The sequence below is a fragment of the Aquarana catesbeiana genome, linkage group LG06 (assembly GCF_042186555.1).
Source record: "Aquarana catesbeiana isolate 2022-GZ linkage group LG06, ASM4218655v1, whole genome shotgun sequence".
Lineage (NCBI taxonomy): Eukaryota > Metazoa > Chordata > Amphibia > Anura > Ranidae > Aquarana > Aquarana catesbeiana.
In genome coordinates this window covers 131,706,853-131,851,031 of record NC_133329.1, presented here as the reverse complement: position 1 = coordinate 131,851,031, position 144,179 = coordinate 131,706,853, and the positions used below count along the sequence as shown (strand labels likewise).

General features: G+C 44.1%; 1 protein-coding gene across 2 annotated transcripts; it reads left to right on the top strand.

Annotated features, from left to right (window-relative positions):
- Positions 1–24,326: 24,326 nt before the first annotated feature.
- Positions 24,327–127,341, top strand: LOC141148928 (cytochrome P450 2W1-like). 2 transcript variants are annotated; one of them, XM_073636819.1, is made up of 9 exons: positions 24,327–24,569; positions 61,072–61,234; positions 73,486–73,635; positions 76,422–76,579; positions 79,853–80,026; positions 110,946–111,093; positions 116,333–116,517; positions 118,885–119,026; positions 122,611–127,341. In XM_073636819.1, the coding sequence occupies exons 1-9, from the start codon at positions 24,384–24,386 to the stop codon at positions 122,805–122,807; spliced, it is 1,503 nt and encodes a 500-aa protein (XP_073492920.1). In that variant the 5' UTR covers positions 24,327–24,383; the 3' UTR covers positions 122,808–127,341. The 2 variants fall into 2 exon arrangements, with proteins under 2 accessions (XP_073492920.1, XP_073492921.1); XM_073636820.1 differs by lacking the exon at positions 61,072–61,234 and having other exon boundaries at positions 24,329–24,569.
- The last annotated feature ends 16,838 nt before the right edge of the window (positions 127,342–144,179 follow it).

Sequence of the window (144,179 nt, the reverse complement as noted above, 5' to 3'; positions counted from 1 at the left end):
ACTTGTTAGAGGAAGTTAGATTTGCCTCTGTTCCAGCTTGGCTGAGTTGCATGTTGTTCCACACTGTGCCGGTGGGTGTCGTTGTCACCATGGGCCAGTGTTGGAAAAGCAACGTGTTGAAGCGTATGAGTGCTCCTCTGTCCCGGAGATAACTCGGTGGAGGTGGTCCTCCGAGTTGCATTCTGGGAGAGGGTATTTATGGGACAGACGCCATATTTTGGGGACCTTCGTTCCGGAGGCCCACGTCGCTGCGGCATGTGGGTGGGCCCAGAAGCCTGTCTGGGGCCTACCACAGCATCAGAGGAACGGTCCTGAGCTGTCTATCCTGAGTGAAGAAGCTGGACAACCGAGAAGATCCCAGGGGAGGACCCTTCATGGAAGGATCATGCAGAGTGCTGGTCTGGAGAGGGGCCTGGTGACTCGGTTGGAGGACGTATCCTGAAGTAGTCTTACTGCGTAGTACTGCCGGGTTGGCTTAAAGGTTCAAGTACTGTGTCTGACATTCATCGCAAACCAATACATCCTGTGGCAGAGGATCGTACGGGTTTTATTCCAAACAAGTCTGTGGCTTTTGTTCGTGCTACGTACTGGCTGCTAGGCAAGTGAGAGATGTCTATCCAGGCGGGCAAAGATTAAATCCTACAAAGGGGAGACTATTCAACTACAAGTGTTCAATTCCAAAGAATGTTCTAAAGCAGTGTTTCTCAACTCCAGTCCTCAAGGCGCCCCAACAGGTCATGTTTTCAGGCTTACCATTATTTTGCACAGGTGATTTGATCACTTTCACTGCCTTAGTAATTACCACAGTCGTTTCATCTGAGGGAAATCCTGAAAACATGACCTGTTGGGGCGCCTTGAGGACTGGAGTTGAGAAACACTGTTCTAAAGAATACTACGGAAAGGTATTTGAGCTTCCCTGCAGCTTTCCTTCTGCCTCTTTCCTGCTACTTCCTTTATTTGTTCATTAAAGCATTGGAAAATATACTTGAGTGTTCAGTGCTTGCATCGCCTAGAGGTAAACTCAACGGAACCCTAGACCCAGTGAAACAGAGGTATCGAGAGTGAAGGTAACAGCCCGCTATAAACCAGCAGCTCCACCGAGAGTTATTGCTACATTAGTATCAGCCAGCAGTTGGAATCCTAGGCTTCTTATCAAATGTTTCTCATGTTCCTTAAGCTGTTTTTGATCCCTAGTTGTTTTTTTTTAAAGGTTGTTTAGAGAGCGCAATAACTCAAGCCAAAATTTAGGAGTGAATAATTCAGAGGTGTGACCTGTGATCTCTTTTCTGTCTGTTCATGCTGCTGCATGGAAAGTTTCAGTCAAAAATAGACTGGAGGCAAGCAGGAGCTATTACTAGTAAAGGTATTGTTTTACATATTTACATATTCAAAAAAAAATTTTATGCAAAAACCAGCTCATAAGGTAAGGGATAAAGGCTCCGTGAAGAAAGATCTATTACAAATTCAGGACACATGTTCCACACAGCTTATCCAAGATTTTACATTGTACAGCCTCTTCCAGAGTTTCCCAAGGTTACTTTAAAATACAGTGTAATTAAAACCTGAAATAAAAAACATTGTTTTGGCCATCATAAACTTCTTGTATTTCCACTCCTACACAATTTTCTTCCCAAAGTCATTTCTGAAATATGTAAAAAATCATAGGGAATTATATCACAACCAAAGCACTACCAGCATTGAGTTTGCATGCTCTCCCTGTGCCTGTGTGGGTTTCCTCCAGGTACTCTGGTTTCCTCCCACATTACAAAGACATGCTGGTAGGTTAATTGGCTTCTTTCTAAATTGCCTAGTATGTGTATGTATGCATGTGATTTAGGGACTTTAGACTGTAAGCTCCTTGAGGACAGGAACTGATGTGAATATACAATATACACTATATCACCAAAAGTATTGCAACGCCTACCTTAACACGCACATGAACTTTAATGGCATGCTAGTCTTAGTCCATAGGGTTAAATATTGAGTTGGCCCACCCTTTGCAGCTATAACACCTTCAACTCTTCTGGGAAGACTGTCCACAAGGTTTAGAAGTGTGTCTATGGGAATGTTTGACCATTCTACCAGAAGCGCATTTGTGAGGTCAGGCACTGATGTTGGAGAGAAGGCCTGGCTCGCAGTCTCTGCTCTAATTCATCCCAAAGGTATTCTATCCGGTTGAGGTCAGGAAATGGGCAAATTGCTTCATCAGACCCCACACTCCAGATCCCACCGTGGACCGGCTTCATCCTCAGCCAGGAGCATCTCCGATCTGCTTAAAGCCGGGCCGTCAGAGCCAGAGGTCCAGACACTGCTCCCCTAAGGGACATCATTTGCTGCCTGCAGAATTACCCACTAAAAGAGAACATTATGCGCAAAGTGCGCAGGAACGACCATATTGTCTTTAATGGCGAAAATATCATGCTCTTCCAAGATCTCTCTCAAATCACCTTGAAAAATCGCTGGGAGCTACGCCCCCTTCTGGACAAACTTAGAGAGATCTGAGATCCACTTGGCGCTTCCCTTTCACTTTGATTGTCACTCACGCAGGAAAACAACACATTTTACGTTCTCCTACTGACCTCCCAGAGTTCTGTGATGCCCTGGGCCTAGAATTAATAGAACTCTCAGAATGGGTCACCTTACCACCGCCCACCAGAAGTCCTCCCAGCTCTCCCTTCTCCTCACCGGAAAAGCGACAGTCCAAAAAAATGAAGCATGGTCGTTGTGGTGACTCAGATATGGGGACTCCCAATCCAGGACCTACCCCTTCCAGGTCTCACACAGCTGAGTAATTAAGCTCTTCTGCTTACCCGGATTCTATACAAATGTAGCACTTACCCCCGAAGGAACTGTTGGTTCTGATTGGGCTTACCGTTACCTCGTGTCCGTCATAGGGGTCGCAACGGTGCGGAGGGAAAAAAAAAGTATTAAATGATGTCTGCACCAAACACTAATGCCGCGTACACACAAGCGGACTTTTCAACGGACTAGGTCCGACAGTCTTTCCGACGGACTTTGCAGTGTAGGTCCGCCGGACTTTCAAACGAACAGACTTGCTTACACACGATCACACCAAAGTCCGACGGATTGGTACGTGATGACGTACGACTGGACTAAAATAAGGAAGTTGATAGCCAGCAGCCAATAGCTGCCCTAGCATCGGTTTTAGTCCGTCGGACTAGCATACAGACGAGCGGATTTTTCGACTGGACTCGAGTCCGTCGGAAAGATTTGAAACATGTTTTATTTATAGGTCCGTTGGACTTTTGGGGAAAAAAAAGTCAGCTGGAACCCACACACGATCGAATTGTCCGCAGGAGTCCGGTCTGCAGGACCAAGTCTGCCGGAAAGTCCGCTCGTGTGTGTACGCAGCATTAGTTTCTTTCCTTGCAATTCTTTTATTCTTTGAATCTAAAAGAACAGGGATGGAGGATTAAGGGAGTTTCAGGTACCTTAGATTGCGAGTCAGGGTATTTCTACTTATCCAGAGGATTAACGGTCTCCTCAACTGGATATAGCAATCACCGGATAGGCCTCTCTCACTGACCTAGCAATGAACCGGGTGATTCATTTGTTAATATCGCCTTGTGCCTCTGAATGGGCTCATACCTTAACACTGCTGAGACTGTTTGGTCTGAGAGGTCTGAGAACTCCGCAGTCTGCCTGGACCTACTGATCCAACTTTTGGGGTCACTATCTTTCAGTGACTCTATGTGAGACAGCAATGTGACTATGTACAGGGCTATAACGCCTGAGGTCCCCTAAGCACAGAAACTCTCTCGGAACTAATGACCAAAGATAAACTGGATCCCCCCTTGATTCAGTCTGCTGCTGATACAAGATCCAGAAACACTCATCACTAGATCTAGATGTAACCACAGTTGGGGCTAACCAACTTACAACAGAAGTAGCTGTAGAGAATTTGTTGGACCTTAATTATATAGCCTATGCAGGGTCGATCCACATAGACCCAAGTAACTTGCCTAGCACACTAGAGGCTGTGTCTTTCTATGTTCTACCGTTTATTTTTATGTTTTACCGTTCTGACATAGATATTGGTATATCTATACAGTGTGACTGCAAACACACTGGTCGTAGCTTACCTACGTCCCCACAAAGTATACCTGAGCTTAGGTTCTGTCAACTCAGGTACACTAACGTATTACTTTAGTTAGGAGTACGTATTACCTAAAGTGTCTCACTATTGCTCTTGTTGTTACTGGATTTATTTCTCTCTTCTGAATCTTCATCTTTCTACCTCCTCTTATCTTTACCTCTTTTTACCTTTTTTTTTTTCTTGTAAAAAGTCAGTTGATCACAGGCTCTTGAAATCTATATTGCAGAGTCCACAACTAGCACTGTACCTCCTGAATCCTTCTGAAGGCTTGCTCTTCACTGGGGAAATGCCCCTTAGTGATCTCACACAATACAAAAGGCTTGAATATACCAGAGAAGTGCACCTTCCTCCTGAGGGAACTGAAGTAAGGTAAGCCACATTTGGTTTTCCTTCAGGAAATCCACTTTAAAACGAACCAGGTTCCAAAATTTACTAATGCCTTTTTCACAGCGGCACACCATGCGACCAATGACAGTGCTAAAACTAAAGGAGTGTCGATTTTAGTAAGCAAAGAGGCTCCTTTTACCCTCACAGATCGCCTAATAGACCCTGAGGGTCGATTTGTTTTTCTCAAAGGAACCTATAGTGACAAGCCAATTATGTTGGCGAATGTCTGTCTATGTCTGTCTATTTCCCCAACACGGCCCATATAACTTTTTGCCAAAAGGTAGTGCACAAGCTCAAAGGTTTCACATCAGGCCTCCTAATTCTTGGAGGAGATTTCAACATTCCATTGAACCCCGCAGTTGATTCCTCATCAGGGAAATCCTGCATCACATATCAGGCCCTTAAAAAATTAAAACCCTACTGAACTCCCTACAGTTGATAGACACCTGGAGTGTCCTCCACCCAGAAACTAGAGACTTTACATTCCACTCTATCCTGCACAATCGTTACTCGTGCATAGATTATTTGTTTGTCACCTACAAGGAACTGCAGACGTGACAGGTGCCCAAATACGTATCCAATCACTTTATGACCATGCACCAATAGACATGTGCACCCCTACACCTAGGTCAAAAACCTGGAGACTGAATTCCTCCTTGCTGACAGACCCCACCCTGCTCCCCAGAATCACAACAGCACTCTCAGACTTTTTTAAGCTCAATACCACCCCAGACATGGACCCCATGATGATATAGGAAGCACATAAATGTACTATCAGGGGAGAATTGATCAAAATGGGATCCTAACACAAAAAGGAACAAGAGCAGGAAATTAAAAACCTAAAAGGAAAAATATTTAGACTAGAAACTACACACAAACAATCTCTGTCTACCCAGTCTGCCATGGAATTGTTGGATACTAGGAAAGCGCTACAGCAGATATTGGAGACTAAAACCAAAAGCATGCTGTTCTTTAAAAAGAAAATCTACTATAAGTCAGGCAACAAAACAGGCAGACTATTAGCTAGAGCTCTAAAAGACACTAACGCTACTAAAAACATTCTGGGCATCAGGACACAAGATGGGTCATTAGATGTCACTACAGATGCCATAGCGTCACACTTTCATCAGTTTTACACAAAACTGTACAATCTCCCACACCAACATAAACCCCCCGACATGATAGGGGATGGAATGCAGGTAATTCAGGACTATTTAAGCAAAAGCGGCCTCCCTAAACTGGGAAAGTCTGAGATAACTCCCCTAGAATATAAGGACAAGAGGGTTTCCCCTGAATGGACTTTTAAGGCACTTAGTAATGTCTTGTGTAAAAATGTTCCAAAATATACAAAAACAATATAATAGTAAACACATTTTATTTATGAATAAACAAAGTTTATTCATAAATAAAATTTATGGATGCATGCTTTGCGTAAGCATGTATTTGCAATAATGACAAGAGCCACATATAAAGGTGCCTTTATATTTGCAGTGCATTCTAGTTGATTCACTTCTAAACTCGCTGTTGACAATTTTGTCGCTGATAGAGGTAGCTCTTCTAAACGTAAAGAGAGGTTTATCTGGGACAAATTGTCCCAAGGATGGATCTAGAGTTAGCATATGCCAGTATTTCTCAATAATTTTTTTGACTTGATGTTGTTGTTGATTAAATTTGGTGATTATCCGTAATTTATTAGTGTTGTTACGTTTAGTAGTGTGGAATAGAGTATTTCTAGGTTTCATCAATACTTGCTTATAGGACCTTTTCAGGGAGGCATGTGAGTAGCCTCTTGCAAAAAGTCTATCACGTAGGTTGCCTGCTTCCTTTATAAAGGTTTCCTCATCTGTGCAATTGCGTTTGATCCTTAGATATTGGGAATATAGAATGGAATTAATCAAAGGTTGTGGATGGAAGCTTGTAGCGTGGAGTATTGTATTTCCTGCAGTACTCTTTCTATATAGCTTACTACACAGGTTTCCCTGCTCACCCTTATAGATTTCTATATCCAAAAATGTTATCCGATTCTTATCAAAAGACATAGTAAAGTTTAGATTAAAATTGTATTTATTCATTCTTAGGAGGCACTGTTCGAGCATGTCACAGGGGCCATCCCAGATGACGAGAATATCGTCAATATAACAATACCACCCAGGATGTGGTCGGTATAAATGGTCAGATTTTTATCAGCCAAAAACATTTTCTCCCACTCCCCCAGGTACAGGTTGGCATACGATGGGGCACAACATGTCCCCATCGCAACCCCCTGCACCTGGAGGTAGTGGGAGCCGTTGAAGGTAAAGACATTATGTGTAAGGACATACTCGAGCAGTGAAAGAATGAATTCATTGTAGACAGAGTCGGTGGCAGTATTTTGTTGTAAAATATGTTTGATGGCTGCTAGGCCTCTCTCATGTGGGATCGAGCTATATAAAGTCTATATGTCTATTGTAACTAGAAGAGCTTGATCCGGGATATTTAGTTCAGCCATAATTTGCAGGAGGTGGACTGTGCCTCTCACATAGGATGGCAGTGATGTTACATAAGGTCTTAAAAATTTGTCCACCAATTTACTGGCATTATCACTGATTGAGCCAATTCCCGAAATAATGGGCCTTCCTGGCGGATTTGTGGGATTTTTGTGAATTTTGGGAGGTATAAAAAATGTAGGGACCTTAGTGAAGTTGTTTCTGATAAAGTTCCATGTTTGTTTACTGAAGCAAGTCTTTGTTGTATCTTTCGATAATATTTGCCGGAATTTGGTACCAATCAGGATTATTAAGAATCTTTTTGCATATATTGATATAGTCTTCATTATTAAGAAGAACAACATTCCTGCCTTTATCTGAAGGTTTAAAAGTGATTTGTCTATTTTCAGCGAGTGAGTTTAATGCATCTAGCTCTTTCTTGCTCAGGTTTGAGGGGCCCTTGGCTTTTATCTTTCATTTCTCTAGATCATTGTTTACTAGTTTCAAAAATGCTGCAGCATTTGGGCTGGTACTAGGAGGTGGACAGAAATCAGATTTTTTCTTTAGTCTTGATTTAGATGGATTAGCTTTAGTGTACGAATCATGTTCATCGATAGACTGTAGGATTCGGGATAACTCTACCGAATCAATAAGATCTGCTGTATCGTTTTCTTCAAGGAGAGCGATTAGCTGATCCAGGGCTTGGTTTTCTTGAGGGGTATGATCTGTATTGCCTTGTTGTTTATGATAGAGTTTTTTTTCAATTACTTTACGAACAAACAACTGGAGATCCTTGTATAGTTCAAATTTGCCTAGGTTATGACTCGGACAAAAGTTCAGTCTCTTCTTCAAAAGTGATATCTCGTCTTCAGATAGGGTATGTGAGGATAAATTAATTACACTTAAATCCGTGTTTGTCTGTGTTTGAGCTATTGTTGTGGAGTTAGAGTGTTAATTGTGTGTAAGTGTTGAGATTGGGTGGTATTGGCTTGACGCTAAGATTCGGTCTAAAAAAGACGGATCATTGAGGCCCAATTCAGATGGAATGGGGGTTTCTGTAGTGGTGGAAAGTGTGACAACCTGTGATAATGGTTTAGGTGTAGGGAGGTTAGTGGACATTTCAGAAGGTGCAAAACCTGGGTGAAGGGATTTGGGTGTGTTTTTTAAGACTTGTTTTTTAGCTTTTTGATCTTGTGCTGAATCGCCATGAAACTGACGTTTGGTGTCCAATGTAGTTTTAGATTTTGAATTGATTGGGAAAGTAGTGTGGGGAATTGGTTGATAGGAGTTAGGGTGTAATCCTCCATTAAGGTTGCCTTTATTATTGTGTTTGTTCTGACTCCACTTGTAGGCTCTACCAGCCTCAAATGCGTTTTTGTCTCGTATGAATTTGTGACCTTTTTTAATCAGAATCTCTTTGTTGAAGATTTCCAAATGTATTTTTAGTTTTTTTCTCTTTGGCTATTGCAGATTTGTGTGTCTTAAATTTAAAAATTTCTTAGTCTTTAAATTTAATTGCCCGCATAATTTGATGATCTCTATGGGTCTTAGATCTTTTAGTATATTCACCTATCAAGGTTTCCATAAGATTACGTGAACATGTCTGAAGTATATTTTCCCATGTTTGTTTGAACTCACTGTCCAGGTCATCCAAGATTGGGAAGATCTGGACACGGAGTCCAAGTGGGTTAATATTATTGTTGATGTAGTCCTGGAAGGACTTCACATGCCAAAACATAAGGGATTTTTTCTCCAGGGTTTTGGATAGTTTGAAAAAGAGAGATGAAATTTCTGACTCAATTTGTTTGTTGTCACCAAGTTTTTTTTAGGTATCCCTGCATGAGGGATTCCCAATCTTAGCCTACAAAATTGTTTTCAATATCCATGCTGTTTGCTTCAAAGCTCAGCGTTAAGATTAGGGATGAGCCGAACACCCCCCAGTTCGGTTCGCACCAGAACCTGCGAACGGACCGAAAGTTCGCACGAACGTTAGAACCCCATTGACGTCTATGGGACTCGAACGTTCGAAATCAAAAGTGCTCATTTTAAAGGCTAATTTGCATGGTATTGTCCTAAAAAGGGTTTGGGGACCCGGGTCCTACCCCAGGGGACATGTATCAATGCAAAAAAAACTTTTAAAAACGGACGTTTTTTCGGGAGCAGTGATTTTAATGATGCTTAAAGTAAAAAAAAAAAAAGTGAAATATTCCTTTAAATATCGTACCTGAGGGGTGTCTATAGTATGCCTGTAAAGTGACGCGTGTTTCCCGTGTTTAGAACAGTCCCTGCACCAAATGTCATTTTTAAAGGAAAAAATCTCATTTAAAACTGCTTGCGGGTTTAATGTAATGTCGGGTCCTGGCAATATGGATGAAAATCAGTGAGACAAACGGCATGGGTACCCCCCAGTCCATTACCAGGCCCTTTGGGTCTTGTATGGATATTAAGGGGAACCCCGCACCCAAATTAAAATAAGGAAAGGTGTGGGGCCACCAGGCCCTATATACTCTGAACAGCAGTATACAGGCTGTAGGTTTGTTGTTAAGTAGAATCTCTTTGTAATTTTGAACGGGTACATTTTTAACGTGTTTAGCTCCAGCCAAAAAATCTTTTTTAAGCTTTTTGGAAAACATAGGGAAGGGAGGGAAGGGTTATCACCCCTGTGACATTTGTTTTGCTGTCTTTCCTCCTCTTCAGAAGATTTCACCTCACTTTTTGTCCCAATGGATTGGAAAGCATCAGTGGAAAGGAGAAATGTTTTTCCCATATTAACTCTTACAGGAGAGAATTTCCCTTCCTAGGGGTAGATTTATTCTCACTTCCTGTTGTCTCCTTCCGTTTGCAAGTAGGAGTTGTTTGTAAGTTAGTTGTTTGAAAGTAGGGTCCTGCCCTATATACTCAGCAGAAATTTGGGCCTTAGGTGTTGCTGTGGCCACAACACTGTAAGCCCTCACAGGGCTCTGCTGTGAAATATTAGATCAAGAATTGTAATTACATGCCCCTGTTGAACAGGAGCTGAAAAATTAGGCATTAGGCACTGGTGCTGGTGCCACAACAATGCAACCCCTCACAGACACTCTAGTTGGAATGCAGGAACGAGCCCTGCTGCAAAGTATTGCATCAAAAATTGTAATTACACGCCCCTGTTAAACAAGGGCTGAAAAATTGGGCCTTAGGCACTGGTGCTGGTGCCACAACACTGCAACCCCTCACAGACACTCTAGTTGGAATGCAGGAACGAGCCCTGCTGCAAAGTATTGCATCAAAAATTGTAATTACACGCCCCTGTTAAACAAGGGTTGAAAAATTGGGCCTTAGGCACTGGTGCTGGTGCCACAACACTGCAACCCCTCACAGACACTCTAGTTGGAATGCAGGAACGAGCCCTGCTGCAAAGTATTACATCAAAAATCGTAATTACACGCCCCTGTTAAACAGGGGCTGAAAAATTGTGCCTTAGGCACTGGTGGTGGCACCCAGAACCAAAAATGTTCTTACAAGCTATCAGCGTGATGATTGAGGAGGAAGAGGATAATTACTCAGGGATAGTCACTCAGCATCAGCATAGGCAGTCTTTGAAGGGATCTGAGATTTCAAAAAAAATTATTCGGTTACATCAGCATCAGGTGCTTGGTAGCTGGTGGTGATCCAAGACTCATTCATTTTTATGAAGGTCAGTCGATCGACCGAGTCAGTGGACAGACGCACCCTGTGATCGGTTACCACGCCTCCAGCAGCACTGAATGTGCGTTCCGAAAGAACGTTGGATGCAGGACAGGCCAGTAGCTCAATTGCATACTGTGCAAGCTCTGGCCAGTGATCCATCCTCAAGACCCAGTAACCCAGAGGATTTTTGGTGGAAAAGGTGTCCAAGTCTGATCTTGCCCCTAGGTATTCCTGCACCATGTAAAACAGACGCTGGCGATGGTTGCTGGAACCGATCATACCTTGGGGCTGCGGACCAAAAAATTGTCTGAACGCATCGGTCAGACGGCCACCTTCTCCACCGCTCCTTCTTTGACTGACCGAAGCCTCAGCAACACGTTGTCCAGAAACAGGAGTTTGTAACCTCCCAGTCTCTGGGAACGCATTGCACAGACCTTTCTGCAAGGCCTCCCGAAGATGTTTCATCCTCTGCTCCCTCTGCGATGGCAAGATAAGGTCCGCAACCTTACCCTTGTAACGTGGATCAAGGAGGGTTGCCAGCCAGTATTGGTCCTTCTCCTTGATACCACGAATACGAGGATCCTTACGCAGGCTTTGCAGGATCAGGGAGGCCATGCAGCGTAGGTTTGCTGAGGCATTCGGTCCGGAGTCCTCTGGGTCACTAAGGACGACATGGTCCGCAGTCACCTCCTCCCAGACACGTACAAGTCCATGTGTTTCTTGGGACTGATCCCTTAAAGACTGCTGCTGATGCTGAGTGCCAGGCTCCACCTCCATACTGACACAATCTTCCTCCTCCTCCTCCTCCTCTTCCTCCTCGTCCTCTTCCTGTGTGATCGGCGGGCACGCAGGAACACTGTCTGGATAAAGGGGGCCTTGAGAGCTAAGGAAGTCCTCCTCTTCCTGCCTCTGTTCTGCCTCAAGTGCCCTGTCCATTATTCCACGCAGCGTGTGCTCCAACAAGTGGACAAGGGGGACAGTGTCACTGATGCATCCACTGTCACTGCTCACCATCCTCGTGGCCTCCTCAAATGGTGACAGGACAGTGCATGCATCCCTGATCATGGCCCACTGGCGTGGGGAAAAAAAACCAAGCTCCCCTGACCCTGTCCTGGTGCCATAGTCGCACAGGTACTCATTGATGGCCCTCTGCTGCGTGTGCAGCCGCTGCAGCATGGCCAACGTTGAGTTCCACCTGGTGGGCATGTCACAGATTAGGCGGTTCTTGGGCAGGTTAAACTCCTTTTGAAGGTCCGTCAGCCGAGCACTGGCATTATATGACCGGCGGAAATGCACACAGACTTTCGTGGCCTGCCTCAGGACATCCTGTAAGCCCGGGTACCTGCCCAAGAACCACTGCACCACCAAGTTAAGGACGTGAGCCAAACAGGGCACATGGGTCATTTGTCCCTGTCGGAGGGCAGAGAGGAGGTTGGTGCCATTGTCGCAAACCACCATTCCTGCCTTAAGTTGGCGTGGCTTCAACCACCTCTGAACCTGCCCCTGCAGAGCTGACAGAACCTCTGCCCCAGTGTGGCTCCTGTCCCCCAAGCACACCAGCTCAAGCACCGCATGGCATCTTTTGGCCTGCGTACTTGCGTAGCCCCTTGAACGACTACGGAGCACCGCTGGTTCCGAGGAAGAGGCCATGGAGGAAGAAGAAGAGGAGGGGGTGGAGGAGAGAGGTGTGTCACAATCATTAGCATTTTGGAGGCGTGGTGGCGGAACAACCTCCAACACTACTGCACCTTGTCCTGCATCCTTCCCAGCTGCCAGCAGAGTCACCCAATGCGCCGTGAAACTTAGGTAACGTCCCTGTCCATGCCTGCTGGACCATGAGTCAGCGGTAATATGCACCTTACCGCTGACCGCCCTGTCCAGCGAGGCATGGACATTGCCTTCCACATGCTGGTAGAGAGCCGGAATCGCCTTCCGTGAGAAAAAGTGGCGTTTGGGTACCTGCCACTGAGGAACCGCACATTCCACAAACTCACGGAAGGGGGCAGAGTCTACCAACTGAAAAGGCAGCAGTTGAAGTGCTAGCAATTTTGCCAAGCTAGCATTCAACCGTTGGGCATGTGGATGGCTGGGAGCAAACTTCTTTCGGCGGTGCAGCAGCTGGGGCAGGGAAATTTGCCTGGTACAATCTGACGTCGGTGTACCAAAATCAGATTGCCCACAAGTACGTGGCTGTGACACACCTAATTCTACACCTTCATTCCTCTCAGTGCAGGTCTCAGAGAGGACTGAAGGTCTAGTGGGGTTGGAAATCTCAGCTGATGAGGAGCAAGCAGAGGTCCTCTTTGTTCTTTGGTGTGGGTCTTTTAGATACGCTTGCCAACGAACTGCATGGCAGGTCAACATATGTCTGGTCAAGCATGTGGTACCCAAGCGGGAGATGTTTTGGCCACGCGAGATACGCTTGAGACATATGTTGCAAATAGCAGCGGTGCGATCTGATGCACTCGTCTCAAAAAAGGCCCACACCAAAGAACTTTTTGAATAACGCGCAGAGACTGCAGCGCCCTGCACATGTGGAGCTTTGGGGTGTGATGCAGTCAATGTGCTGCCCTTAGGCTGGCCCCTGGAGGGCATCCTGCCTCGTTGGTGATGTGCCGCCTCCTCCTCCTCCTCCTCTCTCCTATCAGGCACCCACGTTGAGTCAGTGACCTCATCATCCCCTCCCTCCTCATCACTGGAGCAAACCTGGCAGTATGCTGCAGCAGGGGGAGCATGACTGCCAGATTGCTGTCCTTCTTGGGCACCCCCTCTGTCCGTGCTCGTGTTACTGCCTTCATCGAGCTCAGTATCATCATCAGAGCCTTCCAAACGCTGGGCATCCTCCTGGAGCATGTACCCAACACTGTGGTCAAACAGTTCGAGGGACTCCTCAGGAGGACATGGTGGGGCTAGGGAAGGAGTCACTGATGACATTGAGCCGAGGGAAGAGGCCGCTGCTTTGCCAGACAAAGTACCCTGGGCATGGGTGAGAGAGGATGAGGAGGATGAGGACGGCTTGGTCATCCACTCGACCAAGTCTTCCGCATGTTGCGGCTCAACATGGCCAGCTGCCGAAAAAAAGGCCAAGCGTGTCCCATGGCCACGTGCTGATGAGGATGCACCGTCTCCACGACCAGCACTAGACACAGAGCCTGCTTGCCCTCTCTTATTGGCTTGTGACTGTCTGCCTCTGCTTCTTGGCCTTCCAGACATACTAATGGCCTGTAGCTGCACTAAGCTGGGATATATATATATATATATATATGTACTGATACTGCAGCTAGCAAAATCAACTGCCTGCCTGTAGTATGAGAACACCACCAACCTTCTACAGGTAGCTTTAGCTGAACACTGTGAGGTGGACGCACCCCACTAACTTGTAGGTTTAGCAGAACACTGTGAGCAGGACGCACTGCACTAACTGTAAATAGTCTAGCTGCCTGACTGTGGTACTAATAGGATCAAAAGAACACCAGCAATTTTCTTCAGGTAGCTGTATTTACTGTAACAAGACAAGCCTGCCTGTCAGTAAGAAGATAACAGAAACGGATCTAGCTGAACACTGTGAGCAGGACGCACCCCACTAGCTTGTAGGTTTAGCTGAACACTGTGAGGTGGACGCACCCCACTAACTTGTAGGTTTAGCTGAACACTGTGAGCAGGACGCACCCCACTAACTTGTAGGTTTAGCAGAACACTGTGAGCAGGACGCACTGCACTAACTGTAAATAGTCTAGCTGTCTGACTGTGGTACTAATAGGATCAAAAGAACATCAGTAATTTTCTTTAAAATACTGTAACAAGACAAGCCTGCCTGTCAGTAAGAAGATAACAGGAACGGATCTAGCTGAACACTGTGAGCAGGACGCACCCCACTAGCTTGTAGGTTTAGCTGAACACTGTGAGGTGGACGCACCCCACTAACTTGTAGGTTTAGCTGAACACTGTGAGCAGGACGCACCCCACTAACTTGTAGGTTTAGCAGAACACTGTGAGCAGGACGCACTGCACTAACTGTAAATAGTCTAGCTGCCTGACTGTGGTACTAATAGGATCAAAAGAACACCAGCAATTTTCTTTAAAATACTGTAACAAGACAAGCCTGCCTGTCAGTAAGAAGATAACAGGAACGGATCTAGCTGAACACTGTGAGCAGGACACACCCCACTAGCTTGTAGGTTTAGCTGAACACTGTGAGGTGGACGCACCCCACTAACTTGTAGGTTTAGCTGAACACTGTGAGCAGGACGCACCCCACTAACTTGTAGGTTTAGCAGAACACTGTGAGCAGGATGCACTGCACTAACTGTAAATAGTCTAGCTGCCTGACTGTGGTACTAATAGGATCAAAAGAACACCAGCAATTTTCTTCAGGTAGCTGTATTTACTGTAACAAGACAAGCCTGCCTGTCAGTAAGAAGATAACAGGAACGGATCTAGCTGAACACTGTGAGCAGGATGCACCCCACTAGCTTGTAGGTTTAGCTGAACACTGTGAGGTGGACGCAACCCACTAACTTGTAGGTTTAGCTGAACACTGTGAGCAGGACGCACCCCACTAACTTGTAGGTTTAGCAGAACACTGTGAGCAGGACGCACTGCACTAACTGTAAATAGTCTAGCTGCCTGACTGTGGTACTAATAGGATCAAAAGAACACCAGCAATTTTCTTCAGGTAGCTGTATTTACTGTAACAAGACAAGCCTGCCTGTCAGTAAGAAGATAACAGAAACGGATCTAGCTGAACACTGTGAGCAGGACGCACCCCACTAGCTTGTAGGTTTAGCTGAACACTGTGAGGTGGACGCACCCCACTAACTTGTAGGTTTAGCTGAACACTGTGAGCAGGACGCACCCCACTAACTTGTAGGTTTAGCAGAACACTGTGAGCAGGACGCACTGCACTAACTGTAAATAGTCTAGCTGCCTGACTGTGGTACTAATAGGATCAAAAGAACACCAGCAATTTTCTTCAGGTAGCTGTATTTACTGTAACAAGACAAGCCTGCCTGTCAGTAAGAAGATAACAGAAACGGATCTAGCTGAACACTGTGAGCAGGACGCACCCCACTAGCTTGTAGGTTTAGCTGAACACTGTGAGGTGGACGCACCCCACTAACTTGTAGGTTTAGCTGAACACTGTGAGCAGGACGCACCCCACTAACTTGTAGGTTTAGCAGAACACTGTGAGCAGGACGCACTGCACTAACTGTAAATAGTCTAGCTGCCTGACTGTGGTACTAATAGGATCAAAAGAACACCAGCAATTTTCTTCAGGTAGCTGTATTTACTGTAACAAGACAAGCCTGCCTGTCAGTAAGAAGATAACAGAAACGGATCTAGCTGAACACTGTGAGCAGGACGCACCCCACTAGCTTGTAGGTTTAGCTGAACACTGTGAGGTGGACGCACCCCACTAACTTGTAGGTTTAGCTGAACACTGTGAGCAGGACGCACCCCACTAACTTGTAGGTTTAGCAGAACACTGTGAGCAGGACGCACTGCACTAACTGTAAATAGTCTAGCTGCCTGACTGTGGTACTAATAGGATCAAAAGAACACCAGCAATTTTCTTTAAAATACTGTAACAAGACAAGCCTGCCTGTCAGTAAGAAGATAACAGGAACGGATCTAGCTGAACACTGTGAGCAGGACACACCCCACTAGCTTGTAGGTTTAGCTGAACACTGTGAGGTGGACGCACCCCATTAACTTGTAGGTTTAGCTGAACACTGTGAGCAGGACGCACCCCACTAACTTGTAGGTTTAGCAGAACACTGTGAGCAGGATGCACTGCACTAACTGTAAATAGTCTAGCTGCCTGACTGTGGTACTAATAGGATCAAAAGAACACCAGCAATTTTCTTCAGGTAGCTGTATTTACTGTAACAAGACAAGCCTGCCTGTCAGTAAGAAGATAACAGGAACGGATCTAGCTGAACACTGTGAGCAGGATGCACCCCACTAGCTTGTAGGTTTAGCTGAACACTGTGAGGTGGACGCACCCCACTAACTTGTAGGTTTAGCTGAACACTGTGAGCAGGACGCACCCCACTAACTTGTAGGTTTAGCAGAACACTGTGAGCAGGACGCACTGCACTAACTGTAAATAGTCTAGCTGCCTGACTGTGGTACTAATAGGATCAAAAGAACACCAGCAATTTTCTTCAGGTAGCTGTATTTACTGTAACAAGACAAGCCTGCCTGTCAGTAAGAAGATAACAGAAACGGATCTAGCTGAACACTGTGAGCAGGATGCACCCCACTAGCTTGTAGGTTTAGCTGAACACTGTGAGGTGGACGCACCCCACTAACTTGTAGGTTTAGCTGAACACTGTGAGCAGGACGCACCCCACTAACTTGTAGGTTTAGCAGAACACTGTGAGCAGGACGCACTGCACTAACTGTAAATAGTCTAGCTGCCTGACTGTGGTACCAATAGGATCAAAAGAACACCAGCAATTTTCTTCAGGTAGCTGTATTTACTGTAACAAGACAAGCCTGCCTGTCAGTAAGAAGATAACAGAAACGGATCTAGCTGAACACTGTGAGCAGGACGCACCCCACTAGCTTGTAGGTTTAGCTGAACACTGTGAGGTGGAGGCACCCCACTAACTTGTAGGTTTAGCTGAACACTGTGAGCAGGACGCACCCCACTTACTTGTAGGTTTAGCAGAACACTGTGGGCAGGACGCACTGCACTAACTGTAAATAGTCTAGCTGCCTGACTGTGGTACTAATAGGATCAAAAGAACACCAGTAATTTTCTTTAAAATACTGTAACAAGACAAGCCTGCCTGTCAGTAAGAAGATAACAGATAGCTGAACACTGTGAGCAGGACGCACTGCACTAAATGTAAATAGTCTAGCTGCCTGACTGTGGTACTAATAGGATCAAAAGAACACCAGTAATTTTCTTCAAAATGCTGTAACAAGACAAGCCTGCCTGTCAGTAGGAATATAACAGGAACGGATCTAGCTGAACACTGTGAGCAGGACGCACTGCACTAAATGTAAATAGTCTAGAAGATAACAGGAATGGATCTAGCTAAACTGAATACAGTGTATATATATATATATGCAACACCTGGGATGCATATATATACACAATACACTTTAAGTGCAGCTAACTGACTGACTGTCCTGCCTAATCTAGCTAACTCAAATGAAATGACACTGTCTCTCTCTCTCTCTAAGCACACCGGAACACACTGCACAGGGCCGCCGTGCAGGCGGCCTTATATAGTGTGGGGCGTGTACTAAATCCTCTGAGCCATAATTGGCCAAAGCCTCCTTGGCTTTGGCCAATTATGGCTCTCTGTTAAGGCGGCGCTGTGATTGGCCAAGCATGTGGGTCATAGTGCATGCTTGGCCAATCATCAGCAAGCAATGCACTGCGATGCCGCAGTGAATTATGGGCCGTGACGCGCCACACGAATTTGGCGCGAACGGCCCATATCGTTCGCAATTCGGCGAACGATCGAACAGCCGATGTTCGAGTCGAACATGGGTTCGACTCGAACACGAAGCTCATCCCTAGTTAAGATAATAGAATACTATGGAATTTGAGAAATTCTCACTAATAGTATGCTAACTGTATTATATTTTACAGCAAACAGGAGAGATATAAGAAATACAACATTAGGTATGTAATAAAATTTAAACGCATAGGTTGCCAATCAAGCGGGGAGTGGTATTTTCTACCAATTATTCTAGAGAAAAGGAGAAGGCGAAAGGCAAGCCCAGGTTTTAAAACAGTGCCACATCCAATATTCAAGATACAGACAAGAGGGGTTCCCCTGAGTGGACTTTTAAGGCACTTAGTAATGTCTTGTGTAAAAATGTACCAAAATATACAAAAATAATATAATAGTAAACAAATTTTATTTATGAATAAACAAAGTTAAAACATTATAACGAAACATTGATATATCTGAGCAATTCGTTTCTATCACCATACAAGGTAAATACATGAAAAAAAACCTCCTCACACCCAACGCGTTTCGGGATATAGTTTAGTCCTTCAGGGGTGCAGAAAAAGGAGGGGTTCATCTAAGATGTAATTAAAATATATAGTCAGTGAGTTACCATGAAATGTGAAGGCACAGAAATACATGCTTAGGGTGTTAAGATAAAACACTTACATAGTATTGAATGATGAGACAGTTGTTACAATGCTCCGTTAAATCACATTAAAAGCTTGCAGTCAAAATAGATACTAAATAGATAATAAATTTAGTATTCAAGCATTTTCTTTGGTATCTGCAACCCTACACTATAGCCAAAAGAGCATTTATACCAACTCACTCTGCTGGCCATCCTAATGCCTGGATATATTTCCATTTGAGATTACGCCTTGAACCTTATTTAAATAGATCACTTATAGCATTATTATATATTTTTTATTTTCAGTTACCAGACTTGCCCCCTTCTCCTGCCAGATCATCAATTTTACTAATTTATCACTATCAACAGGTATATATACACTTTTTGATTTGTTAAACTATATGAATACCTAATTTCTTTATACATCCAGTATTTTCAATCAGGATTTATATTTTTGGTATACTCCTTTCTTACTCCCAGGGATTCCATTTGCCCCAGTACCGTATATACTCGAGTATAAGTCGAATTTTTCAGCCCATTTTTTGGGCTGAAAAAAGCCACTTCGACTTATACTCGAGTTATTTAACAAAAATGCAAGTATCGGAGGAGAAAAGGGGGCGGGGTTGTGCCGCTGTGTTCGCTGACGCCGTCACTAGTTTGCTGGGACCGCAGGTTTCCCCAGCAACCAGTGACGCTGCGTGCGTGCACCCGCCCCCTGCTTCTCACCGCAGGTCTCGTGCCGCTGTGTTCGCTGACACCGTCACTAGTTTGCTGGGACCGCGGGTTTCCCCAGCAACCAGTGACGCTGCGTGCGTGCGCCCGCCCCCTTCTCCTCACCGCAGTTCTCGAAGACGAGCTCGCACCCATGGGCAAGCAGGGGCATGGCGTCACGTGCGCGCCCCGCCCCCCTGCTACTCGCGGTTCCCAGCTTAGGCTTTCTACATCTTTCTACATCAATCTGCCCCTCCTGCATTCAAGATACCGGTATGTGGGAACTAGTGATCATTAATGGCATGGCATATTTTGTTTAAGGTCACGCTGATGGGCACATTTTTTATGTTAAGGAGCACTCTGATGGACAGATTTTATTTTAAGGGGAACGCTAATGGGTATATTTTTAATGTGCACACTGATGGGCATATTTTCTTAAGGGGCACACTGATGTACACATTTTGTTGTGCCCATCAGAGTGCCCTTTAACATAAAATGTGTCCATCAGCATGCACATTAAAAATATACCCATCAGCGTGCCCCTTAAAATAAAATGTGCCCATCAGAGTGCCCCTTAACATAAAAGGTGCCCATCAGCGTGACCCTTATTTTATGTTAAGGGGCACGCTGATGGGCACATTTTATGTTAAGGGGCACTCTGATGGGCATATTTTATTTTAAGAGCAACACTGATGGGCACATTTTGTATTAAGGGGCACTTTGATTACCGGTAGCTGCTGCATTTCTCACCCTCGTCTTATACTCGGGTCAATACGTTTTTCCCAGTTTTTTGTGGTAAATTAGGGGCCTCGACTTATACTCGGAACGACTTATACTCGAGTATATACGGTATATTACTCTGGCCGCCATGTTGCCGCGGAGTGCAGGGGGAACCTCTTCCTCTTGAGGACAACACTATTCAGCTGATACTCACAAACCTCTCTGATGCCCTCCTTGCCTTAAGACAGCAATCCCACCAGCATAAATATCCTGTGCTATTTTGACTGCAAGCTTTTAATGTGATTTAACGAAGCATTGTAACAACTGTCTCATCATTCAATACCATGTAAGTGTTTTATCTTAACACCCTAAGCATGTATTTCTGTGCCTTCACATTTCATGGTAACCCACTGACTGTATATTTTAATTACATCTTAGATGAACCCCTCCTTTTTCTGCACCCCTGAAGAAGGACTAAACTATATCCCGAAACGCGTTGGGTGTGAGGAGGTTTTTTTCATGTATTTACCTTGTATGGTGATAGAAACGAATTGCTCAGATATATCAATGATTCATTATAATTTTTTAACTTTGTTTATTCATAAATAAAATTTGTTTACTATTATATTATTTTTGTATATTTTGGTACATTTTTACACAAGACATTAAGTGCCTTAAAAGTCCACTCAGGGGAACCCCTCTTGTCTGTATCTTGAATATTGGATGTGGCACTGTTTTAAAACCTAGGCTTGCCTTTTGCCTTCTCCTTCCCCCTAGAAGGTAAGATCACCCTGTCAGAAATTCAGGTGGCAATTAAGTATCTCAAATCAGGGAAAAGCCCGGGGGTTTCACATCCATTTACTACAAAACGTTTATCGACATTCTGTCTGCTCCCCTGAACGGAGCCCTGAACTCCTTGTCTTTGCCCAGATCAGTGCCAGCTGACTTTCTCTCAGCTTATATAACGAAAGTGCCTAAACCTGAAAAGGATCCCACTGAATGCTCCAGTTACAGACCTATCTCCCTATTAAATCTAGACCTCAAGCTGCTGACAAAAGTCATGGCTAACAGACTGAGACCACTTCTCTCTGATTTGATAGGCCCGGAACAAGTTGGCTTTATGCCTGGGAGAGAGGCGAAGAACAATGTGATCAAGGCCCTCCTTTTATCGCATGCTACTTGTTCGCAGAGCTTTGGAGGCCTTCTCCTGTTCAAGGATGCAGAGAAGGCCTTTGACAGGGTCTCATGGGACTATATGTTAGCCACATGCAAAAAAAATGGTTTGGGCCCACATATGATGACGTGGATTTCCACCCTTTACCAAAATCCCTCTGCAAGGTTAAAGATAAATGGAACACATCAGATAAGGATATGATAACAAATGGCACAAGGCAAGGGTGTCCCCTATCACCACTACTATTCATTTTATCCCTGGAACCGTTCAATAGAATGATCAACGGTGACAAATCAATCACAGGTTTTGAAATATCAGGCAGAGAGTACAAGATTGCAGCTTACGCTGATGATCTGTTGTTCTTTTTGAGCAACCCACACACCACTATACCCAATTTAGTTAAAGAATGGGTTTTTGTCTAACATAAAAATAAACTTTTCAAAATCAGAGGCTATGAATATCACCTTGACAGAAGAAGACCTAAATAGAACTAAGACTAATTGCCCATTTCGATGGGTGACCAAGTCCCTCAAATATCTGGGAGTGTGTCTGACACCACGGTTGTCCACCATCTACAAACAGAACTTCCCACAACTATTGCAGGGGACATTGAAGGACTTGGAACTCCAGATATTTCTTATGGTTCGGGAGAGCCACTTTTCTTAAAATGGTCATCCTCCCCAGACTGTTATATCTTTTAAGAATGTTACCAATTAAAATCCCACAGAGTTTTTTCAAGGCTTTACAATCCATGCTCCTGCAATTCCTTTAGGGGAACAAAAAATCCAGAATCAAATTTTCATTACTGACCAGACCTAAGGAACATGGGGGTATGGGACTACCACAATTCCACAACTATACCTCGCCTCGCAGCTAACAAGGGTTATTGATTGGCACTGTCATGGCAGCTCCAAAGATTTGGTCACACTAGAGGCATCCTTGAGCCCTATTCCCCTGGAATCTTCACCCTGGATCCCATGGGCGAGCCATAGACAGTCAATAAAACAACACCCACTGACAGGAACTACCTTGAGTGTGTTTCACACTGTAACAAAAAATCTATCTTAACCTCTTCACTCAGCCCCTCTGAGGAACAACCCTCACTTTATTCCAGGGAGTGAGAATATAGCGTTCCAAAACTTAGACCCTAAGCAACCGCTCACAGTGGGAGACTGCTTCCACAATGGTTGGATTAAAGACATCTCTATGTTAAAGAGCGACAATGGGCTTACATATTTACCCCTTTGGTCCTACTTTCAAATCTGCAGCTTTGTTAATGACAAGACAAGGAAACCATTATTCTTTAGATCGCTGACCGAGCTAGAATCAATGTGCTAGGGGTGACAATTTTGAAAGGGCAACTTCAGTCACATATGCTTGGTTACAAACCTCCAAGGCCACTACTGAAGATAGATTCAGGAGGGAATGGTCAAAGGCTCTGCAGATGGATATCACAATCGATGGAAAAAAGCAGGTATCTTCTCCTACAAATGCTCCATTAGCACTAAAATACAGGAGACGGCCTACAAGCTCTTGACACACTGGTACGCCACTCCTGTAAAGCTAAAAAGATGGTTCCCTCATACTTCCAACAGTTGCTGGAGATGTGGAGAAGATGTAGGCACCCTCCTGCACATATGGTGACAATGCCCGGTGTTGAATACTTTTTGGAACAAAGTCAGAGAGGTAATAAGACAAATTACAGAAACTAGACTCACACTGGATGCAGCCTGTTGCCTGCTACACAACACAAATTTTCCGCTTAGACGTTACAAGAAGTCCTTGACCAAGCACCTATTAAATGCTGCCAAGGCCTTAATATCGCTTCTATGGAAAAGCACCCGGGCCGCGTCTATACAGGACTGGTTGGGTAAAGTTTCTGAGATTTGTCAGATGGAAGAAACACTAGCTCAAACTTCCGATAAAGTAGAGAGATACCACAAAACTTGGTCTCCATGGTTCACTTTTAAATTCTCAGATGCCTATGAAAATTTAATGAATCGATGACTGAAGAGGAGGGAACACCGCTGGCCCACCTTCAGGACACCAGCAATATAGTTGCTAACCTACACAAAGAGTCTGAATAAGTGCGAATTGACTTTTGCTTGACCATGACTTTATACCTCTTTTTTTCTTTCCACTACCTTTATTTTCCTTTTCTGATTTTCTGATCCTTTCTATTTGTTTATAATTATGATATCAAAGCTAGATCCACCAACGTTCATCACTAAATAATTGTAATAACTGACTCAAGCACCACATTATGGTTTAAGGTTGCTAAAATCTCAGTACTACTATGAATACTTACTGTTCTTGAGCAATAAGAGATGTTGAATTAATTGATATGTTCAGTGCTATACAACCAGCTTGATACACTATGGGGTTGATTTACTAAACCTGGAGAGTACAAAATTTGGTGCAGCTCTGCAAAGAAACCAATCAGCTTCCAGGGTTTTTGTCAAAGCTTAATTGAACAAGCTGAAGTTAGAAGCTGATTGGCTACCATGCACAGTTGCACCAGATTTTGCACTATATGTCTTAATTTTGAGCACCTTAAGATGTCTGACTGTACAGTTATATGCTTTGATCTGTAGAATTGAATGTGACTTCAATAAACTTTTGATGTTTAAAAAAAAAAATATATATATTTTCATACAGTTAGAAAGAATGTGTAAACTGTTTTTTGCTAGTAGTTTGAAAAATTGGCAAGGGCCGGTAAAAGGTACAAATTATGTCCTTTGTAAGCATTTAACCATTGTAATATTCTATTCTGGAAGTAAGTTAAAGAAAGAGAATGTTGTCTCTGTAACTGTTGCTTATATGCTTGCCAACCTTTCAAGGCTCATTATTTCTTCACTTCTGTTGAATCAGCGTACTATTTGCACAACACATTAAAAGAACATTCTGAAGTGAACACATTTTTTTTTTTTGATGGGGTGGAGTTAGGTTCTAGAAATGGGACATACTTAGATTATATATAAAAAGCATTTTTCCAACCCCGAAGTTCCAGCTTAGACAGGTGAATTCAACAACAACCATGGCAATTCTTCCAGAATTGGTGACACTTTTCCTAATATGCACTCTGGTTATGATGTGTGTAAAAATCCTAATGAACCTGCCAAAAAAGAAGATTTACAATTTCCCTCCAGGACCCAGACCTCTCCCCATAATTGGGAACATGCACATTCTGGACATTGCCAGGCAGGATTACACCTTCATGGAGGTGAGTTTAAAAAACTTTTTTTTTTTGGCTTTTTTTTTCCTTAGTAACACAGTAATGTAACACATTTCCTATCTTAGGGTGTCTTCCCCTTGAATGGGAGAGCAACCTTTGGACAGCTGTATTGTCAGTCTAGGGAGAGGGTAGTGTTAGACTATGGAATTTTAGATGGACTTGACTAACAAACTGTAACTGAACTCCATCTAACACTTTATAAGCAATTACAGAAAACATTCACTGAGGATATCCAGTGTACTGTGGTATATATGTATATGTTGAGGACATTTTTTTTTTGCACTGTGCAGTACACATATATATTGATATGTGAAATTTAATTTTGACCACTAAGTAATATTGGCACATTGTATATCTTTAGTTTTCATTTTTTTCAATTTTGTTGGTATTTTTTAGCACTAGCACTTTTTAAACAGTGGTTGGTAGCACCTTTAGATATCTTCATTAAAATTATCCTTGCAATTAGGACTATCATGTGGGGAAAATAATTTTTGGTACTAAAACAGTCGGCATAGAAAAGCACGCTATCTAGGATAGTTTTTCCATTTGTATATTTTGCACATTTTATATTTCAGGAGTGGTAATACACATAGAAGTTAGCGCAATCCACTTTTACATTATTAATGCAGTCACTGTATTGAATTGGTGAGCTGCAACTTAACCACTTAAGGACCGAGCCTTTCTGAGATTTGGTGTTTACACTGTTTTTTTGGCTAGAAAATTACTTAGAACCCCCACACATTATACTTTTTTTTTTTTAACACCCTAGAGAATAAAATGGCGGTCGTTGCAATACTTTCTGTTACACCGTACTTGTGCAGTAGTCTTACAAGCGCACTTTTTTGGAAAAAATACACTTTTTTGAATTAAAAAATAAGACTACAGTAAAGTTAGCCCAATTTTTTTATATTGCGAAAGATAATGTTACGCCGAGTAAATTGATACCCAACATGTCACGCTTCAAAATTGCGCCCGCTCATGGAATGGCGACAAACTTTTCCCCAAAAAATCTCCATAGGAGACGTTACAGAGGAGGTCTAGGGCTAGAATTATTGCTCTCGCTCTACCGATCGCGGCGATACCTCAGATATGTGGTTTGAACACCATTTTCATATGTGGACGCTACTCACGTTTGCGTTCGCTTCTGCACGCAAGCTCGGCGGGACGGGCCGCGTTTAACCACTTAAGCCCCGGACAATTTGGATGGCCAAAGATCAGAGCACTTTTTGCAATTTGGCACTGCGTCGCTTTAACTGACAATTTATCGGGACTGCGACATTATGATGGACACGTCGTACAATTTTGACACATATTTGGGACCACTGGCATTTTTACAGCGATCAATGCTATAAAATTGCATTGATTACTGTAAAAATGTCACTGGCAGTGAAGGGGTTAACCACTAGGGGGCAGTGAAGGGGTTAATGTGTGTCCTAGTGTGTGTTCTAACTGAAGGGGGAGTGCACTGTGTAGGGGACATGACAGATCATCTGTTCATACTCAATATGAACAGACGATCTGTCTGTTCTCCCCTCAGAGAACCGGAAACTGTGTGTTTACACACACATATCCCGGTTCTCCGTGTGCCCTAGCGATCTCGGGAGCCTGGTAGTGATCGAGACCGCCGGGCACTCGCATCGGCTCTGTGGGCGAGCAGGGGGCCGTCTATGGTACCGACGTACCACAACGGCGATTCGCGCAGCCGAGCCATGTTGCTGCAGTATAACTGCGGCGGCTGGTCGGCATGCAGTTAAAAATTATTTATTTTACCTTTTATTTTTACACTGTTCTTTTTTTTAAAAAAAATGTGTCACTTTTATTCCTATTACAAGGAATGTAAACATCCCTTGTAATAGAAAAAAAGGATGACAGGACCTCTTAAATATGAGATCTGAGGTCAAAAAGACCTCAGATCTCATATTTACACTAAAATACAATTTAAAAAAAAATGGCCCTTTAAGAGCTATGGGCGGAAGTGACGTTTTGACATTACTTCCGCCCTGCAATGGTATGGAGATGGGTGGGGGCCATCTTCCCCTCACTCGTCTCCATACCCAGCATGAGAAAGGATCCAATCACCAGGGCCCCTCTCCCGCAGCCGATAAAAGTGATCTCGCGGTGAATCCGCTGCAGAGACCACTATTATCAGAAAGCGGACCGCCGGCCGAAGAAGAGGATACCGGGGTTATGGCAGCTAGCTGCTGCCATAACAACGATATTCCTCTTCAAAGTTAGGACGTATATCGACGTGCAGCGGTCCGTAACTGGTTAATGCATTTTTGTTTTTGGGTTTAATAATGCTTTAATTTGTGTACAATAAACTTTGATATTTATTTAGATGTAAATAAGAAGGCATGTCCTGGAAGTATCTTGCCAGGAGTATTAAGTCTAATAAGTATCATTTGGTGCAAACATGTCCAGTGTCTGACTGTGATCTTGTCATTGTGTGTCACGATCTATAATAAATAAAAACACTTCAAATTCAGCAAGATAGGAGTTGACTTTTTATTTGCATCTATGTAGTGCTTTTGGCAAAGTTGAGAGTTCCAGTGCTGTTTAGAAAGGACTTGGTTTCCTAAGTGGCAGTAGAGTTAAAACCAGTGGTGGGCCGTCCATACGGAGCACAGAGGCTCCGCCCCCCCAATCCATGCGTCTGGCCCCTAATCTACATGTAGGGTGCTGGACACATGGATTCCAATGTTTGTTTGTTTTTTGAAGCACAAGATCCGAGCCAGAGGCTCTTATTCGTTTCAAAAAAAGGGTGTGCTCGGGGCACAGAGCACTGCACATTGAGCCGACCCAGTTGTGTGACAATAGCAAATTATTATTCGCTATTGTCCTCCTGATTCTCCTCCCGGCCAACCAGGAAGCAGGTCTTGAGACTCCCTGGCCAATCGGGTCTCAGGACACGCTTCCACTGTCTCTTCAGCTGGGAGGAGAAGCAATGGCCCCAGCTATTCCTTCCCCCTGAATCTTAAGGTAAGGTCTGTCTCCCGCAGAGAGGGGGTTTATTTGCAGCAATCGCCACCTTCCCTTCTGCTGTCCGTCTCCTGCAAGGGGGGGGGGGATTTGGTGTTAGTTTTGTAAGCTTGCCATGTGAAAAATTTTACAAATTTACTTCCTTGAATTCTGTGACACATACTTACTATGTCCTGTGAATGGGCACTGCTGTATCACAGATTTCACAGAGCCTTCAGGAGGTAGAGTCAATACATGAATCACTTCTTGTAGGCAGCAAGGTACCATGGGATATGTAGTCCTTAGAAATTGAAAGTAAACAGCAGAGGAGAAGGTGCAAAGCATGCAGGGAATTCAGGAAAATGTGAAAAGAAATGGTCAAAAGACAGGCATAACTCACAACATGAAAAAAGATTTTTCTAGATAGCTTATATTGGATTGTTAAAAATAACTTTTATTCGTGTTGCTATTACAATGATAGTGTTATATAATGGAAGTGTGTGCTGTGACTAGGGATGAGCTTCGAGTTCGAGTCGAACGCAAGTTCGACTCGAACATCGGCCGTTCGACCGTTCATCAAAATCCGAACATTATGGGCCATTCGCGCCAAATTCGAGTGGCACGTCACGGCCCATAATTCACTGCGGTATCGCAGTGCATTGCTGGCTGATGATTGGCCAAGCATGCACTATGACCCGCATGCTTTGGCCAACGGAGAGCCATAATTGGCCAAAGGCAGGGTGGCTTTGGCCAATTATGCCTCAGGGGATTTAGTACACGGAAGTCGGCCTTGTATAGTGTGTTTCGGCGTTGAGAGAGAGATAGAGAGAGAGAGAGACAGTGTCATTTCATTTGAGTTAGATAGAGCAGGCAAGCGAGTCAGTTAGCTGCAGTCAGTGTATTGTGTATATATATGCATCCCAGGTGTTGTGTGTATATATATATATATATATATATATATATATATACACTGTATTCAGTTTAGCTAGATCCGTTCCTGTTATTCTCTTCCTAATATACTTACAGGCAGGCAGCTGCAGTATTTTCAGTCAGTGTACTGTATCCTGTGCACAGTGTGCAACTAAAGCTAACTGCAGACAATTGCTGGTGTTTAGGGATGTGCCGAACACCCCCCCCCGGTTCGGTTCGCATCAGAACATTTGAACGGACTAAAAGTTCGCGCAAACTTTCGAACCGTTAAAGACTATGGAACTCGAACGTGAGAAATCAAAAGTGCGAATTTTAAAGGCTCATATGCAAGTTATTGTCCTAAAAAGGGTTTGGGGACCCGGGTCCTGCCTCAGGGGACATGTATCAATGCAAAAAAGAGTTTTAAAAACAGCTTTTTTTTCTGGAGCAGTGATTTTAATGATGCTTAAAGTGAAAAAATAAAAGTGAAATATTCCTTTAAATATCGTGCCTGGGGGGTGTCTATAGTATGCCTGTAAAGTGATGCGTGTTTCCCGTGTTTAGAGCAGTCCCTGCTCAAAAAGACATTTCTAAAGGTAAAAAAGTAATTTGAAACTGCTTGCGGCTTTAATGTCATGTCTGGTCCTGGCAATATGGATGAAAATCTTTGAGAAACCCCCCCCCCCGCCCATCACCATCCCCTTTGGGTCTTGTATGGATATTAAGGGGAACCCCGCACCCAAATAAAAAAAGGAAAGGCGTGGAGTCCGCCAGGCCCTATATACTCTGAACAGCAGTATACAGGCGGTGCAAACAAGACAGGGACTGTAGGTTTGTTCTTAAATAGAATCTGTTTGTAATTTTGAACTGGTATTTTGCTGGAGCTACACATTTTTTATGTGTAGCTCCAGCCAAAAAATCTATTTTTAAGCTTTTTGGAAAACATAGGGAATGGGTTATCACCCCTGTAACATTTGTTTTGCTGTCTGTGCACCTGTTCAAAAGATTTCACCTCACTTTCTGTCCCAATGAAAATTGGATTTTGAAAATTTGGGTTTTTTTAGTGAAACAAGGAACTCTTACAGGAGAGAATTTCCCTTCCTAGGGGTAGATTTCCTCTCACTTCCTGTTGTCTCCTTCTGTTTGCAAGTAGGAGTCGTTTGTAAGTTGGATGTTTGAAAGTAGGGGGCTGCCCTATATACTCTGCAGAAATTTGGGCCTTAGGTGTTGGTGTTGCCACATCACTGTAAGCACTCACAGTTACTCTTGGTGGGTGCAGGAACGGGCCCTGTTGTGAAATATTAGATCAAGAATAGTAATTACATGGCCCTGTTGAACAGGGTCAGAAAAATTGGGCTTTTAGTGGTGGACGGTGTGGTGGTGTTGCCACAACACTGTAAGGCCTCACAGTTACTCTTGGTGGGTGCAGGAACGGGCCCTGCTGTGAAATAATACATCAAGAATTGTAATTACATGCCCCTGTTAAACAGGGGCTGAAAAATTGGGCCTAAGGCACTGGTGCTGGTGCCACAACACTGCAACCCCTCACAGATACTCTAGTTGGAGTGCAGGAATGAGCCCTGCTGCACAGTATTGCATCAAAAATTGTAATTACACGCACCTGTTAAACAGGGGCTGAAAAATTGGGCCTTAGGCACTGGTGCCACAACACTGCAACCCCTCACAGATACTCTAGTTGGAGTGCAGGAATGAGCCCTGCTGCAAAGTATTGCATCAAAAATTGTAATTACATGCCCCTGTTAAACAGGGGCTGAAAAATTGGGCCTTAGGCACTGGTGCTGGTGCCACAACACTGCAACCCCTCACAGATACTCTAGTTGGAGCACAGGAATGAGCCCTGCTGCAAAGTATTGCATCAAAAATTGTAATTACACGCCTAGGGTTGCCACCTGTCCAGGATTCACCCGGACAGTCCGGGTTTTGAATTATGTGTCCGGGTTTCAGTTCACCTGAAACTCGGACACATTATTCAGACCAGGCTGTGGCTCCCCAAGTAACTGAGATAGTCACACAAAAATCTATTGCTGTCCGCAAGCTACAGGTGGATGTCGGGCGGCAGGTTCGGTATCACTGGGAGGCTGGGCATTGATGCCAGCAAAAGCATTTTGGCCGCACCCACTATTCACCACCGCACGCTATGCTCACCACATTACTACTTTCCTTGGGGCACCCAAAGGTGTCCCAAGTCTGTTTTAATCCTATAGAGAGGGGGGGAGTTTTGGGACTTTAAATGAGGCACATATATATATAATGTGCCTCCACCCCTGGTACAAGGAATACAAAATGGAATTTGGGACTATGAGTGAGGCCATAGACAATGTGGAGGTGGGTTGAATGGAAATACATATTTTTAATCATAAAAAGTGTGTAAAAACATAATCAATGACAGAAACCACATAAATGAAAAGCATTGTAATAAATAACAATTCATATATATTCACACTCACATATGTATGTGCATGTGCCATACAGGCATTTAGGGTACATAGTGTATAGTAGCCAAGCGCCCCATGGCAAACTGATTGGATTAGTAAACACATTCAAATAATTACATATATGTACATATAACATATGGGCAGCACTAGCAAAATAAATGTCATAAAAACAATAAGACCATGATTGATTGAAAAGTAGTGTTCAAAGTAGATGATTGGATCAAGATGTGTATCAAAATCCCAGAGGCCCAGAATTGGTGTTTTGATGGGGACATGTGTCTGCATCCCCAAAATGCCCCATCATTTTTCACTAACAATTGCCCCCTACGGGAGCTCGAGCTCTCATGCGGCGTTTTAATCCTATAGTGTATACTATGAAAAAAAATGTGCCCTGCGCTGCTAAAGTGTTCGGGTTTGGCTTGAAGAAAAGGTGGCAACCCTATACACGCCCCTGTTAAACAGGGGCAGAAAAATTGGGCCTAAGGCACTGGTGCTGGTGCCACAACACTAAACCCCTCACAGATACTCTAGTTGGAGCGCAGGAATGAGCCCTGCTGCAAAGTGTTGCATCGAATATTGTAATTACACGCCCCTGTTAAACAGGGGCTGAAAAATTGGGCCTTAGGCACTGGTGCTGGTGCCACAACACTGCAACCTCTCACAGATACTCTAGTTGGAGCACAGGAATGAGCCCTGCTGCAAAGTATTGCATCAAAAATTGTAATTACACACCACTGTTAAACAGGGGCAGAAAAATTGGGCCTTAGGCACTGGTTCTGGTGCCACAACACTACAACCCCCTTACAGATACTCTAGTTGGAGCGCAGAAATGAGCCCTTCTGCAAATTATTGCATCAAAAATTTTAATTATATGCCCCTGTTAAACAGGGGGAGAAAAATTGAGCCTTAGCCACTGGTGGCGGTGCCCAGAACCAAAAATGTTCTTACAAGCTATCAGCATGAGGAGGAAGAGGATAGTCACTCAGCATAACAGGATAGTCACTCAGCATCAGCATAGGCAGTCTTGAAGGGATCTCACATTAAAATAAAAAATATTCGGTTACATCAGCATCAGGTGCTTGGTAGCTGGTGATCCAAGACTGATTCATTTTTATGAAGGTCAGCCGATCGACCGATTCGGTGGACAGGCGCACCCTGTGATCGGTTACAAAGCCTCCAGCAGCAATGAATGTGCGTTCCGAAAGAACGCTGGATGCAGGACAGGCCAGTAGGTCAATTGCATACTGTGCAAGCTCTGGCCAGTGATCCATCCTCAAGACCCATTAACCCAGATGATTTTCGGTGGGAAAGGTGTCCAAGTCTGATCTTGCCCCTAGGTAATCCTGCACCATGTGAATCAGACGCTGGCGATGGTTGCTGGAACCGATCAGACCTTGGGGCTGCGGACTAAAAAATTGTCTGAACGCATCGGTCAGACGGCCACCTTCTCCACCACTCCTTTTGTGACTGACCGAAGCCTCAGCAACACGTTGTCCAGGAGGACCAGGAAATTGTAACCTCCCAGGCTCTGGAAATGCGTTGCACAAACCTTTCTGCAAGGCCTCCCGAAGATGTTTCATCCTCTGCTCCCTCTGCAATGGCAAGATAAGGTCCACAACCTTACCCTTGTAACGTGGATCAAGGTGGGTTGCCAGCCAGTAATGATCCCTCTCCTTGATACCACGAATACGAGGATCCTTCCACAGGCTTTGTAGGATCAGGGAGGCCATGCAGCGTAGGTTTGCTGAGGCATTCGGTCCAGAGTCCTCTGGGTCACTAAGGACAACATGATCCGCAGCCACCTCCTCCCAGCCACGTACAAGTCCATGGGTTTATTCGGACTGTAAATGATCCCTTGAAAACTGCTGCTGCTGAGTGCTAGGCCCCACCTCCATGCTGACACAATCCTCCTCCTCCTCGCCCTCTTCCTGTGTGATCGGCGGGCACACAGGAACACTGTCTGGCCTCCTCAAATGGTGACAGGACAGTGCATGCATCCCTGATCATGGTCCACTGGCGTGGGGAAAAAAACAAGCTCCCCTGACCCTGTCCTGGTGCCATAGTCGCATCGGTACTCATTTATGGCCCTCTGCTGCGTGTGCAGCCGCTGCAGCAGGGCCAACATTGAGTTCCACCTGGTGGGCATTTCACAGATGAGGCGTTTCTTGGGCAGGTTAAATTCCTTTTGGAGGTCAGCCAGCCGAGCACTGGCATTATATGACCAGCAGAAATGCACACAGACTTTCCTGGCCTGCCTCACGACATCCTGCAAGCCCGGGTACCTGCCCAAGGACCGCTGCCCCACCAAGTTAAGGACGTGAGCCAAAGGACGTGAGGAGGTTGGTGCCATTGTCGCAAACCACCATTCCTGGCTTAAGCTAGTATGATGTCAACCACCTCTGAACCTGCCCCTGCAGAGCTGACAGAATCTCTGCCCCAGTATGGCTCCTGTTCCCCAAGCACACCAGCTCAAGCACCGCATGGCATCTTTTTGCCTGTGTGCTTGCGTAGCCCCTTGAACACCTACAGAGCACCGCTGGTTCCGAGGACAAATCAGCACAGGAAGATGCCATGGAGGAAGAAGAAGAGGAGGGGGTGGAGGAGAGAGGTGTGGCAGACTTACCACTAGTAGAATTTTGGAGGCGTGGTGGCAGAACAACCTCCAACACTACTGCACCCTGTCCTGCATGCTTCCCAGCTGCCAGAAGAGTCACCCAGTGCGCGGTGAAATATAGGTAACGTCCATGTCCATGCCTGCTGGACCATGAGTCAGCGGTAATATGCACCTTACCGCTCACCGCCCTGTCCAGCGAGGCATGGACATTGCCTTCCACATGCCGGTAGAGAGCTGTAATCGCCCTCCGTGACAAAAAGTGGTGTTTGGGAACCTGCCACTGAGGTACCGCACATTCCACAAACTCACGGAAGGGGGCAGTGTCTACCAACTAAAAAGGCAGCAGTTGAAGTGCTAGCAATTTAGCCAAGCTAGCATTCAACTGCTGGGCATGTGGATGGCTGGGAGCGAACTTCTTTCCCCGGTGGAGCAACTGGGGTAGGGAAATCTGCCTGCTAGAATCAGACGTTGGTGTATCGATTTGCAGATTTCCCGCAAGTACTTGGCAGTGGCACACTTCATTCCTCTCAGTGCAGGTTTCTGAGAGGACTGAAGGTATAGTGGGGTTGGAGATCCCAGCTGATGAGGAGGAGCAAGGAGAGGACTTGTTCTTTGGTGTGGGTCTTTTAGGTAGTGTTGCCAACGGGCTGCATGGGAGCTCGACATATGTCTGATTAAGCATGTGGTGCCCAAGCACTTTTTGTCTAGTCCACATTTGATACGCTTCAGACATATGTTGCAAATAGCAACGGTGCGATCTGCTGCACACGTCTCAAAAAAGGCCCACACCGAAGAACTTTTGGAATAACGCCTGGGATGCATATATGTACACAATGCACTGACTGCAGCTAACTGACTTGCCTGCCTACTCAAATGAAATGACACTGTCTCTCTCTCTCTCTCTCTCTCTCTCAGCACGCCGGAACACACTACACAAGGCCAACTTCCAGGCAGCCTTAAATAGTGTGGGGCGTGTACTAAATCCCCTGAGGCATAATTGGACAAAGCCACCCTGCCTTTGGCCAATTAAGGCTCTCCGCTCTAACCGCGCTGTGATTGGCCAAAGCATGCGGGTCATAGTGCATGCTTGGCCAATCATCAGCCAGCAATGCACTGCGATGCCGCAGTGAATTATGGGCCATGACGCACCACTCGAATTTGGCGCGAAAGGCCCATAATGTTCGCAATTCAACGAACGGTCGAACGGCCGATGTTCGAGTCGAACTCACGTTCGACTCAAACTTGAAGCTCATCCCTACTGCTGTTCTCTTTCTAATAATACCACAGGCAGGCAGCTGCAGTATTTTCAGTCAGTGTACTGTATCCTGTGCACAGTGTGCAACTAAAGCTAACTGCAGACAATTGCTGGTGTTCTCTTCCTAATAATACCTCAGGCAGGCAGCTGCAGTATTTTCAGTCAGTGTACTGTATCCTGTGCACAGTGTGCAACTAAAGCTAACTACAGACAATTGCTGGTGTTCTCTTTCTAATAATACCTCAGGCAGGCAGCTGCAGTATTTTCAGTCAGTGTACTGTATACTGTGCACAGTGTGCAACTAAAGCTAACTGCAGACAATTGCTGGTGTTCTCTTTGTAATAATACCACAGGCAGCTGCAGTATTTTCAGTCAGTGTATTGTATCCTGTGCACAGTGTGCAACTAAAGCTAAGTGCAGACAATTGCTAGTGTTCTCCTTCTAATATCTCAGGCAGGCAGCTGAAGTATTTTCAGTCAGTGTACTGTATCCTGTGCACAGTGTGCAACTAAAGCTAACTGCAGACAATTGCTGGTGTTCTCTTTCTAATACCTCAGGCAGGCAGCTGCAGTATTTTCAGTCAGTGTACTGTATCCTGTGCAGTGTGCAACTAAAGCTAACTGCAGACAATTGCTAGTGTTCTCTTTTTAATAATACCACAGGCAGGCAGCTGCAGTATTTTCAGTCAGTGTACTGTATCCTGTGCACACTGTGCAACTAAAGCTAACTGCAGACAATTGCTGGTGTTCTCTTTCTAATAATACCTCAGGCAGGCAGCTGCAGTATTTTCAGTCAGTGTACTGTATCCTGTGCACAGTGTGCAACTAAAGCTAACTGTAGACAATTGCTGATGTTCTCTTTCTAATAATACCTTAGGCAGGCAGCTGCAGTATTTTCAGTGTACTGTATCCTGTGCACAGTGTGCAACTAAAGCTAACTGCAGACAATTGCTGGTGTTCTCTTTCTAATAATACCTCAGGCAGGCAGTTGATTCAGCTAGCTGCAGTATATTAGTGTACTATATACTGGGCACAGTGTGCAACTAAAGCTAACTGCAGACAATTGCTGGTGTCCACTTTTTTTCATGGAAGGTGATTCCGGCTCTCTACCGCCATGTGGAAGGCAATGTCCATGCCTCGCTGGACAGGGTGGTCAGCGGTAAGGTGCATATTACCGCTGACTCATGGTCCAGCAGGCATGGACAGGGACGTTACCTATCTTTCACCGCGCACTGGGTGACTCTGCTGGCAGCTGGGAAGGATGCAGGACAATGTGCAGTAGTGTTGGAGGTTATTCCGCCACCAGGCCTCCAAAATTCTACTAGTGGTGATTCTGCCACACCTCTCTCCTCCACCCCCTAATCTTCTTCTTCCTCCATGGCCTCTTCCTGTGCTGATTTGTCCTCGGAACCAGTGGTGCCCCATAGGCGTTCAAGGGGCTACGCAAGCACGCAGGCAAAAAGATGCCATGCGGTGCTTGAGCTGGTGTGCTTGGGGGACAGGAGCCACACTGGGGCATAAATTCTGTCAGCTCTGCAGGGGCAGGCTCAGAGGTGGTTGACGCCACACCAGCTTAAGGCAGGAACGGAGGTTTGCGACAATGGCACCAACCTCCTCACCGCCCTCCGACAGGGACAACTGACCCATGTGCCCTGTTTGGCTCACGTCCTTAACTTGGTGGTGCAGCAGTTCTTGGGCAGGTACCCGGGCTTACAGGATGTCCTGAGGCAGGCCAGGAAAGTCTGTGTGCATTTCCGCCAGTCATATAATGCCAGTGCTCGGCTGGCTGACCTCCAAAAGGAATTTAACCTGCCCAAGAACCGCCTCATTTGTGACACGCCCACCAGGTGGAACTCAACGTTGGCCATGCTGCAGCGGCTGCACACGCAGCAGAGAGCCATCAATGAGTACCTGTGTGACTATGGCACCAGGACAGGGTCAGGGGAACCTCGCCACGCCAGTGGGCCATGATCAGGGATGCATGCACTGTCCTGTCACCATTTGAGGAGGCCACGAGGATGGTGAGCAGTGACAGTGCATGCATCAGTGACACTGTCCCTCTTGTCCACCTGTTGGAGCACACGCTGCGTGGAATAATGGACAGGGCACTTGAGGCAGAACAGAGGCAGGAATAGGAGGACTTCCTTACCTCTCAAGGCCCCCTTTATCCAGACACTGTTCCTGCGTGCCCGCCAATCACATAGGAAATGAGGAGGAGGAGGAGGATTGTGTCATCATGGAGGTGGGGCCTAGCACTCAGCATCAGCAGCAGTCTTCAAGAGATCATTTACAGTCTGAAGAAACCCATGCACTTGTACGTGGCTGGGAGGAGGTGGCTGCAGATTATGTCATCCTTAATGACCCAGAGGACTCTGGACCTACGCTGCATGGCCTCCCTGATCCTGCAAAGCCTGCGGAAGGATCCTCGTATTCGTGGTATCAAGGAGAGGGATCATTACTGGCTGGCAACCCTCCTTGATCCACGTTACAAGGGAAAGGTTGCGGACCTATTCTTGCCGTCGCAGAGGGAAGAGAAGATGAAACATCTTCGGGAGGCCTTGCAGAAAGGTTTGTGAAATGCGTTTCCAGAGCCTGGGAGGTTACAATTCCCTGGTCCTCCTGGACAACGTGTTGCTGAGGCTTCGGTCAGTCACAGAAGGAGTGGTGGAGAAGGTGCTTGTCTGACCGATGCGTTCAGACAATTTTTTAGTCCGCAGCCCCAAGGTATGATCAGTTCCAGCAACCATCGCCAGCGTCTGATTCACATGGTGCAGGAATACCTAGGGGCAAGATCAGACTTGGATACCTTTCCCACCGAAAATCCTCTGGGTTGCTGGGTCTTGAGGATGGATCATTGGCCAGAGCTTGCACAGTATGCAATTGAGCTACTGGCCTGTCCTGCATCCAGCGTTCTTTCGGAATGCACATTTAGTGCTGCTGGAGGCTTTGTAACCGATCACAGGGTACGCCTGTCCACCGAATAGGTCGATCGGCTGACCTTCATAAAAATGAATCAGTCTTGGATCACCAGCTACCAAGCACCTAAAGCTGATGTAACCGAATAATTTTTTTTTTAATGTGAGATCCCTTCAAGACTGCCTATGCTGATGCTGAGTGACTATCCTGTTATGTTGAGTGACTATCCTCTTTCTCCTCAATGTTCATGCTGATAGCTTGTAAGAACATTTTTGGTTCTGGGCACTGCCACCAGTGGCTAAGGCTCAATTTTTCTGCCCCTGTTTAACAGGGGCATGTAATTACAATTTTTGATGCAATACTTTGCAGCAGGGCTCATTCCTGTGCTCCAACTAGAGTATCTGTAAGACATTGCAGTGTTGTGGCACCAGCATCAGTGCCCAAGGCCCAATTTTTCTGCCCCTGTTTAACAGGGGCATGTAATTACAATTTTTGTTGCAATACTTTGCAGTAGGGTTCATTCCTGCACTCCAACTAGAGTATCTGTGAGGAGTTGCAGTGTTGTGGCACCAGCACCAGTGGCTAAGGCCCAATTTTTCTGCCCCTGTTTAACAGGGGCATGTAATTAAAATTCTTGATCTAATATTTCACAGTAGGGCCCGTTCCGGCACCCACCAAGAGTAACTGTGAGGCCTTACAGTGTTGTGGCAACACCATCACTCCGTCCACCACCAAAGGCCCAATTTTTCTGACCCTGTTTAACAGGGCCATGTAATTACTATTCTTGATCTAATATTTCACAGCAGGGCCCGTTCCGGCACCCACCAAGAGTAACTGTGAGGGCTTACAATGTTGTGGCAACACCAACACCTAAGGCCCAAATTTCTGCAGAGTATATAGGGCAGGCCCCTACTTTCAAACATCCAACTTACAAACGACTCCTACTTGTATACGGAAGGAGACAACAGGAAGTGAGAGGAAATCTACCCCTAGGAAGGGAAATTCTCTCCTGTAAGGCTGCGTACACACGAGCTGACTTTTCGGCAACAAAAGTCTGACGGCCATTCCGGCGAACCTTCGTCAGACTTTTGACGGACTTCCGACGGACTTTTGAACGACTTGCCTACACACGATCACACAAAATTCCGATGGATTTGTACATGATGACGTACGACCGGACTAAAATAAGGAAGTTAATAGCCAGTAGCCAATAGCTGCCCTAGCGTGGGTTTTCGTCCGTTGTACTAGCATACAGACGAGCGGATTTTTTGACCGGACTCGAGTCCGTCGGAAAGATTTGAAGCATGTTTCAAATCTAAAGTCCGTCAGATTTTCAACTGGAGAAGTCCGCTGAAGGTCCGATGAAGCCCACACATGATCGGATTGTCCGCCGGACTCGGTCCGTCAGACCAGTCCAGTCGAATAGTCCGCTTGTGTGTACACTGCATCAGAGTTCCTTGTTTCACTAAAAACCCCAAATTTTCAAAATCCAATTGTCATTGGGACAGAAAGTGAGGTGAAATCTTCTGAACAGGGGCACAGACAGCCAAACAAATGTTACAGAGGTGATGGTCCTTCCCTATGTTTTCCAAAAAGCTTAAAAATTGTTTTTTTGGCTGGAGCTACATGTAAAAAAATGTACCAGTTCAAAATTACAAACAGATTCTACTTAAGAACAAACCTACAGTCCCTGTTTGCACCGCCTGTATACTGCTGTTCAGAGTATATAGGGCCTGGGGGCCCAACGCCTTTCATTTTTTTTTATTTGGGTGCGGGGTTCCCCTTAATCTCCATACAAGACCCAAAGGGGCTGGTAATGGGCTGGGGGGGGGTTCTCAATGATTTTCATCCATATTGCTGGGATCAGACATGACATTAAAGCCGCAAGCAGTTTTAAATGACTTTTTTCCTCTAGAAATGTCATTTTGAGCAGGGACTGTTCTAAACACGGGAAACATGCACCACTTTATGGGCATACTATTGCCCCCCCCCCCCCCCCGGCACGATATTTAAAGGAATTTTTCACTTTAAGCATCATTAAAATAACTGCTCCTGAAAAAACTGACGTTTTTAAAACTTTTTTTGCATTGATACATGTCCCCTGGGGCAAGACCCGGGTCCCCAAACCCTTTTTAGGACAATAACTTGCATATTAGCCTTTAAAATTCACACTTTTGATTTCTCACGTTCGAGTCCCATAGACTTTAAGGGGGTTCGAAAGTTCGCGCAAACTTTCGGTCCGTTTGAATGTTCTCATGCGAACTGAACCGGGGGGTGTTCGGCTAATCCCTAGCTGTGACCATAGAATTATTTTAATAGCCTTTAGTATTTATTTACCTGTCTTAACCTTTCTTTGACTATTGCTAGCCAGTTTGGCTTATCACATAAAATATCTCCTGTTAATATATTATTCGTTTTAAAGGAACCAGAGTTTTCATATTAATCCACACACCAAATGGCTTATTCAACAATAAAAGGTGCAAATAGCACTGATGATGTGCAAAATGCAGTAAAATAGCAACCATATTTTAGTTTACTGTAGTTCATTGTAGGTAATTATAAATATTAATTGGCTACTATGGGTTGCTACAAACTGCCTTTTTTTGGTAAGCTTGTTTGTACTGCAGAGTATTATATTAACAAAACTTACTTTTCTTAACAAAATTTATAAATGATACTATTGTAGAGAGCACTTTTCATGAGCTGGAAGCTATGAACTGGCTGGGAGGACTTCAGAGAGAACTCATCCAAGGGAATCAGTGCATGAAGCAGTGAGTAAAGTTCAGTTACTAGAGGAAACAGCTTGTCCTACAAAGTACAGATGTGCTGGTTCAGCTTAAAGGCTCTTATTTCTGTACTGCTGTCTGCCTTACTTCACCTATTTTTGTCTGAGGAGTCTGACAATCTGCCGGTTGCTGATTGGTACTAAGGGTGTCCTGTGCCCTATTCCCCTCTCTCCCACATTTTCCTGTTTTGAGAAAAAACTTCTCTTTTGTTTAAGCATAAAAGTGACTGGCGCCCAACGTTCTTTCTGGTTCATCTCCCACCATACTCAAAAACCTGTACCCTGAGGATGTATGCCGGCCTTCCCTACCCCCGGTAGTCACCATTAGACTCCCGGAAAATCGGGGTAGGCGCTACATTTGGCGCCCAACGTGGGACAAATCATTATTTTTGTGGTGGTTGCCCCTAGCAACGGACTGCAATCACACAGGAATTTCACTTGGCTCCGTGGGAGAGTGGCAGGTAATGTTCATGTACCTCAGAGACTGTGCTATTGCTCTTGTAAACCACGTGTGGAAGAACCTAATTGTCTTTTTGCTCATGGGAAAGTCTCAGCCTGGTCTTTTGTCACTTTACACCAGGGCTGAAGGGGTTAAGGCAGACTCCATAACATTTTTGGTGCACTGCTGGAAGAAAAAGGCGGGTGCTGAAGTTTCCGCTGAGCAGCCGGATCAATCCTTTGGCAGAGGGAGGAGTTACCGCTCTGCAAAGGAGGGCACATGGTGGTGCGAATCACCATCTTGGATCCACGTGCTGAGAGATGGAAAGGCAAGCATGGCGTATCCTGGAGTTTCCAGTGCTGACTGGAAAACCTTTGCACCAAGTGTCACTGTGGGCCTGTTGGCTTGAGAGAAGCCATTACCGACACTGGAGTGCGCTTCATCCCTAGAGGTAACCTGGCATTATACACGGCGGGAGGCTACAAAGCGATTGGGCTGCTATGTTCCAAGTGGTTTGGACTGGCTACCAATATTTGGCCCTGGATCACCTGCGGCCACTGTGGGGAATCGCTACTGGAGGTAGTCTCGCCGGTCCTATCACCACGGGTGTTGCAGGTAGACTGGGGCAAGTACCTTGCTATTGCTGCACTGGAACCAGCTCCGGTGGTTGCTGCCATGGTTGTTTTTTCTACTGAAGTGTCCGCTACCACAACTGTACCTACTACCACTGTGCCTACCACAACTGTACCTACTACAACTGAGGCTATTGGACCTGTCACCATCATTGCCCATGCAGTGGAAGTGTCAGTTCCCACTGCCATCGCTCATCATATGTTCGTGTCGGCTGGTGTTGATCCTGCCTTGTCAGAGGCCACCACACCTGTTAGACTCACTGTTCCTGCAATGGAAGTGTCAGTTCCCACTGCCACCGTTTTTTGTGAGTCCTTTGCGGTCACCCATCACCCTGTTCAGTTGCCTGCATCTACTACCATATCTACTGCAACAGTGCCCACTGCAAAGCCAGGTGCCCTGTGACCTCCCGCAGCCGCGGTCGCCTACATTCCCTGATGATGGAGTCTCCCAGGGAGAAAACTACTGAGCTGGGCAAGCTAGATGTGAATGATGGCTGTGTGCCTGTTGGAACAGTGAAACCCGTAGCCATGAAGGAAGCAGATTTAGGAAGGTCTGCCACTGTATGTTTGAGACATAGCTTATTCCCGGCTGAAGAATTCTCCACAGAGTCTGACTCTGACATATTGTCTGATAGCATATCTGAGTGGCTGTCTGACACTGTGTCCCTTGGACAAGGATGGACTGAAAGACAGTGATTCTGAGTAGCAAGTCTAGCCTATAGAGGAGGGCGTTCCCTCACCTGTATGTACCTCTAGTTATAGGCCCAGACCGTCCACCTCTCATGTTCCCTATCTGTGCAAGTAACCTCTTCTTTCACAAGTATTTCTCAAAAGCCTGTTACCACTGCTGGTTACTCTGTCAAGTGTGCTCCTGATACTCCACTATTACCTGGCTGTGAAGACCCTACGCTTCTACCAAGGTTGTTTAAGTTGCAATGCATTATAGTGAAAAAGGTAGTCGAGGAGTATGGTTACCTGTACCTGTATGTGCCAGAGACTCTGACTGCTGAAATCCAATGTAAACATGCACAGTGGATTGATACCGCCATCACAGACTATTTGAAAATTTCTGCAGTTTGTGGTGTAAAGAAATTGTCACCCAGAAATGCAGGGAGATATACTACAATCTTGCAAACCTCGTATTATGGTCGGGCCGGCATATTTACCCGGACTGTGTTATCATCAGAAGGCCTAATCAAGCTGACCTATGGCATTACATCACCACTATCGGATCGTCAGGGAAGCCAATTCAACTGCCGGATCCACATTACTACTTGTGATGCCACAAGCCGGTTTGTTCTTGGAACACAGCTCTGTTGCTTAGTTCTAACTGTGTTTGTTCTACAAGAAGTAATGCTTCACATGGAAGAAATCCTGTTATGGGGAGGGTCCTATTCATGCTTTCCACTGCTGGACTGTGCTCCTGATACCAGCAGTCACAGGAAAGTGACCATAAAGGGGTGTACTGGTTTGTTATCCCAGAATTGCCAGTTCACCTCACTCCACAAAGTGATATGCTGACCTGTTGTTTTGGAAACTCAGCATGTCCCTGTCCTCCATGTGTGAGGAGAAGTAGCCTCAGTCTTCTGCATAAGGCTGAGCCATGTTCAGGTGTTGTGTTGCCTGTGTGAAGTTTGTAACACCACAAGTCTCAAGTCTCAAGTCTTCAGCCCCTGAAATCAGTGACTGGGGGCAACAAGTGTTGTTTCTTCCTATTGCAAAGTTCAAAATCAAGTTTGTTTCTTTACTATGGGCTTGCGGAAACCCAGAAATGACTTGTTAGACTTTGGTGGGCAGAGCCAGCAAGATTGTTCACACAAGATGTTCACACTACAATACAGTTTGTATCTACTGAACTTTGGAGAAACAGAGGCAGTATGATTCCTCAAAAAGATGACTTTGTGTTGATGCATTTAAAAAAAAAAAAAATTGTGCCCATTGAACTTTGGGGTTACAGAGACAATGTGACATTTTATTTATTTAGTCAGGTAGGCTGTGCTTTTGGTGTCTGGAGCCAGTGTACATTTGAAACCTATACTACATGGACGACAACAAATTCAACTAGAAAATGCATTTCCTGGGGAAAATGCGTGGGAATGCTAAATAGCTGAATTGCTAAAACGGCCCCCAGCAAAACTGCCCCCATCATATTGCCATCAAAACTGCCCCATCAGAATTGCCCCATAAAAATTGTCCCCATCAAAACTGCCCCATCATATTGCCACCATCAAAACTGCCCCATCAAAACTGCCCCATCATATTGCCACCATCAAAACTGCCCCATCAGAATTGCTCCATCAAAACTGCCCCATCATATTGCCACCATCAAAACTGCCCCCATCAAAACTGCCCCATCAAAATTGCCCCATCAAAACTGCCCCATCAAAATTGCCCCATCAAAACTGCCCCATCAAAACTGCCCCATCAGAATTGCCCTATCAAAACTGCCCCATCATATTGCCACCATCAAAACTGCCCCATCAGAATTGTCCCATCAAAACTGCCCCATCATATTGCCACCATCAAAACTGCCCCATCATAATTGCCCCATCAAAACTGCCCCATCATATTCCTCTATTATAAATCAGTACATGGTGTGTCTGTCTCCTCCCCCGGGCTCTGTAATCAGAGCTGAGATGCTCCAGCCACCTCCCCCCTGTGTATAACAGAAGCTTTGGTAACCATGGCAACAAAAGCAACACAGTACACTCTGATTAATGGCTAAAATTTCCTGAAATGACCTCTAAACAAAAAGCTTTTTCACAAAAACTGTAAAAGATATCAAACTGAAAAGATATAGCCAGATAGCTGAATATTTTGTGAACATTTTAAAGTTTGTTTGGCGTCTGTGGGTGAAAGTATGAAGGAGCTGAAACTTTTGGGAGCAGAAGAAGATTTTAAGGATCTGAAGCATGTTCCCATTGACTTCAATGTTAAAAAAAAGTGTTAAAAAGCTTAATATTTTAAAAAGTATAAATAGTAGAAAAAAAGTTGAAAAAGTCCCATCATCAGCTGAAAGCGACGAGCATTTTAATAGTTGAATGGTTTTAATAGCTGAAAGTATACAGAAGTTACGCAAAGCCAAAGAACGTACGGAATAAAGAACTAATAAAAACTAGAAAATGCATTTCCTGGGGAAAATGCGTGGGAATGCTGAATAGCTAAATTGCTAAAACGGCCGCCATCAAAACTGCCCCATCATACTGCCATCAAAACTGCCCCATCAGAATTGCCCCATCAAAATTGTCCCCATTAAAACTGCCCCATCATATTGCCACCATCAAAACTGCCCCATCAGAATTGCTCCATCAAAATTATCCCATCATATTGCCACCAACAGAATTGCCCCATCAAAACTGCCCCATCATATTACCACCATCAAAACTGCCCCATCATATTGCCATCAATACTGCCCCATTAGAATTGCCCCATCAAAATTGTCCCCATCAAAACTGCCCCATCATATTGCCACCATCAAAACTGCCCCCATCAAAACTGCCCCATCAGAATTGCCACCATCAAAACTGCCCCATCAGAATTGTCCCATCAAAACTGCCCCATCATAATTGCCCCATCAAAACTGCCCCATCAGAATTGCCCTATCAAAACTGCCCCATCATATTCCTCTATTATAAATCAGTACATGGTGTGTCTGTCCCCTCCCCCGGGCTCTGTAATCAGAGCTGAGATTGCCCAGCCACCTCCTCCCTTGTGTATAACAGAAGCTTTGGTAACCATGGCAACAAAACAAACACAGTACACTCTGATTAATGGCTAAAATTTCCTGAAATGACCTCTAAAGAAAAAGCTTTTTCTCAAAAACTGTAAAAGATATCAAACTGAAAAGATATAGCCAGATAGCTGAATATTTTGTGAACATTTTAAAGTTTGTTTGGCGTCTGTAGGTGAAAGTATGAAGGAGCTGAAACTTTTGGAAGCGGAAGAAGATTTTAAGGATCTGAAGCATGCTCCCATTGACTTCAATGTTAAAAAAAAGTGTTAAAAAGCTTAATATTTTAAAAAGTATAAATGATAGAAAAAAAGTTGAAAAAGAGCACACATCAGCTAAAAGAGACGAACATTTTAATAGTTGAATGGTTTTAATAGCTGAAAGTATGCAGAAGTTACGCAGAGCCAAAAAACGTACGGAATAAAAATAAATAAGATCGAATAACAATAGTGGGACTGCTAAAGCATTCCCACTAATTAATTTTTGTTTTACTACCAATAGATGGTAGCGGAGAGCCAATCTGAGTGAATAGTGAATCCCTTATTTTCGCAGTAATATATTTAGAAATGTAGTACTTTAGGTATATTGATAGAATGTGTATATACTTCTTGGAAGGTGTTACTCCCTAGGGAGTAGGGCCCACTTCGTACTGTTAATATTTCAGTGTACAGTTAATTGCTAGGACTGTAGCGTATATTAAAAATATACTAATGTTAAGATGTAATGTCATTATGCAGGGATCTTCAAACTACGGCCCTCCAGCTGTTGCAAAACTACACATACCATAAGGCAATGTAAAACTCTGACATTCACAGATCTGACTAGGCATGATGGGAATTGTAGTTCCTTAACAACTGGGGGGCCATAGTTTGAAGACCCCTGTCATTGTGTAATTATGTAATGTCATTGCTTTATTACATTTTCCCCCTGTTTTCGTGAGGAATGCCACACGTATTTGCATCCAAAGTTTAAGGGTGTCCTGTGCCCTATTCCCCTCTCTAACACATTTTCCTGTTTTGAGAAATAAACTTCTCTTTTGTTTAAGCGCCCACCATTCTTTTCTGGCTCATATCCCACAATGCCCCAAAACATGTACCCTGAGGATGTATGCCAGCCTTCCCTACCCTGGGTAGTCACCATTAGACTCCCTGAAAATCGGGGTAGGCGCTACAATGTTGTGAGTTGATTGACAGAAATGAAGATTTTGTTGAGTGTAGTTCTTTAAACCAGGGATCTTCAAACTACGCCCCTTCAGCAGTTGCAAGTCTACACATACCATGAGGCAATGTAAAACTCTGACATTCACAGACGTGACTAGGCATGATGGAAATTGTAGTTCCTTAACAACTGGAGGGCCATAGTTTGAAGACCCCTGCTCTAATCCATCCATTCTATGTATTTTATTTATCTCTGCTTGTACTTAACTTACCTTTTCTAAACTATAATTGTATGCCATGCAGTTAAAAAGTTACATAGGGATATTTTTTAAATTTTTTAACTAGATTAATTGGGAAAATCCAGACATAACCTTGAGGTATGATGAGATACCCCCTCTTCAGCATAAAAACTCTTTCCAGATGGCTTGATTACAAGAGTGGCTAAAAATCAAATTAAACCTTTTGCATACATCTTAAAAGGCAAATCTATCCAAAATGGAGATGTGTGGGCTGGGACAACCATGTCTTCTTACACTGTATCCTTTAGGGCTCCCTAAGTGACATGTCCTTGCTATTGATCCTGGATTTGTTACCTCTCATCTTGGACTTGAGAATTCCTGGTTACCTTGAGATTTTACTACTTCAGTTGCATTCTTTGTTGTATAAAACAAATTGCAAATCCAACATCTAACAGTGATGTAATTATAGTCACTACAATAGGCAGTTTATCAAGTTTTAGAGTTGCCATTGTTATTTATCTATGCCAGTCCTCTGGTATTTTATACTCTACAGTGAAACTATTTTCCAGTTCCAGTTTTTAGGACATGCTTTGATAATGCCGAGCCTGCACTGTGAAAAGGTTACTGTTAACATATAGGACACTTGCACTTTTTGGATTTGACAGCACGTTTTTTTTCTTTTTCTCAATAAAAGTTTATTGATAACAGATATGATACAGTACAACAAGTGAAGTATTGGAAATAACATGTGAATCATATCATATAATATGCTTTTAAATATAATATATAACGGTACATATCTGAAAGTGCGTTTATGTTATGTGTATTGGATATCAAATGTCATCGGCCCATAACGTTATCATGTCATATAACAGTTGAAATGTAATAATATCAAACAATTACAAAATTATATATAAATAAGAGCTGGCAACTTATTGAATTGTAGTTAGCAACAGAACCTGGGCTCCTGTGATAGTTTAACAAAGAAAAGGTAAAAGAAAAGTAACAAATGAAAAATAAGGAGGCAAGGTGGGAAAGAAAATAGGGTATAGGAAAAAAGGGATAGGATCAGGATGCTCAATCCTGTCATAGATATCCTCAGGTTCAACTTAAAGTGGATGTAAACCCTTGCATATACCCAGTGAAGTGAACAGCCTAGGATGATGCACAGAGATGAAACAAATCTTCCTACATAAGTTTTACATGCATATCCTCTGTCTTCACCTTTATATACTGTTTAGAAAGTGCATGTCCTGTTAGAATTTTCACTTCTTGGTTCCCCTGTAGGAGGGGATTATTGCTAGACACTGTGAGACAGCTGATTGAAGGAAAGGCACTCGCCCCTTCCCCACACATGCAGAGGTTGTGTCAGTGCTAAGTATGCCACCTGTCAGTTCGGGTCTGGAATCATGTGTCCGGGTTTCAAACTGCCTGAAACCCGGACACATTATTCAAACTGGACTATGGCTTCCCAGCAGGGTTGCTGGCTTCAGTTGTCTAAGCCAGGAGTGTCTGTCACACTCTCTTTCACACTGCCCAAAGCCAGCACTAACAACCCCCCCCCCCCCCGCATACACACACACAGACAGAAAAGAGGGCTTGATTTGCTCCTCTTCCTCCAGCCCCTATCCCTCTGTGTCTGCCCACACTCCAATCCCCAGCACTGTGCCTCAGAAAAGGAAAGTGGGGGCCGGAAATTTGAAGTCCAGCAGCCTCAGATTCATCTGGATTAGAGGTGCTGACTGCCAAAGGGTGAGTGAGCTCACCATCCATCCCTGTCTGTGACTGAAGTCTCTCCACTTCTCTCTCCTGCCTCTGAGTGGGTACACTAAGGTAAATCAGAGTTCTCAGAGCACCACTTACATCAGAGTTCCCCTTTACACCAGAAGCCACAGAGTTCTCAGTGTCCCCCCTTAAATTAGGGTTCCCAGAGCATCCCTTATGTTAGAGTCCCCAGAGTTCTCCCTTACATCAAAGTCCGCAGAGTACTCCCTTATAGTGTAAGGGAGAATTCTGCAAGTTTAGATGTAAAAGGGGAACTTGGCGGATTCAGATGTAAAAGGGGAACTCGGCGGATTCAGACTTAAAAGGGGAACTCGGCGGATTCAGATGTAAAAGGGGAACTAGACTGATTCAGGTGTAAAAGGGGAACTCTGTAGATTCAGATGTATAAGGGAAACTCGGCAGATTCAGATGTATAAGGGAAACTCGGCGGATTTAGATGTAAAGGGGGACTCTTGTGATTAACTTCATATGATTGGAAATGTTATTTAATTGCAAAATACAGTATCTCACAAAAGTGATTACGCCCCTCACATTTTTGTAAATATTTTATTATATCTTTTCAAGTGACAACACTGAAGAAATGACACTTTGCTACAATGTAAAGTAGTAAGTGTACAGCTTGTATAACAGTGTAAATGTGCTGTCCCCTCAAAATAACTCAACACACAGCCATTAATGTCTAAACCGCTGGCAACAAAAGTGAGTACACCCCTAAGTGAAAATGTCCAAATTTGGCCAATTAGCCATTTTCCCTCCACGGTGTCATGTGACTCGTCAGTGTTGCAAGGTCTCAGGTGTGAATGGGGAGCAGGTGTGTTAAAGTTGGTGTTATCGCTCTCACTCTCTCATACTGGTCACTGGAAGTTCAATATGACACCTCATGGCAAAGAACTCTCTGAGGATCTGAAAAAAAGAATTGTTGCTCTTCATAAAGATGGCCTAGGCTATAAGAAGATTGCCAAGACACTGAAACTGAGCTGCAGCACGGTGGCCAGAACCACGCAGCGGTTTAACAGGACAGGTTCCACTCAGAACAGGCCCCGCCATAGTCGACCAAAGCAGTTGAGTGCACATGCTCAGCGTAATATCCAGAGGTTGTCTTTGGGAAATAGACGTATGAGTGCTTCTAGCATTGCTGCAGAGGTTGAAGGGGTGGGCGCTCATCCTGTCAGTGCTCAGACCATACGCCGCACACTGCATCAAATTGGTCTGCATGGCTGTCGTCCCAGAAGTAAGCCTCTTCTAAAGATAATGCACAAGAAAGCCCGCAGACCGTTTGCTGAAGACAAGCAGACTAAGGACATGGATTACTGAAACCATGTCCTGTGGTCTGATGAGACTAAGCTAAACTTATTTGGTTCAGATGGTGTCAAGCGTGTGTGGCGGCAACCAGGTAAGGAGTACAAAGACAAGTATGTCTTGCCTACAGTCAAACATGGTGGTGGGAGTGTCATGATCTGGGGCTGCATGAGTGCAGCCGGAACTAGGGAGCTACAGTTCATTGAGAGAACCATGAATGTCAACATGTACTGTGACATACTGAAGCAGAGCATGATCCCCTCCCTTCGGAGAATGGGCCGCAGAGCAGAATTCCAACATGATAACGACCCCAAACACACCTCCAAGATGACCATTGCCTTGCTAAAGAAGCTGAGGGTAAAGGTTATAGGCTGTCCAAGCATGTCTCCAGACCTAAACCCTATTGAGCATCTGTGGGGCATCCTCAAACGGACAGTGGAGGAGCGCAAGGTGTCTAATATCCACCAGCTCGGTGATGTCATCATGGAAGAGTGGAAGAGGACTCCAGTGGCAACCAGTGAAGCTCTGGTGAACTCCATGCCCAAGAGGGTTAAGACAGTGCTGGAAAATAATGGTGGCTACAAAAAATATTGACGCTTTGGGCCAATTCGGACATTTTCACTTAGGGGTGTACTCACTTTTGTTGCCAGCGGTTTAGACATTAATGGCTGTGTGTTGAGTTATTTTGAGGGGACAGCAAATTTACACTGTTATACAAGCTGTACACTCACTACTTAACATTGTAGCAAAGTGTCATTTTTTCAGTGTTGTCACATGAAAAGATATAATAAAATATTTCCAAAAATGTGAGGGGTGTACTCACTTTTGTGACATACTGTATATGTATAGTTTACACCATAAAAAAGATTGCTGTGGGCCACTAAAGTGTTCAGGTTTGACGTGAAGAAAAGGTGGCAACCCTAGTCAGGGCTGGGCTCAGCCCTTCGTTCTCAGAGCAGGCCGCTCAGCTGTTGGTTAATTGCCAGCTCCAATATTTTCCACAGTGACTCACCTAATGATGATATCCTGTTTCGTCAGTCCTACTGGTTACTTAAGCTGTTCAGCTCAGTTCCTCTCTGCCTTCAACTTGGTCAACACATCCAGAGACTCTCTCCTGTGTACCTGTTGAAGACTTGCTTGGCTGGTGTCCCTTCTGGTTCCTGATCCTGCTTGCTGTTCCACTACGCTGATTCTCCGGTTTCCTGATTTCCTTGCCTGTCCTGAAGTAAGCTGATCTCTGGTTCCCTGATGTCCTGGCTTGTCTGACTATCCGTTCCGGTTACCGAACTCTAGCTATGATTTGACTACGTTGCTCTGTTTACCTTTTACTATTATTATCATTAAACAAGTGTGATTTTAACTGCACTTCTCTGATTCATGGTTTCTGACAGTAGACGAAGGTCATGAATTCAGAAGATGCAGTCAATCCACTTGTTGGTAATATTCTTTCCAGGTTGGATGAGCAGGATCACCGTATGGATCAGTTTGCCTTAGCGTTACAGACGCTCTTGAATTGCGCGGCTCACCTGGAATCTCCCACTGTGGCTGCTCCGGTACAACCTGTGTTGCAGGCCGTCCCCGCTGCTGCTCCAGTCTCTGTGCAGGCACCCGCCTCGAGTATTACCTCTATAAGGGATATGTCTGGTTCCGCTCTGCTTCCCCAGTGATTTGGGGGTGATCCAGTTCAATGCAGAGGGTTACTCAATCAGGTTGAGATATACTTAGATATGCTGCCCCAGGCATTTCCCACGGACAGAAGCAAAGTAGGTTTTGTGATATCTTTGCTTTCTGAGAAAGCATTGGCCTGGGCAAACCCTCTATGGGAAACGCAAAAACCCGTTGTACTGAGTTACCCAGAGTTTGTGACTAAAGAGTATTTGACGTTCCCACATTCCCACATGGAACAATGAGGCCCTCGTGGCTGCTTTTTCTCATGGTCTCTCGGATACCATCAAAGATGAGATAGCAGCCCGAGATATAGCCACTGAGCTGGAGAGGTTGATTATGTTTGCCATCCTCATTGACTCCAGACTCAGAGAAAGTCTCTCTTTTAAGGAGCATTTGCGGAAGCCTCCTGTACATTTGTCTCCGAGCTTTGCAGTCCCACCCTTGCCTCCCTCACCTCCCATTCCTCCTGGTACCTAGTCGGTCAGTGAAGATGAACCCATGCACTTGGGCTTCAGACGTCGCTCTGCGGATGAGAAAACATTTAGGAGGAGGGAGAGATTGTGCCCAGGCAGGTCACTTTTTGAAGTCTTGTCATACCCATCCAGGGAACGCCCGACCCTTGAGGTCCTGTAGCGGACAGACCTTAGGTGGCGTTGTTTCGTCCCCAATTATCCAGAAGGATAAGCCTCTGGTCCCGGTTATCCTTTCTTGGTCTGAGTCGTCCATTGAGATACAGGCTCTAATCGACTCTGGGGCTGCAGGCCTGTTCATTGATGCTGCCTTTTGCACTCGATTCCGCTGCAGCTTCATGCCACTCCACTTGCCATTGAGGCTCTTGATGGGAGACCTTTACAGCCTGCCCATGTGACTCATGAGACTGTTCCATTGTCCATGGCCGTAGGGGCTCTTCACCATGAGATAATCCAATTCCAAGTTATTCCCTCAACTAAGTTTCCGCTAGTTATTGGTTATCCTTGGTTACAGAGGCACAACCCCTCTTTTGATTGGCTTCATGCTGAGGTTCTCTACTCATTGAATAATGCAGCAAGACATGTTTCCAGAATGTGGCTAAGGTCCTATGCACCTCTTCACTCTCCTCCCTGCCAGAGGAGAGCTGCGTTTTTTTGGCGATGTCTTTGATAAAGGTCAAGTCGGCAGTTTGCCTCCACACTGGTCACATGATTGCGCAATTGACCTTCAACCTGGTGCCATACCCCCTCGTGGCCGGGTTTACTCTTTGTCGGTCTCGGAGGATAAGGCCATGGAGGAGTATGTTGCGGACGCACTTTTTCGAGGATTCATCCGCAAGTCCTCGTCTCCTGCTGGTGCTGGTTTCTTCTTTGTGAAGAAAAAGAGTGGTGAACTGAGACCTTGTATTGATTATAGGGGTCTCAATCGGTTCACGATTAAGAATGCTTATCCAATTCCATTGATTACGGAGTTATTTGACCGCCTCAAGGGAGCAACGGTTTTCACAAAGCTGGATTTTGAGAGGAGTATACTATCTCGTGAGGATCAAGAAGGGCGACGAATGGAAAACTGCGTTTAATACCAGAACAGACCATTATAAGTACCTCGTAATGCCATTTGGCCTTTGCAACGGTCCAGCAGTTTTCCTAGGAATTTATCAACAATGTCCTCCAAGATTTGTTGCAGCTATGGGTGTGGTGGTTTATCTCGATATCCTCATTTTTTCCAAGTCCCTAGAGAGCCACCACAAAGATATCTGTTGTGTGCTTCAGAAGCTGAGAGAGAACAATCTCTATTGTAAATTGGAAAAGTGTGAGCTCCATCGTGAACAGGTTAAATTCCTGGGTTATATCATTTCCACTCTTGTCTGAGGCTAAACGCCTGTCTCCCAGAAGGGCGCAATGAGCTCTTTTCTTGTCAGGTTTCAATTACTCGGTACTAAGAATGTAAGGGCTGACACTTTTTTTTGTGACAATTTTCCACCACTTCCGGTTCAATCGGTTCCTGTTCCTGTGATTCCTCCTGATCATATTCTGGCTACGGTTCGCGCCAGTCACTTCTCCTTTGGATGACAAAATTCTTGCTGCTCAGGTCTATGCTTCTCCTGAGAAACCTTGTGAGCACTGATTTGTCTCTGGGAGTCTCCGTACTGCCGTGCTCCAGACTTACCATTCTCCCAAGGCTGCTGGCCACCCTGGGAAGAATCAACTCTTTTGGGCCATTTACCAACAATTCTGGTGGCCTAGTCAATGTGCTGATGTAGTCGCCTTCGTAGCTGCTTGTTCCATGTGTGCTCAGAGTAAGACACCACGACACCTTCCAGTGGGCCTCCTACAACCCATACCCAATGGAGAGAGGGCTTGAACCCACTTGTCCATGGATTTCATTGTGGAGTTACTCAACCCTCAGGGCAACACAGTTATCCTTATGGTGGTTGATCGGTTCTCGAAGATGTCTCATTGTATTCCACTAAACAAGTTGCCCACATCTAAAGGAACTGGCTTCCATTTTTGCTCGAGAGATCTTTCGCTTACATGGGCTACCCAAGGTGATCGTCTCGGACAGGGGTAGTCAGTTTGTGTCCCGGTCCTGGTGAGCCTTTTGTGCACAGTTGGTAATTCAGCTTTCTTTCTCCTCTGTGTATCACCCGAAGTCTAATGGGGCCGCAGAATGAGCCAACCAGTCCTTGGAGCAGTTTCTACATTGCTATATTTCTGACATTCATAACAACTGGTCAGACCTCTTAACTTGGGCAGAGTTTGCTCACAATAGTGCCTTGAATTCTGCTTCTTGATTGTTCCCATTTATGGCAAACTATGGTTTCCAACCTTCCATGTTGCCTGACTCATTTGTTCCGCAGAGCATCCCTGCATTAGAGGAGCATCTCCGTGGTCTTTGTTCCACTTGGGCATAAGTCCAGTAGGCTTTGCGACATGCCATTAATAGGTACAGACTTTATGCTGACCGCAGACGCCTGCCTGCGCCTTCCTACCAGGTCAGGGACAGGGTCTGGCTGTCATTTCACAACCTCCGACTCTGTGTTCCCTCACTGAAGTTGGCACCTCGGTTTATTGGGCCTTTCCGTATTCTCCACAGGATTAAACCAGTGGCTTACGCTTTAGAGCTTCCTTCTAATATGCGTGTCTCAAATGTATTCCATGTCTCCTTATTAAAACCTTTGGTCTGCAAGCGCTTTACCACCTCGGTGCCTGGTCCTCACCCAGTACAGGTTGAGAAACATGAGGAGTATGAAGTACAGTCCATTGTTGACTCCCGTAGGTTCCATGAGCGCATACAGTACCTGGTGCATTGGAAAGGGTACGGTCCGGAGGAACGCTCTTGGGTCTCATCCTCGGACGTACTTCCCCCTGTCCTCCTTCGTGCTTTCCATAGACGTTTTCCCCTCAAACCTGGTGGTCCTCCGAGGGGGAGGGGTCATTGAGGAGGGGGTACTGTCAGGGCTTGGCTCAGCCCTTCCTTCTCAGAGCAGGCGGCTCACCTGTCGGTTAATTACCAGCTCCAGTCTTTAACACAGTGACTCACCTGATGATGATATCCTGTTTCGTCAGTCCTGCTGGTTACTTAAGCTGTTCAGTTCAGTTCTTCTCTGCCTTCGCCTTGGTCAACACATCCAGAGACTCCCTCCTGTGTTCCTGTTGAAGACTTACTTGGCTGACATCCCTTCTGGTTCCTGATCTCTCTCTCCCTGGCGTCCTGGCTTGTCTGACTATCCGTTCCAGTTACCGAACTCTGGCTATGATTTGACTACATTGCTCTGTTTACCTTTTACTATTATTATTATTAAACAAGTGTTTATATTTAGTATTAACTGCCCTTCTGTCTCGGTCTGATTCATGGTTTCTGACAGGTTGCCGATGAATAGTTTAGCAGTCTGCTAATCTACTTATAGCAACCTTCCCCGACACACAGTACAGGCTCCCGTCTCATAGAGCTTGTCAAAAGTTATGCTGATAACCGTGGAACGGAGCAGGACAAAGCTATGAGACACAGTGCTTTGAAGAGCGATAACAAAACCCTGCAGGTATGTGTCCAGCTCAAATTTCATGAATCGGGTTTACATCCACTTTAAGTTATGGTACTAGGTATAAACATTCTTCTGGTAAAGAACAGGGATCCTTGACATAAAGAATGGTGAATATTGTATTTTCTCTATTTAATAGATCGAGTTAATCCTCACAGTTTTAACAGAAACCATGGTGTCCAGGTGACATGAAATCGAGAGGTGGAATCATGTGCAATAGCTATGGACCTCTCTATTTCATAGATATCATTTACTCTTTAGATCCATTCTTTGACTGTCGGCACTGAGATGGATTTCCAGTGTAGAGGGAAAATTGATTTTGCTGCATTTAGGTGTCCTTTTATGAAACTGAGATCAGCGGCGATCCCGAGTCTCACCGCTGATCTCAGCTCATGACCAGTTTATGAAACTGAGATAATCAGTGGAGAACATATTCTCCGCTGATTATCTCAGCACAGTGAGAATTTGTAACTGACTTCACAGAAACGGCCAGTTTATGAAGGTGCGATCTCAGCACCTCACTGGCGATCTGTGACAGAATTCTCACTTTCTGATTCACCATTTCAGAAGTGGAGAATCAGAGTGAGAAGCCTGAAACTGGCTGATATTCTGGAGAAAGCAAGAAGTCTTTTGACTTCTTTCTTTCACCAAACAGTCAGAGCACACCTTGCCCACCATTACACACCCCAAAACCAGCAGGATAGGAATTTATAGTGTGTATATATATATATATATATATATATATAGATATATCTATATATATATATATATATAGATATATCTATATATCTATATAGATAGATATAGATATATAGATATATCTATATATATATATATATATAGATATATCTATATATCTATATATAGATATATATAGATATATATATATATATCTATATATATATAGATATATATAGATATATATAGATATATATATCTATATATATCTATATATAGATATATATATATATCTATATATAGATATATATATATCTATATATAGATATATATATATATATCTATATATAGATATATATATATATCTATATATAGCTATAAATAGATATATATATATTTTTTTTTAGATGTTCACGTCTCTGGCTGGATTCACAATTGTGCGATGCGTGAACCAGCGTGATTCCTGTGCGGGTTTTCACATCGCACCTACATTGACATCTGCGCACCACTGCGGGTGTCAATGTAAAGTTAATGACACCCCCAGATCATTTCACAGATCGCAGTGCGAACTATGTAATGGTGCAGGAATCGGATCGCATGGGTGTTCACACCCATGCGATCCGATTCCAGTGCGGACTAAATAAAGGGTCCTGTACCATTTTGGTGCAAATGCAATATGATTTAGGGCCAGTTCCCACTGCTGCGGTGTCCGAGATCGGATGTGATTCGCACCGCACTGCAGTGCAAAATCACATCCGATCTCTGTGCGATGCGATTTCAGCCATACAGATAGTATTGCTAAATTTGCATTGCCCTCGGACCAAACTCTTACAGGACCCTTTTTTTGGTCCACAGCAGAATCGGATCGCATGGGTGTTCACAGCCATGCGATTCGATTACTGTCCGAGTTTGCAGATCGCACTGCGATATGCGAACTGATTTGGGGGTGTTGTTAGCTTTTAGGCCCAGTTCACACTTGTGCGATGCCGGACATCGCACAGGCATCGCATGTTATTCGCAGCACACTGCCATTCACATTACATGCGATGTCTGTGCGGTGCGATATCAGCTGTACAGATAGTATGGCTGATATTGCACCGCATTCGGTGCAAACACGCACAGGACCCTTTTTTCTGTTCGGACCAGAATCGGATCGCATGTGTGTTCACACATATGCGATCCAATTCATGTCCGAACTGTCAGTTCGCAGTGCGATATGCAAGCTGATCTGGGGGTGTCGTTAACAATGTATTGACACTCCCCAGCGATTCGCATATGGCAGTGTGAACAGACATGCGAACCCGCAATGGATATTTTTTTAATGATTATAAATGTATTTTGCATTTATATGAATGGTGTATAGCTGCATTACATTCATTTACTATACACCATTCACATTTAAATAGGGACATGTATGATCTTTAAATATTGATAAAAACAATGTTTTTTTTATAATTAGGTTAATGTATATTGTGTAGGGGGAATTTAACTTTATTATTTTATTAATATGTTGGGGAATAATATGTGCTGATTTGTGTTAAACTTTTGTATTTTATGGTTCCTCATACTGTAATCCTGCTATATCACACAAGATTACAGTGAGAGGAGCCATTCTCAGGAGTTCCCAGCGTTTGTAGATCGCTCCTCAACTCAACATGTGAAGCGATCTACACACTTTCATAAACAGGCACTCAGAGGAGAGCGATCTCCTCTGAGAATGCCTGAGAACTGAAAAGCGGTATTTTACCGCACTTTCATAAAAGGACACCTTAGCATGTGTTTGGTTAGAGAGTGTTTGTGTTTTTTTTGAAAAATATGCTGTAAACAGCATTCAGGTGTCAAGTGTATTTTTGTTTCCGTGATCTGTGTAATCAAGTGTCCAAAAATGTGTAATTTGGAGGCATTTCCACCATATGTTAAGCATTGTGCCTTGTGTTTGCCCGCATCTCCAGCAGCTGTCAGATGTGTGGGGGAAACAACGACAGTACATGTTTTTTCACTGTCAAGAATCCACTCCCAAAACTGAACAGGAAGAGAAAATCTCTAACACAATGTTCACTTTCCAAAGAATATAGCAAGCTGAAGACAGTAGATATACACGTAAAACTTATATAGGGAGATTTGTTTCATCTCTGTATCATCTGAGGCTGTTCACTGGGTATATCTGAGGGTTTACATCCACTTTTAGGATCTGGCAATTTCCAAAGGTGATCATTCTCAAGAAATGGCACAGAGAGCTGTAAACTGCTATGGGAGACATTTATCAAAGCAAAAAAAACAAAGTTTTAAAAATACTGTAAAAAGAGAAGAGGGTTTTTTAATGCAACTTCAAGGGCCACATGGGGAAACAACGACAGTACATGTTTTTTCACTGTCAAGAATCCACTCCCAAAACTGAACAGGAAGAGAAAATCTCTAACACAGTGTTCACTTTCCAAAGAATATAGCAAGCTGAAGACAGTAGATATACACGTAAAACTTATATAGGGAGATTTGTTTCATCTCTGTATCATCTGAGGCTGTTCACTGGGTATATCTGAGGGTTTACATCCACTTTTAGGATCTGGCAATTTCCAAAGGTGATCATTCTCAAGAAAGTGCACAGAGAGCTGTAAACTGCTATGGGAGACATTTATCAAAGCAAAAAAAACAAAGTTTTAAAAATACTGTAAAAAGAGAAGAGGGTTTTTTAATGCAACTTCAAGGGCCACATGGAAAAAACACCAGTTTTTCTATGTTCCCATAGTTAGTTTTTAATCCCCATAGTGAACATTGAGCTAGGAGAATAAATGTCCTTTTACACTTTAATGCCGCATACACACGATCGGACATTCTGACAACAAAATCCTGGATTTATTTCTGACGGATGTTGGCTCAAACTTGTCTTGCATACACACAGTCGCACAAGTGTTGTCAGAAATTCCGAATGCCAAGAACGCGGTGACGTACAACACGTACGACGAGCTGAGAAAAATTACGTTCAATAGCCAGTGCGGCTCTTCTGCTTGACTCCGAGCATGCGTGGAATTTTTTGTGCGTTGGAATTGTGTACACACAATCGGATGGAGCCTACACACGGTTGGAATTTCCGACAACAAGTTCACATCGAACATTTGTTGTCGGAAATTCTGACCGTGTGTACGCGATATTAGAGACTGGAAAAACATACTCTGTATTGGACCCCGAGAGGTAAAATTGCATTAGATTCAACCTCTCTGTCTTATTGGAGAGTTTAGCTTTCTGTTTAGCTTTCTGTAGAGGGTACTGAATCAGCAGGTGTCCAGGCAGGCTGAGGTCTAGGGAGGTATGTTAATGCATAAAGCAGCATTTGAAACCCATTTGAAGTGAACTTTTCATGAAAGTGGAAGGTCAGCCCTATTGAAAGCCCTCAGGGTCATATCTCCTCCAAGGTACATAGCGTTTTGTTACCTACAGGATATTCAGTAAGGTTTTAAATCTACCTTAACAGACCTGCCAGTGCCTACAGGCCCTACACTAACATCTCACTATGCACTTTATCAGCACCCCTCCATATGTTTAAGCTATTATAGCGTAACCACATTGTTATGTCTGCTGTGACCTCATGCTTTTATTGTGAGAGGGCTAGCTTATCCAAAATGCTAAGCTAGCTGACCTAAGTTCAAAGATCGGACAGTGCATTATTGTTTTTATGGAAAATTCCTGCATTGTTTTGCGAGGTCCCAAAACCTCAAACAAGCAGCATTTGCTGAAAACCCATGGTATCAGCAAACCCAAACCTCAGCCATAGTGACAACTATCCACAAGGATATTTCCCTCACTGTGGAGAGATTGATTCTCACTTTTTAGCGTTCTGGTTTTAGATATACTTTAACTTAATTCCAGAATTTCTGGAAATTATTTTGCTTGTTCTTTGACAAGCACTGTACAGTCAAGGGTCCACCAACTTAAAAGTGAATAAAGCAACTTTCTATACAACTTACCATTCCAATTGTGTTGTTTACAAGTGTAAAATGCCCAACTTGGTTAGGGTAATAGGGTGAAGTTGTCATTAGAATAAGTGCATATGCAAGCAAAAGAAATGATGGGAATTTGAAACACAGTTGTAACACATTGCAATCACATGTATTTTATTTTCAAATGCATTTTATTATTTTGTACTTATATAGCACTATCAATTTTTACACAACTCTTTGACATGTTTCTTTGTACCACAGGAGTATAAAATCTAATGTTTCGGTCACAATCATATACACACATTGCAGGGTGACTTTAGGTCAATGGCAATGTCTATGACATTTTTGGAAAAAACCCACCAAAACGCAATGAGAACATAAAAAAAACAGAAATAAGACACAATTCACAAAGCTAACACACTAGGATTAGGATACTTATATTTATTAAAGTTACAGGTATTGTTTTTTTTTCATCTGAAACCAGTGAGATTTGCAAATTATAGCCAAATGACTAAAATAAAGATGCTCACCCAGGTTTTAAAGCTTTGTGAATTGAGCCTTATAGTGTCCCTAGTGAGACCCTCTGCTAGCCATTGTTGAACCACCATTCTGTACATAGATACCCTCAGGAATACTATCCATGGTATTAATTTATTAGGGCCCATTTTATTCAGTTTGATTTATTGAATGTGAATGTGATACTTGCACTGTGAGCCTGCTGTCTTCACTAAAATGTATTTATTAAAAATTCAGAAATTAATCAGATGGCATAGTCACCAATCTGTGCAGTAACTGAAGGCTTAAAATCATCTTTTCAGGAGGTTATAAGTGGGGGCTTGGTCTCTCACATGTCTCAGGCACTCCAGATGAATGACTCAATATAAAATTATATGTTCTCCTTAGTAATTGTATGTATACTCTGTCCATACAATTTGTTAGCTTTATTTTTTTAAATTTGGTCTCTATAGCATTTTGTTTTGAATCTTCTCTCTAATAAAGTTTCTGTATTAAACCTATTTTTCAGCTGGCGAAGAAGTATGGCACGTTCTTCACATTCCATTATGGAGGCGTAAAAGCAGTGGTTTTGGTTGGTTATGAAGCCAATCAAGAAGCCTTGGTGAAGGCAAACTATGATTTTGGAGATCGTGGTCTGTTACCCATTGCTGAGGACTTTCAGCATAACCATGGTACAGTGTAGACATGTGCAATTCGTTTAGTTCTGAATTCGTACTTTGACAAATTCCAAACTTTCGAAAATTCGAAATTCGAAAATTTGAATATTCGAAATTTCATACATTTTAAAATTCTAAAATTTGGAAATTTGAAAATCCAAGAATAAGAATGAAAATCTGAAAATTCAAAAGAATGAAAATCTGAAAATTCGAAAACCCGAAAATTGGAATTTCCTTTCTAATTTGGCTGTTAGTGAACGTAACGAGTACGAATTTTTTCGAAGTTACGAATTATCTGAAATAATGAATGCCACATCTAAACAAATGAAGAACAAGATTCCTCAAGGTTTGAGACTTTAAATGGACGCAAGGCAGTGATATTATAAAAGTACAACATTTATTGGACAAACAATAAATAAATCAACAAATGTAATACAATGTAAATATGAATGTAAACAGATAACTGATGATAAAAAAATCTATATAAGGGGAAAAGACCAGCTTAAAAAGAGGGGGGAGCTTGCAACGGAATAGCCTGACGCGTTTCAGATGCACTCTGGAGTGCAGATCTTCCTCAGGGACTTTAACAGTTTGCACCACTCCCAATGCTGTAGTTCCCAAATATTTAGTTGTTTCACCAACAGCTGAAAAGCTCTTTTGACCTTGCAGATGACGGACCATACACTCCTACTCCATCCATTAAGGTGCTAACAATTGCCACTCTACAAGCAATTGTCCTCAAGGATGTGAACTTCAGGATCTCATTGTATATAGTTGCAGGTGGTATATCTCTCCACTGCTTGATATGAGAACCCCTTCTGGATGTGATACATCTTCCATGAACTATACATATATGAACTAAGCCTTTTAATATTAAGTTGGACACTATCCTGACACTTTTTAAACACAACTCCCCTAAAAGCTATAATAGCAATCTCTTGGAGTATGGGTGAATTCAGGATGCCTTGTGGATGGCGCTTCTTGGTCTGGCAGGGATGAATGTTCCATTCTTATTATTTGAGTGTGTCTTTTCAGCTGCTGGTGAAACAACTAAATATTTGGGAACTACAGCATTGGGAGTGGTGCAAACTGTTAAAGTCCCTGAGGAAGATCCGCACTTCAGAGTGCATTTGAAAGGCGTCAGACTATTCCTTTGTGAGCTCCCCCCTCTTTTTAAGCTGGTCTTTTCCCCTTATATAGATGTTTTTTATCATCAGTTATTATTATTATTATTATTATTATTATAATACAGTATTTATATAGCGCCAACAGTTTACGTAGCGCTTTACAACTTGAGGGTAGACAGTACAAATACAATACACTTTGATACAGTAGGAATCAGAGGGCCCTTCTCCTTAGAGCTTACAATCTAAGAGGGAAGGTCAAGAGATACAAGAGGTAATAACTGTGGGTGATGTTTCTGATTGAGAAGATAAATGTACAGTTGTTAGGTGGGGGCCAGATAGGCTTCTCTGAAGAGATGAGTTTTCAGGGATCGTCTGAAAGTGGATAAAGTAGGAGAAAATCGGACGGATTGGGGTAGAGCATTCCAGAGGATGGAGGAGGCTCTGGAGAAGTCCTGAAGGTGAGTATGGGATGAGGTGACAAGGGAGTTTGAGAGCAGGAGGTCTTGGGAGGAGCGAAGAGAACGATTCGGTTGGTATTTTGTGACTAGGTTAGAGATGTAGCTGGGGGCCAGGTTGTGGATGGCTTTGTAAGTTATAGTTAGTATCTTGAATTTAATTCGGTGACTGAGTGGCAGCCATTGGAGGGATTGGCAGAGGGGTGTAGCAGACATTGAGCGGTTTGTGAGGTGGATGAGTCTGGCAGCAGCGTTCATGACGGACTGAAGTGGGGATAGCCTATTTAGAGGTAAACCAATGAGGAGGGAGTTGCAGTAGTCGAGGCGGGAGATGACCAGGGAGTGGATTAGAAGCTTTGTAGTGACATTGGTTAGGAAGGGGCGTATCTTGGAGATGTTGCGGAGATTGAGGCGGCAAGCATTGGATAGTGATAGAATGTGGGGTCAAAAGGTTAGTTCAGAGTCCAGGATTACACCTAGGACCTTGGGGAGATGGGTTGATAGTTGAGCCGTTGATATTGACAGGGAAATCAGGGGAGGTGGCACCTGAGGGAGGAAATATCATGAGCTCGGTTTTGGATAGGTTGAGTTTGAAGAAGTGATGTGACATCCAGGCTGATATGTCTGCTAGTAAGTTGGTAATGCGTGAGGAGACAGATGGAGAGAGCTGGGGGGTGGAGAGATAGATTTGGGTGTCATCAGCGTAGAGATGATATTTAAAGCCGTGGGAGGCAATCAACTGACCCAAGGAGGTGGTGTAGATTGAGAAAAGGAGAGGTCCAAGAACAGAACCTTGGGGGACCCCAACGGATAAAGGAAGAGGAGAGGAGGAAGTAGAGTTGTAAGTGACACTGAAGGAGCTGTGGGATAGGTAGGATGAGAACCAGCGAATAGTACAGTCACGGAGACCAAAGGAGTGGAGTTTTTTGAGGAGGAGGGGGTAGTCCACTGTGTCAAAGGCAGCAAAGAGATCCAGGAGAAGTAGTACAGAATAGTGTCCATTGGCTTTAGCCATTAGTAGGTAATTTGAGAGTTTAATGAGAGCAGTTTCCGTGGAGTGTTGAGGGCGAAAACTGGACTGAAGGGGATCAAGAAGTTTATTCATGGTCAGATGGTCGCTTAGTCGGTTGTAGTCGGTTGTAGACCAGTCTTTCAAGAAGTTTGGAGGAGAAGGAGAGTAAGGAGATGGGACGTAAGTTGTTGAGATTGGTGGGATCCAGTGAGGGCTTTTTTAGTATGGGGGTGACTAGCGCATGTTTTAGAGAGTTTGGGAACATGCCACAAGAGAGGGAGAGGTTGAAAATGTGAGTTAGAGAGTGTAGAATCGAGTCAGAGGGTGAGTGTAGCATTTGCGAGGGAACAGGATCCAGGGGCAAGTGGTTAGATGAGTGCTAGATAAAAGTTTAGCAACCTCAATAATAGTAGCAGGGTTGAATGAGGGAAGTAATGATCGTGTCTGTGGACATGGGGTGTTGCATGGGGGAGGTTTTTGCGCATTGGTGATCTCCTCATGAATTGTATCAATCTTAGTTTTGAAGTGATTGGCAATCTCCTGGGCAGTGAGTGAGTTGGTGGGTGGAGGCAGTGAAGGACAGAGTAGAGTGTTGAAGGTAGGGAAGAGTTGACGTGGACTAGATGAGAAGGTGTTAATGAGTGTGATAAAGTAGGTCTGTTTGGCAGTGTGAAGGCAGGAGTAGTATTTTAGGAGGGCATATTTATATTGTGTGAAGTCTTCCTGGGTCTTAGTCTTATGCCACAGGCGCTCAAGAGCGCGGCTACGTTTTCTGAGACTTCTGGTGTCATCTGTTTGCCAGGGTTGTAGCAGTCGGGGCCTAATTCTGCGTGTAGTGAGGGGGGCAAGCTTGTCTAGGGAGGAAGACAGTGAGCTGTTGTAGATGAAAGTAGCTAGGTTGGGGCAGGACAGAGGTGAGATTTTGTCATAGAGGTGATCAGTAGCAGAGTAGAGAAGAGAAGGGTTGAGGTGGGGAAGGTTTCTACGTGTAACTGTTAGGCGGTTGGAGGGAGAAGAGGTGGAAGACAGGGAGAGAGCAAAACTAATAAGGTGGTGATCAGAGAGTGGGAGTGGATTGTTGGAAAGGTTGCACGGAGTGCACAGATAGGAGAAGACAAGGTCAAGGGTGTTGCCGTTGGAGTGGGTAGGAGCCTGTATCCATTGCTTCAGGTCAAGCGATGAGGTTAGACTGAGAAGTTTAGAAGTAATAGTAGTGTTAGTGTTAACAGGGATGTTGAAGTCCCCAAGAATAATTGTGGGGATTTCAGAAGAGAGAAAGTAGGGTAGCCAGGCAGAGAAGTCATCAAGAAAGGCTTATACTGGACCAGGGGGTCGGTAGATGACAGCAATTCTTAGAGAAATGGGAGAGAATAGACGAATGCAATGTGCCTCAAAAGAGGAGAGTGTCAGAGAGGGAGGTGGGTGAAGTACCTGATAGGTTATCTGTTTACATTCATATTTACAATGTATTACATTTGTTGATTTATTTATTGTTTGTCCAATAAATTTTGTACTTTTATAATATTACTGCCTTGCGTCCATTTAAAGTCCCAAACCTTGAGGAATCTTGTTCTTTATTATATGCCGGGATGGGAAGCATAGGCAACCTAGTCGGCTAGATGAGGCAAAGCCCTATTATTACTTTCCATCTAAACGAATGGAACGTAACGATCTAATAATAAATAATAATAAAAAGGTTTTATTATTATTATTGTTAATTATTAATTTTTTCCATTCCATTTGTTTAGATGGGGCATTCGTTATTTCGGATAATTCGTAACTTCAGATAAATTTGTATTCGTTACGTTCACTAACAGCCAAATTTGAAAGGAAATTCCAATACCTATAACTTATTAGTTAGTTATTATTTTGAATTTTACTGATTTTCTTTAGAATTTTCGAAAAATACGAAAATTTAAAAATCCGAATTTTCGCTTTTTCTGAATTTTCGAAAAAAGCAAAATAACGAATGAAACGAAAACGAAATAATTTTTTGTCAGTGCACATGTCTAGTACAGTGAATAAGTGAACTCCTTAAAGAGAGACTCCAGCCAGAATGCTATTGCGATATTTGGTGTGTACAAAAAAGTTACTTGTATATATCCAACATCTGGATCACTGCTGTATAGCGTAACGATCACAGTTCTATTTATGCTGCAAAGCAAGGCATTCTGTGAAAGGACAAGAGCTGTGGAAGTGATCCTGTAGTTTATCAACCCCTCTTCTTCCCTTGTCCAATCACATTAATGTCTTGTATTCTGTAAAGAGAATACAACGTGTTCTGTGAATGGTGAGAGGGAGAGGAGGGATGGATAAATGTAAGGATCCCTTCCCTGTATGAGAGACGCAACTCTCATAGCTGCAGTGCTGGAAGTACAGTGCTACCTGCACTTTCCTGCATGAGTGAAACTGCCATTTTTTCACTAAACAGCGATCCTGATGTAGGATATACTTTTATATAGATGGTAACATTTTTGTACACACTACATAATCACTTAGCAATTCTACCTGGAGTTTCTCTTTATGTATCTGTCAAAGACATCTGTCAAAGACAACCAAAATGGATTTTGCAAGATGTAATAAAGCAGGCATGCACTACAGCCTACAAGTTCAGAAATATGAAAGCTTCTACAAATGCTGGCTTTGGGGCTGTCATGCTGGAGTTATTGGTGAATTGATTTTGAAACTGAAAGCCTCAGATCCATCATCCTTATCTTTATTTTCCCCTTTACACTGGCAGTGCTGACAATCAATAATAAAGACAAATAAACAAACAGTCTCTTTCAAAGTGCTGGATGCTCCAAAATAAAGTGCGTTGATGTACCTCCGGTTTCGTCAACCATTGATGCTATTTCTGCCCTCCGTGGAACGCACGCCGATCAGCGGCGGACCCGGATCTCTGCACTGATGCCTGTTTAGTCCAGCTATTTCCTAAGTGGCACTTGTACATGGGCACTTTGACTAAGGCATTGTTACAAAAAAGTAAGTACAGACATTAGTGTTCCACACCTATTTTACACGATGTTCCCCTTCATCCTCTAACTTTCCTCAGCCTTCCTTCTATTCCCTATTCCTCCCCCTCCCCCTCTTCATTACCTTTTATTAGTGGCCACCAGTGCATAGGAGGAATCCCTTTGGTTCTCACACATAGAGGAGTTTATCTCCCATGATTGAGACACAGGTTCTTTCATTCTATTACCAGGGTAGGACCCACTAATTCGGGGTACTTTGTCGCAGTAAGTGGGCTTAGCACTATATGACCATTTAGTGTGACCAAACCCCCGTGTTTTTGAATATGTTCAGGTGTTTTTATCTAGCCTTGCAGGATAAATGTCATTTTTGTATGTGTGCGCTGTAATCTGTTCTGTATTGTTCCTTCTATTCCCATCTCCCCACTCTCCAACATGCTCACACTAATCTTTGCTATAAAGTCCTCTCTCCTCAAACTCTCATGTCCTTACCCCCCCTCTCCAGCCCCCAACCTATACATATCTCCCTCTCTTCTGCCCACTCAATATTACTGCACATATCACCTCCTGCTCATTCTAAGCCCACACAGTATCACCACTTCCACTACACTGCCCTCCTATAAATCCCACTCCGGCCTTACCACAGTAGTCGTAACTTCCACCTTCTCATCCCAATTCCCCTGATTCCACAAGTCAGCCCCCCTCTTTCATGTGCCCTCTGGAATGCCCGCCCGGTCTTCAACAAACTAGCTTCTGTCAATGACCTTTTCCTCCCCAAATCCCTTAATCTGTTTGCTATTACCAAAACCTGGCTCCAGGAATTCGACACTACCTCTCCAGCTGCTCTGTTCCACAGTCGCCTCCTCTGGACTCACTCCACCAGACCCAGTGGCCGAAAAAGGAGGTGGTGTCGGACTGCTCCTCTCCGCACAATGCACCTTCCAGGTTCTTCCCACACCTCCCTCTCTGTAGAAAAGAAAGACACTTATGGGAGAGAAGAAAATAGCTGCACACCCCAGAAATTGTCAGAAAAAAGGGAATGTCCCCCATATGGGTTTTTTTAGCAGCAAAAAGTTTGAGGAATACTACATGGAACATAATTGATTTTATTAGGACGTAGTATCAAAAATTTGACAAAAACCATCAAAACATGAGCTGTGGTACAAAAGATAAAAACAGCAACATCACTAGTGTAGCTGTACACAATAATACACAGTGCTGAAACATTAGCGTAGAGATGATATGCGAATACTGATGCGTTTCGACCCTACCGGGTCTTCTTCAGAGGATTTTATGAGCTGTAAAGATGTTTATATGTATTGAAATTCATAATTGTAATCATAAAGTAAAAAGAAAAGCAGAATAGTAGACATTTTTATATAGTTATAAATCATATAGTATTAAGTGATGTCTCAAGAGCCTTTGGAGAGAAAACCCCCTTACTTGATCCAAGAATCCCTGGTCAGCCAGTGCATCCACGAAGAAGGGGAGAAAGCCAAGTGCTCATGCGTGTCTTACGAGGAGTCACATTTGTGGCAACCGCAATAGCCAAGGGGGAGCACGGAGGGGGATGAAAAGCACCTGCATTTGGGGCATTGAATCACCATAATATGAGTATATTTTAGCAAAGGTAGAGATATAATATAAACTTCCAATATTAAATACTAAATACTAGGAATGGTAAATGGCGGTTGATGACTGGACAGAAAACCCCCACATATATCTATATAAATGTATGAATGTGTTCATATATGTTCCCTAATCCTTCAACACATGGTTATAAAAAACATTAGCATCAGTGTGCAAGTAAGACCGAGGGTTATTAACCATAGATATATCTATAAATTATGTATAAAGTAATTGTATTATCAAAAATCATTAGTATGATGGAAGAAGAGTAGAAATGAAGAATTGGAGGGACACTGTGTGGAATGAATGTGGCCGACCGGGGATTCATAGATCAAGTAAGGGGGTTTTCCCTCCAAACGCTCTTGAGACATTGCATAACACAATATGTTGGGTAACTATATAAAAATGTCTACTATTCTCCTTTTCTTTTTACTTTATGATTACAACTATGAATTTAAATACATATAAACATCTTTACAGCTCATAAAATCCTCTTAAGAAGACCTGTGGGGTCGAAACGCATCAGTATTCGCATATCATCTCTACACTAATGTTTGAGCACTGTGTATTATTGTGTACAGCTACACTAGTGATGTTGTTGTTTTAATCTTTTGTACCACAGCTCAGGTTTTGATGGTTTTTGTCAAATTTTTGATACTATGTCCAAATAAAATCAATTGTATTCCATGTAGTATTCCTCAAACTTTTTGCTGCTAAAAAACCCCATATGGGGGACTTTCCCTTTTTTCTGACACCTCCCACTCATTCCCCCTGCTCTTTCGAAGTGCACTGCATTTGTCTTTTCTCTCCAGCTTGTCTGAGGGTCGCAGTCATTTATCGGCCTCCTGGACCAGTGTCACACTTTCTGGATGACTTCTCTGCATGGCTACCCTACTTTGTCTCCTCTGAAGTACCTGTCATCATCCTAAGTGACTTTAACATTCCAATCAATGTTAATACTGCAACCACTTCTCAACTGATCAACCTAACCTCCTCTTTTAACCTAACACAATGGACACAAACCACCACTCACTCCAACGGCAATACTCTCGACCTCGTATTCTCCCATCGCTGCACTCTCTGCAACCTCTCTAACACCCCCTTTCCTCTCTCTGATCACAACCTTATCCGTTTCACACTCTCCTTGTCTCCTACCTCCCATGCTGCCAATCCACAAACCACTACCCGCAGAAACCTTCGAAACCTCAACCCTTCCCTTCTTCATTCTGCTACTGATGGCCTTTACGACAAAATCGCACCCCTGTCCTGCCCAGACCTAACCACTTCCATCTACAACAACACGCTGTCATCCTCCCTAGGCAGACTTGCTCCTCTTTCTATATGCAGAACCAGGCCCCATCTGCCACAACCCTGGCAAACAGACGACACCAGAAGTCTCAAGAGATGCAGCTGTGCTCTTGAGCGAGCATGGCATAAATCTAAGTCCCTGCAAGACTTTACCCTCTACAAATCTTCCCTTCTCAAATACAACTCCTGCCTCCACACTGCTAAACAAACCTACTACAACACTCTCATCAAAACCCTCTCATCCAAACCTTGTCAACTCTTTTCTACCCTTAATTCCTTACTTCACCCCCCACTGCCCCCACCCACCAACTTGCTTACCGCTCAACAGATTGCCAACCATTTCAAAAGCAAACTCGACACCATTCGCAAGGAGATATCCAGCATTCAACTTCCTCCCCTACCCAACACATCAGGTCCAACACCACACTCAATACTCTCCTCCTTCTGCCTAGTTACCACCGATGAATTTGATAAACTCCTCTCCATGGCCCACCCCACCACCTGTCCCCTCACAATTACTGTGACCACCTTCCCACACTATCCTAAACTCCCTAACCCACATCTTCAACCTCTGCCTCTCCTCCGGCACCTTTCCTTCCCTGCTCAAACATGCACTGGTTACCCCCATACTTAACAAACCATCACTAGACCCCACATGTTTGAATAACTTAAGACCCATCTCCCTGCTTCCATTTGCCTCCAAGCTCATTGAAAGCTCATAACCGAATGAGTCGCTACCTCACAGACAACAACCTTCTCGACCCCCTACAGTCCGGCTTCCATCCACAACATTCTACTGAAACTGCCCTACTAAAACTCACCAATGACCTACTAACACCAATGGCCATTACTCCATACTCATACTCTTATGCCGCGTACACACGGTCGGACTTTACGGCAGACTTTGCCCGGCGGACTTTTTGACGTACTTTACGACGGACTTTCTGAATTAATGGACTTGCCTACACACAGTCCACCAAAGTCTGTCGAATTCGTACGTGATGACGTACGACCGGACTAAAACAAGGAAGTTCATAGCCAGCAGCCAATAGCTGCCCTACCGTGGCTTTTCCGTCGAACTAGCATACAGACGAGCGGACTTTTCGACCGGACTCGATTTCGACGAATTAATTTAAAACATGTTTCAAATCTAAGTCCGTCCAACTTTTGAGAAAGCAAAGTCCGCTGGAGCCCACACACGATCGGATTGTCTGACGAAATCCAGTCCGCCGGGCAAAGTCTGCCGTAAAGTCCGCTCGTGTGTACGCGGCATAAGACCTCTCTGCTGCCTTCGACACAGTTGACCACCTGCTCCTCCTCAGCAAACTACACTCCCTTGGCCTCTGTGATTCTGCTTTATCCTGGTTCTACTCCTACCTATCTCAGCGCACTTTCAGTGTCACTTACAACTCCATCTCCTCTGCTTCTCTTCCTCTCTCTGTTGGGGTACCCCAAGGCTCTGTCCTTGGGCCCCTCCTATTCTCACTCTATAAATCTTCCCTGGGCCGGTTGATAACCTCCCATGGCTTGCAATACCACCTCTACGCCGATGACACCCAGATCTATCTCTCCACTCCTCAACTCACCCCTTCGATCACCTCATGGATCTCAAATTTACTGAATCACATATCGGTATGGATGTCACACCACTTTCTCAAACTCAGTCTTTCTAAAAGTGAGCTTGTAATATTTCCTCCTTCCCGGTCCCCCCCCCAATGACTTTACCATTAAGATCAACAGAACAACCATTGGTCCCTACACACATGCCAGGGTGCTGGGTGTAATCCTTGACTCTGACCTCTCCTTCTGCCCCCACATCCAGTCACTGGTTAAATCCTGCCACCCTAACCTTCGCAACATCTCCAGAATTTGACCTTTCCTGACTAATGACACCACAAAGTAACTTATTCACTCCTTGATTATTTCCCGCCTTGACTACTGCAACTCTCTCCTTAACAGCCTACCCTTACGCAGGCTATCCCCCCCTTCAGTCTATTATGAATGGTGCTGCTAGACTAATACACCTCACTAATCGATCTGTGACTGCTGCCTCTCTCTGCCAATCCCTTCACTGGCTTCCCCTACCCCACCGTATAAAATTCAAACTGCTAAAGACAACATACAAGGCCATCCACAACATCGCCCCCAGCTACATCACCAACCTCATCTGCAGATATCGCCCAAATCGTCCCCTCCGCTCCTCCCAGGACCTCCTGCTCTCTAGCTCCCTTGTTACCTCCTCTCATGCTCTCCTTCAGGACTTCTCCAGAGCCTCTCCCATCCTCTGGAATTCCCTGCCCTGGTATATCCGATCAGCCCCTAACCTGTCCACCTTTAGGAGATCCCTGAAAACTCACTTATTCAGAGAAGCCTATCCCACACCCAACAACTGTCCCCGAGCCACCCCCATCAAATCATTCCCTGCATCTATTACCTTTTGTACCACCACCCCCTCCCTTTAGAATGTAAGCTCTATGACCAGGGCTCTCCTGTCCCTTCTGTATTGAACTGTACTGTGATAGTGCTGTCCTCCCTCTACATTGTAAAGCGCTGCATAAACTGTTGGCACTATATAAATCATGAATAATAATGTGCTAGTATGCATCGCATGACATGCTTACCTGAAAACGAAGCACTCCAGTGGCGTGCTGTCACTGCTCAAGGAGCTTCCATCTTCACCCAGTCTTCTTTCCGGGTTTGCAGGCTTCAGCTATCTGATTGGCACGCAGGAGTCGCTGTTTATGGCACGACATGGCTATGCCGTTACTTCAGATCGCATGCGCTGGTGACGTCACCGGCTGCATCTAAGGTAAATATCTCCTAAACGGTGCTGTTTAGGAGGTTTTTACTGTACCTATATTTAAGCCTTATTATAGGCTTACCTACAGGTAAAAGTCATACATGGGAGTTTACTCTCACTTTAAATCCTTAAACCTTTTAAAACCCTTTCCTCTTATGGAAAATCTCGAGGCACCCCAGTCTAAAACTCATAAAATGTAAATGTTATTTATCATTGGGTAACCTGAGCCTCGGACAATGCAAACAGCCACCTTGATGAAATTTCACATCAGAAGCCCCCCTTCACATCAGAGGTTTCCCCATCACATCAGAGGTCAAAGTCACCCCTTAACATCAGACGTCCCATCATAGCACCCCTCAATCACACAGCCCCCTATTACAGAGACCCCAATCACACAGTCCCCTCTTCATACCAGATTCCTACCATTTGGCTCAAGCAGCGCAGCAGGGGTCAGGGGTTGGAGGAGGCCTGGAGGTGGCAGACCTCCATTTTCTCCTGAATCCTGAGGCTGGCCCTGCATGCTGCCTGCCCTGGATAAGAGTCATGCATTGCCATGGTATGGGAGAAAGGACCACCATCGCCATTGGTTATTATGGTGCTGGAGTTTGTCCTTCCTGCACCATGTAAACCTATGACAATAATACCAGGGCAAACTGGGTCCCAAGCTCACTGCACCCAAGGGAACCCAGACAGCACCCCAGGGTGTCACGGCACCCTGGTTGAGAAACACTGCTTTAGAGACACGCATTTAGTTTAAAGGATATGTATGAAGGAACATTTAGTTTTGAGAGTTTTCCAAAACTCTATCTACAAGTATAGTGTGAATGGCTCATATGAAAGTATATATATATATACACACAATTCATTTGACCATCTATATATTTTTTTACACATACACACACACACACACACAATTTTCTGCAAAATAATCTCCAGCATTCTACATACATAACTTTTTTCTTTTAGGAATCCTTTTTTCAAATAAGGAAATATGGAAAATGACCCGAAGGTTCACCCTGACCATTCTACGAGATCTTGGGATGGGAAAACGGTCAATTGAAGGCAGGATTATTGATGAACTGCAGTTCTTAAATGCATACATTCAGTCTCATAATGGTGAGTTATATACAGAATTCAGTGATAGTTAAAGTGGATGTAAACCCACTCTCATCATTTCTAAAATACTTCCATAGTGCTGATCTATAAGGCTATACATGCCTCCTGCATGTATCCTTACCTGTCAAATATCTCCCCTTTAGCTGTTTGGAGCCCTGCAACACTCCGGATACTGTAGGCAGGTCTGTTGTCCAGGGTTCGGTGGGTGGAGTTGTGATGTCAGTAGACTCCCCGCCCACCTCTACACTCCCCTTGGCCAGGCATCAATATTTCTTACACTGAACTTCTGCTGGTCTGGTGGATTATGGCCCATGATAATTAACATCAAGTCGAAACCCAGGAAAGTCACCACATGACTTCAGCATGCCCAATCATGCTGAAGTGTAGAGCAGCCAATCCTGGGAGAGCTGGAGAAGAAAGGAGGGGAGAGATGTGAAGTACACAGAATGCCTCTCTCACACTTGTGCACGAGATAAGGAAATCAACTTTTACTCACAGCAAGGGGGAAGAAGGGACACCTATTTCTCTGTGTGCCTGTTTTTATCTTGCTGAAGAAAGAAAAGAGGAATGCTCAGAGCTGGATTAACTCTTTGTGGCAAGACTGGGCACAGATGAAGTTACATCCTCTGTTGTAACAGATATGAGTCTTAATTTTAAAAAAAATGTTGGGTTTACATCCGCTTTAACACATCCCAGTTAAAAGATTGATGTTTAATACCTGGTAATTAGTCTTCAATTGCCTTGTTATTATTAAGTTTAATCAAGTCAACTCCAAGTGACAACATGAATAGCGTTTTCCTATAATAAATCGTCTTCTATTTGGGTTTTCATCTCTCTCAGAATCTTTATTCTGAATCCTATAATTGCCTAAATAATCTGTATTCACTTCCAAAATGTTTATACGTTGTAAATGCATGAACAGACAATTCTAATGGTTATATTGTCAACTATGAATGACAATATATTTCAAAGAGTGAATTGGTTGTGTACAACAGCAAAATAAGGTGATAAGCAGTCAGATCTTGATAGAAGTGGCAGCATAAGGAAGTAAAAGAATATCCGGTTAAAAATAATTTGAAAAAAATATTAATCAAATCAGAAAAAGAGGTCCATCACGTAAGAACACTAGCAAAAAATCTGACCATAAGACGCACCTAGGTTTTAGAGGAGGGAAAAATGAAAAAAAATATTCTTAAGTCTGAACCAAATGGTCTCAGTGTAGATATGGGTGAAAAATGACAGTCTTTCAGATTGCATAATGGATAACATCCTCTAAAAGTTCCATGTAAAAAAGGTAGTTTATTGAATAATCAATGTGGTAAACTTACATAGGATCTGCCAACCCAGTGAAAATACCAACACAAGGAGTGCTGATCCAGTAGTTTGTCAATAAACCAGAAAATTAAAGTAAAAAGTATCAAGCTTTGATAACAAATGTTTCCTTTCACAAACATTATCCAGATGATCAAATGGAGAGGAGCCTGGGAATCCCAGTATCTCATGGCTAGCATATCAACCTCTGCAGTCAAGGACAATGTAGGCTTGCCGCTCCAGTTGAAGTGGGGAAGTCTGATGGATAGTGGGTGCATGCCTCGGCTCACCTCCGGATTCAATGCACAAAAAAAGAAGAGGCTGCACACCACAATGTAATCCAAAATCTTTATTACGAAGTGACATCACAAGCTCAGATGCCTGGTATGATAGACGCGTTTCACACTACTATGAGCGCTTAATCATTACACATGCGTCTACCATATGAGGCATCTGAGCTTGTGGTGTCACTTCGGGATGTCGGAATAAAGATTTTGTATTACATTGTGGTGTGCAGCCTATTCTTCAACCTTTATCCTCTGCAGTCCCGGGGGGGATGGATGGCTGTCACCGACCTTAATTCTGTGTAGAGACAGTGAGATGTTTACAGAGGGTGTGGAGGAGGTTCCCACTCCCAAACTGTCAGATGTCAAACAAGGGGGGAGTTTTTGGAGGACCCAAACACTCCAGGGTCAGCCCAGGGAAAGCACACTCCGTTCCCAATGATCAGGGAGAAGGGGGGGTGCTATGCAGTCCAGAGCGGAGGAACAGAGCCAGACAGGTGGCTGGCGTCCGGGTCTATACAAGCAGCTGTGCAGCGGCAATCACAGGCAGGCTTAACACACTCCATTCGAGGTGGTCGGTCTGGTCAATATTCGCTCCATATGACGCACAGACATTTCCCCACATTTTTTTGGAAAAAAGTGCGTCTTATATATGGTACATAGCCTGGGAGATGGTTCCCAGCAAAAGCTTTCGCTCACCTGAAGGTATCAGCATATAATCCATGGTCAAAGGATCTATTCTTTAGTCCTGTACGATTAATATAATATTTTTTCTTATTCACACAGCAATATTGTACTTTGTTGATGTGCTCTAAAGCCAAAAATAAAAAAAAGTAAATTTTAACACAACTTTAGTAAATCAGCCTAATATTGTCTGAAAGGAAACCGTCTTTGCTGTGTTCTCTCCTTAGAAACCCCAAAGTGCTGCTCTATGAATCCTTTGTTATGAGTCGATGCACCCTGTATAAGGTTGGTTGCCAAAAAGCAAAAAGTAAAAAAGTACCTTCTAAGGACTGTCTCCATTGGGCAAAATTTAGTCTAAAAAATTTTCGTCTACAAGAGTCCTCGGCAGCCATGACCATAACTTAACTTTCTTAACAACGCTGTACAAGTAAAACTATTTAAAGTATACTATTGAACAATTAGTATAAGCATTGTTCTTTAACCGTCATTGTTTATTTTGTCCTTTAGGTAAACCTTTTGAAAAACAGGTTTTTTATAGTGCTCCCCCCAATATTACCTTCAGTATGTTATTTGGGAGACGTTTTGACTACGATGACCTAACCTTTAAGAAAATGACAGAAATAATAGATGATGTTGTTAAACTCACTGGACATCCTTCAGCCAAGGTATGGAAATCCTAGTTTACAGAATAGGTAATCCTGTTTCTATGCCTGAAATATTATTACCTCAGTATACCCCTTCAATTGCTGTCTCCAATTCTCCAATCATGCCTCCACTGCTGGCTAATGATAGTGATGATGGGAGGAGTTTTTCAGAGCTAGCACATAATTTCCCATCATTGTGCTACCATCTGTGATTCCCACAGGGAACTACAGTTCCCATGATTCCACATGCCTCCAATTCAGTATTGCCAACCTACCAGATTGAAATTTACTGACACAACACCCAAAATGTTGGCACAGTCAAGTTTTTACTGGCATTTCCAAAAGTTACAGTTTTAAGTGCAAATTTCAGTCTTTAGGCTACAAACAAGTCCAATATGCAATTAGTGATGTGATTTAAGGTAGATATAAAGGCAAAAAACATATTTTTTATTTTACTTTCGATATTTTAAGTAAGTAGCTCAGGGACAGGACTCAGGAAGGCAAGAAATGAGAATGGACAGACACACACACATGAAACTGACTCTCACAGTGACAATGACAGCAGTGTGCAGCATCATAGATGATAATGACACCTCACCAGTGGTGGCCCGTAATCCGTGCACCCCGCTCCCTAATCTACATGCAAGGCGCCGGACGCATGGATTCCAATGGGTTTTTTTTTTTTTTTGAAGCACACGATTAGAGCCAGAGGCTCTAATAGAGCCTCAAAAAAGGGTGGGCTCGGGGAGCTCCCAGTTGTGTGACAATAATGAATTAATATTTGTTATTGTCTTCCTTATTCTTCTCCCGGTCATTTGGCTGAGAGGAGAAGCAATCCTTTTGGCCTCCGAGGAGGAGGGAGGAGATGCAGGGGAAGCCGCCATGAAGCACCAGGAGGAGAAGGAGACACGGCCCGGAGGAAGCGCTGCCCAAGACCTAGATAGGGTAAGTGCGGAGCTTGGGACCAACTGGGGGGGTGCCTGTGACCAACCCGACCGACCGGGGGGTTTGCAGTGGGTGAATTGTTTGCCACTTCCCAAAAAATATACCACCAGCCACCACTGCACCTCACCGACACAACACGTCCCCTCCTGAATCACAGTGACAATCTCTCTCCACGCTAGGTGGCTCCTTCAGTCCACTCCAGTCCAAACAGCACCAGCTTGCCTTGCTCCTGTTCCGCAGATCCATACATAGGGTTCTGGCCACTCCGCTCAGCTTCTTTGCACCATGACATCACACGACACACACAGGAACCTCCTCCGTCAGACCAGCCCCCTGCTGGTGCTGCCCAAACACACTGTAGCAGGCACTTGGATGGTCTACATCAGCTCCAGACCAGAACTGCAAATGCCGAGCGTGACAGCCATATTTTTTACTCGCAACCATTTCCTGTCACTGGCATTGACTGTCAGGAGAAAAGTGTCTGTTTTTTACTGGCTGCCAGTAAAAATACTTACGGTTGGCAACACTGCCTCAATTGGGCTGAGTCTATTTTGCATATCACACACCTAGCTGTCAAGCTACTATCATGTCCTCTTGAGTGGGCATGATGAGTGAATAGCTTTGATTGACAGCTTGGCATGAGTTTTGCATAGAATCAGCAGAGTGGGGCATAGGCCACACATAGGCAGACTGATTGTGAGGAGAGTGGGTGGAGCCTTGGCGTGTCTTCTATGATGATAGACATGCTAGGGCTGTCCAAGGAATAGATGCAATTACTTTAGCAATGTCCCCAATGATATCATGGTGCCATGCTGTAGGCCGATCGAGAACGGTATAGTGCAACAGGGTACAGCACAACGATTTGTAGACACAGTAAGCTGTGTTCTCTCCTGATTAAATGAAGTGGACCAGTGAACTTTCAGCTGCAAGGGGAACAGGTACATTTCTCAATACCTTTGCATCTAAATGAAAAACAAAGAAAGATATATTTTGCATGTTACAGAGTTTTATTACATACTGAATTTAGGATTTTGACAAATGTTACTCTGGTTAGAGGTCCAATGAACCTGTAAACACCTGTACACTGTGTTACACTGAAATCCCAAGGAGGCTTATTAGCTGGGCCCAGGTTACCTCTGTAAATCATAGAACACTAGATTCTTATGTAGATCCAGAAAGGGGTGGTATTTTCTAGGCCAACTCAGGAGCAAACAGCAAAGGACAGGAAATGTTTTACTGGCAGGAGAAAAACAGAGGAAAAGGCTGAAAAAAAGTGCATTATATTACTTTTAAGTTCTTGGGTTAGAATACAGGCACATATTAAACCTTGTCCACAGTTCATAGTGCAGCATCCAAAACACCATTTTTGTGGTTGGTGTCTGCACTGACCAGCAGTTAAACAATATTGAAGGGTCTAATTTTGCCTAAAACAACAAGGAGATGGAAGTCTTACACCAGTTTGAAGACACTATGTAGGACAAGAATAAACCGGAGTTTGGTGGGAAATTACCTTGACTGTAATGCCGCGTACACACGGTCGGACTTTACGGCAGACTTTGCCCGGCGGACGGGATTTCGTCTGACAATTCGATCGTGTGTGGGCTCCAGCGGACTTTGTTTTCTCAAAAGTTGGACGGACTTAGATTTGAAACATGTTTCAAATCTATCCGACGGACTCGAGTCAGGTCGAAAAGTCCGCTCGTCTGTATGCTAGTTCAACGGACAAAAAGCCACGCTAGGGCAGCTATTGGCTACTAGCTATGAACTTCCTTGTTTTAATCCGGTCGTACGTCATCACGTATGAATTCGACGGACTTTGGTGGACTGTGTGTAGGCAAGTCCGTTCATTCAGAAAGTCCATCGTAAAGTCCGTCGAAAAGTCCGCCGGGCAAAGTCTGCCGTAAAGTCTGACCGTGTGTACGTGGCATAAGTTTAATTGCTGGTTAGAAGACTAGCAAAGCTCATCAACCACTCAATGTATCTAGTAATTTATATCATACCCCATCCTACCATACATTAGCTGATTTTACACTTCTGCAGTTAGATCGTGGCAATTCTGGCAAGCCCCAGCCCTTTTGGGGCTTGCCAGATCTCTGACCAGTTCCCTAACATTTGGGCTGCAGGGAAGTATGCCCCACTTTTAAAAAATGTACTTTTAAAACCCTTGAACAATGTCAGATCAATATAAATGTGCTTATGATTAAATATTTTGTTCTGCTTCTGCATCTAAAGAAAGCTGCCATAGACACAAACTTGCTTTTGCTTATACTGTATGGTGTAAACAGTGGTGTAAACATTGCAACTACCAAGTGCATTTTTAATTAAACTGCTGTATTCATTTATCTGCAGTACTACAATGTGTTCCCAATACTAAAACACTTCTTGAAAACTCCTGGCCTTGTTTTAAAGAGAATTGATGAACTTAATGAAATTTTGCTTGTGCTTTTCAAACAAGCACAAGAGTCTAAAAATGAAGATTCCTTCAGGACTTACGGTGAAGCATTCCTACAAAAACAAGAAAAGGTAAGCATCATAAATTACAAATTCAGAATGGTTTGTTTCTCTTAAAATGAAACATGAGCTGTGGAAGCTTTTAGTTCTTACCAAATTTCATCAACAATCACAGACAGCAATGCCACTCACACAGCAGATATACAGATATGGAGCTAAAGAATGTGAAGTGTTCTGCTGTTTTCAGAAGGAAATATAGGTAAAAGATGTTTAAGGGCACTGCTGGTATTGGGTAGAGCTCTCTTTTGGTGGTATTTAATCACCACTGTTTTTTTTTATTTTTTTGCTAAACAAATAAAAAAAGACAGAATCTTTTTTTTTTTTTAATTTTTTCTCAGTGTCTCTTATAAAATGTTGCAAATAGGTAATTTTTCTCCTTCACTGATGTGCACTATTGAGGCTGCACTGATGTGCACTAAGGTGGCACTGATGAGGCTACACTGAGAAGCTGCACTAATAGGTGGCACTGATAGGTGGCATTGAAAAACGGCACTGATGGGCACTGATAGGCAGTAATGATGGGAGTGCACTGATGGTACATGGTTCAGTACCCTTTAATGACCATTTAGGTGGCTTATACAGTGGGGACGGAAAGTATTCAGACCCTCTTAAATTTTTCACTCTTTGTTATATTGCAGCCATTTGCTAAAATCATTTAAGTTCATTTTTCCTCATTAATGTACACACAGCACTCCATATTGACAGAAAAACACAGAATTGTTGACATTTTTGCAGATTTATTAAAAAAGAAAAACTGAAATATCACATGGTCCTAAGTATTCAGACCCTTTGCTGTGACATTCATATATTTAACTCAGGTGCTGTCCATTTCTTCTGATCATCCTTGAAATGGTTCTACACCTTCATTTGAGTCCAGCTGTGTTTGATTATACTAATTGGATTTGATTAGGAAAGCCACACACCTGTCTATATAAGACCTTACAGCTCACAGTGCATGTCAGAGCAAATGAGAATTATGAGGTCAAAGTAACTGCCTGAAGAACTCAGAGACAGAAATGTGGCAAGGCACAGATCTGGCCAATGTTACAAAAAAATTTCTGCTGCACTTAAGGTTCCTAAGAGCACAGTGGCCTCCATAATCCTTAAATGGAAGACGTTTGGGACGACCAGAACCCTTCCTAGAGCTGGCCATCCGGCTAAACTGAGCTATCGGGGGAGCAGAGCCTTGGTGAGAGAGGTAAAGAAGAACCCAAAGATCACTGTGGCTGAGCTCCAGAGATGCAGTCGGGAGATGGGAGAAAGTTGTAGAAAGTCATCCATCACTGCAGCCCTCCCCCAGTCGGGGCTTTATGGCAGAGTGGCCCGACAGATGCCTCTCCTCAGTACAAGACACATGAAAGCCTGTATGGAGTTTGCTAAAAAAAACACCTAAAGGACTCCAAGATGGTGAGAAATAAGATTCTCTGGTCTGATGAGACCAAGATAGAACTTTTTGGCCTTAATTCTAAGCGGTATGTGTGGAGAAAACCAGGCACTGCTCATCACCTGTCCAATACAGTACCAACAGTTAAGCATGGTGGTGGCAGCATCATGCTGTGGGGGGGGGGGTTTCAGCTGCAGGGACAGGACAACTGCTTGCAATCGAGGGAGAGATGAATGCGGCCAAGTACAGGGATATCCTGGACGAAAACCTTCTCCAGAGTGCTGAGGACCTCAGACTGGGCCGAAGGTTTACCTTCCAACAAGACAATGACCCTAAGCACACAGCTAAAATAACGAAGGAGTGGCTTCACAACAACTCTGTGACTGTTCTTGAATGGCCCAGCCAGAGCCCTGACTTGAATCCAATTCAGCATCTCTGGAGAGACCTAAAAATGGATGTCCACCAACGTTTACCTTCCAACCTGACAGAACTGGAGAGGATCTGCAAGGAGGAATGGCAGAGGATCCCCAAATTCAGGTGTGAAAAACTTGTTGCATCTTTCCCAAAAAGACTCATGGCTGTATTAGATCAAAAGGGTGCTTCTACTAAATACTGAGCAAAGTCGTCTGAATACTTAGGACCATGTGATATTTCAGTTTTTCTTTTTTAATAAATCTGCAAAAATGTCAACAATTCTGTGTTTTTCTGTCAATATGGGGTGCTGTGTGTACAATAATGAAGAAAAAAATGAACTTAAATGATTTTAGCAAATGGCTGCAATATAACAAAGAGTAAAAAATTTAAGGGGGTCTGAATACTTTCCGTCCCCACTAAGTGAAATCTGAGTAGCTGCTATGGGTTACTGTCTTCTGTACATCTTCCTTGCTCCCTGCATTGCATCATTAACCACTTGAGTCCCCAGGCCTTTTTGTCTTTTATTTTTATATCAAGAAAGTTTTACTAAAGATAAAACATTCCAGTGTAAAAAGTTGTTAGACCATAGCATAACAATGCCCTAGCGGACCAGTCATCAAATAAGCCATTCAAAAAAGAATAACCAAAAGAAATAAGACAGACATATTAATATTCAAGAAAGAAAAATGAAAGAAGAAAAAAAAAGCCATATATAATCTCAGTGCTATTGGACACATTTATCCAACTGGATATTGCAATAGTCTCATCTGGATAAGTTCCCTAGGACTCAATCCAGGTGTATTTAGCTAAGGTGCCAATATCCTCTCAAACTTTCCCAAATATCCCCTATGTTGATATACTGTATATACCTCTCAAGGAGAAGAGTATTCCCCATACGACACCCATGTTTTGAGGGAGGGTGAAGTCGTAGATTTACAGCCTACTAGAATCACTCTGAGCCTGAAACAAGGCACGGGTAAAGGCCACTCTAGTCATCTCCTCCAGGATTGCTTCCTCAAGAACACCTAACAAACAACATATCGGGTCTAGAGGTACAGCAGTTTGAAAAACTTGATTGAGAGTGGATAGGATCCCGGTCCAGTACCGGTGAAGCTTTGGGCAACGCCAGAGTACATGAATGAGGTCCCCGGGTGCATCTACGTTTGCTACACAGTGGGTCTGCAAGTTTGCCCATTTTATAAAGTTTTAAGGTGGTGTAATGCGCTCTTAGCAAACTGTAGAATTGCAACAGTTTCTGGGAGATATTTAAAGAGCAAATGGTGACCGACTGAAACGCCTCCTCCCATTGGTCCCCTGTGAATGACCCCATGTCCTTCTTCCACTTCCACAAATTTGGGATAAATGGGTCACTCCTAGAGCGTGCCATCTGGGTCCCTGTTGCAATTTAGCCAGCTCTGTATATGTTTTATCACACCAAATGGGACTATACGCAGTGAACCCAACCACCTGTTGCAGTTGCTTAGATTTATTCCAAACCTTTTGAAGAAGCACATAAGTGGGAGTCCGCATTGGTCAAAAAAAGCATAAGGCGAGCAGCGGATCCTGTCGGGGTGGAAGACATGGAGCCTATTAAGTGCTGTAGTTGAGCAGCTAAGTAGTAGAGCAAGGGATTAGGGAGTGCAAGGCCACCACCATCTTTAGGGTATTGCAGTTGTACAAGTTTAATCATTGGGGATAATTATTCCATAGCAGCGTTCTAAAAAGGGAGTTGACCACTCTGAATAATTTTAACGGGACTACCACTGGGGAGTTATGATGCAAATATAACAATTGTGGCATGAGGATCATCTTGATCAGATTAGTTCTCCCTGTCACTGTCATTTTAAGTTTATTCCATACAATAACCCTATCCCTGAAACGTGTGAGCAGAGGATAAATGTTAAGTCGGCAATAATCAGTGAGCATGAGGGAGACTGGAATACCTAACTATTTAAAAGAGTGGATAACAGGGATGGGGCACAAAAACATCATTGGCTGTCCTGGTTCATCGTCCAACAGCATCAAAGCGGATTTAGCCTAATTGATGGCGAGGCTTGAGTAATGGTCAAAATCAGAGATAATGGTCATGACCACAGGTAGGGAGGTGGATATGTCTCCCAAAAATAACAACATCTCATCAGCATGTAGCATGATCTTCTCATGCAGCTCGCCATATATGAACCTGGTGATGTGGGGACTATTATAAACCAGGGCTGCCAAGGTTTTGCAATAGCAAAAAGTAGGGGGGGGACAGGGGACAACCCCGCCTAGTCCCCCTATCAAGAGCGAAAGCATGTGATACCCTGTCAGACACCGACCACTGAGTCAAGAAACAAATGTGGTAGGGTATTAGCCAGATCAGTTAAGGAACAAAATCAGCAGCCTACATCCCCCAAATTAAGTGCCCAGACGGGAGAAAAGTCCCACTACCGAAGCACATATCACGCGAGTTCAGGGACTTCTACCACTCACTATACAACCTACCAAACAGGAACCCCCTGTTTGTTGTTGATGACTACATAACAACCTCACAAATGCCCTCCCTACCCTTGGAAGCCCTAGAGGACCTGGACTCCCCGATTACTTTAGAGGAGCTTCAACTCGCTATTTGGACCATGAAACCAAGCAAGACCTGGGCCCAGATGGTTATATCGTCCAATATTACAAAACTCTCCTCCCGATTATAGGCCCACGAATGGTGACATTCTTTAACGCAATAGGCACAGGGACACAATTCCCCAGAGACACCATAAAAGCTCACATTACGCTGATTCACAAAGAAGGGAAAGATCCGGGGTCCTGTGGGAGTTATAGACCTATTTCTCTTTTAAATACTGACCTAAAGCTGTTTGCCAAAATTTTAGCTACCGCTTAGCGCAACACCTCCAATCCCTGTCACATCTAGACCAGGTGGGCTTTATTCCTACAAGAGAAGCGAGGGACAACACCATCAAGGTGCTGAACCTCATCCACATAGCAAACACTAGCCGTACTCTATGTGTCTTTGTTAGTACAGATGCCGAAAAAGCATTCGACAGAGTGAACTGGAACTTTATGTTCTCTGTCCTCCGTCACATTGGCGTGGGAGAGCGGATGCTGGATAGGTAGGATTTACTCTAACCCAACAGCTCAGGTGAAAGTGAATGGACTGTTATCTGATCCTTTCCCTATTGAAAACGGCACGAGACAGGGATGCCCAATACTCCCCCTCCTTTTTGCCCTTTCCCTGGAACCAGTTTTATGTAAAATAAGATTGAACCCCAACATGAAAGGACTCCTAGTTGGAGACTCCCAGTGTAAAGTCTCTGCATATGCGGATGATCTACCTTTTTCCCTGACATACCCAACGACTTCCTTACTGTACTTAATGAAGGAATTCGACATATATGGAGCCATCTCAAATTTAAAAATAAACTTTACTAAATCAGATGCTATGGGTGTAGATGTCCCTCCCCACTCCATCTCAACCATCCAGTCAAGCTTCCACTTTAAGTGGACGAATTCGGCCCTCAAGTACTTAGAAACGCTTATCCCATCGGACATATCACGCACATTTGCTCTTAACATTCCACCACTACTGACAATGACCCGATCCCTGCTAGACACCTGGCACAAAGGATTACCGTATATACTCGAGTATAAGTCGAGATTTTCAGCCCTTTATTTTGGGCTGAAAGCGCCCCCCTTGACTTATACTCGAGTCACCGCCGTCTGCCTACATGATCAGCGTGTTATGTAGGCAGACGGCGGGCAGCGTTTGATAATGCAGTTCGGAGGCTATTCCAGCTTTCAAAAGCTGCGCCTCCTCCTCGTCTGAGATAGGCTGAACACTCCATTTCCCAGCAGTCAGTGTACAGCCTATCACGGACATTCTCTCATCCTTGTCCGTGGTATGAGAATGAGAGAATGTCCGTGATAGGCTGACTGCTGACTGCTGAGTGTTCTGCCTATCACAGGCGAGGAGGAGGCGTGGCTTTTGAACAGTGGAATGGCCGCCGAACTGTATTATCACACGCTGATCGGAGGATGGAGATCGCCACAGGGAGGATGGAGATCACCACACGGAGGTTGCACAGGACACAGGTAGGCTGCACAGGGACACGGGACACATGCACACATGACACATACACATGTACAGGACACAGGACACAGGGACACGGGACACATGCACATGTACAGGACACAGGAACACAGGACACATGCACAGGACACAGGGACACAGGACACATACACATGTACAGAACACATGTATAGGACACATGTACAGGACACAGGACACATGCACAGGACACAGGACACATACACATGTACAGGACACATGTACAGGACACAGGGCACAGGTCACATGCACGTGTACAGGACACAGGACAAAGGACACAGGACACATGCACATGTACAGGACACAGGACACATGCACATGCACAGGATACAGGTAGGCTGCACAGGACACAGGGAGGCATGCAGCTGCAGATGGGCATTGTTGACCCTCTTTTTCCACTTACAGTAGCAGCAGCATTTCTCACCCTCGTCTTATACTCGGGTCAATAAGTTTTTCCCAGTTTTTTGTGGTAAATTAGGGGCCTCGATTTATACTCAGGTCGACTTATACTCGAGTATATACGGTACACTCTTGGTTCGGCAGATGTAACCTGATAAAAATGTGTATCCTTCCCAAATTCCTCTACCTGTTCCAAGCTCTCCCCATTCAGATTCCTACAACTTTCCTCAAGCAAGTACAAGCCCTCCTCACCCGTTTCACCTGGGCTCAAAAAAAACCTAGATTAAACAGAATCCAAATGTCACTACCCAAAACAGAATGGAGGCCTAGCGATACCAGACATCCGAAGATACTACCAGGCCACTCACTTAGGCAGAGTCTTAGACTGGAGACGAAACAGAACACATAAGCTTTGGACACAAATAGAACAATCTCAGACCACTATCCCTCTAAAGAGTGCACTTTGGTGTTACAATTCTCTGTCCCCGAGATTGAAATCCCACCCATTGATTGGGATTACGTTAAGACACAGTTCTCATGTAGCCACACAAGCACTGTTGACATCAGAGACTTCACCACTTTTTCTGATTCTTGGACACCCAAACTTCACACCAGGCCTGCACCCGGCGGAATACTCAAGTTTGAGAGACCTGGGATGGGAACAGGCCTCCAAGTTTGTAACATCAGGTCGATGGACGTCGTCCCTTGCGGAACTGACTGACACATCGGGTAACTACCGCCTTCCCCTTTGGAATTACACCACTTCCTACACTCCATCCCTGACCCACAAACCTTCTCCCGCCCACTGACAACTTTTGAGGAATACTGCTCGGGGACCGGGCCAATATCACAGACTCTCTCACAAATGTACTCTCTCTTAAATTCACCCCCTAAGCAACCAAGCCTATGGTGCTTGGAAAGATGGGAGACTGACCTCAATCGGAAATTCTCAAAAACACAGAAACAACGAATCATCACCTTTGCCATCAAATCCTCCTTATGCACCAAAATGCAGGAAACAAATTTTAAGATCTTCTCCAGATGGTATCTCACACCCACCAGGCTACACAAATGCTTCCCGACTTCCTCGGACCGCTGTTGGCGGTGCGGAGAAGACGAGGTTTCATTGTTACATGTTTTCCTGCCCAAGATTGAAGAATTTCTGGACAGAAGTCCTCCGTATTACACAAACATTCACAGATTACAAAATACAGGAGGATGCATCATTCTTCCTACTACACCTATCAAAGATCCCAATCAAATCCTACAAAAAAACATTGTTACATGCATACCCCTTTACTGGAAGCAGCAGTGTTCACCGACTGATGGGTGCTGGCTGAGAAAAATAGAAGAAACAAACAAAATGTAAGACCTGATCCTTACCGTGCAACACAAGCAAGAGAAATACACAAAGACCTGGAGTCTTTGGAATATTTTCATTTACTCTGATGAAGGGACATCCCTTCTAGGGACATAACACTACTTTAGCCTGGAGTGGTGTCGTCCACTCCCCGCCCTCGCCCTGTCTCTGCCCCCCCTCCCCTCCTCCTTCCCTCTTACCTCCCTCCCCCACCCCCCTCTTTTTCCCTTACTATTCCACCCTCTACTACTCTAATGCTTTCGAAAAACAAAAATGAGCACGGGGAGGATCTTGCCACTTTTTGAAATTTTAAACAAACTACCCGATAAGAATGTACAGTACATGACTTGCTGACTCTTTCTCCCACGTATGATTTTTTGCAGATGTATATCGTAATGACAGTTGCAATGTCTTCAAACTTCCTGTACTTTTTTCTCGATAACATGTACATCTATGTCGTAATGTTGGAATCTCTCCATATGTGTTTCCTTAATAAAAACTTATATTTGAAAAAAAACAAAACATAACAGAAACTAAATAGAACTTAAACATCCCAAAAACTTGCTGCCTAAATAAAGAGGATGGAAGGTGCTCAATCATGCTTAGCGGTATGAGTGTTGGGGAAGAAAACCCCTGTCCGCAACGCCATCAACTTTTATTCATCTCCGCTGTGCCAATACCCTTATGTGTATAGGGAACTCAATTAATTTGGTATGCAGTGTAGAAACTTTACCATACCTACGAAACACGTGTACCCGACTTCCAACTGATAGAACATTTTCTAACAGAGGGGATTGTATGTAAATTGCACAGTGGCTTTACAACCACGTTAAGTAGCAAAACCACATTAGCCTGGGACATAGATGCAGGAAGAGGACCTGCAGCAAATGAGGCATTAAAAGACTTCCAACAATCATGGCAATATTGTTTCTCCATATGTAGTATACACCTCTATAGGGATGCCATCATCCCTGGGAGCCTTATTTGTGGAAAGAACAGGCCACCTTCTGTAATTCTTCCAAAATAAGCGGGGCTTCATCTAAGCATTACGTGAACCATATAAGTCGGTATAGAATTTGGCCAACTCAGTAATGATTTGCTCTAGAGTATAGGAATGAGGAATGGTTCGGCCCGAGCAGGAGTTTGGCCTGAACATTGGCTGTTTGCTTATTCGCCAAACAACCAACTTATCGGTTCGTTCGCTCATTTATTCGGCCCGCCGAACGACCACAATGCACTGCACAGCCGCACAGTGCATTGAAAGCCCTGATTGGCTGAAGCAATGAAAGCTTTGCCAAATCGGGGCACAGAGCACATGATTGGACGCTGTCATGATGACTCTATCCAATCATGGCTTATTGCTCTTAGTCCCGCCCCACACTATAAAAGTATTCTTTCAATAGCGGACATTTTTTGTGTGATATTGGCGTGGAGAGAGATAGAACAGGGCTCTGTTCAGTGCTATGATAGTTAAAGTGTGTTATTCTGATTCTATTGTCAGTGTAGAATATCAGTTTAGTGTGAATCTAGGGATAGTTCAGTGTAAGTGTAGTGCGACCACCATTCATCTTTACATTAGTGTGAATGTAGGGATAGTTCAGTCAGTGTGAGTGTAGTGTGACCACTATTCATCTTTACATTAGTGTGACTGTAGGGATAGTTCAGTCAGTGTGAGTGTAGTGACCATTTAGCACAGTATATTTCATTGTGTCAACAAGTTTAAAGCTGTATATTTCAGTGCATTACATGCCGTTTAATGTAGATTATTTCAGTGCGTTACTTGCTGTTTAACGCAGTACGTTTCTGTGCATTAGTGCACGCTTAACGCAGTATATTTCAGTGCATTACTGCAAGTTTAACGCAGTATATTGCAGTGCGTTACCTTCCATTTAACGCAGTACAGTTCAGTGCGTTACTGCAAGTTTAATGGTATATATTTCAGTGTGTTACATGCCGTTTAACACAGTATATTTCTGTGCGTTACTGCAAGTTTGATGCAGTATCTTGCAGTGCGTCAGTGCAGTTTTACTGCAGTACATTATAGTGTATCAGTGTACATGGCCAGTCCTCAGGCAGGGCATCATTTCCTCTGTTTAGAGATGTTACTCATGCTATCCAGCCACAGCATGCACAGGAGATGGTGGTCTGGCTTACTAAACCATACTCATCCTCCTCATCCTCTGTCACCCAAGCAGAGACTGGTACACACTATATCTATAGTAACCGGAGGGGGGATAGGTAGCAGGTACAAAGCTCCCTGGTATTAGCAGTCTTTCAGGCACAAATATCAAATCCAGTGAGGTAGTGACAAACAGTGCGGTGTTTATTGGTGATATATACAAGTCTATATACAGGTGCTGTACAGTGTTTCAAAAAAACAAACAGAACAGAAAATAGCCAAACAAAAACCTAGCCATGTCTCGGCACTAACTACACAATATATACAGGCCCTAACTACCAGGTTGAGCAAGCCTACAGCTTTTTACCAACCTTTTGCTCTCACAGACCAATGTTGTCTGTGTTTCCCAGGCAGAGAGCGAAGGCTAAATCAAGTGGTGAATCCGCGCAATGGGAGTAAGTAAAATCAAAATGTTGGACTGCTGCCCCCACAAACGCAACCACCACCAGGCGTGGAGCAAGCGATAAATAAATAAAAAAGTAAAAAAGTGAGTGTGGCGCTGTCCTAAATTGCTAATACCATACAAAACTACCTTGTAAAAAGTGATCGGGGAGGGGGGGGGGGTGAAGGAAAAAAGAAAAATGGAGGGGAGGGGAGGGGAAGGGGGGGGGGGAGAGATGGGAGGGGAGAGGGGAAAAGTGCCAGCTGATAAATATTAAAGTGACTTGTGCTCCTTATGATCAATAAAATATCAAACACATATAATAACACGTGACATGTGTACAGTGCAGCTGTGGTGGTAGTTATATAATCCTTATAGATTGTTTACCGTTGAAAATAATAATATTATTATCACACACTTGTAATAGACTGGCTAAATAAGCCGTGACTCGTGCTCAGTGCAACATAGGTGAAAATAAACAGTCCTTGTGAATTCCTTGGCATTTCTTTAGAACAAGGCAGGCATATCCAGCATTTATCTGCTACTTATATTTCTATGGTGACCGGGTGCTTGTGTCTCGTATTGTGATCGTGCAGACACTCACCAGCTTCCTTAACCCCTGCAGGGGTAACGCGCAGTCACAGTGTATGCCACTGTGCGGCAGTCCTTAGCGCATTCAGGATCGGGATACCATTTGAACATAAAGGAAAGAGGAGATTCCCATAGCGTAAAACCATAAACACTTTTTATTTGTAGTAGATGACAAAGTGGTACTCACATCTTGGTAGTTTAAAACAGGCAACCAAATGTCATCAGAGAAGCGTCAGGTCTACGCTCCCGTAGACGTCCTCTGACGAAACGCGTAGGGAGTGGCCTAAACCTGGCACCTTGCATCATCTCCCAGTGAACAAAGCTTTTGAACTTGACGCTCCTGATCCCGATCCTGAATGCGCTAAGGACTGCCGCACAGTGGCATACACTGTGACTGCGCGTTACCCCTGCAGGGGTTAAGGAAGCTGGTGAGTGTCTGCACGATCACAATACGAGACACAAGCACCCGGTCACCATAGAAATATAAGTAGCAGAAAAATGCTGGATATGCCTGCCTTGTTCTAAAGAAACGCCAAGGAATTCACAAGGACTGTTTATTTTCACCTATGTTGCACTGAGCATGAGTCACGGCTTATTTAGCCAGTCTATTACAAGTGTGTGATGAAAATATTGTTATTTTCAAAGGTAAACAATCTATAAGGATTATACAACTACCACCACAGCTGCACTGTACACATGTCACGTGTTATTATATGTGTTTGATATTTTATTGATCATAAGGAGCACAAGTCACTTTAATATTTATCAGCTGGCACTTTTCCCCTCTCCCCTCCCATCTCTTCACCCCCCCCTCCCTTCCCCACCCCTCCGTTTTTCTTTTTTCCTTTTTTCCCTTTCCCCCCTCCACGATCACTTTTCACAAGGTAGTTTTGTATGGTATTAGCATTTTAGGACAGCGCCACACCCACTTTTTTACTTTTTATTTAGAGAGCGAAGGCTGTCTGTCACAGGTGAGTTTAAATTGGCCTGAGGGAGAGCACCAAACTGGATTGTGGATCAGAGATCCATGAACATGTATGAGAGGAGCCTGGGAGACGTATAAACACCGAATAGGACTTTTCCTGGCTCTCTCTGGGACGCTTTGCTACAATATATATCTATATGAGCAAATTCCAGTTAAAAGCGGTAAAAGTGGAGCAATCATCAAGGGGGGCCCCGAGGAATGTGGGGGGGGGGGGACTCTGGTGACCAGGGACCACCTTCCGCAGAAAGAATGCACTAAGGTAAGGAGGTGGGGTTACTGATATAAGGGGGAAACCTTTATATCAGTGCTCCCTACATTATTGTATTTACCTCCACCTTACATCAGTGACCCCCCCTCAGACTGGCCTGGCAACGCTGTCACTGACCCCCTCTCAGGTGCACGGTGCAGGGATCAATCAGACGGCTTCAGCTTGGTGGCTATGGTTGGCTCAGCCTCACTGAGCCATCAATGCAGCCTCACTGTGCCCATCTGCAGCCTCATCAGTGCCAATCTGCTGCCTCACTGTGCCAATCTGCAGCCTCACTGTGCCAATCTGCAGCCTCATCAGTGCCCATCAATGCAGCCTCACTGTGCCCATCTGCAGCCTCACTGTGCCAACAATGCAGCCTTGTCAGTGCCCATCAATGCAGCCTCGCTGTGCCCATCAATGCAGCCTAACTGAGCCATAAATGCAGCCTCACTGTGCCCATCTGCAGCCTCACTGCCCCAACAATGCAGCCTCACTGTGCCCATATGTATCCTCCTCAGTGCCAATCTGCAGCCTCACTGTGCCCATCTGGAGACTCACTGTGCCAACAATGCAGCCTCACTGTGCCCATCTGCAGCCTCACTGTGCCAACAACACAGCCTCACTGTGCCCATCTGTATCCTCATCAGTGCCCATCTGCAGCCTCACTGTGCCCATCTGCATCCTCCTCAGTGCCGATCTGCAGCCTCGCTGTGCCCATCTGCAGACTCACTGTGCCAACAATGCAGCCTCACTGTGCCCATCTGTATCCTCATCAGTGCCTATCTGCAGCCTCGCCAGTACCTTGATTACACACAGCGGATGTCTCCCGATGTGTCATGCAGCTACAGTCTTGTTTGGCGGCTGTCCAGCTGCTTGACACAGCGGGAGACACCCGCTGTTTATGATTACACAAACGGAGGGAGGGAGAGGAGGACTCTGCATTTGGATCGGCCCTGGGAGCTGTGTGGGCCTTTTTTAGCACATGTGCAGCTGATTGCACTGTTGCAATTTACAAACTTTGTCTCAAGCACATCAAGCATGGCAAAAACACCAGCCATTTGGGTACCACATGCTCAGCCTGTTGGCAAGAGCACCTGAAAGCCGCACAAAAGGGGTGTAAATCTGTTCCTCTTCGTTACTCACTTTAGTCTGCCCCTCATGACCTCTCAGCAGCCTCCACTGACGGGGATGATGGTATAGCGCAGGGTATCCCAGGTCTTTGCAGTGCATCTGCCAGCAGCACACCACCAGCTGTAGACTATAGCCAGCAAATTTATCTGCCCCATCTGCTGCAGTGGGAAAAAAAATACAGTCACTGTACAGCCACATGCCCAGCGTCTAAATGCAAGCTTGTCAAAGCTGCTGGCTCTACAACTTCTGCCTTTCCATCTGGTGGATTCTGCCCCCTTCTGTGAATTTGCAGAATGTGCTATACCACAATGGGAGGTTCCCATTCGCGATTTGTTTTCACGTACGTCCATTCCAGCAGCTCTTTACCATCACGTGTAAGGCAATGTTGTGGCATCGTTGGGCAAGGCAGTCAGCTGCAAAGTCCATGTTACTGCTGATACGAGGTCCAGCAAGCATGGTCAGGGACAATATATTTTGTTCACAGCACACTGGGTAGCTCTGCTTGCAAGGATGCAGGACAGGGCTCAGTGCTGCAGCTTGTTGTGCCCCCACGTCTCCATACAGCTAGTGGTGATGATGTGAGATTTGTCAGCTCTCTCCCCTCCTCCTCCTCCATGCCCTCCTTTGCTGAATTGTCCTATGAACCACAAGTACTCCTAAGCGTTCAAGGGGCTATTCAATGAGTCAGGCTAAAAGGTGCCATGCAGTGCTTCAGCTGGTGTGTCTAGGGGAGATGAACCACACTGGAGCAAAGATTCTTGCAGCTCTGCATGGGCAGGCCCAAAGGTGGTTCACGCCATGCCCGCTGGAGCCAGGAATGGTGGTGTGTGATAATGGCACAAACTTCCTGTCCGTCCTTAGACAGGGAAAGTTGACACATGTGCCATTCCTAGCACATGTCCTCAATTTGGTGGTGCAGCGTTTCCTAAATAGGTACCCAGGGTTGGAAGATCTGCAAAAGTAGGCAAGAAGAGTCTGTAGCCAATTTAGACAGTCATACAAAGCCAGTGCTTGGTTGGCTGTGTATGAGCAACCATTGGCATTGGGGAAAAAAAGCCAAGCCTGCCCATAAACCGCCTGATTTGTGACATGCCCACCAGGTCGAAATTGGCAATGCTGCAGCGGCTGCACATGCAGCAGAATGCCGTCAATGAGTACCTGTGTGAGCATGGCACGGCTTGGCTTTTTTTCCCCACGCCAATGGCTGCTCATAAAAGATGCATGCACTGTACTGTCACCATTTGAGGTGGCCACAAGGATGGTGAGCAGTGACAGTGCATGCATCAGTGACACTGTCCCTCTTATCCACCTGTTGGAGCACACGCTGTGTGGAATAATGGACAAGGCACTTGAGGCAGAACAAAAGGGAGGAAGAGGGAGACTTACTTACCTCTCAAGGCCCCCTTTATCCAGACAGTGTTCCTGCATGCCCGCCGATCATACAGGAAGAGGATGAAGTGACAATGCATGCATCAGTGACACAATCCCTGTTGTGTGACTGCTGGAGCAGACTCTGCAGGCCAATATGGACAGGGCACTTGAGGCAGAGCAGCGGGAGGAAGAGGAAGACTTCCTTTCCTCTAAAGGCCCACTTTGTGCAGACACCATTGTTCCTATGCCACAGAACACACAAGAAGAGGAGGGAGGAGGAGGAGGATTCTGGCAGTTTTGGAGGCATTGAAGCAGATGAAGACATACGTCAAACAGTAAGAGATGGTTTTCCATCCCCAGAAATCTTGGGAGTAGTACATGGCTGGGGGGAGGCAGATACTATTATCTTCAGTGACCCCGAGGAGTCTGCTTCTAATGCCCCGGCAAATTTGCGGGCATGAGCTTCCTCATGCTTCAAAGCCTGCAAAAGGACCCTAGAATGCGTGGCGTAAAGGTGAAAGATAATTATTGGTTGGCAACCCTCCTTGACCACCGTCACAAGGGGAAAGTCTCAGAACTAATCCCGTCCCCACAGAGAATGCAGAAGATGAAATCTCTTGAGGACACCTTAAACAGGAGTTTATCTAATGCTTTTCCTGACTCTGGTAGGTTATAGTGTCATGGAAAATGTAGTTTTGAGGCTTGTTGGTCAAGAGAGGAGCGGTGGAGAAGGCGGACGCATAATTGATGCATTTCTGAATTTTTTTAGTGCTTGCCGCCCAGGGATGTCAGCTTCCACATCCCATTGGCAGCATCTGCATCACATGGTGGATGATTATCGAGGGGCGAAAACAGAGATAGAGAGCTTTCTAGTCGACAATTCACTGGGTTACTGGTCATGAGAATAGACCACTGGCCAGAACTTGCCCAGTATGCAATTGAGCTTCTGGGCTGCCCTGCATCCAGCGTGCTTTCCGAACAGGCATTCAGTGCTGCTGGAAGTTTTGTTAATGATAATAGAACACGTCTGTCCACAGACTCAGTGGACCATCTGACATTTTTCAAGATGAATCAGTCCTGCATTACCAGCAGCTATGAAGCCCCTGGTGCTGATGTCGCTGATTACGTTTTTTTGGGATGTGGAATCTCTGCAGGACTTCTGGGCTGCCTAGCGTTGTGGGTGTTGATTTTATCTGGAAGAATTTTTTTGGTGTAGGTTTCATGGGCACAATTAACACCCAAAGAAAGGCCAATTTTTCTGCACCTGTTTGACAAATGCATATCATTGCAATTTTTTACAGCAAGGCCAATTCTTGCTTTCATCAAGAGTATCCTCTATAGGGTTACAGTCTGAAGGCGCCACTGACACCCAAAAACCAATTTTTCCACACCTGTTTGACAGGTGCATATCATTTTAATTTTTGACAGCAAGGCCAATTCTTACTTCCATCAAGAGTACCTCTATAGGGTTACAGTGTGAAGGCGCCACTGACACCCAAAGACCAATTTTTCCACACCTGTTTGACAGGTGCATATCATTTTAATTTTTGACAGCAAGGCCAATTCTTGCTTTTATCAAGGGCACCTCTATAGGGTTATGGTGTAAAGGCGTCAATGACACCCAAAGACCAATTTGTTTGCACCTGTTTGACAGGTACATATAATTTTTGACAGCAAGGCCATTGTTGCTTTCATTAAGAGTACCTCAATAGGGTTATGGTACGAAGGCCTCACCGACACCCAAATACCAATTTTTCCACACCTGTATGACAAGTAGGGTTGCCACATTATCCCTTTAATCCAGAACACATATGAATTACACAGGTTCTGAGGCTGATTTAATGCAGATAAGGCACCAAGTGAGTTTAATTACCACCTTAATCAGCCACAGAACCTGAGTAATTAATGTGTATCCTGGATTAAAGGGATGATGTGGCAACCCTAATGACAAGTGCATATGATTGCAATTTTTGACAGCAAGGCCAGTTCTTGCTTTCATCAAAAGTACCTCAATAGGGTTACGGTGTGAAGGCACCACCGACACCCAAAGACCAATTTTTCCGCACCTGTTTGACAAGTGTATATCATTGCAATTTTTGAAAGCAAGGTCAATTCTTGCTTTCATCAAGAGTACCTCTACAATGTTATGGTGTGAAGGCACCACCGACACCCGAAGATCAATCTTTCCACACCTGTTACTTCTATCTAAAATCTGTGGAAGAGACACCAGAATTAATCCAAAAAATCTCTAGTCTTGTTCCCACTGCACTACCTTGTGGTCTCATCATACAGACTGGCTCCCCAAGTCGTTGCTTACAAAATAAAGAAAGCTCGTTGGGAAAATGTAATTTTTTGGGCTTTATAAATTCAATTATTCTTGCAGCACTTTCTATACACAGTACAGATGTACCACTTTACAGGTAGACTAAGGGGACCCCCAGGCACGATATTGAGAGGAATTTTTCATTTTTATGATTTTACTTTAAGCATCAATAAATCACTGCTCATTTAAAAATGACATTTACAAACTTTTTTTTGTAAAAAAGGCATAACCATTATATGCCCAATTACTTGTATATAAGCCTCAAACTAGGGAATTTTGATTTTTAACGTTCGGGTCCCATAGACTTCAATGGGGTTTGTTATTTGATTCTGAACTTTTGCGATGTTCGGAAGTTCTGGTGCAAACCAAAAAAGTGGGTCGTTCGGCCCATCCCTACTCTGGAGTGTTAACAACTTGCCCCATAGAGGAGCAAATAGCCCCTATAGCTGGAGGGGACTGTTGCGATCTGGCAATTTTAGCTAATAGGCGACCCGTTTTCTCCCCCTTTTTGCAGAATGCCATTTTTGTAAAGGAACTTTTACGCTCGACGGTGGAGGAACTCAGACGGTCCAGAGAATCCTGAACCAACATCCATGCCTCCCTCGCAGAGTCAGAGGGATCAGATAACTCCAAATGTTGTACCTGGTTGTACCTGGTTTTCCACCTGCTCAATTAAGGCTGAGGAAAAGTATTTAACAGCATTTTGTTTTATTACCCCTAAGAAAGGCCTTGAATGCCTCCCATTTCTGTAAGGTGTCATCATACTGTTGGTTAAGAAAAAAGCTGTCAATTTGGAGTCCTATACGCACATGGGAGGAAAGCAGCTAAAGCCAAAAGGCCTTCAGTTTCCAGGGAGCTCTAGGTAGGAAAGTAGAGGGCTGTGCAGTTAACCATAAAACCACAGGGCAGTGATCAAACATCCCCCGAGGAAACTACTCCCCCAAGGATAATAAGGTCATTGCTGTAGACAGATACTTGTGGGTTTTGAAGAAACACGAGAATTGCTTAACCGCCTTTTTCTCTTTAAATTTCCTTGAGTCCCAGAGAGTTTTAAGTTCCATTTTGCCCATGTATGGGTTTCACACTTTATATCTATTAGGTTTTGTAGGCTAATAACATATTATATACTATTTTTTTCAGGACAGATGGGGCTTTGATTGGCTAGCAGATCTGAATACATATATTTTTATTCCTTGTTTTATATGCTTAGGTATTAAATAGTAGAAAATAATAAAAATAAATACATTATGAAGCGGTGAATGTGACATTTATTAAACCTGCAGGTAAATCAGTCACTGTAATTTAAAATGTGCACCAGAAAGATTTACCTGCAATGAAAGTTTGGTGAATGCTACATTCACAGCTTTATAAATATGTTTTATGTTGGAGATTCATTATCACTAGGGATAGGCGAATGGTTCGGCCCAAGCATAAGTTCAGGCCAAACTTTTGTTGTTCAGACGTTCAGCAAGCAGCCGAACAAACGGGTCGTTCGACCGTTTGTTCGGCCCCCCAAACCAACCACAATGCATTGTGGCGATGAATAGTGCATTACAAGCCCTGATTGGCTGAAGCAGTGAAAGGTTCAGCCAAGCAGGGCACAGAGCACTGTCAGGGTCATGATTGGACACTGTCATCATGACTTTATCCAATCATGGCTCATTCCCGCCCCACAGTATAAAAGTATTCTTTCAATGGCAGCCATTTTTTGTGTGATTTTGGCGTGGAGAGAGATAGAACAGGGCTTTGTTCAGTGCTATTAATTAGTTAGTGTGCTATACTGTGCTATTTTGCTTCAATTGTCAGTGTAGAATGTTAGTTTAGTGTCAGCCTAAGGAGCCTAGTGCAAGTGTAGTGAGGAGGGCCATCATTCAGCTTTGCATAGTGTGCAGCTAGAGTAGGGACAGCTCAGATAGTTTCACTGTAGTGTAGTGAGACTGTGTCATTCATACATACATTAGTGTAGAGTAGGGACAGCTCACATAGTTTCAGTGTAGTGTAGTGAGACCGTGTCAGTAATCTTGACATTAGTGTATAGCTAGAGTAGGGACAGTTCATAAAGCATCAGTGAAGTGACGATTGAACACTGTCTATTTGATTGCGTTACTGCCAGTTTAACACCATTTACTTCTGTGTGCGTTACTGCCAGTTTAACGCCATATAGTTTTGTGTGCGTAACTGCCAGTTTAACGCCATATAGTTCTGTGTGCGTTACTGCCAGTTGAACGCCATATAGTTTTGTGTGTGTTACTGCCAGTTTAACGCCATATAGTTCTGTGTGCGTCACTGCCAGTTTAACGCCATATAGTTCTGTGTGCGTTACTGCCAGTTTAACGCCATATAGTTTTGTGTGCGTTACTGCCAGTTTAACGCCATATAGTTCTGTGTGCGTTACTGTCAGTTTAACACCACATAGTTTTGTGCTTTACTGCAGGTTTAACGCCATTTACTTCTGTGTGCGTTACTGCAGGTTTAACGCCATTTACTTTTGTGTGCATTACTGCAAGTTTAACGCCATTTACTTCTGTGTGTGTTACTGCAAGTTTAACGTAATTTACTTCTGTGTGCGTTACTGCAAGTTTAACGCCATTTGCTTTTGTGTGCATTACTGCAAGTTTAACGTAATTTTCTTCTGTGTGCGTTACTGCAAGTTTAATGCCATATAGTTCTGTGCATCACTGTAGGTTTGGCGCATTTTATTGCAGTATATAATAGTGTATCTGTGGAGTGTGTCTGTGTAGTGTGAGTACTCAAATTAAAGTGCACCAAACACCACTTTACATTGATTAAAGTGCATCTTCGTACAGATTTCCACTTCTTCTTTACATTTGCTTATAAGCACTGCCCCCTCCCTTCAAATAATGTCTGGGAGGACAACAAGGAGAGGCAGACGTTCCCTTGGCACTGTAAGGGGGCCAGCAACAAATGTGTCCACAGGCAAAGGTGGACGTATGGGTCAGTCCTAGGGCAGGGCATAATTTCCTCTGTTTAGTGAGTTTCCCCATGCTATCCAGCCACTGCATGCAGAGGAGGTGGTGGACTGGCTTACTAAACCTTCCTCATCCTCCTCATCCTCTGTCACGCAAGCAGAAATAGGTATGCAGTCCCCTGCAGTTGCCAGAGTGGATAAACCTTCCTCCTTGTCCACATCTATTCCTGCCATAGCCACAACATCAGCCATGGAGGAGTCAGCTGAGTTATTTGACCACAGCTCCTTAATTGCTCCTTGATTAGGGATGAGCTTCGAGTTTGAGTCGAACCCATGTTCGACTCGAACATCGCCTGTTCGACCGTTCGTCGAATTGCGAACGTTATGGGCCGTTCGCGCCAAATTCGAGTGGTGCGTCATGGCCCATAATTCACTGCGGCATCCCAGTGCATAGCTGGCTGATGATTGGCCAAGCATGCACTATGACCCGCAAGCTTGGCCAATCACAGCGCCATCTGTACAGAGAGGGGGGTTCAGTACACACCCCTCAGGGGGTTTAGTACACGCTCCACACTATATAAGGCCATCTGCGTGGCGGCCTTGTGTAGTGTGTTGCGGCAGCGGAGAGATAGACAGAGAGACAGTGTCATTTGATTTAAGTTAGATAGAGTAGGCAGGTGAGTCAGTTAGCTGCAGTCAGTGTATTGTGTGTATATATGCATTCCAGGCGTTATTCCAAATGTTCTTCGGTGTGGGCCTTTTTTGAGACGTGTGCAGCAGATCGCACCATTGCTATTTGCAACATATGTCTGAAGCGTATCAAACGTGGACTAGACAGAAAGCGCTTGGGCACCACATGCTTAATCAGACATATGTCGAGCTCCCATGCAGGCCATTGGCAACACTACCTAAAAGACCCACACCAAAGAACAAGGCGGACCTCTCCTTGCTCCTCATTAGCTGGGATCTCCAACCCCACTATACCTTCAGTCCTATATATATATATATATATATATATATATATATGCATCCTAGGTGTTGTGTATATATATATATATATATCTATATATATATATATATATAGATATATATATATATATATACACAATGTATTCAGTTTAGCTGGATCCGTTCCTGTTATTCTCTTCCTACTGACAGGCAGGCAGGTGTTTTTACAGTATTTACAGCTACCTGAAGAAAATTGCTGGTGTTCTTCTGATCCTATTAGTACCACAGGCAGGCAGCTACAGTATTTACAGTTAGTGTACTGTGTCCTCTGCACAGTGTGCACCTAAAGCTACCTGAAGAACATTGCTGGTGTTCTTCTGATCCTATTAGTACCACAGGCAGGCAGCTGCAGTATTTACAGTTAGTGTAGTGCATCCTCTGCACATTGTGCACCTAAAGCTACCTGAAGACAATTGCTGTTGTTCTGCTCCTATTAATACCACAGGCAGGCAGCTGCAGTATTTACAGTTAGTGTACTGTGTCCTCTGCACAGTGTGCAACTAAAACTACTGTACTTGAAGAAAATTGGTGGTGTTCTTCTGATCCTATTAGTACCACAGGCAGGCAGCTGCAGTATTTACAATTTGTGTAGTGCGTCCTCTGCACAGTGTGCACCTAAAGCTACCTGAAGACAATTGCTGTTGTTCTGATCCTATTAACACCACAGGCAGGCAGCTGCAGTATTTACAGTTAGTGTACTGAGTCTTCTGCACAGTGTGCACCTAAAGCTACCTGAAGAGAATTGCTGGTGTTTTCATACTAATAATACTACAGGCAGGCAGTTGATTCTGCTAGCTGCAGTATCAGTATATATATACATCCCAACTTTGTGCAGCTACATCTCACTGCAGGCCATTAGTATGTCTGGAAGGCCAACAAGGTGAGGCAGACAGTCACAAGCCAATAAAAGAGGGCAAGCAGGCTCTGTGTCTAGAGGCAACAGTGCTGGTGGTGGAGACGGTGCATCCTCATCAGCAAGTGGCTGTGGGACACGCTTGTCCTTTTTTTCGGCAGCTGGCCGTGTTGAGCCACAACATTTCGAAGACTTGGTAGAGTGGATGACCAAGCCGTCCTCATCCTCTCTCACCTATGTTCAGTGTACTTTGTCTGGCAAAGCAGCTGCCAACGCGGCCTCTTCCCTCAGCTCAATGGCATCAGTCACTCCTTCCCTAGCCCCACCATGTCCTCCTGAGAAGTCCCCCGAACTGTTTGACCACAGTGTTGGGTTCATGCTCCAGGAGGATACCCAGCATTTTGAAAGCTCCGATGATGGTACCCAGCTAGAGGAAGGCAGTAACGTGAGCCCAGAGAGAGGGGGTGCCCAAGAAGGACAGCAATCTTGCAGTCATGTTACCCCAGCTGCAGCATACTGCTAGGTTTGCTCCAGTGATGAGGAGGGAGGGGGTGATGAGGAAGTCACTGACTCCACGTGGGTGCCTGATAGGAGAGAGGAGGAGGAGGCACATCTCCAACGAGGCAGGATGCCCTCCAGGGGCCAGCTTAAGGGCAGCACACTGACTGCATCACACCGCAAAGCTCCGCATTTGCAGTGTGCTGCTGTCTCTGCGCGTTATTCCAAAAGTTCCTTGGTGTGGGCCTTTTTTGAGACAAGTGCATCAGATCCCACCGCTGCTATTTGCAACATATGTCTCAAGCATATCTCACATGGCCAAAACATCACCTGCTTGGGCACCACATGCTTGACCAGACATATGTCGACCCACCATGCAGTTCTTTGCCAAGCGTACCTAAAAGACCCACACCAAAGAACAAAGCGGACCTCTCCTTGCTCCTCATCAGCTGGGATCTCCAACCCCACTATACCTTCAGTCCTCTCTGAAACCTGCACTGAGAGGAATGAAGGTGTAGAATTAGGTGTGTCACAGCCAAGTACTTGAGGGCAATCTGCTATCGGTACACCGACGGCAGATTGTACCAGGCAAATTTCCCTGCCCCAGCTGCTGCACCGCCGAAAGAAGTTCGCTCCCAGCCATCTACATGCCCAGCGGTTGAATGCTAGCTTGGCTAAATTTCTAGCACTTCAACTGCTGCCTTTTCAATTGGTAGACTCTGCCCCCTTCCGTGAGTTTGTGGAATGTGCGGTTCCTCAGTGGCAGGTTCCCAAACATCACTTTTTCTCACGGAAGGCGATTCCGGCTCTATACCGGCATGTGGAAGGCAATGTCTTGGCCTCACTGGACAGGGCGGTCAGCAGTAAGGGTAAGTTGCATATTACTGCTAACTCATGGTCCAGCAGGCATGGACATGGGCGTTACCTATCTTTCACCGTGCACTGGGTGACTCTTCTGGCAGCTGGGAAGGATGCAGGACAAGGTGCAGTAGTGTTGGAGGTTGTTCCGCCACCACGCCTCCAAAATTCTACTAGTGGTGATTCTGCCACACCTCTCTCCTCCACAACTTCCTCTTCTTCTTTATCCATGGCCTCTTCCTGTGCTGATTTGTCCTCATAACCAGCGGTGCTCTGTAGGCGTTCAAGGTGCTACGCAAGCACGCAAGCAAAAAGATGCCATGCGGTGCTTGAGCTAGTGTGCTTGGGGGACAGGAGCCACACTGGGGCAGAAATTCTGTCAGCTCTGCAGGGGCAGGTTCAGAGGTGGTTGACGCCACGCCAGCTTAAGCCAGGTATGGTGGTTTGAGACAATGGCACCAACCTCCTCTCCGCCTTCCGACAGGGACAACTGACCCATGTGCCCTGTTTGGCTCACGTCCTTAACTTGGTGGTGCAGCGGTTCATGGGCAGGTACCCGGGCTTACTGGATGTCCTGAGGCAGGCCAGGAAAGTCTGTGTGCATTTCCGCAGGTCATATAATGCCAGTGCTCGTCTGGCTGACCGCCAAAAGGAATTTAACCTGCCCAAGAGCCGCCTAATCTGTGACATGCCCACCAGGTGGAACTCAATGTTGGCCATGCTGCAGCAGCTGCACACGCAGCAGAGGGCCATCAATGACTACCTATGCGACTATGGCACCAGGACAGGGTGAGGGGACCTTGTTTTTTTTCCCCACGCCAGTGGGCTATGATCAGGGATGCATGCACTGTTCTGTCACCATTTGAGGAGGCCACAAGGATAGTGAGCAGTGACAATGCATGCATCAGTGACACTGTCCCTCTTGTCCACCTGTTGGAGCACACGCTGCGTGGAATAATGGACAGGGCACTTGAGGCAGAACAAAAGAGGGGAAGAGGAGGACTTCCTTACCTCTCAAGGCCCCCTTTATCCAGACAGTGTTCCTGCATGCCCGCCGATCACAACGGAAGAGGAGGAGGAGGAGGATTATGTCAGCATGGAGGTGGAGCCTGGCACTCAGCATCAGCAGCAGTCTTCAAGGGATCATTTACAGTTCGAAGAAACCCATGGACTTGTACGTGGCTGGGAGGAGGTGGCTGTGGATCATGTCGTCCTTACTGACCCAGAGGACTCTGGACCAAATGCCTCAGCAAACCTACGCTGCATGGCCTTCCTGATCCTGCAAAGCCTGCGGAAGGATCCTTGTATTCGTGGTATAAAGGGGAGGGATGATTACTGGCTGGCAACCCTCCTTGATCCACGTTACAAGGGTAAGGTTGCGGACCTTATCTTGCCGTCGCAGAGGGAGCAGAGGATGAAACATCTTCGGGAGGCCTTGCAGAAAGGTTTGTGCAATGCGTTTCAAGAGCCTGGGAGGTAACAATTTCCTGGTCCTCCTGGACAACGTGTTGCTGAGGCTTCGGTTAGTCACAGAAGTAGCGGTGGAGAAGGTGGCCGTCTGACCGATGCGTCCAGACAATTTTTTAGTCTGCAGCCCCAAGGTCTGATCGGTTCCAGCAACCATCGCCAGCGTCTGATTCACATGGTGCAGGATTATCTAGGGGCAAGATCAGATATGGACACCTTTCCCACCGAAAATCCTCAGGGTTACTGGGTCTTGAGGATGGATCACTGGCCAGAGCTTGCACAGTATGCAATTGAGCTACTAGCCTGTCCTGCATCCAGCGTTCTTTTGGAATGCACATTCAGTGCTGCTGGAGGCTTTGTAACCGATCACAGGGTGTGTCTGTCTATCGAATCGGTCGATCGGCTGACCTTCATAAAAATGAATCAGTCTTGGATCACCAGCTACCAAGCACCTGATGCTGATGTAACCGATTGATTTTTTTTTTATGTGAGATCCCTTCAAGACTGCCTATGCTGATGCTGAGTGACTATCCTGTTATGCTGAGTGACAATCCTCTTACTCCTCAATTTTCATGCTTCATAGCTTGTAAGAACATTGTTGGTTCTGGGCACTGCCACCAGTGGCCAAGGCCCAATTTTTCAGCCCCTGTTTTACAGGGGCGTGTAATTACAACTTTTGATGCAATACTTTGCAGCAGGGCTCATTCCTGTGCTCCAACTAGAGTATCTGTGAGGGGTTGCAGTGTTGTGGCACCAGCACCAGTGCCCAAGGCCCAAATTTGCAGCCCCTGTTTAACAGGGGCATATAATTACAATTTTTGATGCAATACTTTGCAGTAGGGCTCATTCCTGCGCTCCAACTATAGCATCTGTGAGGGGTTGCAGTGTTGTGGCACCAGTGCCTAAGGCCCAATTTTTCTGCCCCTGTTCAACAGGGACATGTAATTACAATTCTTGATCTAATATTTCACATCAGGGCCCATTCCTGCGCCCACCAAGAGTAACTGTGAGGGCTTACAGTGTTGTGGCAACACCACCACCACCACCACCAAAGGCCCAATTTTTCTGCCCCTGTTCAACAGGTGCATGTAACTACAATTCTTGATATAACATTTCACAGCAGGGCCCGTTCCAGCGCCCACCAAGAGTAACTGTGAGGACTTACAGTGTTGTGGCACCAGCACCACCACCACCAAAGGCCCAATTTTTCTACCACTGTTCAACAGGGCCATGTAATTACTATTCTTGATCTAATATTTCACAGCACGGCCCGATCCTGAGCCCACCAAGAGTAACTGTGAGGGCTTACAGTGTTGTGGCAACACCAACACCTAAGGCCCCAATTTTTACAAAGTATATAGGGCAGGCCCCTACTTTCAAACATCCAACTTACAAACGACTCCTACTTGCAAATGGAAGGAGACAACAGGAAGTGAGATGAAATCTACCCCTAGGAAGGGAAATTCTCCCCTGTAAGAGTTAATATGGGAAAAACATGTCTCCTCCTCACTGATGCTTTATCACCAATCCTTGTTTCACTAAAAACTCCAAATTTTCAAAAAACATTTGTCATTGGGACAGAAAGTGAGGTGAAATCTTCTGAAGAGGTGCACAGACAACAAAACAAATGTTACAGGGGTGATAACCCTTTCCTATGTTTTCCAAAAAGCTTAAAAATAGATTTTTTGGCTGGAGCTACACTTTAAAAATGTACCAGTTCAAAATTACAAACAGATTCTACTTGTTTGCACCGCCTGTATACTGCTGTTCAGAGTATATAGGGCCTGGGGGCCCCACGCCTTTCCTTTTTTTAATTTGGGTGCGGGGTTCCCCTTAATATCCATACAAGACCCAAAGGGCCTGGTAATGGACTGGGGGGTGGTGGGGGGTACCCATGCCATTTGTCTCACTGATTTTCATCCATATTGCCGGGACCCGACATTACATTAAAGCCGCAAGCAGTTTTAAATGACTTTTATTCCTTTAAAAATGTCATTTTGTGCAGGGACTGTTCTAAGCACAGGAAACACACGCCACTTTACAGGCATACTATAGACACCCCCCAGGTACGATATGTAAAGGAATATTTCACTTTTTTTTTACTTTAAGCATTATTAAAATCACTGCTCCCGAAAAAACTTCTGTTTTTAAAACTTTTTTTTGCATTGATACATGTCCCCTGGGGCAGGACCCGGGTCCCCAAACCCTTTTTAGGACAATAACTTGCATATTAGCCTTTAAAATTAGCACTTGATTTCGAACGTTCGAGTCCAATAGACTTTAATGGGGTTCTAAAGTTCATGCAAACTTTCGGTCCGTTCGAAGGTTTTGGTGCGAACCGAACCGGGGGGTGTTCGGCTCATCCCTATACTTGATGATGCCCAGCCATTTCTGGATTCAGATATTGGTTCTGAGGTTGAGGATGACAGGAATATGAGCCTAGAGAGAGGGGAGAACACTGGTAGACAAATTCGCATTTATGTTCCCCCAGACACAGCGTATTGCCAAGTTGTCTCCAGTGGTAATGACAATGATGATGGGGGATATGGATATGATAATGATGATGATGAGGTCACTGATGTGACTTGGGTGCCAGATAGAGCAGAGGAGGAAACTGAAGGTGAGGCGGGGTCACAACCCCAAGAAGGCTGACATCAAGAAAGAGTAGAGAGCAGCCACCTTATTCCATCACATTCTGCAGCTGTTATCTCCCGGCCCACTCCCCAGAGCTCAGCTGTCTGGGCCTTTTTCAGCACATCTGCAGCAGATCGCACTGTTGCTATCTGCAAACTGTGTCTCAGGCACATCAAACGTGGCAAAAAACACCAGCCATTTGGGTACCACATGCTTAACAAGGCATTTAATGTCCAACCACTCAGCCCTTTGGCAAGAGCATCTAAAAGCCACACAAACTGTAGCTGACAAATTTCTCTGCCCCATCTGCTGCAGTGGAAAAAAAAATACAGTCCCTGCCACCCACATGCCCAGCGTCTAAATGCAAGCTTGTCAAAGCTGTTGGCTCTCCAACTTCTGCCTTTCAGCCTGGTGGATTCTGCCCCCTTCTGTTAACTTGCACAATGTGCTGTACCACAATGGCAGGTTCCCAGTCGCTACTACTTTTCATGTAAGGCCGTTCCATATCTCTACCATCATGTGGAATGGAATGTTCTGGCATCGTTGGGCAAGGCAGTGGGCCATAAAATCCACCTTACTGCTGACACGTGGTCCAGCAAGCATGGGCAGGAACGATATATTTTGTTCACAGCACACTGGAGAACGCTGCTTGCAACTCAAAAGGATGCAGGACAGGGCTCGGTGCTGCAGCTTGTTGTGCGCCCACGTCTCCTTACAGCTGGTGGTGATGATGCCAGACCTGTGAGCTCTACCCCCTCCTCCTCCTCCTCAGCCACCTCCATGCCCTCCTCTGCAGAAATGTCCTATGAACATCAGGTACCCCCTAAGCCTTCAAAGGGCTATTCCCAGAGTCAGGCTAAAAGGTGCCATGTAGTGCTTCAGCTGGTGTGTTTAGGGGACAGGAACCACAACGGAGCAGAACATCTTGCAGCTCTGCAGGGACAGGCTCAGAGGTGGTTCACTCCACGTCAGCTAGAGCCAGGAATGGCGGTGTGCGATAATGGCTCAAACCTTCTGTCCACCCTTAGACAGGGAAAGTTTACACATGTGGCATGCCTGGCACATGTCCTCAATTTGGTGGTGCAGCGTTTCCTACATACGTACCCAGGGTTGCAAGATGTTCTAAAGCTGACCAGGAGAGTCTGCAGCCATTTCAATCGGTCATACACAGCCAGTGCTCGGTTGGCTGAAATTCAGCTGGAATTCCACCTGCCTGTAAACCGCCTAATTTGTGACATGCCCACCAGGTAGAACTCAACTTTGTCAATGCTGCAGCAGCTATACATGCAGCAGAGGGCCATCAATGAGTACCTGTGCGAAAACGGCACGACGACAGGCTCGGGCCACCTCGGCTTCTTTTCCCCATGCCAATGGCTGATCATTAAGGATGCATGCACTGTATTGAGGTGGCCGCAAAGGATTGCCGTGACAGTGCATGCATCAGTGACACAAACCCTGTTGTGTTCCTGCTTGAGCAGACTCTGTGTGGCATTATTAACAGGGCACTGGAGGCAGAGCAGCAGGAGGAAGAGGAGGACTTCCTTTCCTCTCAAGGTCCACTTTATCCAGACACCATCATTCCTATGTCACAGAACATAAAAGAGGAGATTTTTTACAGCAAGGCCAATTCTTGCTTTCATCAAGGGTACCTGTATACAGTTACAGTGGGAAGGCGCCACCGACACCCGAAGACCAATTTTTCTGCCCCTGTTTGACAGGTGCATAGCATTGCAATTTTTTACAGCAAGGCCAATTCCTGCTTTCATCAAGGGTACCTGTATAGGGTTACGGTGGGAAGGCGCCACTGACACCCAAAGACCAAGTTTTTGCACCTGTTTGACAGGTGCATATCATTGCAATTTTTTACAGGAAGGCCAATTCTTGCTTTTATCAAGGGTACCTGTATAGGGTGACGGTGGGAAGGCGCCACCGACACCCAAAGACCAATTTTTCTGCACCTGTTTGACAGGTCCATATCATTGCAATTTTTTACAGCAAGACCAATTCTTGCTTTCATCAACAGTACCTCTAGAGGGTTATGGTGGGAAGGCGCCACTGACACCCAAAGACCAAGTTTTTGCACCTGTTTGACAGGTGCATATCATTGCAATTTTTTACAGGAAGGCCAATTCTTGCTTTTATCAAGGGTACCTGTATAGGCCACCGACACCCAAAGACCAATTTTTCTGCACCTGTTTGACAGGTGCATATCATTGCAATTTTTTTTGCCTTCATCAAGAGCACCTCTATAAGGTTACGGTGGGAAGGCGCCCGAGACACCCAAAAGAGTAATTTTTCTGCACCTGTTTGACAGGTTCATATCATTGCAATTGTTTACAGCAAGGCCAATTCTTGCTTTCATCAAGGGTACCTGTATAGGGTTATGGTGGGAAGGTGCCACAGACACCCAAAGACCAATTTTTCTGCTCCTGTTTGACAGGTGCACATCATTGCAATTTTTTACAGCAAGGCCAATTCTTGCTTTCATCAAGAGTACCTGTATAGGGTTACGGTGGGAAGGCGCCACGACACCCAAAGACCAATTTTTCTGCACCTGTTTGACAGGTCCATATCATTGCAATTTTTTACAGCAAGGCCAATTCCTGCTTTCATCAAGAGTACCTCTAGAGGGGCTACCGACACCCAAAGACCAATTTTTACGTACCCCGCTACTTCTATACAAAGTCAAAGTGACACCAGAATGTATCCAAAAAATCTCTAATCTTGTTCCTAGTGCACTACATTGTGGCCTCTCATACACACTGGCTTCCCAGCTGTTGCTGAGCAAAATAAAGGCAGCTTGCAGGGAAAATGTCTTTTTTTTGGCTTTATAAATGCAATTATTGCTGCAGCAGATTCTAGACATGGTACAGATCTGGCACTTTACAGGTAGACCAAGGGGACCCCTAGGCACTATATTGAAAGGAATTTTTCATTTTTATGCTTTCACTTTAAAAATAAAAAAATCACTGCTCATTTAAAAATGAAGTTTTTCACAAACTTTTTTTTTAATGATACATGTCTCCCAGGGCAGGACCCGGACCACCATAACCATTGTATGCCCAATTACTTGCATATAAGCCTTCAAAATGGGCACTTTTGATTTTTGACTTTCGGGTCCCATTGACTTTAATGGGATTCGTTATTCGGGTCCGAACTTTCGAAAGTTCTGGTGCGAACTGAACAGGGGCCCGTTCGGCCCATCCCTAATAATCACCAAGCACTATAGAAATCTTGATAAAAAGGTCATAAATACATATGCAGCTGCCTGAAGACAGGTCAAATCTCAAAATCCAGCATCTCCTCAAAGAGGAAAAAATACAGTTTCAGTAGTGTATTTAGGTTTACTTATCTAGAAAATCATATAAAATTATATTCCAAGCTGCTGCTAGAGTGGACTGACTGCACAGTATAGAAGTCTACACAACAATGTCACCAGTCTGTCCAACTCACTAAATTTGCTGAAACCTGGTCTCATAGAATGCCCTTTTCCATGTTTTTCCTTTGTGAAAACGCAGGGGTTACTATATATAATATGCAAACCAATTATACCTATGCATACCCTTCGACATTCAAAAAAATATAAAATGTATGTTCATATTGTGAATCTACTCACCTTGCAGGTCTGCTAGAAACAATATGTACAGGGATATGTAATGCTGAGGGAGGAAGGTTACACAGAATGAATGTACACCCTGTTAAATCTGTTCACAAGGGATAACAGTAAATGATAAAAAAAGGATTAAAATGTTTAACAAAGGGATATCAAATGCTTAACACAAAAATGTTAATTGAGGTTAATATTGTCCCAAAAAGGAAAAGGCATTGGAGGAGAAAGAAAAACTCTTTACAGAGAAGAACCTTTTGGCTTCCACATTTGATCTGATGCTTGGTGGTACGGAGACAACCTCAACTACGATACAGTGGGCCATCCTGCTCATGATGAAATACCCTCATATTCAAAGTAAGGATTTTTAACTGGCTACTCATTGGAAAATATTGATGCCACATTACAGAATGCACTATTTCTTCAGTATTCCTCAGGACTAGAAGGAATCAAAGAAAAACTAATCTAAAAAGCATGGTATCCAAGAATTCTTTGAAAAAGAAATCTCTGTTTCAGTAAGGAACACTCCTTCAACTCATATTTACTCACATACTGCCCCTTCACATCCACTTACAGAATCCAAGCCCGCAGCCCCTGTTTTTTTACTAGTTGATGTATTGTCCCTCTGCCTGTCTAACCCAGCTACAGAAACTGAAGCACTAGACTACATGTTACAGGCCAAAAATGAGCACTGAGTTTAACAATTACTAAATTATCCTAAGTGTGGAAACTCAACATGTAAACAACATTTAGTGCTGGCAGCCCACACTCAATGAATGAAAAGCTAAATGAAAGAGCTAATCAAAACTCTGTGAAGTTGCTGAGTTGTGCTTGTATTTAAAAATAGTTAAATGTTAAAGGCATAGTATATATATAAACTATAGCAACAACATTTTTTACATTATCCGCTCATGTCAGTCTTTACATCATACTGACCAAATGTTTTCGCAAAATAGTTATAGATTTCAAAGACTCTTTTGTCTGCTTCTTAACCTCTGGTACACTTACCACAGGAGGTGACAAGTCCATGGGGTACTTATTGCAGCTCTAGATCCATAGAGAGCTGCTGCATAGATAGGTCCTTACTCTGTCCATAGTGATGACTTACCTTAAACAGAGCCAAACACTTTAGGCTGAGTTCACACCGCAGCATGGAGCGGCTGACAGCAGGGGCCCGGGGCATTTCCATTCAACGTTTCAGGTATCTAATTTCAGCCCAAATTTTTGGCTGAATTCGGACCTGAAACAGACCAGAAGAAGCACAGGATTCCTGTGCAATTCATACTGGAGCCGCTTCGGAGAAGTGTGAACCGGCTCCATAACAAGCTGGTCACAATCTCCTGACATGCAAACTGGATGCGGAGAAACCCGCATTCAATTCACAATAGTGTGAACCCAGCATAAGTAACATTGAAAAGGGTTGTATTAGAGCCAGAATAAGCATTGCAATATGAAATATAAACAGTTAAAGCAAAAAGGGTTAACCTGATATTAAACACAGGAACAAACAATTGTGAAGACTGGGTCCCCGTTGGACTGCACACTCTCCCAACAAAAAGTCTTTGGTCCCCCAAAGAAGCTATAGTTTTAACAGTAATTTAATAAAAATAATTAACATTGACATATAACTATAAAACAAGCACTGACAAATGGTGTGGGCAAAGGAATGTCCCACCATGGTGTGTCAGGAATTGGGCTGCAGCTATCATCCACCGTTATGGTGATTGGATGTACTTGCGCATCAGGGAGTCTGCACACTATGGTGATGACCTCTTCAGAGCTGTTCCCATTTAAGCTATAATTAAGTCTCTGGGAGGATGAATCTGCTGCTTGACTGTGCTCTCTAGGCTAAGTGTTTCCTGGGTGAAGGACTCCCTTTCAGACTCCAGTGGTTGTGGGAATGTACTTTTACCTCTTCTGCAGAGTCAACAGATATAGCTTCCTGCCTTTCTTCTCCTCAAAGCTGTGGCACAAAGTCTGGAGCTTCAGTTTTGAATTTCTCAAAATATTTCATATGAAGCATATGGGCATATGAAGAAGGTCTTCTCTCTGTCTTAAGGAAGCATGGAGATCTGGTAGTGTCCACTCCTCAGATCAAGCATGGTGAACCATTTGACCCCTGGTGGGCATTGGAGTGCATACTCTATTTCTGGGGTGGTCTGGGGAGGTCTTTCGATTTAGAGTGCAGTAACCGTTGCACATTCTGATGAAGCAATTCTTCTTCTAGACCACCAATATGGTAGAAGCACGGGGGCTTCTGGATTCTCTCATTAATACAATTCTATTTAATTCTGTCTGTTGTTCTCTCAGGTCTTTTAGACCTTCCAAAAGGGATTCATTGAGATCTCTCTCCCAGTGCTTGTCTCCTGCACTTCACATCTACGTTTTTCTTGGAGAATAACTTTCACCATTCTAAGATCTAAACCTGGAGTTGGTTCTTCCAGTCCAGTGGAGCATAGAAGCATTTACCCTGTGTGATTGTCATGAAAGACCTATTATAACAGAGTCACACGTGCATCTGAGTCGAGAAAAGCCTTATTGTAGATGCCTTCAACTTAAACAGGCACTATTGGAGAGGGGCTTACCAGCCTTTTAAAAGCAGCTGTGGTCACAGATCCAGTTGACTGAGCCTGATGCTGAGGGAGGTGTTTTTAATTGTCTCTTTGGGAGATCAGGAGAGGCTCTACTTGAAGGCTCAACCCTCCTTCTAGTTGTAGCAAGCTGACTGGGTTGGATACCCAGTAAACTTCTTCACCTGCTTTGCAGGTATCAGATCCAGTACTGCCTGGCATTCTTCCTTTGTCAGGTTCTGAGAGTGCATTACTTTTAGGCATTGGGCTTGGTAGTGCCCATTTTCCAAGAATGCCATTTTTCTGTCTTTCAGAGCTCATTCCTGTGACAGAAGCAGGCCTTTTGAGTTAGGTTGCATTGTTGCCTAGTACCTGTGGTGAGTACTAGATTTTTAAAACTTAGAAGTTAGCAGTGCCTCTTGAATTGTCTTGGATAACTCAGTGGTTCACTCAAATTTCTCATCTAAAGTTTCAACATTATGGGGGTCTAAATGTTGTGCCCTCTTTAGAGTCCACAAGGCCTGATTTGCAGCATTGGGTTCCATCTCAACCTCATTACTTTTTTTTGAAGAATAACTTTCACCATTCTAAGATCTAAACTTAGAGTTGGTTCTTCCAGTCCAGTGGGGCATAGAGGCATTTACCTTGCGTGATTGTCATGAAAGTTCCATTATAGCAAAGTCACATGTGCATCTTAGTCCAGAAAAGCTGTGTTGTAGATGCCTTCTATTTAAACAGGCACTATTGGAGAGGGAAAATGTCCCCTGGGGCAGTGCCCAGCCCCCCATGCACTTTTATGCCAATCCCTTGGCTGTTAGCCTTAAAAATGGAGAAAGGTGATTTGACAATTTTGGCTCCTATTGACTTCAATGGGGTTCAGATTTGGATTATGAACTTTTGATATGTTTGGGCAAACCCTGCATACTGAGCCCAGGGGTGTTCTGCTCATCTTTACTCTGTGCAAAAGGAGGTGGTGGGTACCCTGGGGATGGGTGTGGAGGCTGCAGTAATTACTTCTGTACCTCAACTTGAAAGATGCAGGTTCAGGCCTTGAAAACAGGCTAGTATTTATTTTTTGCACTCTAAAAGTGCATATGCGTGGGAGGTATCACAATCAACCTTTGTGTCTAGGACAGGCACTCAACGGCCAGGTGCTAAGGCTGAAACTAGTTGACAGATCTGATCCTCTGTCCATGCATTTCTGGTGATGTCCATAACTGCACTTAGTCCTAACTAGCCATTCTGCGTTTCAAATCCCCCAGCAGTAGTGACTGGGTAAATTTTGTGACTCGGCTTGCACTTAAAGACATGGTCATCACTCAGGGGGCCAAAGGGATCCTGGATCATGCTCCTACATGTAGGTCTAACTACATAGTGAGTTGTTGGATAGATGGACCCTTCTTCTATCCCCAGTGATGACCCACTCTAAACTGTACCCAACACTGACACATCAGTAACAATGCAAGGGGATTTATTAGAGCCGGAACAAGCCCTGCAAAAGGAAGAACAGCATACAAAATTACAGCAACAACCTGATATTAAACACAGGAACAAATAAGTGTTAAGACAGTCTATGACTTTCTTGTACAAAGAGTTTTATTGAAAATGTATATCAACAAAATAGTACAAAATAGTAATGGATACATCTAGAATTAACAGGTATAAAATTGCCGGTATCCGGCAGGTAATACTGACATTCAAAGATTTAAGCCATGTCTCAGGCCAGTCTATGACTTTCATTCCTTTTTATTAACCGCGAAAGGCCTTGTCAAACACACTGGGGGATAAAAGCAAAAGATAGAAATAGAATTCTAAAAGAGAACACCAGCAGATGTAATAAACAGTATGGCTCACCTACTCTCTTTAGACCAGAGGAAAAAATGGCATACAATATGCTGGTAGTAGGGCCTGTAGACTCTCATTGAAGCACTCATTCTCAAAGTGAGAGTATATGTAATCCACAAAGAAATGCTCCCAATGTGTTTTGGGCAGATTGTCCTGGCAAAGTTCAGCAACTGCAAGCATGTTTTGCAAAGTACAGGTCACCAAAATGCCTCTCACCACTGATGCTCTGTAGGTATCCTTGGGTTGGCAGTCTGCACCATGAAAGGCAGCTAAAAGGCACACCAACCTGTGGGGTTCCCATCTCAAGCCTGAGCCTTTCACTCATGCTCACAAGGATCCTCTGGCTTAGTCCCTTTCTTTCTCCCTCTATGGAGAATCCACATCCTTGTCTGGCCCTCTGGGGTTTTTTCCTCTGCTCACAACACAGCACACCATCTTGTGACTCTATCTGCTTCTCTCCCTGCTGTGCACACAGAATCTAGCAGCACCTAAGCTCTTCCTTCCTTTCTCTCTTGAGCTCCCAGCACAATACAGCTGCATTGTCTGAAGCGTGGGGTCCCTACCTTCTGTGCCTACGGTTCAGGGTTTATTCTGAACCTACTGAAGTAGCCAGTCATATTCCTCCTCTCCTCCCTTCCTCTTGCAAACTGTCAATTCAAGGTCAGGGATGAACAGACAAGCTCCCAGCTGTGCAGAATCACAATGTAAACAAAATCACAATGTAAAGAGGAAAAAGGATCATCGCTACTCCCGACCAGCCCAGATAAACAAATAAGGAGCGGCCTCAGCCTACATGTCTCCACCAAACCACACACCCTGATGCATTTTGCCCCGCCCACCGAGGCTTGGTCATAGGGTAGGAACATAGAACAGGATGAACGCTTTTATGCATCATTAACGGCAGGGAGAGAATAGTGATGAAGGATGAAAAACAGGTTCTAACTGGCTAAGAGCAATCAGAATTAAAGCTGCAGTGGAAAAAAAAATGTATGAACAGTGTGTGAATGACAAATATAAGTGTTGTTATAAACCACAATGAAAAAAAAAACAGAATAAATAAAAGCGAGATGATGAAATAAATAATCTTAATAAAAACAAACAAAAAAAGTGTAAAAAAGAGATAATCCAAAGTTGAATAATCAAAGAGGGTGAAAAAAAATCACAATGTTTTGTTATTTAAGAAAAAGTTCAGGATGAGATTGAAGATGTGATTGGGCTGGAGCGCCTCCCAAGGTGGGAGGACCACAAGGTGCTGCCTTACTGCCTCGCAGTTATACATGAAGTTCAACGTTTTGGCAACATCCTCCAATTCCTGCCACATGCTACACCCACAGATGTCAGCTTCAGGGGCTACACTATACCTAAGGTAAGAGTTGAGTTCTTTTGTTGAGTAGAGGGACTAGAGAACTTTAGAGCAGAGATTCCAAAGCAGCTGTATTAGTTATCACACTGGGCACATCAGAAAAGATTTAGGTTGTTTCTATTAACGAAATAAGAGATTAACGCTGAATTCTAGGCATCATAAGTATCTGAATAAGTACCTATTAAGACCTGTATCACCCTTTTGCAGTCCTTGTATGGCAGGCCTGAAATGTGAGAGTAAGAAGCAACACAAAGAATGAATCAGTTCATGTGCTAACAAGAAGCATGTCACTGTCCAGTCACGGACTAGGCTGGGTTCCTGGGCCCAAAGGAAGTGGGTTGAATGAGGCTAACCATCCGACTGAGGACATCTACACAATCACAAAAAAAATCACAATGTAAAGAGGAAAGGATCCCCGCTACTCCCAACCAGGGAGTAAATAAACAGTTATAACTTATTTAGGAGGATTTGTTTAATCTCTGTGTATCACCTGAGGCAGGTCACTTCACTGGGTATACTGTATGTAAGGATTTACAACCACTTTAATTATGACCTCCAAAATCAGAATGTCTCATAGCGCTTCAGCATGTATCCTTGAACCAACTAATCTCTTCAGTAGGTTATAGACACCACAAAAATGCAATAAATACATCACACGTGACATGCATAAATTCTAAAAGTGTCTAGTGTTAAATGACAAAAAATTGCCTAGTGGTAAATAAATATTAAAATATTGAAATTGCTCTACAAGCATTACAGATAACAAAGTGACAAGTGCCCTAGTAAAAGTCACTCTGGAAAATAATTTACACACGTGTCATGCAAATGGTTCTATATTAGTAAAACAGTCTATATAGGTGACTGTGCCCGGTGCACTATAAGTGAAAGAAAGAGATGTCCGTTGTAGGATTCCTTAAAACATACAACAGGTGTTAATCCAGTGCTGGTGTCTCGCGCTGTGATTGTGCAGAGACTCACCAGCTGTATGTCCCCTACGCTCCCGTAGAAGTCCGTGTGACGAAATGTACGTAGGGCGTGGCTTTTGACTGAACGCCTTGCTGACATCTCCCTGCAAGCTGACACTTAGGAACATCTTATTAAGCATTGTACACCGCTCATTCTTTCTGCTACAATGTGAGTACCCTTTACATCTGACCTAATAAATAGTGTTTTTAAACGGTTTTACAGTATGGAATCCTTTCTTTTTATGTCCTTATGATATCACCCTGGTCCTGGTCTTGCCAAGTACTGCTGCACAGTGGCACATACTGTGACTACTCGTTACCCCTGTAGGGCACATACAGCTGGTGAGTCTCTGCACAATCACAGCGCGAGACACCAGCACTGGATTAACACCTGTTGTATGTTTTAAGGAATCCTACAACGGACGTCTCTTTCTTTCACTTATAGTGCACCGGGCACAGTCACCTATATGGACTGTTTTACTAATATAGAACCATTTGCATGACACGTGTGTAAATTATTTTCCAGAGTGACTTTTACTAGGGCACTTGTCACTTTGTTATCTGTAATGCTTGTAGAGCAATTTCAATATTTTAATATTTATTTACCACTAGGCAATTTTTTGTCATTTAACACTAGACACTTTTAAAATTTATGCATGTCACGTGTGATGTATTTATTGCATTTTTGTGTTTTCCAAATGTTTTAGACACAGACCACTTTATGCTCAAAGGAGTGGTAAAACTGATTTCTCACAGCACTAGACATCTTGGATGTGATCTATTGCACTTATTATGTTTAAAACACCAGTCACTTTAACCCTATAGGAGTGGTAACAACTATCATACATACCTCATTTAAGGGAATACAATATAAGACATCTTGGATATAAGTGCATATATCCATACTTTTCTTTTTACATTCACTGACTTCACCAAAAAGCTCTGGGACAGCGCCACACTCACACATTTTTCTTTTTTTCCACTATTTTCCGCTCACTCCACCCATTGTGGAGTCAGCGTATGTGAGGGCAGCAGTCTATCATTAAGCAATATACTTTCCCAATCAGGCTTCTAATTAAATCCATTTGCGCGGACTTCCTATTCCTTTTGACATATAGACACCACAGTTAAATATCCCAGATCCATATGATTATATCAAGGGAAAAAGCGAAACTCACAATAGTTAAATACCATCAGGCACTTTAAAATAAATGCATTCACATTTTTTCAGACTGTGTAGTGACATGACAAGGACCTGCCCAACACATGTTTTTTCACAATGACTTCCTCAGGAGCTTGAGGAAATCATTGTGATAAAACACGGGTAATAGTGAGACATTGTTGTCTCTGAAAAATATAATTAAAGGTCAGTTGATATTTAATCTTATTCATTATTATTTATTAGGGAACCACAGTGATTCCTCTTTTCACATCAATTTTATATGATGAAACTAAATGGGAGAACCCCAGGGGATTTAACCCCAATCATTTCCTTGACGCTAATGGGAAGTTTTTGAAGAGAGATGAATTCTTTGCATTCTCCAAAGGTGAGCAAATAAAATACTAACTCTACTATATATAAAATACTATGAATTTGATTTCAGGGATTCAACAGAACAGAACAAATAACAACACGATAGATGTTTCCAATGCACTAATCTAACTTATTTATTGGTAATTTATAGGGGTACCTTGCCTATGTGTAATGATCCACCCACAGATGCACACTGGGTGCAAGTTATAGAACAGTGAAGGTCATCTTTCTTGACATGGGCCTGTGTCCTGTCTTCTGAGGAGTATAGTTTCCAACAGCACCAAAGGGCTGCACATAAATTTAAAGTGGTTGTAAACCTAGTTACACCACTTGTACCTACAGGTAAGGCTATAATAAGGCTTACCTGTAGGTACTGTAAATATTTCTTAAACCTGCACGGTTTAGGAGATATTTACCATATGCTCTTGCGTGGACGTCATGGGTGCATGCGCACTAAAGAAACAGCCTGCTCGTGCCGTTTCTTCAGGGCCAGTGCCAATGCGTCATAGTGGCTTTGGCACATACTAAACAGAGGAAATGATGCCTTGCCTGAGGACTGACCACCTCCACCTTTTGCTGTGCACACATACGCTGCTGTCCTCCCAGACATGATGGGATTGGGGGTGCTTATTAACAAAATGTAATAAAGATGTGTAAATGTGTACTTGGATGCACTTTAATCAATGGAACGTGGTGTTGGGTGCACTTTAATTTGAGTGTTCACGAAACAGACACACTCCATGGATGCACTATAATATACTGCAATATACTGCGTCAAACGTGCAGTAACGCACAGAACTATATGGCATTAAACTTGCAGTAACACACAGAACTATATGGCATTAAACTTGCAGTAACGCAATAGAATACACTGTATTAAACGGCCATTACATTCATACTGACTGAATTATCCCTACATTCACACTAATGTAAAGATGAATGGTCGCACTACACTCGCAATGACTGAACTATTGCTACATTCACACTAATGTAAAGATGAATGGTGGTCGCAATACACTCACAAGGACTGAACTATCCCTACATTCACACTAATGTAAAGATGAATGGTCGCACTACACTCATGTGGCACAGTCTACCAGGTAAATTTAGGCAGGCCTATGCTGTGAGCATAGGTGTGCGCAGCCTATTGCATTAGGGTGTGCACCCCAAAGCTCAAATACACATGAGTGCCACCTGCTGTCACAGGGAGGAGGCTCTGATGGTGGGAGACAGTTGATTGGGAGCATATTACCTTACATCCTAAGTATAGGTGTAATCTGTTCCTAGTTGAACCTAGCCTTTAATATATTGGGGGCATTTACACTGGCCACCGGCACCCCAACCACCCACCTTGTGCCACCCCTGGATAATGCTAATGCACATGGGGTGATTAGGGTGTGCCCAGGCACACTCGGCACACCCTGTGCGCACGCCTATGGCTGTGAGCTAGGCCTGTTTGTTTTTGATCTGGGGGCAGGGGAGTGGTTTAGTGTAGCAGCAGGTGATTGACATGTGCTTCAGCTCTTGGGCGCCTCCTCTGGTTTTCAGAAGGTTCTGGAAAAGAGACAGGGCAGAGAGCTGGAGTGACATGGGGTGTGAATGTAGGAGCCCCGACTAATCCCCAACTAGGATTGGCAAGGGGCAGGCCTTCTATATATATATATATATATATATATATATATATATATATACCAATGGTCAGCCTGATGTGGGAGGAGTTGTCGGGTGGAAGAACTGAGTGATGGAGTTGTGGGCCTGAGGAAACCCCCTTCCTGGGGGGGGTGAACTCAGGCCTGGAGCTCGGAAGCTGGGAGGGAGCCTCTCTCTACACGTTCATTGAGAGGTGTTCTGGAACAGGAGCAGGAAGAGGACAGTTGGGAGCACTGCCAGGAAAGTCATTCAGGAGGGATCCATGCCGGGATCAGTGAATGAGAAGCACAGTGTGAAGCTCTGGGAGAGACATGCCAGGATTTGGATGTGGAGCCAGAGGAAGAGACTGTGGTGTTGTTTTGGAGCCAAGCCGTTGCAGCCACGAGGGCTGGCAGGATTTGCATTGGATGTGCTGGGATCAGTAGTCCACCAAGTGTCAGTTAGTACATCTATTCTTCTCAACTTAAATGGTTGCTACCACAAAGGGGACTGCAGACCCCTGCCTGTAAAGGGCTACTAGGAAAGACTTATTCAGTGTGATGCCTAGCCATGTGCTAAAGGTGACAGAAACCTAGATTTGGACAGTGAAGTGAAGCAAGTGATCTCAAGTAGTGTGCTGGAGGAGATGTGCAGAGGAAGACACTGTCAAATTTAGACTCAACCAACATTAATTTCATTGAGAAGTATTCATCATTTGGGCATCCTATGTCCCTTTTCCCCATCCAAGCTTAATCCCCTAAAAAAAACAACAAAAACAAGCAAGAGACTGTTCATTGTCTGGAGAAAGTGTGCCTAAAATGGAAGTCTGACAAACAGGGTGATGTGCGGATGTTGAAACACGCAGCGACCACCCAGGGGCACCGCTACAATCACACTGAACTATCCCTAGATGCACACGAAACCGATATTCTACTCTGACAATAGAATCAGAATAAAACACTATAGCACACTAACTGTCTAATAGCACTGAATCGAGCCCTGTTATATCTCTCTCCACCTCACTATTACACTACAAATGGCCGCTATGGAAAGAATACTTTTATAATGTGGGGCGGGATTAAGAGCAATGAGCCATGATTGGATACAATCATCATGACAGCGTCCAATCATGGTTCTGATAGTGCTCTGTGCCCTGATTGGGCGAAGCTTTCATTGCTTCAGCTGATCAGGGCTTTCAATGCACTGCGCGGCGGTGCAGTGCATTGTGGTCGTTCGACGGGCTGAACAAATGGTCGAACGACCCTATAATTCTGTTTTTCTGAGAAATTACGAACAGCCAATGTTCACCCTGAATTTATGCTTGGTTCGAACCGTTCGCCCATTCTTACTGCAGACATGAGATTGGGAACATACACTTGATACACATTACAGGAAATAGCTAGTGATTACTGCTATAACAGGGCAAAAGGGAACGCAAACAAACTCTGTTTCTGCCTGCTGACTACCCTGATCTTCTACTTGATACACTGGGGTTGCAATTCAGTGAGTGTTCCAGACCCCGCCCTACTGGTTACAGAGTGTCCACTGTGCCCAATGACAGTATAAAGCAGTGCCTCCAAAGAATAAGGGCATTTTATACCGGTGAGATGGGAATCCAGAACACATTGAGGGAGAGGTGACGCCTATGACTCTTGTATTTAGAGCAGCCTTTCTCAGCTCTAGGGTTCCTCCACCACTAATATCAATGATCTTTTCAGATATCTGTTAGAGTGACAATCTTCCCACTGACCACCACTGTAAGAAGCATTCTTCCCGTTGACCACCAATGTAAGAAATACTGTATTTGTGTTATGGAGGGCACTACTTGCCTCAGTCTAAACACAACATTAATAGATGTAAATCCTGCAAATCCTGCACTAACCACACATGGGCTAGGAATTGCACGACAACTGTCCACTTTAAGCCTAACTTTGGCCTAATAACCATTTATTTATCTTTTATACACAGGACGCAGGGTGTGTGCTGGGGAGAGTCTGGCCAGGATGGAACTTTTCATTTTCATCACAGGAATGTTACAAAAGTTTACATTCACTCCTCCACCAGAAGTGAAAAAGGAAGACTTGAACCTCACTGCAGATCCTTTCTTCATTTCAAGACCTAAGAACTACTATGTTGTTGCTACACCTAGAATAGAGGCAGTTTAGCAAATTTAAAGTAATGACAACACACCGTATGCAGTTTGCAATTGATTTTTTAAGAGGCCACGCAGCTCAGTGGTCTCATGGGCTCCATATAGGAGCAAAGTTCTCTTACAGTGGAGCACTTTGCTTTTTACAATCTTTTCCTCTACTTCGTGTCAAGTTTTCAGCATGTGATTTATTATAACTGCTTGTGTCATATATTGGGAAATATGCATTTTATAACATAGTTAGAATTTAAGCAGTGTTATATGATAAACAAAAACTGAATGTACAGTGCTAAACAATTTTTACAATCAAAGTAAAAATTCATATACAAAAACAATAAAAAACATCCAAAATAAAGTGCAAGGAATGGTGACCATAACAACCATGGTTGGCACTCTATATATGACAAGTGCAAAAAGGCATATATACAGTATATATATATATATATATATATATATATATATATATATATATATATACGCAGTGGTACCTCAATTTGTGAAGGGGCTCTGGTCGCAAACCAAATTGGTTGTGAACTGAGACAAATTTTCCCATAGGGTTCAAAGTAAATCAGGTTAATCCATTCTGAACTTTTTTTTTGTTTGTATATACAGTAAAATTAGGAAATGTATGTACAAAAAAAGGATTTTAAACATATATTACATATGGTCTTTTACATTAACCACTTCAATACCAGGCACGTTCGCCCCTTCCTGCCCAGGACAATTTTCAGCTTTCAGTGCTGTAGCACTTTGAATGACAATTGCGCGGTCATGCAACACTGTTCCCAAACTAGATTTTTATCATTTTCTTCCCACAAAAAGAGCTTTCTTTTTGTGGTATTTGATCACCTCTGGGGTTTTTATTTTTTGCTAAACAAACTAAAAAAGACCACAATTTTTGGAAAAAAAAGTTTTTCTTAATTTCTGTCATAAAATTTAGTTTTCTCCTTCACTGACTGGCATTGATGAGGCGGCACTGATGGGCACTGATGAGGCAGCACTGATAAGTTGGCACTGATAAGGTGGTGCTGATGGGCACTGTTGAGTAGGCACTGATATGTAGAATTGATAGGCACTGATAGGCGGCACTGATATGCAGCACTGATGGGCACCGATAGGCGGCACTGATATGCAGCACTGATGGGTACTGACAGGTGGCACTGATGGACACTAATAGATGGAACGGATGGGCAGCACTGATGATGAGATACTGACAGGTGTTACTGCTGGGGACTGATTGGCACTGTGATTTGCACTGATTGGCACTGTGGTGGGCACTGATTGGCACTGACAGATGTTATTGATGGAGCACTGACTGGCAGCTGATGAGTACTGATTGGCAGCTGATGGGCACATCTGATGGGGGCTGTGCTGATTATCAGCGCAGACCCCCCCCCCTCTGACAGGGAGAGCCGCCGATCGTCTCTCCCTGTCAGCGTGAACCGAGGAATGCCATTTAACGGCACTTCCTGGTTCACGCGATGATCAGCTGTGATTGGTCACAGCTGATCACGTGGTAAGAAGCCTCTGTCAGAGGCTCCTTTCTACGATTGGAGATGCAGTGTGTCAGACTAACACCCAGCATCTCCGATCGCCATGCTGCGCCCCCGTGGGCGTGTGCCGGCATGTTATCCTGCTGGACGTCATATGCGCGCCCAGTCAGGATAACAGAACCACCGCCCGGCTGCCAATCTGCTATAGGCCAGGCGGAAAGTGGTTAAGCTGACCTCTTTCATGTGTATATCTAAAAAGAAAAAAGAAAAACAAAACTATAGCTCCTCTTTAATACTTAAAATCAAAACGTGTAGAGCTGTCAAACCATGCCCTTAATGATTAAAGTGCAAAAAAAATAATCTAATACAATGCAATAAAAATGAAAACGTGAAAAAATGAAAAAATTAAAAAAGAAAAATTGTTAATAGTCCGAGTGTCCCAATTCCACATCCATAAAGTGAACTCAAAACGTGTGCTGATCCAATTCTCAATTTGTGAAGACACCGGTGCTCCCCACAGAATAGATAGGGTAAGTATATCTTCTTACCAGATTTTTAGACCTTCCAGGGTCTATATGTGCATTGACATACGTTTCTTCCAATGGGACTTCTTCTGTGAGGCAGTAAGGGTCAGCGGTGCTTACATCATTTCCTTATATTCAGAGAAAATTTCTGTTGCCGAACACTAGGGAGCAGTGCTGCTGGTAATCAAAACCAGCATGAACCGCACCGCCATATTTCCGTCGCCCAAGACTATTAACATGGCGGCCATGTTCCAAGGGATCCACTGCGCTCTATTTCAGCAACATATGACCAAACATATTGCTGTTTAAATCAGCATATACGATCGGTCCACACACTCATTTAAAAGTATACAGATCCTATATATGGTTATCTAAAACACAATTAATCCTAGTATGACCATATCATCACTTACTAATAACCAAATAGCAGTATTAGTGCTGGTCACTAGAGGGCAGTGTGTCCACTAACCAGCATGGACCGCATCACCATGTTACTGTAGCCAGAGATTCCTCCCATGGCGTCCATCGTCCAAAAGATCCACTGCCCCCTATTCCAGCAACAATGGAACAAACGTAGTGTTACCCTCAATTTTAATACATTCAATCCCCCCATATAATATTCCAATTACTCTAATGGCATATTCATATTAGTGCCTTATATGGTGGTTGGTAAATATTCTCAATAAAATACGTATAATAAAATACTAAATAGGATACTAAATAAAATATTGAATAAATGTATTCGCCTAATAAAGTTAACTATTATTAATAAAACTATTCATGTCCCACTCAACATTTAACCCCTTTGGCTGTTGGGATCGGAGTTCGCATATCCAGCGAGTTTCTCACCTGGATATATGTCGAACCATGTTCATGCCCCTCCAATGTGGTATGCCCACCTCGATATCCACCACCTTCAGTTGTGTTGGGTCCTTATTATGTTTAAATGCAAAATGCCTGGAAAGGTTGTGTTTTGGAAATCTCTTACTGATATTGGCTAGATGTTCACCCACTTTAACATGTAGCGCCCTCTTGGTCCTCTCAACATATTGTTTCCCACAACTGCATTCCAGTAGGTAAACCACATTCTTCGTGTTACAAGATATGAAGTTTTCAATCTGGTATGATTTAGCCCATTACCTTAGATGAAATCGTTGTGGTCCTGATGGAATTTGGACCCATACATTTGCATACTGGACACTTCCGACAAGGGAAAAATACTTTTAGATTCACAAAGAAAGAGGGCCTAATTGGTGGTTCCACAACATTGGGGGCTCTTAGATGTGTCAATCCGGGGGTTTTCCTAAAGAACACTTGGCTGTTCAGGGAGAGCAGGTCCCAGAATCTCATCACTTTTTAATACTCTCTAGTGCTTTTTAAGCAGTTGGTTAACCATTCTGTGCTGACTAGAATAGGTAGTATGGAAAGACCATTCATATTCCCCCTCCTTAACAGATTTATCCTTAGGGTCCAAGATAACTTCTCTATCCAATGTTGCTACTTGTTGAATGGTAGCCTCCAAGGCAGCTCTTTAATACTTGTTGGAAATAATCCCAAACCCCAATTTAAATGACTAATCTAGGGGACATAAAATAGCACTATGCATCCAGGAAAAGATCATCTGAGGGCATGATAAAGTTGTAGAATTCATATGAACTGTTTTTCCATTATTCCCAATCAAGTGAGCCCACCCTCATGTTAATCGGGGGACAGAAACCCCTATCTGAGTGGGCAGGTTCTCCTAAGACTCTCATCTTGCACTGCTCTTCTCAATATGAACGTGTCAGTGCAGGAAAGATGGCCGCGGCTCATGTTCACGAAACGAAGCGTAGTTCGTGAACCAAAGCAAATTTTTTTTAACTCTTCTGTTCGCAAACAGCCTACATGCAACTTCTGTTATAACAGTGAACACATAAAACTCAGGTGCTAATATTAAGATATCTTCTGTGCAAAAAAAAAAAAAAAAGAATCACCCAGATTACCACGTCTCCACTGAGGACAGGACAAGCAACACAAACTGCTTACGAAATTAAAATGACCCCCAAATATTGAGTGGAACAATCCTCAGGTAGCCCAATGGAAGGATTTATGCAAAGACTTTTCTTTATTTAGCTAATTTTTGTCTTACGTTATCACATTTCATGTGTGCAAGTTCCAGAATATTGGAAAACAAAAATTAACAAAATAAAGAAAATAATTTACACAGATCCATTGACTTGGCTACCTGGGTAAAGGCAGGTGCCGTCTACTTTCTCCACTGTAGGTGACGCTTCTCCATAGCAGCATTGCAGCTGGAGAGGAAGTCAAGAGGAACATGATTCTCCTATGGATTCCTGGGTCACTGGGGAAGCTATCCAATTGTATGCTGTTGCCCTATGTGACTCCAGCAGCCATCTTGAGTCAGACGGAGGCTATTTAAGGCCCTTGCTCCCAGGCTAGGCACAAATTTTGCGAGTGGGTAGAGTAGGGACAGGTACCATATCTGGAAGGGACAGAACTAGCAGCAGGAAAAGGTTCCTTACGAGGAGGGAAAGAGTAGAGCTCGCAATCTCTCGACATCTTCCTGCTTGGGCACGAGACAGCCAGGCCACATTCTGCCCCTCCTAACAGGCACTGTCAGTTCGGCTGAGACATGCTGTCTACAAACTGTTGGACCCAGGAGTGTTGCCTGCTGGGCTGTCTTTGCACCGGGTATATTATGAACTGTCTTTGCATAATTTCAATACACGTTCTTTCGTTACATTTGGACTGTGATATTGTTGTCGCACCACGCTACACCCAACCTACCTGGGGAATGTTCTCAACAGCTCTATTTGACCACTCAGGTTAATTTGGTAAGCGGTTTGTGCTGCTTGTCCTGTCCTTGGTGGAGATGTGGAAATTTGGGTTATTCCTTTTTTGCACATAAGACTTTTGACTATTAGCACCTGAGCTAAAATTTTTCATTGTTTCAACACTGAGTAATTATTTTGCAATAGACTGGGACTGCATATGGACTGTTTATATATATATATATATATATATATATATATATATATATATATATATATATATATATATACTTTTTGGCATTTGTCACTGATAGAGTGATTGTTATAGTCACCATTTCTTGCACTTTATTTTGGAAGTTTTTTATGAATTTCTTGACTGTAATTTTTTTTTTGTGCTGCACATTTAGTTTATTATTCAATGATATTTGTTTTTTTACTATATGATATTAATAGAGTTGAGTAAACAGTTTGGCCCGAGCATCAGTTCGGGCCAAACATTGGCTGTTTGCGCTGTTCAGGGAACACCTATATTTGCACGGTGTTCAGTGGGTGTTCGCCCCACCGAACACCCTGCAATGCACTTTGCAAAGGAGAAGGATTTGCAGGAAGAAAAAGTGGAAGCTGTATATAAGGAGGAAGTTGTCCCTGGATTTATTGTTGCTGTTAAGTTGGGCATCCCAAAAATCCCTACCCCATCCAAGTTTATTATCCCCTAATAAAACAACAAAAACAAGTCAAAGACTATTTTCTGAGTTTGGATGCAAGAAGGAAATGCTGTGTGATGCTGGTTATGAAGCAGTGGGGAACCCTGACATTTGCAACTCCTATGGGGGTAGTGCTATACTTATGTAAAAAAAATATACCGTATATACTCGAGTATAAGTCATTCCGAGTATAAGTCGAGGCCCTAATTTAAAAAAAAAAAAATGGGAAAAACTTAGTGACCCGAGTATAAGACGAGGGTGAGAAATGCACAGCTACTGTAAGTGGAAAAGAGGGTCAACAATGCTCATTTGCAGCCTCACTGTGCCCATTTGCAGCCATAGGTCCCCCGAACTTCAAACTCGGTAGTTAAGGGTTCCTAGATGCCCTCTAGCTGCAGCCAAAATTTGGGGTCTCTGAACCCAAAGGGTCCCGAAATGACATTGCTGCAGATGGACACAGTTGACCGACTTTGGAAATTTAGTGAGCAAACCCAGTGGACCTAGCACCATAAAATATCCAATCCCGTATCTCGGGGCCACTTGGTCCTAGGAACCCCAGCTTTGGATATGTTGTGGAACCAGTTCCACTGGGTTTGCTCACCAAACCGGTTCGGAAAATGTTTTTTTTTGCTGCAGAAAAGTGCTTGACTCGAGTATAAGTCGAAGGGGGCACTTTCAGGACAAAAAAATGTGCTGAAAAACTCGACTTATACTCGAGTATATACGGTATGTGTGAATACCACGCTGTCAAAAGAAAACATAAGCAGCTGACACAAACTAGTGATCTAAACCTGTGCAAGATATAGTGGAAAATGGGAAAGTGCAGCGCTAAAAAGTATATAGTGATTATCTGTTGTTCCTGATATACATAATAGCAGAAATTAGTTAAACATAATTAAGCAAATGTTCAAAATGACACACTTGTTGAAAGTAAAGTCCAAAGAGTGTCCACTTGAATATATGTATATCCAGTAGAAAATAATAAAGGTGAGTCTATAAAACATCCATTGGGGTGTATATAAACACCAAAAAAAATGTAGAGAAATAGTAGTATAGTGTTGATAGTAGATCCACCACCATATGAAGAAGTGGGGGGCTTACCAGAACAATTGAACACAGACGGATATATACCCACTGTGCCAATTAGGCTTGTATAGATGAGGATCTCTGGAAATGTAGTAAGGATGACCAGGATACTTGTAGAAGTTGTGTATGGCAGAGGTAAATCCAATCAGATATCCACAGCATTTGTGAAGATAAAATACAGCGCTGAAAGTGGATAAAACCAGGCAGTGTAGGTGGTATCAGCAGACAGTCCCGACACATTTCGTCCTACTGGACATCATCTGGGGTGCCATACCACTTCACTCACTGCCCTTTATATGTAATAAGTGACCCCCCTGTAAAATTATGGCTCCAATCGGTACTCGTGTGAATGAGACGTTACTTCCGGGTGGAAGAAAGATGGCGCCGGCCGCGTGCGTTGCACGCCTCTCTCTGGAAGATCTGATGGAGCGCAAGCATGCGCATCACTATGGCAGCGAGATATATTAAGCTTGCAGTCCATACGTCCGCCGACGTCTACATGGAGCTAAGACGTAGCGCCAATTTGAGACGTAGTGACGTCAAGACGTTGCATGTCGGACCTCATTCTGGCTGCATAGTGGAACGCATCAAAACACGGAAGTAGTGGCGCTCCATAGTAACTATACGCTGCAGGCCTAAATATAGGACATGAAGCGAAAAGATGGAAAAGGGAAGAGTCTTATAATGGGATCACATTATATATAAATAAAACTTTTTACTGGTGTATATATACATGTATCATCAGTATAAATATGAATTTAACTCTTGATGGTATAATCCTCCAATATATGGGTTATGTATAAATATGAAAAAAGCAGCGAAAAAATAGGATTAAAGAGCCACAATTTCACATGGGGGTCTGAAGTTGCCCAGCCCAATCTATAACATGTATAACCAATATTCATCTTAATCTAGGCATACATAGAGATAATTTGTACATAATTCAATCTAGTATATAACATCTCTTAATAAGGAAAGGGAACTTAATTAATAGCCTAAAAAATATATCATAAAAAAGGAGTAAGGCATTACAAACATCTAGGATTGATTAATGAAGGCTTTAATGTCCCACTCGACGTTGAGCCCCAATGGCGAGTGGGACTGGATCTCGTATATCCAATACGTTTCTAATTGAGATACGCCCCGAGTGGAGGCACCTCCTCGCCAAGGTGGGACGTAGCGGTCAATAATGAGAAATTGTGATCCAGAGGGATCTCGGTTGTGGTACTGTCTGTAGTGTCTGGGGACAGTGTGTTTAGTGTCTCCCCCTAGGATTTTTGCTACATGCTCACCAACCCGGGTGGAAAACGTCCTAGTGGTGCGACCCACGTAATGGTTTCCGCACGGGCAGGTGATAAGATAGACCACATTTTTAGTTGCACAAGTACAGAACGTCTTGATCGAATATGTTTTATTAGTTACGTTAGACTTGAATTCCAATGTTTTATGTCTACCACTAATGTTGTAGCGACACACCGTGCATTTCTTACATGGGAAGTATCCTATTAGTTCATGGAAAAAGGATTGGCGTTTGGGGGGATCTATGATATTTGGAGCGATCCTATCCTGTAATGAGGGTGCCCCTCTGTAGATGACCTTAGGTCTTTCAGGTAACATGTTTCCCAATATGCGGTCATTTCTCAATATCCCCCAATGTCGTCCCATGATGTTTTTAATATGTTGAGAAAAGAAAGAAGTCAGCATGGAGTATTTAAAAAAATCATTGGGGGAGTGAGAAGTTTTGGGGATCAGTAGTGATCTCCTATCTATTGGTGTGGCATATTGTATTTCTAGTTCCAGAGTGGCTGCATCATATCCCTTGTCTATGAATTTTTGTTTTAATGGTAGAGCTTGTGATTGGAATGCCTCAGTGGTAGTACAATTCCTCCTCAGCCTTAAGAACTGGCTGCGGGGGACGGATTTAAGCCATGATCTGTGATGGTAACTGTCGGTGGGTATGAAACTATTGCGATCAGTTGATTTGAAATGAGTCTTAAAATTAAACTGGCGTGAATTAATCTCTATGTCCAAGTCTAAAAAATGAACCTTAACTGGACTGTATTCAAGAGTCAAGGAAATTCCCCTGTCATTGCTGTTAAGCATAGAGAAGAATTCTTCAAGTGATTCGGAAGGCCCATCCCATAGGAGGAGGATGTCGTCTATGTATCTGGCCCAGAACACCAAACGAGGTCGGTGCTCAGAGTAGACGACATCCTCCTCCCATTTGGCCATAAAAAGATTTGCGAGGCTGGGGGCAAATTTTGCCCCCATTGCTACGCCTTTGTGCTGTAAATAAAATTTATTATCAAACCAAAAATAGTTGTGTGTTGTTGCGAACTCCAATAATTCAATAATATACCGTCTTTGAATGTCGGTAAGTGATAAGTCACCCTGTAAGAAGTATGTGACTGCTTCCAAACCTAAACTATGTGGGATACACGTATAAAAGGATGCTACGTCAGCAATAGCAAGTAGATAGTCTCCTTTTAAAGAAATACCTTCTAACTTTCTGATGGTATCTGTAGTGTCTTTGAGGTATGATGGAGTTTTCTTAACTAGTGGCTGTAAGTAAAAATCCACATAGCGACCTATACGCGATGTTAACCACTTGCCGACCGCCTCACGCATATATACGTGAACAGAGCGGCACGGGCAGGCAAAATCACGTACCTGGTACGTGATTGCCTTCCCACGGGCGGGGGGTCCAATCAGACCCCCCCCCGGTGCCAGCGGCGGTCGGCATTTGTCTAGGAGCGATCAGAGATGAGGGGGAGGCCATCCGATCGTGGCCCCCCCCTCGCGATCGCTCCCAGCCAATGAGAAACATTCCCTGCCTGTGTATAGTACACACAGGCAGAGGATGTGATGTCATCTCTCCTCGGCTTGGCAGTTTCCGTTCCGACGCCGAGGAGAGAAGACATCCGAGTAAGTGTAAAACACAAACACACACAGTAGAACATGCCAGGCACACTAAACACCCCCGATCCCCCCCCGATCGCCCCCCAATCCCCCCCCCAATCACCCCCCCCTGTCACAAACTGACACCAAGCTGTTTTTTTTTTTTTTTCCTGATTACTGATTGGTGTCAGTTTGTGACAGTTAGAAGTGGTAGGGCAGTGTGTATTAGCCCCCTGTAGGTCTAGGGTACCCCCCTAACCCCCCCTAATAAAGTTTTAACCCCTTGATCACACCCCGTCACCAGTGTCGCTAAGCGATCATTTTTCTGATCACTGTATTAGTGTCGCTGGTGACGCTAGTTAGTGAGGTAAATATTGAGGTTTGCCGTCAGCGTTTTATAGCGACAGGGACCCCCATATACTACCTAATAAATGTTTTAACCCCTTGATTGCCCCCTAGTTAACCCTTTCACCACTGATCACTGTATAACCGTTACGGGTGACTCTGGTTAGTATGTTTATTTTTTATAGTGTCAGGGCACCCGCCGTTTATTACCGAATAAAGGTTTAGCCCCCCGATCGCCCGGCGGTGATATGCGTCGCCCCAAGCAGCGTCAGATTAGCGCCAGTAGCGCTAACACCCACGCATGCAGCATACGCCTCCCTTAGTGGTATAGTATCTGAACGGATCAATATCTGATCCGATCAGATCTATCCTATTGTCCCCAGCAGTTTAGGATTCCCAAAAACGCAGTGTTCGCGGGATCAGCCCAGATACCTGCTAGCACCTGCATTTTGCCCCTCCGCCCGGCTCGGCCCAGCCCACCCAAGTGCAGTATCGATCGATCACTGTCACTTACAAAACACTAAACGCATAACTGCAGCGTTCGCAGAGTCAGGCCTGATCCCTGCTATCGCTAACAGTTTTTTTGGTAGCGTTTTGGTGAAATGGCAAGCACCAGCCCCAGGCAGCGTCAGGTTAGTGCCAGTAGCGCTAACACCCACGCACCGTACACCTCCCTTAGTGGTATAGTATCTGAACGCATCAATATCTGATCCGATCAGATCTATACTAGCGTCCCCAGCAGTTTAGGATTCCCAAAAACGCAGTGTTAGCGGGATCAGCCCAGATACCTGCTAGCACCTACATTTTGCCCCTCCGCCCGGCCCAGCCCAGCCCACCCAAGTGCAGTATCGATCGATCACTGTCACTTTCAAAACACTAAACGCATAACTGCAGCGTTCGCAGAGTCAGGCCTGATCCCTGCGATCGCTAACAGTTTTTTTTTGTAGCGTTTTGGTGAACTGGCAAGCGCCAGCGGCCTAGTACACCCCGGTCGTAGTCAAACCAGCACTGCAGTAACACTTGGTGACGTGGCGAGTCCCATAAGTGCAGTTCAAGCTGGTGAGGTGGCAAGCACAAGTAGTGTCCCGCTGCCACCAAGAAGACAAACACAGGCCCGTCGTGCCCATAGTGCCCTTCCTGCTGCATTCGCCAATCCTAATTGGGAACCCACCGCTTCTGCAGCACCCGTACTTCCCCCATTCACATCCCCAACCAAATGCAGTCGGCTGCATGAGAGGCATTTTCTTTATGTCCTCTCGAGTACCCCTACCCAACGAACCCCCCCAAAAAAGATGTCGTGTCTGCAGCAAGCGCGGATATAGGCGTGACACCTGCTATTATTGTCCCTCCTGTCCTGACAATCCTGGTCTTTGCATTGGTGAATGTTTTGAACGCTACCATTCACTAGTTGAGTATTAGCGTAGGGTACAGCATTGCACAGACTAGGACACACTTTCACAGGGTCTCCCAAGATGCCATCGCATTTTGAGAGACCCGAACCTGGAACCGGTTACAGTTATAAAAGTTACAGTTACAAAAAAAAGTGTAAAAAAAAAAAAAAAAAAAACACAAACAAAAATTAAAAAAAATAAATAGTTGTCGTTTTATTGTTCTCTCTCTCTCTATTCTCTCTCTCTATTGTTCTGTTCTTTTTTACTGTATTCTATTCTGCAATGTTTTATTGTTATTATGTTTTATCATGTTTGCTTTTCAGGTATGCAATTTTTTATACTTTACTGTTCACTGTGCTTTATTGTTAACCATTTTTTTGTCTTCAGGTACGCCATTCACGACTTTGAGTGGTTATACCAGAATGATGCCTGCAGGTTTAGGTATCATCTTGGTATCATTCTTTTCAGCCAGCGGTCGGCTTTCATGTAAAAGCAATCCTAGTGGCTAATTAGCCTCTAGACTGCTTTTACAAGCAGTGGGAGGGAATGACCCCCCCCCCACCGTCTTCCGTGTTTTTCTCTGGCTCTCCTGTCTCAACAGGGAACCTGAGAATGCAGCCGGTGATTCAGCCAGCTGACCATAGAGCTGATCAGAGACCAGAGTGGCTCCAAACATCTCTATGGCCTAAGAAACCGGAAGCTACGAGCATTTTATGACTTAGATTTCGCCGGATGTAAACAGCGCCATTGGGAAATTGGGGAAGCATTTTTTCACACCGATCTTGGTGTGGTCAGATGCTTTGAGGGCAAAGGAGAGATCTAGGGTCTAATAGACCCCAATTTTTTCAAAAAAGAGTACCTGTCACTACCTATTGCTATCATAGGGGATATTTACATTCCCTGAGATAACAATAAAAATGATTAAAAAAAAAAAATGAAAGGAACAGTTTAAAAATAAGATAAAAAAGCAAAAAAATAATAAAGAAAAAAAAAAAAAAAAAGCACCCCTTTCCCCCCTGCTCTCGCGCTAAGGCGAACGCAAGCGTCGGTCTGGCGTCAAATGCAAACAGCAATTGCACCATGCATGTGAGGTGTCACCGCGAACGTCAGATCGAGGGCAGTAATTTTAGCAGTAGACCTCCTCTGTAAATCTAAAGTGGTAACCTGTAAAGGCTTTTAAAGGCTTTTAAAAATGTATCAATTTTGTTGCCACTGCACGTTTGTGCGCAATTTTAAAGCATGTCATGTTTGGTATCCATGTACTCGGCCTAAGATCATCTTTTTTATTACATCAAACATTTGGGCAATATAGTGTGTTTTAGTGCATTAAAATTTAAAAAAGTGTGTTTTTTCCACAAAAAATGCGTTTGAAAAATCGCTGTGTGAAAAAAAAAAAATGAAACACCCACCATTTTAATCTGTTGGGCATTTGCTTTAAAAAAATATATAATGTTTGGGGGTTCAAAGTAATTTTCTTGCAAAAAAAATAATTTTTTCATGTAATCAAAAAGTGTCAGAAAGGGCTTTGTCTTCAAGTGGTTAGAAGAGTGGGTGATGTGTGACATAAGCTTCTAAATGTTGTGCATAAAATGCCAAGACAGTTCAAAACCCCCCCAAATGACCCCATTTTCGAAAGTAGACACCCCAAGCTATTTGCTGAGAGGCATGTCGAGTCCATGGAATATTTTATATTGTGACACAAGTTGCAGGAAAGAGACAAATTCTTTTTTTTTTTTTTTTTTTTTTTGCACAAAGTTGTCACTAAATGATATATTGCTCAAACATGCCATGGGAATATGTGAAATTACACCCCAAAATAAATTCTGTTGCTTCTCCTGAGTACGGGGATACCACATGTGTGGGACTTTTTGGGAGCCTAGCCGTGCATGGGACCCGAAAACCAAGCACCGCCTTCAGGCTTTCTAAGGGCGTAAATTTTTGAATTCACTCTTCACTGCCTATCACAGTTTCGGAGGCCATGGAATGCCCAGGTGGCACAAAACCCCCCCAAATGACCCCATTTTGGAAAGTAGACACCCAAAGCTATTTGCTGAGAGGTATAGTGAGTATTTTGCAGACCTCACTTTTTGTCACAAAGTTTTGAAAATTGAAAAAAGAAAAAAAAAATTTTCTTCTGGACTTTCTTCATTTTCAAAAACAAATGAGAGCTGCAAAATACTCACCATGCCTCTTAGCAAATAGCTTGGGGTGTCTACTTTCCAAAATGGGGTCATTTGGGGGGGGTTTGTGCCATCATGGCATTTTATGGCCTTCAAAACTGTGATAGGCAGCGAGGAGTGAAATCAAAAATTTATGCCCTTAGAAATCCTGAAGGCGGTGCTTGGTTTTTGGGGCCCCGTACGCGGCTAGGCTCCCAAAAAGTCCCACACATGTGGTATCCCCATACTCAGGAGAAGCAGCTGAATGTATTTTGGGGTGCAATCCCACATATGCCCATGGCCTGTGTGAGCAATATATCATTTAGTGACAACTTTTTGTAAATTTTTTTTTTTTTTGTCATTATTCAATCACTTGGGACAAAAAAAATAAATATTCAATGGGCTCAACATGCCTCTCAGCAATTTCCTTGGGGTGTCGGACCTCATTCTGGCTGCATAGTGGAACGCATCAAAACACGGAAGTAGTGGCGCTCCATAGTAACTATACGCTGCAGGCCTAAAAATAGGACATGAAGCGAAAAGATGGAAAAGGGAAGAGTCTTATAATGGGATCACATTATATATAAATAAAACTTTTTACTGGTGTATATATACATGTATCATCAGTATAAATATGAATTTAACTCTTGATGGTATAATCCTCCAATATATGGGTTATGTATAAATATGAAAAAAGCAGCGAAAAAATAGGATTAAAGAGCCACAATTTCACATGGGGGTCTGAAGTTGCCCAGCCCAATCTATAACATGTATAACCAATATTCATCTTAATCTAGGCATACATAGAGATAATTTGTACATAATTCAATCTAGTATATAACATCTCTTAATAAGGAAAGGGAACTTAATTAATAGCCTAAAAAATATATCATAAAAAAGGAGTAAGGCATTACAAACATCTAGGATTGATTAATGAAGGCTTTAATGTCCCACTCGACATTGAGCCCCAATGGCGAGTGGGACTGGATCTCGTATATCCAATACGTTTCTAATTGAGATACGCCCCGAGTGGAGGCACCTCCTCGCCAAGGTGGGACGTAGCGGTCAATAATGAGAAATTGTGATCCAGAGGGATCTCGGTTGTGGTACTGTCTGTAGTGTCTGGGGACAGTGTGTTTAGTGTCTCCCCCTAGGATTTTTGCTACATGCTCACCAACCCGGGTGGAAAACGTCCTAGTGGTGCGACCCACGTAATGGTTTCCGCACGGGCAGGTGATAAGATAGACCACATTTTTAGTTGCACAAGTACAGAACGTCTTGATCGAATATGTTTTATTAGTTACGTTAGACTTGAATTCCAATGTTTTATGTCTACCACTAATGTTGTAGCGACACACCGTGCATTTCTTACATGGGAAGTATCCTATTAGTTCATGGAAAAAGGATTGGCGTTTGGGGGGATCTATGATATTTGGAGCGATCCTATCCTGTAATGAGGGTGCCCCTCTGTAGATGACCTTAGGTCTTTCAGGTAACATGTTTCCCAATATGCGGTCATTTCTCAATATCCCCCAATGTCGTCCCATGATGTTTTTAATATGTTGAGAAGAGAAAGAAGTCAGCATGGAGTATTTAAAAAAATCATTGGGGGAGTGAGAAGTTTTGGGGATCAGTAGTGATCTCCTATCTATTGGTGTGGCATATTGTATTTCTAGTTCCAGAGTGGCTGCATCATATCCCTTGTCTATGAATTTTTGTTTTAATGGTAGAGCTTGTGATTGGAATGCCTCAGTGGTAGTACAATTCCTCCTCAGCCTTAAGAACTGGCTGCGGGGGACGGATTTAAGCCATGATCTGTGATGGTAACTGTCGGTGGGTATGAAACTATTGCGATCAGTTGATTTGAAATGAGTCTTAAAATTAAACTGGCGTGAATTAATCTCTATGTCCAAGTCTAAAAAATGAACCTTAACTGGACTGTATTCAAGAGTCAAGGAAATTCCCCTGTCATTGCTGTTAAGCATAGAGAAGAATTCTTCAAGTGATTCGGAAGGCCCATCCCATAGGAGGAGGATGTCGTCTATGTATCTGGCCCAGAACACCAAACGAGGTCGGTGCTCAGAGTAGACGACATCCTCCTCCCATTTGGCCATAAAAAGATTCGCGAGGCTGGGGGCAAATTTTGCCCCCATTGCTACGCCTTTGTGCTGTAAATAAAATTTATTATCAAACCAAAAATAGTTGTGTGTTGTTGCGAACTCCAATAATTCAATAATATACCGTCTTTGAATGTCGGTAAGTGATAAGTCACCCTGTAAGAAGTATGTGACTGCTTCCAAACCTAAACTATGTGGGATACACGTATAAAAGGATGCTACGTCAGCAATAGCAAGTAGATAGTCTCCTTTTAAAGAAATACCTTCTAACTTTCTGATGGTATCTGTAGTGTCTTTGAGGTATGATGGAGTTTTCTTAACTAGTGGCTGTAAGTAAAAATCCACATAGCGACCTATACGCGATGTTAACCACTTGCCGACCGCCTCACGCATATATACGTGAACAGAGCGGCAAGGGCAGGCAAAATCACGTACCTGGTACGTGATTGCCTTCCCACGGGCGGGGGGTCCAATCAGACCCCCCCCCGATGCCAGCGGCGGTCGGCATTTGTCTAGGAGCGATCAGAGATGAGGGGGAGGCCATCCGATCGTGGCCCCCCCCTCGCGATCGCTCCCAGCCAATGAGAAACATTCCCTGCCTGTGTATAGTACACACAGGCAGAGGATGTGATGTCATCTCTCCTCGGCTTGGCAGTTTCCGTTCCGACGCCGAGGAGAGAAGACATCCGAGTAAGTGTAAAACACAAACACACACAGTAGAACATGCCAGGCACACTAAACACCCCCGATCCCCCCCCGATCGCCCCCCAATCCCCCCCCCAATCACCCCCCCCTGTCACAAACTGACACCAAGCTGTTTTTTTTTTTTTTTCCTGATTACTGATTGGTGTCAGTTTGTGACAGTTAGAAGTGGTAGGGCAGTGAGTATTAGCCCCCTGTAGGTCTAGGGTACCCCCCTAACCCCCCCTAATAAAGTTTTAACCCCTTGATCACCCCCCGTCACCAGTGTCGCTAAGCGATCATTTTTCTGATCGCTGTATTAGTGTCGCTGGTGACACTAGTTAGTGAGGTAAATATTGAGGTTTGCCGTCAGCGTTTTATAGCGACAGGGACCCCCATATACTACCTAATAAATGTTTTAACCCCTTGATTGCCCCCTAGTTAACCCTTTCACCACTGATCACTGTATAACCGTTACGGGTGACTCTGGTTAGTATGTTTATTTTTTATAGTGTCAGGGCACCCGCCGTTTATTACCGAATAAAGGTTTAGCCCCCCGATCGCCCGGCGGTGATATGCGTCACCCCAAGCAGCGTCAGATTAGCGCCAGTAGCGCTAACACCCACGCATGCAGCATACGCCTCCCTTAGTGGTATAGTATCTGAACGGATCAATATCTGATCCGATCAGATCTATCCTATTGTCCCCAGCAGTTTAGGATTCCCAAAAACGCAGTGTTCGCGGGATCAGCCCAGATACCTGCTAGCACCTGCATTTTGCCCCTCCGCCCGGCTTGGCCCAGCCCACCCAAGTGCAGTATCGATCGATCACTGTCACTTACAAAACACTAAACGCATAACTGCAGCGTTCGCAGAGTCAGGCCTGATCCCTGCTATCGCTAACAGTTTTTTTGGTAGCGTTTTGGTGAAATGGCAAGCACCAGCCCCAGGCAGCGTCAGGTTAGTGCCAGTAGCGCTAACACCCACGCACCGTACACCTCCCTTAGTGGTATAGTATCTGAACGCATCAATATCTGATCCGATCAGATCTATACTAGCGTCCCCAGCAGTTTAGGATTCCCAAAAACGCAGTGTTAGCGGGATCAGCCCAGATACCTGCTAGCACCTGCATTTTGCCCCTCCGCCCGGCCCAGCCCAGCCCACCCAAGTGCAGTATCGATCGATCACTGTCACTTTCAAAACACTAAACGCATAACTGCAGCGTTCGCAGAGTCAGGACTGATCCCTGCGATCGCTAACAGTTTTTTTTTGTAGCGTTTTGGTGAACTGGCAAGCGCCAGCGGCCTAGTACACCCCGGTCGTAGTCAAACCAGCACTGCAGTAACACTTGGTGACGTGGCGAGTCCCATAAGTGCAGTTCAAGCTGGTGAGGTGGCAAGCACAAGTAGTGTCCCGCTGCCACCAAGAAGACAAACACAGGCCCGTCGTGCCCATAGTGCCCTTCCTGCTGCATTCGCCAATCCTAATTGGGAACCCACCGCTTCTGCAGCACCCGTACTTCCCCCATTCACATCCCCAACCAAATGCAGTCGGCTGCATGAGAGGCATTTTCTTTATGTCCTCCCGAGTACCCCTACCCAACGAACCCCCCCAAAAAAGATGTCGTGTCTGCAGCAAGCGCGGATATAGGCGTGACACCTGCTATTATTGTCCCTCCTGTCCTGACAATCCTGGTCTTTGCATTGGTGAATGTTTTGAACGCTACCATTCACTAGTTGAGTATTAGCGTAGGGTACAGCATTGCACAGACTAGGACACACTTTCACAGGGTCTCCCAAGATGCCATCGCATTTTGAGAGACCCGAACCTGGAACCGGTTACAGTTATAAAAGTTACAGTTACAAAAAAAAGTGTAAAAAAAAAAAAAAAAAACACAAACAAAAATTAAAAAAAATAAATAGTTGTCGTTTTATTGTTCTCTCTCTCTCTATTCTCTCTCTCTATTGTTCTGTTCTTTTTTACTGTATTCTATTCTGCAATGTTTTATTGTTATTATGTTTTATCATGTTTGCTTTTCAGGTATGCAATTTTTTATACTTTACTGTTCACTGTGCTTTATTGTTAACCATTTTTTTGTCTTCAGGTACGCCATTCACGACTTTGAGTGGTTATACCAGAATGATGCCTGCAGGTTTAGGTATCATCTTGGTATCATTCTTTTCAGCCAGCAGTCGGCTTTCATGTAAAAGCAATCCTAGTGGCTAATTAGCCTCTAGACTGCTTTTACAAGCAGTGGGAGGGAATGACCCCCCCCACCGTCTTCCGTGTTTTTCTCTGGCTCTCCTGTCTCAACAGGGAACCTGTGAATGCAGCCGGTGATTCAGCCAGCTGACCATAGAGCTGATCAGAGACCAGAGTGGCTCCAAACATCTCTATGGCCTAAGAAACCGGAAGCTACGAGCATTTTATGACTTAGATTTCGCCGGATGTAAACAGCGCCATTGGGAAATTGGGGAAGCATTTTTTCACACCGATCTTGGTGTGGTCAGATGCTTTGAGGGCAAAGGAGAGATCTAGGGTCTAATAGACCCCAATTTTTTCAAAAAAGAGTACCTGTCACTACCTATTGCTATCATAGGGGATATTTACATTCCCTGAGATAACAATAAAAATGATTAAAAAAAAAAAATGAAAGGAACAGTTTAAAAATAAGATAAAAAAGCAAAAAAATAATAAAGAAAAAAAAAAAAAAAAAAGCACCCCTGTCCCCCCTGCTCTCGCGCTAAGGCGAACGCAAGCGTCGGTCTGGCGTCAAATGTAAACAGCAATTGCACCATGCATGTGAGGTGTCACCGCGAACGTCAGATCGAGGGCAGTAATTTTAGCAGTAGACCTCCTCTGTAAATCTAAAGTGGTAACCTGTAAAGGCTTTTAAAGTCTTTTAAAAATGTATCAATTTTGTTGCCACTGCACGTTTGTGCGCAATTTTAAAGCATGTCATGTTTGGTATCCATGTACTCGGCCTAAGATCATCTTTTTTATTACATCAAACATTTGGGCAATATAGTGTGTTTTAGTGCATTAAAATTTAAAAAAGTGTGTTTTTTCCACAAAAAATGTGTTTGAAAAATCGCTGCGCAAATACTGTGTGAAAAAAAAAAAATGAAACACCCACCATTTTAATCTGTTGGGCATTTGCTTTAAAAAAATATATAATGTTTGGGGGTTCAAAGTAATTTTCTTGCAAAAAAAATAATTTTTTCATGTAATCAAAAAGTGTCAGAAAGGGCTTTGTCTTCAAGTGGTTAGAAGAGTGGGTGATGTGTGACATAAGCTTCTAAATGTTGTGCATAAAATGCCAAGACAGTTCAAAACCCCCCCAAATGACCCCATTTTCGAAAGTAGACACCCCAAGCTATTTGCTGAGAGGCATGTCGAGTCCATGGAATATTTTATATTGTGACACAAGTTGCAGGAAAGAGACAAATTCTTTTTTTTTTTTTTTTTTTTTGCACAAAGTTGTCACTAAATGATATATTGCTCAAACATGCCATGGGAATATGTGAAATTACACCCCAAAATAAATTCTGTTGCTTCTCCTGAGTACGGGGATACCACATGTGTGGGACTTTTTGGGAGCCTAGCCGTGCACGGGACCCCGAAAACCAAGCACCGCCTTCAGGCTTTCTAAGGGCGTAAATTTTTGAATTCACTCTTCACTGCCTATCACAGTTTCGGAGGCCATGGAATGCCCAGGTGGCACAAAACCCCCCCAAATGACCCCATTTTGGAAAGTAGACACCCAAATCTATTTGCTGAGAGGTATAGTGAGTATTTTGCAGACCTCACTTTTTGTCACAAAGTTTTGAAAATTGAAAAAAGAAAAAAAAAATTTTCTTCTGGACTTTCTTCATTTTCAAAAACAAATGAGAGCTGCAAAATACTCACCATGCCTCTTAGCAAATAGCTTGGGGTGTCTACTTTCCAAAATGGGGTCATTTGGGGGGGGTTTGTGCCATCATGGCATTTTATGGCCTTCAAAACTGTGATAGGCAGCGAGGAGTGAAATCAAAAATTTATGCCCTTAGAAATCCTGAAGGCGGTGCTTGGTTTTTGGGGCCCCGTACGCGGCTAGGCTCCCAAAAAGTCCCACACATGTGGTATCCCCGTACTCAGGAGAAGCAGCTGAATGTATTTTGGGGTGCAATCCCACATATGCCCATGGCCTGTGTGAGCAATATATCATTTAGTGACAACTTTTTGTAAATTTTTTTTTTTTTTGTCATTATTCAATCACTTGGGACAAAAAAAATAAATATTCAATGGGCTCAACATGCCTCTCAGCAATTTCCTTGGGGTGTCGGACCTCATTCTGGCTGCATAGTGGAACGCATCAAAACACGGAAGTAGTGGCGCTCCATAGTAACTATACGCTGCAGGCCTAAATATAGGACATGAAGCGAAAAGATGGAAAAGGGAAGAGTCTTATAATGGGATCACATTATATATAAATAAAACTTTTTACTGGTGTATATATACATGTATCATCAGTATAAATATGAATTTAACTCTTGATGGTATAATCCTCCAATATATGGGTTATGTATAAATATGAAAAAAGCAGCGAAAAAATAGGATTAAAGAGCCACAATTTCACATGGGGGTCTGAAGTTGCCCAGCCCAATCTATAACATGTATAACCAATATTCATCTTAATCTAGGCATACATAGAGATAATTTGTACATAATTCAATCTAGTATATAACATCTCTTAATAAGGAAAGGGAACTTAATTAATAGCCTAAAAAATATATCATAAAAAAGGAGTAAGGCATTACAAACATCTAGGATTGATTAATGAAGGCTTTAATGTCCCACTCGACATTGAGCCCCAATGGCGAGTGGGACTGGATCTCATATATCCAATACGTTTCTAATTGAGATACGCCCCGAGTGGAGGCACCTCCTCGCCAAGGTGGTTCGTAGCGGTCAATAATGAGAAATTGTGATCCAGAGGGATCTCGGTTGTGGTACTGTCTGTAGTGTCTGGGGACAGTGTGTTTAGTGTCTCCCCCTAGGATTTTTGCTACATGCTCACCAACCCGGGTGGAAAACGTCCTAGTGGTGCGACCCACGTAATGGTTTCCGCACGGGCAGGTGATAAGATAGACCACATTTTTAGTTGCACAAGTACAGAACCGTCTTGATCGAATATGTTTTATTAGTTACGTTAGACTTGAATTCCAATGTTTTATGTCT

Excerpts from the sequence above, each read along its gene's own strand:
- LOC141148928 (XM_073636819.1), top strand. The coding sequence starts at position 24,384 with ATGGCAATTCTTCCAGAATTGGTGACACTTTTCCTAATATGCACTCTG. Across the intron at positions 80,027-110,945 it reads TCCTACAAAAACAAGAAAAG|GAAAAGGCATTGGAGGAGAA; the intron begins GTAAGCATCATA and ends TGTCCCAAAAAG. Across the intron at positions 119,027-122,610 it reads ATTCTTTGCATTCTCCAAAG|GACGCAGGGTGTGTGCTGGG; the intron begins GTGAGCAAATAA and ends TTTTATACACAG.